A 144,179-nucleotide genomic window follows, 5' to 3' on the forward strand; every position below is an offset into this window, starting at 1 on the left:
CCCCCGTTATAGTTAGTGCAGGCAACTATAACTCACGCGACCGCAATCCTCTGCTGATGCTAATACTGTATTTAGACACTTATTTGCCCATGTCTTCTTCCATTAAATTTTAGCTATACATATATTACAAATATTTTTTTTTCATAAAGACACATATGTCATCAGCAGAGGATTGCGGTCGCGTGAGTTATAGTTGCCTGCACTAACTATAACGAGGGAATTTCATTGGTTTTTTATCAGTAAAATGTCCAGCTAACTATAACATGTGTGAAACCTATGGTTTTTTCACTGAATTTGCAAGGTTTTTTAAATGCTAATTCCTAACTATAACGTGTGTGAAACCTATGGTTTTTTCAGTGAATTTGTACGGTTTTTTAAATGCTAAGTTACTTTACGCCATTCGTGGCGTGCGCGCCCACTTAACGCAGTTCGTTCCGTGCGCGCACGGTGCGCTTCGCACACCGTGCGCGCACAGTGACCACGCGGTGCGCTTCGCGCACCGCGCGCCCACTTTACGCAGTTAGTGCCGTGGATGGCCCATGTACGCAAGATGCGCTTCGCGCACCGTGCGCACATGGAGGACATATTATGCGCTTCGTTGTGAAAGGTAAGATTTTAAATTTTCTATGTGTGTATAAGCCATGCACAAATGTTGCCCTGCGGGCACCATTTAAACACTTGGTGGGGAAAGTGTGGATAATTCTTTTTTTTTTTTTTTTTTTACCGTACGCGTACGGTAAGCGTAATCAGCGATTTTTCGTAAAAAAATAAAAATGAATTTTTGACCTTGGGGGATCTTTAGGGACACATTAATCAAGGCTAGGTGGTTAGGAGCTGTCTAAACAGTCCCTTTACATGTTTTTCCCTTTGTTTTTCCTCCCCCCCTCAGAGTGCGAGAGAGAAAATGGCGGCCGCCGCTTCCTGGTTTCGAACGATTCGAATGTTTACTAAGATCTAACAGCCAATCAGAATCGCGCTCGTGCACGGCACCGTACGCGTACGGTAAGCTTACCGTAAGCGCACCGTAAGCTGGCTCAGATATATATATTGATTTAAATGCTATTTTCTCAGGAACTACTGAACAGATTTACACCAGACCTACAAAAGGCACTTCCTTGACCTGAGGACTACCTCTCTGCCAAATTTCAAGTAACTCTGTTCAGCCGTTCGGGCTGTAGCTGTGTCTAAAGGTCCTATGGAAAAATGCATGGGAAAAACGCGTTTTGGGACCCCCCTTTTATCTCAGCCCCCGCTTGACGAATCCCCCCGAGACTTTCAGGGTAGGAGCGGAGCGTAGCGCCCCACCTATTTTGAAAATTTCGCGAGGATTCGTCGACCGGCGCCAAAGTTATTCCAAATAGAATGTTGCGGATTTCCTATGGAAACAGGGTCCTAACTATAACTATCTACTGGCGACCGCCAGTAGATAATATATATATATATATATATATATATATATATATCCAAAATCCGCAAACGCTTCTTCCGGACAGCTGGCACCCTTGGAAAGTGGCGTACACGCCGGCGAAGCAACCGGCAAAACTATCGTCAAAGTACAAAAATACGTGCGCTCTCAGGTAAGTAAACGACACATCCAAGTTGTAGTAGTGATCAGGTTTATTCCATAACGCGTTTCGACTGCGTCCGCAGCCTTGCTCACATGGAACCGTGTAATGGAAAACTGGATGCAAATGTATACACATGACACAACTAGGAGGGCAGTGGAGTCAAAATAGGACTGAGAGAAAGAAGGCGTCCGCCATCTTGGAAAGGTCAACAATGGTAAACATAGTGAAAGGCAAATGCAAAGTAAATACACAATGACGTAATGTAAATGCGACCATCAGTACGATTGCTTGAAAGAATAAACTCCACTGTTACATATGTGATAGGTCAAATGACCGCAAAAAAGTATATGGCTCGAAAAACAATAATATATCAATTATCGTAGTACTAGTAGGTGACTCACAGTGAAATTAATGTGAAATGAATACCTAGTGGACATTCGAGCATCGTAATACTGCGTCTAACAAAATGGAAACGCTGGGCCAGTGTGGAAGCACTGCAAAGTAATAGACTTCCGCTGCGCATCGAAAGGTGGCTAAGTAGCCAGACACATGGGGGGGGAGAGCTGGACCCTTTACAAGTTATTGCAATAAAGGATGGTGTGGTGAAAAGAAAGAGTCAGTGATGGCAAAGTATACAGAGCAGTGGTTGCCGATTGCAGACCAATGTCATGTCAGTGCGCGTTGCACGAAGTGCAAAGTAGACCCAAACAAGGTTCATGGGCTAGCGAGTCCATGATCTGACGTACATGCATAGTGCTCGTACAGTGCAAGACATCTGGTCTTTCCAATCACGAGGAATACAATAGGCAGATTGCCACGATAGGAAACAGGTTAAAAAACAAATTGGAAAGACAGTGATGAGCAAGTGCCCTGGGTCAAAATAACCAAAAAACCACTTATCCTGTTGCTCTCAAAGCCCTTCTTGGAGTGTCCAGTTGTGAATCAAGTGCCCCAATTCTCTAAGTGAAGGTGAAGACGTGACTCCGAAGAGAAGGTTAGGCACCTGTCCACTAGGTATTCATTTCACATTAATTTCACTGTGAGTCACCTACTAGTACTACGATAATTGATATATTATTGTTTTTCGAGCCATATACTTTTTTGCGGTCATTTGACCTATCACATATGTAACAGTGGAGTTTATTCTTTCAAGCAATCGTACTGATGGTCGCATTTACATTACGTCATTGTGTATTTACTTTGCATTTGCCTTTCACTATGTTTACCATTGTTGACCTTTCCAAGATGGCGGACGCCTTCTTTCTCTCAGTCCTATTTTGACTCCACTGCCCTCCTAGTTGTGTCATGTGTATACATTTGCATCCAGTTTTCCATTACACGGTTCCATGTGAGCAAGGCTGCGGACGCAGTCGAAACGCGTTATGGAATAAACCTGATCACTACTACAACTTGGATGTGTCGTTTACTTACCTGAGAGCGCACGTATTTTTGTACTTTGACGATATATATATATATATATATATATATATATATATATATATATATATATATATATATATATATATATATATATATATATATATATATATATATATATGTTTAATAATTATGCAAGTCTGAATAATAAATATGCTAGTACAATTAAAATTATAGCAAATATACTTACATTAGTGTTGCTTTACTTGTGTTAATGGTATGATCTGATACTCGTTGTTTATTCACTGCTCTAATTTCTGTTGGTACGAAAACAAAATGTTTATTTTATTGAAATGTTATATATATATTTTATTTTATTGTATTGTTTTGTATTTAGTAGTAAAACAAGTAAGGCTTACTAATTGTTGTTGATGAACTTAATTTCGTGGATGTTTTTTGTTGGTGCAGTTTGTAGAATCTGTGAAGAGACACGTATTTATCAGTTCAATTGTTTTTTTATTTAATTCATCGTTTAATATTTGTTCCTATTTGTTAGTTCCTTTATATGCTTACTTAGTTTAATGTTTTTGTTTAATGTAGATTTTGTAGTTTTCTTCGAAGTATTTGTTGTCGCCGTTTTTGGTGCAGTTGTAGTGAAGTGTAAGTTGTGAAATAAAAGCGAAAAGGTAATATTTTTTGTTTATTAGATTATTTTCATAATTTACGACCACATGAATGAAGCTAAAGAATTGTGAATTTTTAATAACGATTTTTAAGGAATCGCTATTTAAGGAGTCACAATTTTTAATGCATGTAGGAATTGCTAAATAAATTGATATTTATACACAATCTGTAATAGGGAGTAGAATCTTTTGTTATGAATTGCTATGGGTGTAGAGGGCTATAGAAATGAATTGGTAACTATTTGCAGTTTCACAGTACCTATTTTGCTATTGTGTTTTGAGTTGATGTATTTTAAAAGTAATTTTTTCGGTCGTAAATGAAGCTATCTTGAGAATTGGCTGGTTTGCGAACGGTCATAAGTTTGATGCATATGCTCATTAGTCTTTATTTTAAAACTTTTTGTAATACAAATTATATACTTACTAATTTTCGTTGATGAAGTGGTTTTTGCTGATGTTGATATTTAGTTGAATTTTGTGGCAGCTGTAAAAAGAAAAGTATTTGTTAGCTATTTTTTGTACATTTATTATGTTTAAAATTCTAAATAATTTACTTTCTTTGTTCTGTATTTACTTTGTTATAAATTTAATGATGATGAGTCTAATATTGTGGGCACGAAAATCTTTCTCCTGTATTTTCTAGGTGTATTTGTAATGAAGTTTAATCTGTAATATTTAAAGAAAACCATGTAATGATTTTAGTCAATTAAATTAAAAAAGGCGAAGTATTTATAATTTGTTATAAAGTTTTGTTCTTACCTGTGTTGTAGAATTTTCAATATAGTTGTTTATGTAGTTCTTCTTTCTTCTCTGTTCTCTCTCTCGCAAAGAAACGTTTTTCCCCCTTGTTAGGCCGATATACGTTAAAATTGCCTTAATTAATTAATTGTTTTTATAGTGTTTATTTAATTAGGTAATGTTTTCTATTGGTTTGTGTTTCTTTAGTTTAAATGTATTGGTCGAGATACCTTTTTTAAGTTTTAGCAGGTAACTCTTAATTAGTTTAATATATTTAATGTTAATTTAATGTTTGTATGTATGTTATTTATTGTTGTTATTTAAATATAATTTAAATTATTTATATTTGTAATATTTTAATTTTAGTTCATTTTCGGTTCGTTGGATATTTATTTAATGTTGCATTGTTAGTTTATTTATTTATTTGTGTTAGTATTATTATAAGATTTGTTTTAAAGATTTTTTTATATATATATTGTTATACTTTATTTTAAGTATTTGGGACATGTAATTTAATTATATAATTGTAAATAGAATATTTTTTACTTTAAATGTTATTTTATCGATCTTTGTGTAGTCGATATTGTTCATATCGATATTTTTGGTGTGTTTCATTTTATTTTAATGTTACTGATATTTTTTGTAATCGATATATTTGTTTTCCATAGTTTTGTCATCGATATTTTTATAGACAATATATTTTTATCGATATTTGTGTTATTTCTTGTTTAGGTATAGGGTGTCGATATTTTTGTCTACGATATTTTTTCCGCCATATTTTTTTAGGTTGAGGTTTTAGGAGTCGATATTGTATCAGTGATCCACACACGCCATCTGAATGATGCCCTTAACTACTCGGTTGGCTCTCTCACAAAGTCCGTTCCCCTGTGGATTGTACAAAGAGGTTCAATGATGCACAACCCCTTGCTTCGAAAGGCTTGCATGTCACGTGAAGTCAATTGGGTGCCATTGTCAATGATGATGACAGAGGGGAAACCCTCTTCATGGAATAAACTGTTCCAAAAGGTAATATTACTCTCGGTGGTGATGACCCTCAAAAATTTCAGACTTAACCATTTTGAAAAGACATCAACCACAATGATAGCAAACATATCCCGAGAGGGTAATTCATCCATGGGACCACTGAAGTCCAAACAAATACTGTGCCAAGCCTCACCTGGGTCCCTGATGTGACCCATCTCAGCCTTTGACCCCACCTTAAGCCTCCTCTCACCCTCCCTGCACACAGAGAATTTTTCAACCCAGGTAGTAACCTGTTCATCCATGCCTGACCACCACAAATTTGCCTTAAGGCAGCATTGGGTCAACGTTTGGCCCAAATGACCCTCATGCGCCAGAGCCAGTAACTTTGTCCTTGATTTAAATGGTTGAACGAACCTGTCACCTCTCATCAAGACGTTACCACTGCACACAGACAACTCCTCCAAAGCCTTTATGAAAGGGTGCACAGACACTAGCACACAACTTTCTCATCTGGAAGCCAAATTAACTAGATTCATTACCCCCTTGGGAACCTCATCTGTCTCTATTTCTCTGCATCACTCCTCAGCCGTGGAGGTTCCTTCTCCAACCACAACCACATCTTGCACAGAAGTGACTGCACCATCCTCACTGGAGTGAGAAACCGGAGGTCCATCAACCATTTCCCAATTCAGAGACAACCTAGAGAGACAATCTGCCTGAAGGTTTCTCCAACCCTGAATATGTGTAATTTCATACTGGTATTCTTGAAGTCATGCTGCGAGTCTAGCCAACCTCGCAGACCCTTTACCCGTACCTCCAGGGGACAAGATTCTCACCAAAGGTTTGTGGTCAGTCATAAGTGAAAACCTCGTACCCCAGAGATACGTGTGGAGATACTAGACTCCCCAAGCTGCCACCAGTGCCTCCCTTTCTATAACCGATCAGTTCTGCTCGCGGATGTAAGCATCCTAGACGCAAACGCAACAGTTTTCTCTCCCTCGGGAGGCTTCTGCGAGAGAATGGCCTCTAGACCTGTGGCACTGATGTCAACCATAATGATGGACTTCAATTTGATATTAAACGGTGCCAAGACTTTTGCCCTCCAGATTTCATTTTTTATGTTATAAAAACAGTTGGCATGCTGCTCCCCCCAATCACATTTGCCCCTTTTTTAAGCACCTGCTTCAAACACAACATCTTATCAGAAAAACCATGTACAAACTATAATACTCTATCAGGCCCATAAAGGACCTCAACTGATCCTTGTTGATAGGAGCTGGGGCCAGTTCAATGGAACTTAGCAAGTTCTTCTTGGGTTTTGTCCCTAACTCTGATATTTCGTAACTCAAATGCTCAATCTGTTCCACCAGGAATTAGTATTTGCCTTTGCCCCACCTCTGCAATCCTGTGCAGTACCGACTTCAAAATGTGGTTGTGTTTGACGACAGTTTTGCCAAAAACGAGACTGTCACCTTGAAAGTAAACTGCTTTATCAATGCCCTTGAAAATTTCAGTGACCGTGCACTGAAACACAAGAGCAATGGATGACAAAAAAAAAAAGGCAAACGTCTGAACTGAATTGTACCTTCTGTGGGGATGAACGCCATCAGGTGTTTGGAATCTTCTTGCAATTTTATTTGATGGTACGCACTTTTTAGATTGAGCTTAGAGAAAAATCTGGCATCTTTTAATGTGGAAACAAGCTACCCAATATTGAGTAAAGGAAAGGTGTCTGCGACCACGCACTTATCCAGCGCTCTCAGATCCACACAAAATCTAAGTATGCCGTCTGCCTTTTTGGTGATTACTACCAGTGAAACCCAACAAGAAGCTTCTACAGGCTCAATCACCCCACCATCCAACATCTCCTTTATGAGGAACTTCACCTCATTCCTCACCACTAGAGGTACTCTCCTCAGTTTGTGCTGGATCATTATGGCAACCTTCCCCAACATGATTTTATGAACATACCCTTTCAGCTGTCCTAACTCTTCCCAAAAAAGCACACCAGCCTCTGTGAGAATGTCTTCCATACCCTCATCATCTACCACCATGTCCTGCATAGGCGCTCTTGGGTACACTATGATGTGAATGTCATATTGGTGGATCCAACCCAAAATGGGGAACCCGTTCTCTTCAACATACACCTTGCCTCTAGTGGATCTGTTGGAAAATACAATGTCTGCTTCAAAATAACCTAACAAGTCTATGGACTCCCCCTGAAAACCAGCATGTGATATATTCTTAGGCAGTAATGGTCTCCCTTTCCACTCATCCTCAACAATCTTCCTTGGGATAATGGTGTACCTGGATCCAGTGTCTACTATTAAAGAAACATCTTTGCCATCTACCAGGAACAGGGCCCTTGGTCTGTTCCTCCTCCTATCATCGTTGATAAGGTCTTCTTCATCATCAACACTAAGGGGGTCATTAGGATGGTGGGTGGATCGCCACCGCCGGCCCGGTGGTGGCGATCCGCCTGCCACCCCAACCTGATTTACCCCCGCCATATTATCATGGTGGGGGGTATCACAGCGGATGCAAAGTGCGTCCGCTGCTTTTCCAGTGGTCGGCAATCATCCCAATTGCCAACTGGGCAGAATTGAGCCTTAATATGGTGGCGGTGCCTAGCAGGCACCGCCATCCATATTAGGATGTGTGTTTTCAAAGGCCTTTCCATGGCGGTGATGACGCCTTGGAAAGGCTAATTATATAAAGAAGGGGCTTCATTCCATGATGATGGCCAGAAAGGACCTGATAAATATTTTTATGAAAAAAATGGATCTGACCACCTTATTTGGTATCTGCTTTTTATTTTAGCAGGAAAAGGACCAATCCAGACCTATTTTCACTGGTCCTGGCTTTCATTTGCTAAAGTGTTGACACTGATATGCATCTTATTATTTTTTTAGCTGTACATGAAAAGATACACACAAATCCAATAACATATAAAAAATTATTATAAATTTGACAAAACTGAATGAAATTTAAACTAGAAATGTCAAAAATGCAATTAATCAAAAATACTTTACATTGTTACACCAAATGCATGAAAAGGCTGGTGCAGAATTGCTTTGGGGGCCCGTTGCAGGCCCCCTGTGGGGTCGGGGGGTACAGATGTGCACTTGGGGGTACCTATGGAACCCCCCTACATTGCCATGCACATGATGGCAGGCACCGCCCGGTGCCTGCCACGTTGTACATGGCAATGCACAACATGACATTCCACAACATGCCTGCCACGTTGTGCATGGCAATGCACAACATGTCATTTTGGCATTGCAGCTGGTGCTGCTAACAGCAGCATCCGCCGCAATGTCAAGATTGCGGAATGCGACCCCCAGGGTGGCGGTCACATCCTAATCAGTGGTGCGGGACCGCGGCACGTCTGGTGGCCGGTCCCAGGACCGCTAGGGTGGTGGGCGGACAAAAGTCCTCCCGCCATCCTAATCAGCCCCTTTGTATCCTGTCATTTTGTTTACACTTCAAAGCTACACTGTCTTGAACAAGTGCTACTCTACCACGTGTTCTGGTTTTACACATCCGAGTGAAATGTCCTAAACGGCCACACTTAAGGCATTCCTTGTTTGTTTCAAAACAAAATTGTCAGATGCATGCCTACTGCTACCATATCTGGAGCAGAACTTCACAGCCATTGTGGTGCTTTTCTTACCACTGAATTTGATCTTATTTTTAAGTAGTGCTACACTACTAGGTTTGTCATCCCCCTGTTCCCTCCCTTCACAAGCATAATTCTCAGAAATGTTGGCAATGTCATGGCTGAGGTTGCGTTTCTGTAGCTCCTTCATGCAACACTCGGACTATTTTATGACCTTGGTCAAATCAATGGCTACTTTCAACTAAGAGTTTTTGGCCACCCACAACCTTTCCTGATTTTTTTTATTGTTACACTGAACAATTAATTGGTCTCTTATTAATTCATCAGCCATGGCGCCTAAATTGCACTGGATGGAAAGCTCTCTTAACCTAGCTACAAACTCATCGACAGTTTATGTGCTTCTTTGGTGGCAGGTATAGAATTTGAAGCAATTCATGACTAAGTTTCTTCTTTTGCATATCTAGCTTCAAGTATACACACAGCTTCCTTATATTTGGCTAGCATGGGTTCCTCGTTTGCTTGTATGGCTTGCTGGAGGTATCTAAAAATATGCTGACCCTCCTTACCCAAGGTACTGAGTAATAATGCTTTTTTCCTCTTGGAACTAAACTCTTATATATCTATGGCATCTAGGTAGTTTTCAAAAAATGATGATCCAATATTCCCAAGGTATGTGAGGAAGACTGGTTTGCTTCAGAAAATGAGGAGGTGGCACAACAGAATCATGTGGGGCAGACGTGGCTGAAGGAAGTGCAAAAGGTTTGAGGCTAAAATCAGGGTCTAATTACCCTGCAGTGGAGTGATGCTGAGCATGAGCATCAAATTGCGTCGCAACGTGGGTGGAAGCAGGCTGGCTGAGGATGACATCACGGGTGGCAGAGGTGAAACCCAAAATAGATGCTCTCACCCCTCCTTCTGGCAGGTTCGCAGTCTCCTTTCGACGAGGTCAGGGGGATGCTGGAACGATGCAACCAAACGCAAAGCTGGGCAAAGCTGGGCATAGTCTAAAGTGTCCGCTGCTGGGCTCTGCCAATCGGCTCTTCAGAGAAACAGGGCATAAAGCTGAAAAATGCTCTCCTAGTCAGCGCTGGAGACATCGCCACCAAAACCTGTTGTAAATAAAGCATGCAAGACACTTCAAGCAGGTGAGAAACGTTGTCTTTATTGGAGCCAGCAATGTATGGGACACTTCACAGCTGACCAAGGAGTAACCGACAAGCCAGGAACGTTCACTCAAGAAACAGCACAAGAACGTTCATATAAGGTTCTAGAGGGACAGGGCAACAGGGGACATCAAGAAAGGGCTAATAGAACAAGTACAACACATTTCCTTCATGAAGAAAAAGATGCTATTCGGTATGAGTTAGATTTGGGTAAAAGTATTGAATAAAAAAATAAGGTATTCTTTCTATGAGGTAATTGTGTGCTAAAGATAAAATATATTAATGTGTTTCTCTTCCAGTCATGAAATGCAGCGCAGCACTTGCCTTGCTGTGCTGCATTTCGCAAAATTTAGCAAATAATTTATATTTTAAAATACTCATGCTTTAGATCTATATATTAAAAAAATAATATAGAAATGGTAAAAAACAACATGGCGCCCCCACTCGTTATTCAGTTCTGCCACAAGTCCATTAGCTACTCTGGCAGATGCACATAAGATGGAGACTTCTAGGCCTGGTGTGCAATGATCTCTCGATATGGCGGGTGGTCCTCCACCAGGTGGGTGGAAGTCAAGACCGTAGCTGACCTGGTAGGCTAGTAGGTAGCGCCAAAGGTCAAAATTACCTGGATGGTCTCTAAGCTGAATAAAATTACTGAGATTTGTAATGAAATGTTAAAATTGAAGCTGGCTAAATCATTGATTAATATATATTTACAAGACCTGCATTGATGGAATTGCCCTAATATAGGAGGAACACAAGTATGTTGAGGAAATGTTGCAAACCACAAAAAAATGAGTTGAGATATTTTTTTATAATATTCAAAGGTGTGAAAAGCTTAAATGATTGTGCATATTACATACCTTTCGAAAAAGGGCATGAGCATCTCGAAAATGGTTATGCTAGCTTAAGAGATATCATGCCAAGCTAATCCATCACTCACAGATGATTTGATGACAGATATGGTTAATGTGCTTTTAGACATCAGCGTTTGGATTAAAGTCCACGGTATGGCTTTTTTAGCCCTACACCGTAATGCAAGAAGGCACTTTAAATGGTATGTTTCCTCTTTATGCAGTAAACTAAAGAAGGATTTTTTTTTTTTACAGTCTTCACTGGCGGACTAAAAGCAACGTCCACTGCTTAACCTAGACTTAAGTCCTAAGGGGCTTATTTATAAGAGGCCTGCGCTGCTGAGCCCACTTTTTTTGACGATACAGTGGCTCAGGACTCTCAATCATATTTATTAGGCAATGAAAAGCCACCCTGCAGTAAGTCTAATAGGTGCCTTCTCTGTGTCAAGGAGGCGTTCCATGGGCATTGCATGGGTGTTCCCAATCAACACCCTTGGATTTTGATTCTGCCCCAGAATTACAAAGTCACATAAACCTGGCGCAGGCCCAAAATATTATGCCTCCTCGGAGCAGGTGTAACAAGGAGACATGTTTTCATTTCTCCTCGTTGTTTCCTCTTTTCATGTGCGCTACATTCATCAGCACACCTAGAATGAGGAAAACGACTCCCAGGAATGTTTTTGTGCAAGAAGGTGCCCCTTCCTGCACAAAAATAATCCTGCCCACAACACACACACCCTTGCACCATGGTGCAGTTTCCTGCCGCTAAAGCGGCAATAATTTTAACGCCGTTCTTGATAATATGCCCCAAATTGTGAGACAGCCCTGGCTGAAAGGACAGGAAGGCACCGTATCTTGTAAATATGGTGCATTCCTGCCCTTTAAAATTCCGGGCAGGGCCGCACAGCAAAAAGACTTGGGGCAATCCCCTACGCCAATTTTTTGTAAATTAGGTGTTTCGTATTTAGTAAACTGAGGATACTTAAATTGTGTGTTTCCCACTCATTTACAAATATTCCTTTCTGTTCTTTTTAAATATCTGAAAGGAAAACGTATCTGATGCATAAAAGATTCTTGTAAATCTTATGAAGAGTAAGATGGTGAAAAAGAACAGACTTTCAATCATTTTAATCGTAAAAACGATAAAAACAAAGATCTAGTGATTTGGGTTCTCTTATATGAATTCATACTAATGTCATTCTCCTTAGATCTTTTAACACAATGCTTGAAGTTATAGAACTTGAGCATAATAAGGAGGATACAACTAAGTGCAACCTTACTTCGCTGTAAGAAAGAATCGCAGTATCAACTGGAATAAAATGCAATATAGGACGAGTTACTATAACTCATGATTCCTCCACACACAAAATATATCTGTTCAAAGCAGGCTTTCCGACACATCTACGAATATTCCAGAACTACCGACAAATAGCAATTCCGACGAGTTCTGAGGAACGTCAAGTTAGTTTAACCATCAAGTGAAAATTCAAATCTTGAATTTTCAAGGCAGATTTGGCTAAATCGGTTCTGTCTCCATGTCAAATCTATGGGTTTATTATCTGCTAGAGTTTCCCCACCTACCACCCAGGATACATGTTAAAATCTGAAAACCCTCCCATTTTACTCCGTTTTTTGTTAATCTACTTATGAAACAATGGGGCAGATTTATGAGCCCCTTGCGCCACTTTTGCGTCACTTTTAACATGGGAAAAGTGACGCAAAAGTGGCGCAAGGGGCTCATAAATCTGCCCCAATATGTGCATATTTCTAGCCCTACAAAGGGGAGTGTTTGTTTATCAATATATACAGGTATTTATTACTACGTGGAGATTTTTCTCGAGTGAGCTGCAGATGATACCAATACATTTTCTGTTGTTCCTACACTAAGAGCACATTGAAGAAAACACTACTATCAGTATACCTCTATCAAGGAAGCCCCATGAAATAAACAATTGATATTAAATGGCTTTGTTGGTTCAGATGCTGGTCGCATCCAGCTCACCCTCCTCTAAGACCAGACAATGATAATAGGACATTGCAGGGGGAGCATAAAAGGGCCTCATCAATAAAACATGAAAAATGCCTGTTCATACAACTGGTAGTATAAGGGGCTAGAGATTCATTTATATTCATTCATATAGGGGCAACAAAAAACTAACTCCGTCCATCATTGTAAGCAAAATCAATGCATGCCATCTCGGAGGCGCAGGCATCCGGCCCTCTCTCGGATTAAATGCAAGTCTGTTGTTCTTCATTGGGGCGGGGGGAGGTGGATTACATCTATTTAGATCTATTTTCTAGCACGTCATTTAGCTGTTATTCAATTAAATCTTATTTGACATAATAGAGCATAATTATTGACTTCTTGCTTCTTTCAAGCTAACACGTCTTGCTTGATCAATTGATATGCAGCGCATCTCTAATAGTCAACCTCGGCACGAGCATCATTTGTATGGGCAGTACATATTTCATATTATTCTTCGACCAATCGATATGCATCTACTTCATTTGTAAAAAAAAAACAATTACATGCAGAATGCTGTAAAGGAGTTATATCAATTATATTGGCATCCAGGAACAATCGAACTTTGTAGAGGTTTAACTGAGAACTTGGTGTAGACAGTGCAATGCGTGCACTTTCAGTATAATAAATAAAACTCTAATTTTAGCTGAAGTGTTCCAAATTTCCAAATTAAATCTGTATAAAAAAATACAGATCATGCTAGTAAATAAAGTAAATATAACCAAGACGGAAGTGGATTTAAAATCAGAAGAGTGCAGGTGGCTAATTCTGTTGAAAGTGATCTTTGCCTATGGTGGGAAAGAATGGGTGGGCAAACCTGTGAGGGATCTCTGTAGATCAATGCACCTGCTACATACAGAGAGTCATGTTAAATGAAAGCCATGTCTTTGATAAACATTGTATATCCTAATCGTCCATGGTTCCAAAGGCCAGTTAATAAACATTACTGTTTTGGGCATTTAGCAAATAAATGGGTCATTTAGAATTTGGTGGGACGGTGGATGTTCCATTCCATCATACTAGTGATGTAGCGCCTAAAGGTTTTGAAATTTGTAGGGGTGCACCATATTCACCGTTAGTTGGCACCCGCATATAATCAATGTATCTTTAAGTTATGTCGTGCGAAATGTATTAAGAAATGTATTAGCTATATCGCAGCATAGAAGTGTTAGAGATGTGAACCTATATTGTGAATGTATTCAGTAAAATGCATAGTGATTAGTTTCCGTTCAATCCAATGTATTAGGTTAAACGTGTGACATGATTAACATTGCTCATGTAGGTCGCTTATTCATGTATATGAAAGTAAACGTACTAATGCTTAGAATGTGATTTAATAGTGTGTTTAACCGAGTAGAGGCCCGAATGCACATATATCGTTGAGAAGAAAGGCCTGTTATTTCTTACGTTAGCCGAATGCGGTAGGCCGCAATGATTTATTCTAGTAGAGGTTTTGGGCTGCAGTAAATTGTAAAGTTAAAAGATGCGAAGTATTTTTCCATCCCATGATCTCACCGCAGGTGCAAGGACAGTTGGTTCGTTAGTAGAAAAGGTCTTTGTCTAAGAATTGAATTATGGGGGAAGCCAGACATGGGAGTACTTTGGAATGTGCCAATCACAACTCCTAGTGCGGACGGTGTCTGGGACTCAAGGCCAAGCTGATGGACGATGGAAGATGGACAGAGCTGGATGGAAAACTACTGGAAGAAGACCTGGTCGAGGAGGTGTGCCGGAGGGCGTGTTCTGTGATTTGGGGTTTTGTATTAGGGACAGCACCTCGAGGGTTGAGCAGAGAAGAGGTAGGCGAGGAGCTAGAAGGAGCGTTTTAGATCAAGCTCTCTAAGTGAAGACTTCTTAGGAGGCTTCACTTCTGACACCTTTTCACGATTTCTTGGGTCTTAAGGGAATGGTAAGCAGGAATGTCATCTAGCATAGAGTAGGGACAGAGATGCTTTGGTTTAATGATTCCTAATATCGACATTAGCTTGGTAGTTATCTACCTCATACTTTTAGAAGCTGTACTTTTGTTTATATTTAGTCGAATGTGGATTCTTCGCAGAGTGGCATTTGTGTTAGTGCCCATTTACCTGTTGTGCCTTGTGTTAAGGTGCCTATATCTGCAGATGTTTTTTCTGATAATAAAATCCCGAGAGAAATAGAGATTGAGATTCGAGTCCTTAATTATGTCAAATTGCGGAAGGTATTCACTGATAATTGTGTTTGCTTCCTCCACGCTATTGGGCAAGTAAAAAGGTTCAATCGACCAGAGTGGGTTCTTGGAGATAAATGGTAAACAAGAAAATTGGGCCCCAGCACTAGCATTACCCCCACACCTTGCAGAAGTGGGGGGGCGCTTTCTGATGACTGAGCCTCATCTGCCTCTACCAATAGGGTCCTCTGACCTGGCGGTCTGTCTGCCACATGGCAAACAAGTCTGAGTGACTGTCTTCTCGTCCTATTTAGTGGGGGGGAACTCCTCTCTTTTTCCCTACCATGGTCTGTCAAGCGAGACCCATGTAGGGAAATTGCATGTGGAGAGAGAAAGCTCCCTTTTGCATCATGGTTATTATTACTTTATTGAATAGTAATTAAGAATAGTAACTAAGTAGGGTGCTAATAGAGACTGGCTATAGTTGGTTACAAACACAGGGATGGTGCCCACAAAGAACTGCATACCACCATTTCGGTGTCTGCACACAACCGCAAAACCTTTCTTTTTTTAAAGCAGTCTGTGTTCTTTAAAATAACTGATGATGCTAAAAAAGAATTATTTTTGCCGCACATGGAGGGAACAGACAATTGTCCCCTGGACCACAATTTGGTCACCTCAGTGTCACCTGACATGATACCCAAAGGATAATCAGTTTCAATCAATCAATCAGAACATTTGTAAAGCGCACTACTCATCCGCGAGGGTCTCAAGGTTCTGGGGGGAGTGGTGCTGCTACTGCTCGAATAGCCAGGTCTTGAGTAGCTTCCTGAAGGTAAGTAGGTCCTGGGTCTGCCGTAGGAGGATGGGGAGGGTGTTCCAGGTTTTGGCGGCGAGGTGGGAGAACGATCTGCCGCCGGTGGTCGCTCTTCAGATGTGGGGGATGGTGGTGAAGGCGAGGTCGGCGGAGCGGAGCTGGCGGTTCAGGGTGTAGAAGGTGAGTCGTCCGTTGAGGTATGCCGGTCCATTGTTATGGAGTTCTTTGTGTGCGTGTGTAAGGACCTTGAAGGTGATCCTCTTGTTGACGGGAAGCCTGTGCAGGTCTCTCAGGTGGGGTGTGATGTGGCTGCGGCGAGGGATGTTGAGGATCAAGAGAGCAGAGGTCTCCTGTATGCGTTGTTGTAGTCGTTTCAGGAGTTTGGGCGAGGCTCCTGCATAGAGGGTGTTTCCGTAGTCTTACCTTCTGCTGACAAGGGCCTGGGTTACCGTTTGTCTTGTTTCGGTGGAGATCCACCTGTAGATCTTGTGGAGCATGCGGAGGGTGTTGAAGCAGGAGGACGAGACGGCATTGACTTGCTTGGTCATGGAGAGTGTTGAGTCGAGGATGAAACCTAGGTTGCATGCATGGTCGGTGGGTTTTGGTGCTGCACCCAGTGTGGTCGGCCACCAGGAGTCGTCCCATGCCGAGGGGGTGGAGCCGAGGATGAGGACTTCCGTCTTGTCTGAGTTCAGCTTCAGACGGCTGTTCTTCATCCACTCGGCGACGGCTTTCATTCCTTCGTGGAGATTGGTTTTGGCGGTGAGGGGGTCCTTGGTGAGGGAGAGGATCAGCTGGATGTTGTGGGTGTCCCCGAGGAGGTTGTAGTCTGTGGATGCCAGGGCATGCGTGCTGACGAAGTCGGCGATGGAGTCACTGAACTGTGGTCGTGGTCCGGGGGGACTGTAGACAAGGGTTCCTCTGAGGGTGGTGTTTGGATCTGGAAGTGCAGGTGTTCGCGGTGCTGAGGGTTTCGTCGGTGCAGGTCGAGACTCTGAGAGTGTTCCTGTGGACGATGGCGATTCCTCCTCCTGTTCCGTTGGTGGTACTATTAAGCACCATGCGGGTCTGGTGTGTCACGGTGTCGTCTTGTAGTCACACATTCGTCAAAGATCAAACACCATGTTTGTACCTAATCTTCACACATCGCCCGCCGTCGTCGTATCTACTGGATATCACTACATATATTTAGGTGAGTGCAATAGGCCTCATTTTTTTGTGCATGGTATTGATTGCCAAACATACCACGGGTACCCTATAAATAAAGCTTCGCATTGGGGTATACCTGTAGGTATTTTTAACTTATCACGTATCTGGTTCCCTGCTTAACCAGTTGGTACTTTATATAAGAACTCCCAGAACATCTTTGGTTGAGTCCGCCCAGGTAGTACCATCTTACCTGGGTGTGGAAAGATGCCTATGATGAAGCATGTCACTATTAGTGAGTGAGGCGTCTTCTCCAATATCTTGGATATTCCACCTGTTTGAGTGACTAATAGGATATATGAAGGGTCTAAGACCCATTTGATCAGATATTGGTCCAATCTTAAGCAAACTGTATACCCATCTGGGATAATAGTAAACAACAGTTGCCTTCAGTGACAATATAGTATTTGGGAGATTGCAACTGTGTTGCTCTTTTCTCTCTCTCTCTTCAGTGAAAAAAAGCAAAATAAAGCAAACAGAGCAAAATACGGCAGTACCGGACTACCGAGACCGAGGGGCCTCGAACCTGCGGCAGCGGCGGTGACAGGCAGCAGAGGCACACAGACTCACTGGTGGAGCTGTGCGGCGAGGGGGAGTGACCTGCCTGAAGACAGGGTCAAGGGTTTCACAGCATCCACTTTGCAAATCTTTTGCAACCTCCTTTGAGGAGTTGGTAACTTTACAATAGTTTGTGATTATAACTACGGTCGTAAACCATTGATAAAACCATTCAAAACTTTAATTAGGAGGGGAAGGCCTCTTCAGGACCCCTTTCAGAGATGGTCAGTAATGCAAAGTAGTGAACGCTTTTCTGACTCGCAGAATGGGTTCAGAGCATTGTCAAAAGCCTTTTTACTGTCATAAACCGAGGGGCATATGTATCAACATCTCCATTTGCGATTCTCAAATAGCGATTTTTTGAGAATCGCTCTTTGAGAATTGCAAAACGGGATGTATCTAAAAATTCGCACAAATTTTGCGAATTCTTAAAATTCCTTAATTGCGATTAGCAAATTGCGAAATCGCAATTAAGGAATACCTTCCCATTCATTCCCATGGGCCAGGAGGCCCATAGCAATGAATGGGAAGTCTTTCTCAATTTGCGAATCGCTATTTGCTAATCGCAAATTGAGAATATTTTCAAAGGTGCAAGGGTGTCATGATGACACCCTGATGCACCCCTAAAATCAGCATGTGTGTGCATATGGCGCACATACATGCCCTAAGGGCACGTATGTACGCCACATGGCACTTTGAAAAATGCAAAAAAGTGAATTTTTCAAAGAAATCGCAAATTACCACCAACTTGAAGTTGGTGGTAATTTGCGATTCCTTAAGGAGAAATCGTACAACTTGGGTGCGTGTTACATAGCATTTAAGGAATCGCAATTTGCGATTTCTTAAATGCTTACGCAAACTTAAGAAATCGCAAAATTAGCGATCCCTTAAGAATGCGCTGCTGAAATGCCTCATACATCTCACTTTGCGATTTTGTATTCGCAAACGCTGTTTTTTTGCAATTCGCAGCGTTTGCGAATACAAAATCGTTTGATACATATGCCCCCAAGTCATTTTGCGATTCGCAGGGTTTGTGGCCATAAAATTGTGTTGTACATCTGGCCCAAATAGTTTTTTTCTATAAAACAATGAGTAAGTGACTGGTGCTACTGCAGAATTAATCTACGAAATCAGAAATACACGCTCGTGTCATATATGTAAGAGTTTTTAGCAGTATGGTACTTTAGTATTACAGAAAAATGTCTCTTTCCCATCAACGGGACCAATCATTGCTGAGGCTGTTAAAATCTCTGGCTTTAAATGCATCCACCACCCACTCTCTAATTCAGATGTAATAAAAACAACACGAATCTGCTGCCCATCTATGGTTTGTTTTTCAGTTAAAAAAAGTGATTTTCCAATGTTCAAATAGTCGAAGAAATGTCAATGTGCAGTTGCTTATCTTTTCCCCTGCAAAATGCTGACTAGGTCTCCATACCGCAGACATCATTAATGATGAACTGCAGATGTACAATGCAGCAGCAGTTAGAGTAGACATTTCTTCTACGGGGCAATGTGATTAGCAGCAACTGTATTTACTTGTCAGAAAGCCAGAAGGAAACTACATCAACTAATTACTGAAAAATTGCACTATAATAAGGTTTGGTTCCTGAAGAAAAGGCGGCATCTCTTAGAAAGACATTACTGAAAAGAAATATAAATGAAAACAAGCGTGTCTTGCAAAACCAAAAACTGCCTGATGGACGGCAGACGGAAGAGATTTCCTCATTGCGAAAACAAATGTGCTGAAATGTCTAAAAATGTGGCTAGCCTGCGGACGGCTGCAGTTTAGCTTCAAACAGTCGGCGCTGTATAATTTAGTGTTTGCATTTTGTATGGTCCCATCAGTACTAATGGATATTACATCCGCGCGTTAACCACTCCATCAGAATCAGAAGAGTCGCATGCGCTGGGAAGGGCGTTCTGAGCGCGTTCATGGTTAATGTTCCCAGGCGAGCTCCTTCCCGCTCTGCACTTGTTCAGCACATCTGTCTCACGGCGCGTCTCCCGGAACTCACAGAGAAGCCGTACACTCCGCGTCTCGAGCTCCAGATCCACAAACTGCTTATGCGGGCTCTGAACAAAAAAAAAAAAAAAAACAGGCAAGATGATGGACTGAATGTTCCCATTTAGAACTTTTGCAATATAAAATTCCATGTGAAGTTGGGAATGTGAAAGTATGTGAGAAAACAGGGAAATCGGGTGGCCTCGTGAAATTATATTGGACATAAACGAAAAACTGTAAGTTCCGACAAGATGGCGAGTGAAGAAATGCCAGTGGCCACTTGGCTGGATATCTATCTTAGCTAAATTTTTTCTTACTTGCTGTGGACATTTTGATAAGAAATAATTGCAGGGGCTCAAGTTCCTTTCATAAATGGAAAAGGCCAGCTGCCTTGTTTTATCTTTTTTTTATACTTCTTAATGTTATGTAATGTTATGTTATCTGGTGTTTTATTGAGCGCTCAGCTACTCAAGCAGAGTGTCCCGGCGCTCTGTACTGCTGGGGAACCCATCCTGGCTTTCCCTGTGAGATGGTCCCTTACTGGGCATCTCCAAGGTGAAGACCAAGCATCCCCGGCGCTGATGGTGCCGTAAGTGGAGATTAAGCAAGCTAATGCCCAGAGTTGCTGAGTGTGATCCATGATTAGAGTAGGCACCGAGGCGAGAATTATCAAGTCCGCTGACCTTGGCCCAAGACCCTGCCGCGTCGGGAATCGAACCCTGGTCCCTGACCGACCTCTGTTTCCGGGTCTGCCGCCTCTAACCAGTGAGCGACACCACTCCACTTAATTTTCTGTATATGGGTGCTCTGGCTGTTGGTGTGCCTTGATTTACCAGAGATTGTCAGCTTGCCTGCAAGATAAGTGGGGGTGTGGTCATGATCAACTGCTTTTGTAGCTGATGCAGACGGGAAGGGGAGCCAAAGGAGTTCAATCAGGATGAGTTTGATGTGATCATATTTCCTCATCCCCTAAATGAAACATGCTGCAGCATGTTGGATGTCTCTAAGATGTGCCTGTTTAGAAACTGGAGGCCATTACGCAGGATATTACCACCATCCAGATGCAGCAGTACAAGGGCTTGAACAGCCATTCTGAAATCCACCAGGATGGGGATGATGGTATCATATTTCTTAAGGCCCTGGATGAGACATGCTGCTGCTGTGTAGGATGCCGAAAATCAAGACGGAACCAGTGTCTCACTACCTCCATCACACTGACTTTCGGCAGCACGGCGCTCCCACCTCATCGCTCCCATATCCGGGGTTATTTCTACGTGATACACTCAGGCATCTGTTCACTGAATTGCTACATGGCGCACCCGCCTCATCGCTTATTCATAGACACTAGACGGTCGTCTTCACCGTATATCCAGGCCACCATCTCACCACTACTGTCCGACGTACCCGCCCCTGCCTCTGAAAACTAGAACCTGGACACCATTACCTTATTCCCACTAAGGGTTTACTCGTTCCCTCTGAGCCCACGGCCGGTCTGTTTCAACATCGGCTTTCTGGGACTACTTTCTCCTTTTGTACTACGCCACATAGCCCTGAAGAGTCACAGGACTATTCCTGGTGTGACAAAACACGTGTCGGCTGGTTGTTTTATTTTGGTTGTTGCTTCATTAAAAAACTTTGAACAGTACACCGGTGTCGACCATAGCAATTTGATCCAAACGAGACATCCATAGCATTGTCATATCCCCATCACGTGTGCCCAGGACTGTGTTCCTATGCCCTTGAGGGTATCTAGTCTTGATTCCACCTCAATCTTGAACTAGTCTACATATCCTGTATTTTTATTTCACTTGTCTATCTTTCTATATATCCCCCGATCCTGCTATCATATTCTCCTTTTTCTGCACCTCTTTCTATCACTTTGGTTCAAAGTTTGATAGTGAAAAGTAAGCCTAGATTCTTGCCAGTCTGGACTGAGGTAAACCCGAGGACTGTTCACTCATTGTTAAAGGCAGAACAGGTCAGGAATTAAATTATATGTAACAGAAGTGACATCTGACTAAAGGTTGGAGGACAGGTGGAAAATGGAACTCCTACTGGGAATGACAGGTGTAAACTATGACTCCATACATATGTGAGATCTGTCAAGAGTCACAGATGCACAAGTGAGAGCTGGGAGTGATGACGCAAGTGTCTGACTGATGGCCGAAGTAATGTTTTAAAAATCGGATGCCTTATAGGAGTGATAGGTGCATAATATGACTATACAAGGGAGTGGTAGGTCCTCTAGCTGACTGCTGGTAGGTGTATAGAAGGCTCATGAAATTAAAAGTTGCAAAAAGAGTTTGTTAGTTGGAGATATAATTGTGAAATGTGATTGCGGGCAGAAGTGAAACGTGGCATTTTGTAGGAGTGATCAGTAAAAAGGCTTACTGCTGGAGAGTGTCAGGGGCAAAACATGGAGAGAAGGGCAGTAAAAGTGTGAAGAAGGGTGTAGTAACCCATGCTGATATGTACCAGCTGCATTCTTCACAGGTAGGCAACAAGAAATTATAAATAAATTACCTATACCCCGAAGCTAAGACTAATAAGCACTAATAGTATACAATAAGCATTACTTACAACATATTGTACATTCAATGCAGGGTTAATGTTTAACAGTTGAATTATAACATTAAAGCAGTAATTCTCCCCTTATTTCCATGGTCCAGAATTTCCATACATTTCCAAAACTCCACTCCTTCCTTCATCTAATGTAGCCATAGAACTCTTTACCTTTATTACTTTCCTTAGATGAGAGAACTTAGGGCCAGATGTAGGTAATCCACAAATACTGAATTCTTAATACCAAATTTTACCGATTCGGTATTAAGAAATTGGTATTTCTTATGTAGGTAATGAATCGGTAAAAAATACCAATTCCTTAATATTCCTTATTACCGAATCGGTAATACTGATTCGGTAATATTACCGACCCATTCATTCCTATGGGCTTGGAGGCCCATAGGAATGAATCTAAAGCCGTTCTGTATTAGCGATTCGGTATTACCGAATCGGTAATACCGGGAGGTATTTTAAGGGTGCCAGGGTGTCCAAAGGACACCCTGTTGCACCCCTGAAATGTGCCTGTGTGCACATGTGGCGCACATACATGCCCTAAGGGCATGGATGTGTGCCACATGGCACTTAAAAAGAAATTCAAAAGTGAATTTTTAAAGGAATTCGTTAATTACCACCAAGTTGAAGTTGGTGGTAATTACCGAATTCTTAAAGCACATAAGCACTCTTTTATGTGCTTTCTACATTGCATTTACCGAATCGGTAAATACCAATTCGGTAAATACAGATTCGGTATTTACCGAATCATCACCTACATTAGGAATGGCTAAATACCGGTCGGTAACCCTGGAATTTACCGAATTTCAGGGTTGCCACCTACATCTTGCCCCTAATTTCTCTGTTCTCCACAAATCCTGCTTTCTTCACCATATTTCAAATTTTTGTTCTTCACACCCTTCCAGTTATTAAAATATCTCTCACAAGATCCTTGCAAACCCACTACTCTTAATTTCATACTTTCACAATTCACCAACATCTGTTTTTTTCTCCTGTATCCACCTAGTGGACTCCTTTGTAGTTGACTCAATTTGCAATGGAAAAATTGAAGGATCTCCATTATAATACAGTTTTCTCTCTACTAAATCATTTGTTTGGAGCCTGAACAATGCCACTTTCTCATAGCAGATACCCAATAGATATGGACATTGAAATGAATTGTAGTTCATTGTCAGGAACCAAGACGTTATGTTACGTTATGTTATGTCAGTATTATTTAATATAGCACAACAAATCATCCCCGGGGGATTATCTTGGCGCTTTGCTGAAGTATGGAGCTAGCTAAACTAACTAAAACAGCCACATTTTTAGGAGTTTTTTTAAACTTTCCCTGCTCTGTACGCAGACAAATTTGTAGAGGAAGTTTATTTCAGTAGAGAGGGGCCAAATAGAAAAAATACCCCCCCACCAAATCTAGAGGCACAGAGCCACATAATCTGAAGTAAGGCTTTATCTGTTGATCTCAGTAATCTAGTCTGCTGATAGTATCTGAGTCTATTTTGTAAGTAAGATGGAGCTGTTACCGTTCAGAGATTTATGGGTAAGGCAGCACAGCCTAAAAATGAGCCTTTTCCTAATAGGTAGCCAATACAGAACGTGTAGTATTGGAGCAGAGGGAGAACCAGGTGGGAGGTTGCACACAAGTCTGGCTGCAGTATTCTGCACCACCTACAGTTGAGACAGTAAAATCTCATTGGCACCTACAAGTAGACCATTTCTGTGATCGAGACAATTTGTGATTAAAATTTAAACCACGGTTTTTCTAGAGGCAGAGGGTGCAGAGGAAATGCTTTTTTTAATAATTGCATGGTGGCAAAACAGGTTCCGCAGAGATTTGAAACATGTTCTTTCATAGACAAGTGTCCAGCTCGACGCCGAGGTCATTAACTGCTTGTTTTGGGGACATGACTAACCACGGGCAGAGAGCTCCGCTCTGCCTGCAGAGTATGAGGAGATTTTCTACTCCACGTTAAGCTGAGACCGCAGAGTAGGCAAATCTCCACACACTCCACGGCGGAGAGGAGTTGACCAGCCCCCGCCTCCACCCCCCAGTAAGAATTAAATAAAAAAACAATAAAGGGAAAATAATAAAGACTTACCATGACTACGGCATCCACGGGTGGCCGTCCTCCTCTTCTTTGCCATTTCACGGTGATCTGCGCAAAAATTTTCCCTTTAAGGTCTTTTTATTTAATTTCTTACTAGAGGGGATGGAGGTGGGCGGCGGAGCGGAGTTCCGCGGAGTTGGTTCCCAACTCTGTGGACCTCTGCGTAGTCCCGCTCCGCCAGCTCCACCCAGGGTTAGACATGGCAGGTCGCAGTTCAGATGGCCACCAATCCAATTTTCACAGGTGTTGGGCTTTCCAGAATAGACACATCTTGGTTTTTTCCCCATTTAGTTACAGGAAGTTGTGGGACATCCAAGAAGCTATTTTCTTTGTACAGTTGGAGAAGCAGGATTTGACCCCTTCCAGATCGGAATCAAAGGAGATGACCAACTGTGTGTCATCAGCGTAGGATATTGTCTCAAAACTGCATGCCTTGATGATTTTAGTGCCAGAAGGGCAATGCAAATATGAGATAAGGTGGGGCTCAATGTGGATCCCTGTGGTACCCCTTTCCTGACATGCATAGGTATTCCTTCCTCCAACTATACCTCTCTCAAAAATCTTATGACATTACTAGTGGTTATTGGTTCCATTGATCTCACCACAAACCACTTACTTTGAAAGGCCATTAGAACCACCAATCAATGATTCCTTCTGTCCTGTTTGTTGATTGGACCAATAAATCCACAGGCAATCTTTCCCATGACCTTTCTGATAATTTCACACATCTTTATTGGGGGTTGGCAAATCACTTTAGTCTTGTCAGTGTAACCACAAGCATTGCAGTTCCTCGCAATCTCTACCACTTCTCCATCCATGTTAGGCCACCAAAAGAATTTCCTCAATCTCCTCTTGATTATACTTCTTCTCAGGTGTCCCTTAAGTACAATCTTGAACAACTTTGCCCTTATTCAGCTAGGCAGAATGATATGATCATGCCTTAGAATCTTGTCTCCCTGGATACTCATCTCATCTTTCAACATGACACATTTCTGCACCTCTTCTCTCCATTCTTTTGATTGTTTCTACCCATTTTCATGACTATCTTTAGCTCACCATACAAAACGTCTCCTTCCACAGCTTCTTTTCATGTTCCTTCTCATTAAAGGCAAGATCCCCCTCAATACAAAATCTGCCATTTTCTCCTTCCTGCATGTATGAAACATCTTCAACTGGCAAATGTGCCAAGCAATCAGCCAAAACATTTTTCTCCCCCTTAACGTACTCCATTGCAAACTTAAAATCCCTTACAGTCATGCTATTCTCTGTGTTCTACTGCCCTACAAACCTCATCCAAAATTTAAAATGTGCAACAATGGTTTCTGGTATTTCCTGAGGGTGAAAGTTTGTCTGTACAGATAATATCCAAAATGATTAATTCTCCTACAATATTCTACCGCCTTGTAGGAAGGTGGAGTAGTATGTGGTGATGATGGTTAGGCTTCACCATGCAATACTCTCGCATTACCTCAAAGATTGTCCTTGGATTCAAAGTAATAAATCCTGAGATTAATCCTGCTAGAAGAGCAGTCAGGCTTTACTAGAGAAATATGTGTCAAGCATTTCAGAGAACCAAAACGGATGATAAGTAATTGACACAACTGGAAAGAAATCTGACATCAATTTATATAAAAAAGCAGACTTGTATGGAATTTTAGACACCAGAATGAAGTAAATCAGATAAATATATTGGAGTTATGGATTTTAGAAGAAATATTAAATCAGTGTAAAACTTTATCATTGCAGTCAATGGGAAAAAGCACTAGTGACAATCGGTCACTTGCAGGTCAAGCTACGTGAAACCCAAGGAAGGTAAAGGTTATACAGGTCCCAGGACCAAGACACAACAGTCAGTTTGCTTTTACCTGGTTCGAGAAGTTCTGGTGCAGAGTTGTCCTGGCTGTCAATGGTGCTGAAGCAGGATCCAAGGGAGAACTAGTTTTGTCTCTTACACCGTGTGCAAAGAAGTGACAACAAAGTAATTGCTGATGCCAGATGAAGGTTTTGAGGAATTGCACTGTCGAGTAAAGGGGTGGGGGTTGCCGGACCGGCAAGCAGCAAGCCTTGCAGCAGTAAGCACGGCAGAAGGATATTTTGATACCCAGAGGTCCAGCAGAACAGAGCAGCCACCTGAAACTTTGTGAAAGCCAGGATTATGTTTCCCCACAATGCACAGGGCATCTAATTCTGGATGATCCCCCTGAGAGCCTGATCGCCAGCAATTCTTTGGTTCCGGGATGTTGTGTTTTCCTGTGGTGTGCAGGGGTCTAGTGCCACTAGTCAAGGGGAGTTTGGTGATGCCTTCAGCTCTCAAAGGGGCACCTCTCTCTGGAGGAACTGAGCTTTGGTCCAGGACAAGTCGCAGTAATGAAGATCCAGGAAGGTTGCCCAGGTGCAGAGTATCACACCTTTAGTTCATGCAGCTGCTTTTGTCGCAGAATCAGGTCTCATCTTGTGTCCTTTTCTGCAAGTCAGATCAGAACTAAGGATCTGGTGTTAGGGGTAGCCCTTAAGTCCTAGATTTAGGGCTGTTAGGGGTGTGGGTGCAGGTGGACAATGATCTCCTAGCCCCAGTGGCTAATCCGCCCCTGACGTGACCACATCAGGGGGTGTACCTTACCATTTTCATCCAGAACCCTCTATTCTACCACTTTCATAAATAAAATGTGTCTTCCTTAGCTGTACAGACCAGGTAGCCCTCCCTAGAGGTGGGGCTAGCATTCTGGGGATATACACCTCCTGAATACCTAATGTTCCCACCTGCGTGGGTGCAGATATGTCTGTGGACAGGGGGAAGGCTGTTTCCTCTGTTAGGAGGCAGCCTGTTGCAGCCTTTAAAGCTCACCACCTTGATGTGCCTCTTCACTAGCCCCCCTGTCAGGGAGGGAGGTGTGATCTTCTTCTGGACTAGGCCATTGTTTTTGACTCCTGGGAGAGTTCACACCTCCCAGCAAGAGTTGAGATTTCTGTCTTAATGGAAGCAGCTGCAGGCTGGCAGCTAGGGCACAGGAAAGTCTGGAGCAACCAGATAGGAAACCTCTAAGGTAGCCATCTGAGTTCATACCACATTGTCTCAACATGAGATTCATTTCAAGGGTGATGAGGCACGTTGTTTGTTATCAAATACAACATATTTAGGCGGTACCATAATGGAGCTGCCAACCCCTGGTTGCCCGGGTGTTAGCCAATGTTATCTGATGGACCATCTATAACTTATAGCAGCCTTTAATGGTAAAGGCCACTATAGGAATAAATATTCTTGCACTTATGGGTCTACACCTTTAATATAATTCACCCTGCATCCTGGGCTGAGGAGGCCTTCCTTAGTGGTGACTGGCATATATTAAAAATAGTGTATTGGCTTTGCCGCCCATGGTGAGGGCAAATTCGAGTTTGAACAGTGTGCACTGTTCCTAAAGTCTACAATGGAAGGCCTGCTGTCAGTAGTTTACTTGGGTAAGTCAGGGTGGCACAAACAGTGCTTCAGGCACCTGTGACCCCTTTAATACCCATACCCTGGGTACCACTGGTTTCTTTTTCTAATGACTCATAAAGGGTTAAAGTCCTTGCCAGATGGGGTTACCAATTCACACATATCAGTTGTATGGTGAGAGCAATGTTTTTCATCTTTGTCCAAATAAGGACCCTTCCTTCTAGTCAGGATAAGGGGGATACCCTTCTGAAATAACCCCTGCTCACCCCCTTAGTAGCTTGGTATGGTCAGTCAGGCTTATCTCAGAGGCAGTGTGTGAAGCATTTGTACATAACATACAGTAATACAGTGAAAATACTACAAAAGGACACCCCACCAGTTTTAGAAAAATAACCAATATTTATCTGTGCAAACAAGACCAAAAAAATAAAAGACCAACATACAGTGATCAAAAATATGCACTTTGCAAGAATTACTTTAAAATGCCATTCCTTGAAGCTAGTAGCTCCGCCCGGGGCTACTGCTGTACTGTAAACAACATAATCCAACAGTTCTGACCGACCGTGTCAGTGCAGACCGGCATAAGTGTCATCAGATTAGTAAACAGTACCTTTTGTTCTGGCCGACTACACCAGTGCAGGGCAGTTGTGGCAACCATTGCGGTTGCGACGTGAAACATAGCAGTGTGGCCTGTGGTGCCATCAAGTCACGGTGCCGGCAGCGGCTCAATGACAGTCGTCCAGTGGCGTAGTTGAGACTAGGGCTTCGTGTGAAGCTGGGCGGTGCACGTTGCAATGCTGACAGGTCATGGTGAAAGCAGCAGTGCCGGTTGATGGGAGATGAATCCAGTTGTCCCAGATGGCGATGTGGGTGGGATGGGGCGGTGCATCGTATGACTTACGAGCGGTGCCCCCAAATCATGGTGCAGTCACGGGTGTCGAGGTCAGCACGCAGTGACGACGTCGGTGAGACCAGGGTGGTAGAATGAAGTGAGGCAGTGCGGAGTGCCACGCCCACAGGTCATGGTGCAAGCAGCAGCTTGGTGGCACTGGGAGACCAGGGTTGAGGTGAGAAGTGCGGCGGTACCCTCTGTGATGCCTTCAGGACACGGAGCCAATAGCGGTGTCGGTGATGGTGTCGGCTGCTTTCCCCCTCTGTGGAAACTGAAACCCATGGTTCCAGAGGTGATACCTAGATGTAAGTGAACTCTTTGCTGTCCCTGAGACCTCATGAACTTGAGGCAAGCTCTAGTTCAAACCCTTGGAGATACTCAGCGAAAAGTGCAGAAAGTTCAGTCCAGTCCTTTCACTGCCCAAGGCAGAAGTAGCAACTGCAGGCCAAACCAGCAAAGCAACAACACAGAAAAGGGGCAGTACTCGTCCTGGCAGTGCTTCCAGCTCTTCTTCTTGGCGGGTTCCTTGATCCAAGTGAGTTCCAAAGATCTGGGGTCTGGGCCCCAATATTTTTACTCAGTTTCTCTTTGTTCTCTTGGGCAGAGAGTGTCTGTGATTAGCTCAAACCAGTTTGGCCCTTTCTGGCCCAGCTTCCTGGCAGGAAGTGGAGACAGCCTTGTCCAAGGCAGATCAGGCTCATTCAGGTGCAAGGAAATCTCCTCCTACTGCTCTAAACACAGCCCAGGTCTATTCAGCTCAGCCCTGACTCATCCAGGAAAGGCAGGACAGACCTCGCCCCCCCCAGTGCTCTCTGAAGAGAATACATATTCCCAGGGCCTGTCACTCCAAAGCCAGTCAATCCCCAACCAAGCAGAGGCACACAGGATGGCTAAGCAAGAAAATACCTATTTCCTAACAGTGGTACTTTTAAACACAGAAAATAAAAATCGTCTTCACTAAAAGATGCATTTCTACATTCTAAGTTCAGGCATACCGAACTCCATTTCTCCATCTTGTCCCAATGGGAAGATATACTTATAAAATGTTGCCCAGTACTTCCCATTCTATCCTATGGAACAGTGAGCCTTTCCATAGTGAAAATTGAAATATACTGTATTTCAGGATATGTCACACACACCAGTACATGTCCCACCTTTCAAATACACCACACCATGCCCGTAGGGGTACCATGGGACTACCTTAGGGGTAACTCACATGTAATAAAAGGGGAGGTAGGTCTTGGCAAGCGGATGCATTTGCCAAGTCGACAAGGCAGGAAAAACTGTGTCCAAACACTGCAGTGGCAGGCCTGAGAACACTTTGAAAGGCTGCTCATGTGGGGGCACAATCAGTGCTGCAGGCCTAATAGCAGCATTTGATTTATAGGTCCAGGCAGTCTCAGTGCACTTTACTAGGGACTTACCAGTAAATCCAATATGACAATCGTGGAAACACCAATCCATAATGTAATTTGCAATATCAGCACTTGCACTTTAACACTGAATAGCAGTGAGAAAGTATGCAGAAACACTAAACCAACAAAAATAGAATCAAAATCGATAGGTCAAAAAGGAAAAAGGGCAGGGGAAACACACCAAACGTTGCCAGATATAATGCATGTCCTCTTCAGCTCAAAGTAGGGAGATCTACTCAACCTCCTTAGAGTTCTCTTCACTAAGATGAAAGAACCTGGACAGACAATCAGCATTGGCGTGTTCTGTGCCAGGGCGGTCTTCCACCCTAAAGTCCATTCCCTGTAGGGAGATGGACCACCTCAACAGTTTTAGGTTCTCACCCCTCATTTGCATCAACCATCTGAGGGGCCTGTGGTCTGTCTGAACTCAGAAGTGAGTCCCAAACAGGTAGAGTCTTAGCTTCTTTAGTGCCCAGACCACAGCAAAAGCTTCTTGCTTTATGGCACTCCACCATGTTCCCTGGGGAGTAGTCTCCTGTTAAGGAAGACACCAGGCTGGTCTAGGCCCTCATCGTTCAGTTGTGAGAGCACAACTCCCACACCATGCTCTGAAACTTCAATCTGCACTATGAATTCCTTGGAGAAGTCGGGTGCCTTGAGCATGGGCGCTGTGCACATGGCTGCCTTCAGGGCATCAAAAGCATTCTGGCAGGCATCATTCCACATCACTTTCCTGGGCTGCTTCATAGGAAGTCAGCGCTGTCAAAGGGGCAACAATGGTGCAATAGCCCTTGACAAAGCTACTATAGTAGCTGGTGAGACCTGGTTACAGGTTCAAATCCCGGCATGTCCACTCAGCCTTTCATCCATCTGAGGTCGATAAAATGAGTACCATTGAGTTAGGTGACAATAAACATCTGTTATTCAGCACCAAAATACCCTTCTGGGTGAACGTGCGCTTTACAAATACACATGTTATGTTTTGAAAAGGTGCAAGGCATTCTTCAACCCAAAGGGCATCACCTGAAATTAGTAGTGCCCCTCTTGGGTTGAAAATGCTGACCTCTCCTTGGCCCCCTTGGTTAAGGCAATCTGCCAGTACCCGGACATCAAATCAAACATGCTGAGAAACTTGGCAGCTCCCAACCGATCAATGAGCTCATCAGCTCTGGGGATGGGGTGCTCGTCAGTCCTGGTTATGGCGTTGAGCCCACGGTAGTCCACACAGAACCACAATTCAGGAGTTGCAGTAGCCTTTGGGACCAGGACCACTGGGCTGGCCCAAGGACTGTTGGAGGGCTCTATCACCCCTAACACAAAAATGTTAGAGAACCCCAGTTTGATGCTGGCTCAGACCTGGTCAGTCAAACTGTAAATCTTGAGTTTCACAGGAGGGCCGTCACCAGTGTCCATGTCATGGGTACACCAGTGAGTAACACCTGGGTCAGGGAGAACAGCGTGGCGAACTGCCCCAAAAATTGGTGAGTCACTCTGCTGCTCTGAGGTCAGTGTAGGGGAGTGGATCACACCTTCCACTGACCAATCATGCTCCTTGGTAGACAGGAGGTCAGGGAGAGGTTTACTCACCTCTTCCACCCCATCATCTGTCGCCAAGAGCATGCTCACTTCGGACCTCCCAAAGTGAGGCTTGAAGCGGTTCACATGGAGAACCCTCAAAGGGTTCCTGACAGTCTGCAAATGTATCAGGTAGGTGACTTTACTTTTGCGCTCCAATACCTAAAATGGCCCAGTCTACTTGTCCTGGAAGGCACAAGGTTCAACTGGAGCTATGACCTACCCTTTTTAGCCATGCTGAAACTCACCAAGTGTGGCATTCTGGTCATAAAAGCTTCCCATCTCCTCCTGGCTTGCTTCTAGATTCCCCTGAATGAGTAAATACATCCTGGGACGTTTTTCTGGGAGCTGTCTCCCAGCCTTCCTTGACCAAACTGAGAGGTCCTCTCACAGGATGCCCATACAAAAGATCAAAGGGACTGAACCCTAATGAAATCTGTGGTAACTCCCTGTATGCAAAGAGAAGGCGTGCTAAGAGGACATCCCACTTATGTCTATGGGTTGTGTTAGACCCTTGATCCTGCTCTTCAAGGTTCGTTGAATCTATCCACCAAACCATTACCTTGTGGGTGGTATGGAGTGGTGAACTTGTAGGTCACACCGCACTCCTCCCACAGGGATGTCATATACTTGTATTTTAAATTGGTCCTATGGTCAGATACCACATCTCTGGGGAACCCACACAGGAAAAGGTCCACCACTGACACTGTCGATGTTCTGAGAGGGATAGCCTCTGGGTACTGGATGGAATGGTCCACCAAGACCAGGATGTCTCTCTTACCCATGGCTATCTTGGGATACAGTGGCCCCACAATGTCTCCACCAACCCTTTCAAAAGGGGTTCCTACAACTCAAAAAGGTTGGAGAGTAGCCCTACACTTCCTCCCATCCTTACCACTTGCCTGGCAAGTGTGGCAATACCTATAATGTGCATCTGAATGCCTTCGCATTTGGTGCCAAAAGAAGTCAGTGACAATCCTGTCAAAGGTCCTGTCCCAAATGTCCTGCCAAAGGCACGTCCAGAGCCAGAACCAATAGGAAGGTTCAGAAGTGCTGGGGTACCATCATCAGACGGGCTGACCCAGGCTCAGCGATCTTAGGCTCGCTGTACAGGAGACCTTTCTCCCAGTTGATCCAGTGTGATCCAGACTAACCACCAGCTGCATGGTTTGCAGCCTGCCACTGCAAACCATCCTTAGAAGGGCATTCTGTCTGCTCCATGCAGAATTCTTCCCTGGTGGGACCACATACTTGCTGCCAATGGCCCAGCTCAGATAAGTCCCCAGTTCAGCCACTTGCTCCCCTGTAGGTACCGGGGTGTTCCCCTCAAGGCCAGCCTTCTCCTGGACCTTGGGAACTTCAGCGGTGTAGTTCCCTCTCCCCCTGCTCTTTCTCTTGGCAGGATCCTGGGCCACTGTTTCAGGCTCCCAGTCCTTCTGATCACCCTTACTGGCTGCCATAGACTGAGTGTTAATGCATGCTCACTCTTGCAACCCAAGCATCTCCAAGTGAGACAGGAGCTCAACATCCTTCCACAAGGACTGCTTCAGGTCATTACCTATCAGGCAATCTACAGGCAAGGTAGAGCTCACATCCACCCTGGTAGGACCTGAGACCTCCCACATTCAAAGGTAACCTGCACTACCAATGCAAAAACAACAGTTGATGGACAGAATGCAGAACAATGTCATACATTCACCCCAGTACCGAGATCTGGGCCTAAATCCATCAATTTTTTGCTCACCATGCAATTCCAGTTTGAACCCAGCCATATGCAAATCAGTCTTTACCCTGTGCCTCATGGGAACAGTCCAGCCCGAACTACCAAGCCAGGTCCTCCCTGGACTGGAACCAAGCATCCTAAGACTGGTTTCGGGGTTTCACCCCTCTTCAGCCAGGATAGCTTGATTCCAGTGGCATGGATAGCACGGGACTCACGTCTGAGCATACCCGTCAAACTCGGGGTGACAAATGCAAAAACAACAGTTGATGGACAGAATGCAGAACAATGTCATACATTCACCCCAGTACAGAGATCTGGGCCTAAATCCATAATTTTTTTGCTCACCATGCCATTCCAGATTGAACCCAGCCATATGCAAATCAGTCTTGACCCTGTGCCTCATGGGAACAGTCCAGCCCAAACTGCCAAGCCAGGTTCTCCCTGGACTGAAACCAAGCATCCTAGGACGGGTTTCGGGGTTTCACCCCTCTTCAGCCAGGATAGCTTGATTCCAGTGGCATGGAGAGCACGGGACTCACGTCTGAACATACCCGTCCCACTCGGGGTGACACATGCAAAAACAACAGTTGATGGACAGAATGCAGAACAATGTCATACATTCACCCCAGTACAGAGATCTGGGCCTAAATCCATCATTGTTTTGCTCACCATGCCATTCCAGTTTGAACCCAGCCATATGCAAATCAGTCTTGACCCTGTGCCTCATGGGAACAGTCCAGCCCGAACTGCCAAGCCAGGTCCTCCGTAGACTGGAAGCAAGCATCCTAGGACCAGTTTCGGGGTTTCATCCCTCTTCAGCCAGGATAGCTTGATTCCAGTGGCATGGAGAGCACGGGACTCATGTCTGAGCATACCCGTCCCACTCGGGGTGACAAATGCAAAAACAACAGTTGATGGACAGAACGCAGAACAATGTCATACATTCACCCCAGTACAGAGATCTGGGCCTAAATCCATCATTTGTTTGCTCACCTGCACGACCAAACATTGGCACTCTGAGTTGTCCACAGCAACTACTTGTTGGAATGCCCCAGAGACTACTTGTTCCTCAGAGACCAGGTGACATCGGACTGAAGTAACTTTGGCTCCAGTATCTCTGAGAGCCTCAACCCTTCTCCCATTGATGGTCACCCAGGTGCTGTATTTCTTAGTGTTAGCAGGCACCTGGTTTCCTGGGACCACCTCACTGTCCCCTAGTAAGACGAGGGTACTTTCTGTGATATGCCCATCCTCCTGTGGGTACCCCTTCTTCCCAAGCACTACACTAGCCAACACCTTGGAATGCCCACCGGTGGGTGGCTGTGTCCTCTTGGGACACATGGGGTCCCCCTTCAAGTGACCCACCTGCTCACAGGCATACCACTTGAATAGACTCCTTGTTTTTTTATCCCCTGGAGGATGGGAACTTTTACCTTGGGTATTAGTATGGGGCTCTTTATAGAATTTCTGTGCATTGCCCTTGACCCCCCAATCTTCTGCTGGTAATCCTGCCCACCTTTGGCAGAGTTTTCCCACTACACCTTCTTGTGGACCCTGATACTCAGCCAACGCCTCCATGGCAAGCTTCCTGGGGTCAGTCAGCTTACTATCAGTTAAGTGCTGGCAGAGCTCTGCAAAACATAGACTAGACAAGTGCTCCCATGCAATCAAATTATAGAGCCGCTGAAAATCTGTCACATTACTGCCCTTCACCCAATCATCCAGTGACCTGTAAAAAGAATTCACACATTCCAACCAAGTGTTTGCATCAGTTTTCCCACTGGACCTAAACTGATCCGTGTTCTTGTCAGGAGTGAGACCATACCTGGTGAGAAGGGACTCCTTCATGTCGGCATAGGTGAGGCTCTGCCCCTTACCCAAAACACTAAAGTGTCCCTCCCCTCTTCTGGGAAAAGAGGCCACAATCTTGCTCCCCAATTCCATTTCAGGGACCCCATTCATGTGTATAGATTCCTCTTAACCATGAAACCACCTTTGTAGGTCATCCCCCTTCTTGAACTGCTTGCCTACATTATTGGGGATGTGCACAATTCTGTCTGCCTGCATTGAGGAATTGCTGCCACCAGCTGTGCTGGACCTACTTCTTAGCTCCAGCTCCCTAATACCACATGCATAATCCAAGATCATCTTCCTTTCTTCCATGGCTATTCGTTTGTCTTCCCTCTCATTCTCTAGTCAGATTTTTTCCACTTCAAACTTCCTTGCCTTCTGCCTGTCCTTCAGCTCTTCTGGGGACAAGCCACTGCTGCCTAGCTTGGACGGTTCCCCACCTCCCAAAAGCACATCCATCCTGATTTATTCACTGGTTGAGGTGTATCTTCAATGGATTTCACAGTGCTTTTATTTGCTATTATACCATCCCCAGAAATGTCATGCCCCAGATAGTTCACTCCTTCTTTCCTCAATTGACACTTTTATTTCTTTATTAATATTAATCCAGGCCTTTTAATCCTCAGTAGTATTTCCTCCAACAGCTTATTATGATCGTCCATGACTCAACCACCCCCATGATGTCATCTGGGAAACACAGTGCATTGTTTAGTCTCTCAAAAAAATGTTCTGCATTATCCCCTGAAAAATGGCTGATGCTGACGTCCAGCTGAACTGCAGCCTACCATAAAGCTATGCCCCTAACAGCATGACAAAAGTAGTTAATGGTTGTGATTGAGGATGCAAATTGACTTGGTGGTAAGCTGCTGACATATCTAATACACTAAGTGCTACATAGCAGTTGTCTATCTACCCACATGTTCCTGTTCAGATCTCTTAAATCAATACAGAGAAAAATTTAACCCCCCTCCTTTGAAGCTACTACATTGGGGGGCAACCATATGGATGACTCAATTAGCTCAATGGATCTCTCTTTAATTAATGTTTTTAATGTTTGTGGGAGTGGTTGATTGTTGTCTTCCACCAGTTTTACATTTGCACTCTGTGCTTTTCTTTTTGATCAGCACAATTTTACAAAGTGCCTTCTGTTGCCACAAGACCCACAATCCCGTTCTTTGCTCCACATGCAGTACTTAATGTGTCCAGGACACCCACACTTGTAATACACAATACTTCTAAATTTACTAGTGGTGTCACTATTTGAGTTCACATACTTTTTTGCTTTTTTTAAATTCATTTATTTCTACCATTTCCTCTCTCTGTATAGCCTTGGTATTTTCATTACTCATGTCAATTTCTTTGAGCCAGACTGCAGCATGCTCCATGCTTCTTGAAATTTAAATAAAACTGGGATGCTTAGATAATAACTTTTCGTTCACTTTCTTATAATTTGTTCATCTGACAATTTGGTCACTCATTAGAGGATCTATCAGATTTTGAAAGTCACAGGAAACTGCTAAGCTTCTTAACATGTCTACATAACTCATTAAATCCTCATTAGGTTTTTGTGTACAACAAAATTATTTATGTTTTTGAAAAGACATTGGCTCTGATTACGATGCCGGTTGGACACGTGTCTGACCTACATTGTTTCGGAATGGAAACCGACCGACTAGTAGTTGGCGGTTACACCCAACAAATTAGGATGCACCCGCACATGAGGCTGTCGGAAACATCAATTTTTCCATTGCGGCTTGTGCTGTGGCCAAAAAAGGGCAGTAGCACAAGCTGCATTGGAAAAAGTTATGTTTTCAAACTCAGATGCACCCCAGTCCTCATAGCGGAGGCTGCGGATGGATGGGGGCCCTGCTAGGGACCCCCAAAGTCTATTTCTGACAGTCTTTCAATTGCGGTTCGACCTAAGCTTCTAAAATTCTAAATAACAACATTAGTCTTTCTTCTTTCTTTTGTTAAGCAGTCCTTCTCCTACTTCACTTCTGAGTTAGTGTTTCTCTCTTTCTGTTGTTAGTAGTTGCAGCAGACAGGATGATATATCTCCTCATCGGCAATGCTCCGAACTTTTTTAGGCTGGAGTCAGAATGCACTTCAATCAACACATGCTACATGTTTCGACATGTATGTGAAGAATTCTGCTGACAGATGACCAGCGTGTACCTTGTTAGGTGAAACATTCTCATGTCCTCCTTTATTTAGCCTTGGTGAGTGGACAAATACATACACCGAGGCAAGATACGCTCCCCATGCTCTTTTGCTTTCTTTCGGAGTGCTCGCCATATGGAAGCACCCAGTGAGTAAGCTCTCCATGTGTTTTGTTATTTTTGAAGTTCCTGGCATAGGGAGACACTTATGCGCTCCTTCAGCTTCTTTAATATCTTAAAATATTCGCTGTGTCTAGATCTGGTCGGACTGGGGTCGGAAGAGGTCCTAATAATAATCCCAGGTGCTGATCTCTCATTAGTCTATTAGCTTGTAGCAACCCCCATAGACAATGGCACTACCTGTTACAGCGGCAACAGAGAGGCTTGCACTCTCTGCTAGTACTGGCCAAGTAGTCCAACTGAATTTACCCAATCGATCATCAATATAATGTTCATGCTGCAGTTAGAATCAGAGTGATTCCTTACCCAAATGAATCTTTCACATGATTCCTTCACAGCTAGTATTTACCTGCCGGGAGTGCCGAGTTCTAGTGGGAAAGTAAAAAAGAATAGTGTGGTATATATATATATATATGTGGCAGACCTAAAATCATATATTAAGGATACAACAGACCTCCTTAGAATTCTACAAGGCATAACCTGGCAGAGTACCTTTTGTCTAATTACGATGGATGTGGTTGCGCTATATATGAACATTGATAATACCCAAGGTTTAAATGCATGTCAACATTTTTTACAAGAAATAAATATCCATTACAAGGAACACAATGAGATGCTGATGGACATGATAAAGTTATGCTTAAAAAACAATGTTTTTGTCTTTGCGGATGAGTTATATCGCCAACAAAATGGAGCGGCTATGGGTTTTTCTTTCAGCCCCAGTTACGCTTGTTTGGTAATGGGGTGGTGGGAGAAAGAGATAGCCTGGAACATCAAAAATGACAAACACACAAAGCGGATAGTAAGCTGGACACGCTTCATAGACGATCTCCTCCTTATCTCAAATGGGAATGAGGAAGAGTTTCAGGAATACTTTGAAATCTTAAATACTAGTACATCTAACTTAAAATTCACACATGACTTCAGCAGAATAAGAGTAGTTTTCCTGGATGTAGAAATCTATGTGAAAAACAACTGTCTGGAAACCACACTACACCGAAAAAACACGACGACTAATGCCACCCTGGAAGCTACTAGTTTTCATCAGCCATCTCTCATATCCAGTATACCCTATGGAGAGTTCCTCCGCTTGTGGAGAACTTGCAGCGAGGAAGAGGAATGGAAAAGACACAGTGCAAGAACAATCAAAAGATTTGAGGATAGGAAATACAGCAAAAATACAGTAAATAAATGTTGGAACAGAGCAAATGAAAGAACTAGAAAGGAATGCCTAATACCATCCGGCAGTAAAGAGCAAACTACTGAAGAACCCATAAGACTTATTATGGATTTCAGCCAAGAATCCAAAGAAATAGCTAACATATTGAAGAAGAATTGGAAAATCTTACAGCTAGATGGAACTATTGGCTAAAAAATGGGTCCCCATCCAATAATAACGTACCGAAGAGCTAGAAATCTGAAAGACCGACTGGTGCATAGCCACTTTAAAGCCAAGAAACAAAAAGAGACATGGTTAAACACAAAGGGTTTCATCAAGTGTCATAATTCCAAAGCATGTGAAATTGCGAAACAAGTAACGGAAGTCACAAGGGCAAGCAACAAAATTTGGCAAATTAAAAATCTGATAACGTGTAAAAGTCAATACACGGTGTATGTTATTAAATGCCCGTGCATGTTAAAGTATGTGGGCAGTACCATTTGTGATTTAAAAAAACATATACTGGAACATGTACAAGCCACAAAGAATAGAGACAGAAACAATGCAGTGGCCAAGCATATGGAGACGCATCACAATGCCAACTGGAAATCTTTGAAATTTTATGGAATCTATCCCGGCTAATGCACGAGGCGGAAACCGGGAGAGGATTTTACGACAAAAGGAGTCTTGGCACATTTTGAATTTTAGAACCATGACCCCCTTTGGTTTGAATCAGTCAGAAGAGCTTTATATACATCTATAACAGTATCAAAAGCTTCCCAAAATCAAAAACAGGAATAAGCCACACTCAAAGATATGGTCATCAGTATAGAGCGCATAAACTTGGAGCAACGGCATACTTTGAATACCCACTGGAGGGATAAGACAAAGGCTTGGATTCTAAGAAAGCGCGGAGTACGAGACACTGCCTAAAAAACATGCCCACTGGAGGGCAAAAAGAGAAAGAAAGAAATTAAGATATAACAATAATAAAAACATCCCCTTGTTTCATGGAAACCATTTATAACCATCAGTAAAATCCTCATTGTGGGGAATAAAAACAAAGAGACTTTGATACAAACTCTCAGTATTTGAGCAAATAAATGTGAAATGCGCCGTAAAATTGAAAAAAATAGAATGACATATAATCTAAGTAATGTAACAATGATTGTTGTGTATATAAGAGGTTAAATATATCCAATTGCGAATCACAGAACTACATCACCCAAAAATCAATGAAGTAGTTCTGGGAACGAACAGGAAGTGATGTCATAGCGTTTCCTTCATAGACAGTCTTTTTAAATGTAAAGAATCATGTGACCAAACGACCGTGATCAAGGTATATGATGATACCGAAACGCGTTGGTTAATCTGGTTTTTGCTGATTATGAAAAGAGGAATTATTAATAAAGTAAGATCGGAAGAAAGCTACTGGAGTGCGACCTCTTACTTCCACAAGGAAATTCTGTGTTCATTAATTGCGGTTTGGTTCAACCGCGTTGGCTACGCACCCCTCGTGAAGCGCCTGAAACCCGGTAAAAGTGAACCGTCTTGGATTTTATATATATATATATATATATATATATATATACATATATATATATATATATATATACATCCAGAAAAGATGCACTCCTGTCGGAAAGCGTAGCCCTTTGAGGGGTGGCACAGCGACGGTGGAGTAAACCGGTAATAATTTTCTTTACAAAACGGAGTTTCAACTGTGCTCCCAGTTCAAGGAAAAGACACCACACCGTTCCAAGATACTTCAAGGGGGTTTATTGCTTCATAAACCCAACGTGACGCGTTTCACCCTCAACGGGCTTGCTCACACACCGTTATGCTACCGGACCATCGTTTACATACATTGTTCGTACAATCATGGACATGAAAAGGGGACTGTTGCAAAGGTTTTACAGCGCCATGTTGGAAAAGTAAAATCTTCTCAGAAAGCGGTACTTAATGGGCGCCATTACAAAACAGTAAAAACACAACATATAATATGGCAAAGCACACTTCACAGTCCACTTATTTTTAAATGAAACAATGGTAAATCGCTCCTAGTGAGCTTGGTACTGGGACGTTGCTACCCGGCTCTTACATACATGTTTAATAAACATTAGAAGCACCCCCGGGACTTATTTCGTGCCGTGTGGTTAATTCTCCACATTTGTTCTATAAGCTTAAGTAGCGTTTCGCAATCTGGTGTCGCGTGTCATATTTGGAGCGCATCAAGTGTGTAGCCTGGTGTATGCTTAATACTAACAGGAGATATGTTAGGTTCGCCTGTGTGCAATCTGTATTGCACCTTAATGGTACAACATGCTCCCATAGTGGGTACAGCCTTAGTTACCGCCCATGTTAGTAATATATGTGTGGATATTACCGGAACATTTGGCTATTGTACACTTCCAACCACCTATAAGTTAAATCTTATGTTGCTGGGTGTCCTTGTGTATTAATAATTGATTGCGAGATCTCTTGTGTCATAGATCATACTGATGCATAAATGGAAGCAAGAAAATAAACTGCCTGTCACACTTGCCCCGTCCAAATGTACCGAGTACCTTGCATTTGTCTCTATTTAGTCCAGATGTAAAAATTACGTTAAATTGTATTGCAACATATTGGTCCACTGGTGCATCCTTAACCAAAATCAAAACAGATTCAAAAGTGTCTAAATCATAAAGTTAAAATTGAATTGATCTTATCTGTCCACTGGAGAGCAGCATGGGAAGAAAAGGGTAGGGATCCTGTGTCGCGGGCCCGAGACATAGTCCCTTCCTTTCTTCCTGTAAAAGAGAAACACAGGGTCAGTTTACTCAAACTGCAATAGACATTCAACAGACAATCAGAGTACAAATCATTCGTTATAGAAACAGTTCATCGTTGACCTTTCTGGGCCTCAATACATCCTCCCTCATAGTCCACCCTCCTTAGAGTATCCCTTCTGTTCTCAAATGTGATCATGTTTACGTCCTATTTATGGATGGAATTTACTGTCCCTTTAGTCACCATATAAGTGTATGGCCATCTCCTCATCCATGTTATGGCCGTTAGGATATCTGGTCCCCATCCCAATTATGTGACGTGATTCGCGTTGTCTCAGTTTAAGAGTACTATCACCTCCTCTCTTATTGGGTAAGATTCGTTCAATTACATAATAGGACAATTTGGTATAGTCCGAAAAAAAAATTATTTCAAAATGACGAGCAATGGGGTACTGTTGGTCCTTATTCGTAATTGCCCTCATATGTTCGAGGACCCGTTTCTTTGCCATGTGTGTGGTGCTTCCTACGTAACTCAGTTGGCAAGGGCATTCAAGCACATAAACTACGTTGGTGCTACTACAAGTGAGGAACTGTTTAATGGGAATCATGCTGTTTGTACTGCTGTTCCAAAATTCCTTACGCAAGCGGCTGTTGCCGCATGCCTTGCAGTGTCCACAGGGGTAGAAGCCTTGTAGATCAATAATATTGCTTCTTTCCTTACTGGGTAAATCACTGTGGACAAGCATGTCTTTTAAGCTACGTCCTTTCCTGTAACTTATTGAGGGATGTGTAGGTATCATCTTGCCTATAACAGGATCTCCTTTAAGGAGATTCCAGTTCCGGGAGATCATTTTCTTGATTTTATCTGAGTGCCCGTTAACGGGTCCTCGAACATATGAGGGCAATTACGAATAAGGACCAACAGTACCCCATTGCTCGTCATTTTGAAATAAATTTTTTTAATTATGCAGTAAGAGGAGTGTTTGGATAAGTGCATGCGTACTACCTGAGTAAATGGATGAGTGCAAGGGTAGTGCCTGGGAGAACAGATGAGTGCCTGGGAAGTACCTGAGTGAATGAAGGAATGCATGGGTAGTTCCTCAGTGAATGGATGAGTTCATGAGTTGTTTTATGTTTTTGGATGAGTGCATAGGTAGTGCCTGGGTGATTGGATGACTGCATGCATAGTACCTGTGCAAATGGTTGAGTGCAAGGGTAGTGCCTGGGTGAACAGATGAGTGCATGGGTAGTGCCTGGATGAATGGATGATCACATGTGTTGTTCCTCAGTGAATGGATGAGTGCAAGACTAGTGCCAGGGTGACTGGATGAGTGCATGGGTAGTGGCTCAGTGAATGGATGAGTGCAAGGGTACTGGCTAAGACCTTCGATGAGTGCATGGGTGTGTGCAAGGGTAGTGACTGGGTGAACAGATGAGTGCATGGATAGTGTCTGAGTGAATGGTGGAGTGCATGGGTAGTTCCTCAGTGAATGGATCAGTGCAAGGGTACACATAAACAAAGAAAAAAAAGGTGGCTGTAATCAATCTTGATTCCAGCCACCGTTTTTGTCTTTGTTTATATGTAATTATGTTTATCACATTGTATATTGATCTGTCATGTATATATATGTTTTGCGTATTGTATTGTATTTTTGTCTGATAATTTGAGATTATACACACATCATTGCTTTCAATGTAGATATATATATAATCAATATGTCTTTTGTAATCTACATATAATACAAATCAAATATGTTTTTATAAATATTGTGTACACTGAGTTCCCTTTTGAATAAGTTATGATTGTTATCATTATATAGTGGTCAATTGTAGACTGCCTAGGGTGTTTAGATTCATATTTGATATTTGCCCTGCCCTAGGAGACTTTTAGTCTTAGCAGGGGGTCCTTTATACATGAGAGCAAGGGTAGTGCATAGGTCATTGGATGAGTACATGCGTAGTACCTGAGTGAATTAATGAGTGTATGATTAGTCCCTGTGTGATTGGATGAGTGCATTCATAGTGTCTGTTAGGTTCAATGACTGCATGGGTTGTCCCTGGGTAATTCCATTAGTGCCAAGGTAGTTCCTGGGTGAATGGGTGAGTCTATGGGCATCACCTGTGTGATTGGAACAGTGCTAGAGTGATGTCTACATGATTGAATGAGTGCATGTGTAGAATCCCAGTGATTGGATGGGTGTATGCATAGTACCTGTGTGAATGAATGTGTGGAAGGATAGTGTTTTAGTCACTGGATGAGTGCATGGGTAGTGCCTCAGTGAATGGATGAGTTCATGGGTAGTGGCTGAGTCTTTGGATGAGTGCATGGGTAGTACCAGAGTGATTGGATGACTGCATGTCTAGACCCTGGGATACAGTTTAATACATCTGTGAACATGTTTTTAAACATTAGTTTTCTCTACCACTTTCATTAGACCCTCAGGAAGCACACGTGTTAGTATATACAATCTATTTCAATCTTCATTTCAGTACAATAAAACAAACTACAATACACATCTGTCATTTGGTAACATATTTCAAACATCACATTTCTCAAATGCTTTGCAAGCTTTATAAATAATGCATCACAAAGTTAAAAATATCATTACAAACACTGAACCACTCCTACGCAATACATAACACACCTTACACATATGTAACTCACATCTGAAATACTAATACAGATTGTGAAAATGTTAGAAACTCCTAAAAGATTTTCTTTCCAATACAACAAATGTACTGCACCACTCTCAAAAAGGTAACACCAGTAATGGCTAACTTTCTCTCTCATTTTGCACACAAATATAAGTAACACATCAAAGTGCTCCCTGCAGTATTTCAAATTCTAAAACCCATTTCTACTGGTTACACATATTAACCCTTTATTACTCTCTTCTAAAACTTCCCAATATGCTTCTGTAACTTATTGGAGTCGCGACTCCACCGCGGTATCGCAGTGTAGCATTGCGAAGGAGTCACGAACCCTTACAGGATTTCAAAAACCTATTTCCAATAATACTACTATTATTTTTTAAGAACACACCACTTCTAAACATAGTACTAATTTTAGAAATCTTACTTTAGTAGCATATCACTTATATTTAACTCAGAATTTCATATTTTAAAACCACAGTTAGTTTTCAACCCTCCCCAATTCCGTTTAATACTAGTTTCCATAGTAACACTTTCTGCAACATTCAACTATACCAGCAGGTCACACGTTCACCATATTTTGAAATGCAACACACTAGCTTACAAATGCAAACAGCAAGTATGGTTGACTTTTTCAAAATATTAGCTTATCCACTCTACTGTACTTTTCAAACTTGTTTCCATAACCAATCAGAAACATGCTTGTTCAGCAATATAACATGCATCCTATTTTTGAGTGTACAATGTTGATGAACAGACACTCAGTTATCAGTTTTCTCAATAACAGCATCTTCTCTTCCATTTTAGATACCTCTCATTCTACCAACGGACTACCTCAGCTACAGACATCATTTGATTCCTTCCAGACATCCCATCAAAATGCTTACAGTATGGATTGTAGGGCACAGCTATGTTTTCTGGTGCCAAAGGTATGCTAAACACAGAGGTATTGACAAAGAAGTAGGTTTGCAAAATGTGGATATTAAATGGTTTGCACAGAGAGGATTAAAGTGGCACCAATTGATGCCTGTTATCTCCAACCATCTGACCTCATAATTGTGCACGGTTGTGGCAATGACCTCGGCACACTAACTGGGGTAGGATTAGAAATCCTAATGAAGGATACCTTTTTACAACTGGTGTCACTTTTCCCTCACACTGTCTTTGTATACTCTAATATATGCCAAAGACAGAAAAGGAAGTAGTCAAATCAATTCTGTCCACAGATTGAGAAAGCTAGGAAGAATGTCAATAAAGCTGATTCTGCGTACCTCAGAGACCATAACATGGGCTCTATTTATAACAACAACCTACATTTTCACATGCATAACATCTACAGAAGTGATGGAGTTCACTTCACAGATGAAAGAAACAGAGTGTTTCTGAAGAACCTTAAGCTGTGCATCCAGACTTACATGTAGCTGGAACAGAGTAATAATGAACACAACGGCTCTTTTTAGAGCCAACCTATAACTCAACAGTGAAAGATATATATTTTTAAGCATGTAGACTCTTTCTAAATATTTTCTGGATTGGCGAACGCATTGCAAATCTGCAAAACAAATGCACGAATTCAATATACTACAACACATTTCACTTTCCAATTTTTACTTATTGCCGCTCGAAGGCTTTGGACATTGGTGCCACGCTGGGCTGAATTACCTTCGCTCCTGTGACTGCTCTCTCTGTGTTGAGCCCAGACACGCTCCCACTGGATGTGCTCCCGTTGCTGAGCCCACTGCAGCACGGGTGCGCGAGACGCTGCCTCGCTGAAGGGACCTGCTGGCTGGGGATCTGCTCACCCGGGACTGCGAGGACCAGGCTGCTTTGCGCCTCACCAATCGCCCGCTCCGGGACACTCTTCCCGGGCACGCCCCCAACAACTTCATTAAGCCTCGCGGCCCCCGCTACGCGGGAGCCGCTCGAAGGCTTTGGACATTGGTGCCACGCTGGGCTGAATTACCTTCGCTCCTGTGACTGCTCTCTCCGTGTTGAGCCCAAGACACGCTCCCACTGGATGTGCTCCCGTTGCTGAGCCCACTGCAGCACGGGTGCGCGAGACGCTGCCTCGCTGAAGGGACCTGCTGGCTGGGGATCTGCTCACCCGGGACTGCGAGGACCAGGCTACTTTGCGCCTCACCAATCGCCCGCTCCTGGACACTCTTCCCGGCCACGCCTCAGTTGTTAATTTAAGCCACACCCCCTCCGCGCGATAGCGGGACGCGTGCGGGGCAAAGACCGGGCAAAGAGCGGGCCGTTTGAGGCCGTTCGAGGACAGGCGAGGCTGGGACTGGGCCAGTCCTCCTGCCCCTCCCCCTATCTGGAATTACACTAGACTCTCGTCGCCAATTTCTACAAGAGATGTCGACCAGGGAAACCAGGAGCAAAAGCGCATCGGTTGCTGCCACTCCCATAAATGGAACACTTGATAAATATTTTGTGAAAGCTGGCTCCCTACTAATAGAGGACATCACGCTTCTAGAGAGGCGAATATCCCAAGAATTAGATAGGGTGAGGAGATCGTGTCTGGGCCCTGTGGCTCAGGCTAAGTCTCCTGAGGTCAGCCTAGAACCCATTTCACTGGACAGTGGGGCCGCTGCGTCAAGTGACCCCCCCGGTACTATGAATGTTTCAATCTGTTCCTCTCGATTAAGCTCAAATGATCTTGGTAATTCCGCAGATCTTAGTATGTTTACTCTCCCGCCTGCTCAACCTCACCCTATTTCCACTATCATGCCAAATTCTGACCCCATAACTACCGAACACATAGGCCCCAAAACCCACACGCGGAAGGGGACCAGAGAAGGGGCAATTCAAAACAAGGGAGAAGGGGCAACCCAGAAGAAGAGAGGAGTGCTAAGGAACCAGGTTGGCCGGAAGCCAAATACCACAAAATCCCCGCCCCATTTTCCAGTAAACACTCCCAGCACAAACATCAGGGGTAGCATGCAAATTGCCAGAGCCAAGGCCTTGCTCTCAAATCTACCAGAGGAAAGTAGTCCTCATGCTCATTCGAACTTACATGAATCCACTGAGGAGGATGTCTCCCTTCTGAATATAGGCGCACTAATCAGAAATTTACTAAGCCCCATGGAAGAAAGGCTAATTAAAATCGAAGCCAGGTTAGCCATCATTGAAAAATTACCAGTGCAACTGGCCGATAGTATCAAAGTAACCAGCACTGGGGGGCCTAAGGTTGTCGAGGGCGAGGTAAAAAAGGGACCATCCCAGGCCCCTAATCAGGCTAAAAATAATTCTCACATAGCGCAGTTGACAAATCCTAGTGGGTTTTTAAGCATCAGTACACACCCCGAGCCATTTGTCCTAATGCATCCCCCAGATCACCACAATTATTTATCCACTCTCCAATCTAATCCAAAACAACCCAGGCAAAATAACCTTGTTCCCAACAAATATTTAAGCAATGGCGAATTAATCATTGAGGAGGCCGACAAGAGAAAGGAGCCCGGCCCAGTCCACCTTCCTCCTGAGGCAGCTCCCTACACTGTAGTGTTAGTGGGGATACCAGAATTGAATGTTACTGCAAAAGAATCCACCATTTCACTTAAGAACAAGGTGATAAACTGGCTATCTAGACACAGACCGCTCCCGGAAGGTATTACGAGCCCAGTCCTTATGGTTCGAAGGGCGCCCTGGCTGGGTAATTCAACTAAATCTATAAACGGTGACTGCGTCATAGTTAGCTTCAAAGACCCAAGGACAGTGCAATATATATGTAGATGGACTTTGGAGAATGAGGGGACTTCCATTAAATCGCTACCCCTCTCCTTCTTCTATCCCCCTGTGGTGCATGATAGAGAGGATGAGGCACGAGGGAGCTGGCCACTAACCTTGGGTGGATGGGAAAATAGCCAAAGAAGGCTGGATTCTCATAATCCCAGAAATAGATACCAAGGCTGCCCCGAAACTAACGCCCAGCAAACCTACCCTGAGAAACCGGGTGGTGAGCTGGATAGAGGAGGGAGAGAGTTTCCCAACCCTAGTAGACAGCAGTACATCCACCACACTGAGAACTTGGACGACGCAGGCTGGGAAACCTGCCACAGGAGGGGTGGTAACCGGGCCTTTACCGAGCTAGATTATTACCACAGGAGATTTCCCCACCCATTCCCTCTCCTAACTCAGAACAGATATAGTCAACTTGAAATGGTAGACTGGCTATCTTTACCCTTAGGTGGTCAGTGTAATCCTATACCAGAGCAGGGAGCGGAAGGAAATACTCTAGTGTCAGAGCAGGTCGATGCCCTGGTGCACCTTGGAGATTCACCTATTTCCTCTGGTGACTCACGAAGTACTGTGAGGGAAGTAACAAACTACTCCCAAGTGCACACCACGACTACACCCAGTGATACAGGGGATGATCTTACCACCACCACCATTCCAAAAAATAGCTCCGATCCGCTAAAAATATTGTCATGGAATGTGGCAGGATTGGGAAATAAGCTTGATTGTCAGGCATGGCTAGAATATATCAATGCCAAAGATCTCTGCATGTTTCAGGAAACCTGGGAGAGAGAGGATTACTCAAGACAGGATTTCGCAGTATTTTCTATACCAGCGAAATGGGGGGGTAGAGGGCGTCCTTCAGGCGGCCTCCAAACCTGGGTTGCAGTACACTTGGGCTGCCAGGCTACGCGCCTTCCTGTGGCATCTGAGGACATACTTGTGGTCCTACTGGAGTGGTCGAAATGTTGCAGACTAGCAATAGTAAACGTATATCCTAGGCCAGTCACTATCTCCCAGGAGTCCCACACCATCGCGGAACTGTCCGAAGTTTTGGGCGTACTCCCCAAGGGGACCCCTTTCCTAGTAGGTGGAGACCTGAACTCTCATTTTGAGCCCCTACCTGGTCTTTTGGATGGGGCCGTCACAGAGGAGGATGAGAGATGGCGAGTTCCACCGACTGTATCTATACCATCCAAAGCTTGGACACCGTTAGCACTCCAGATTACTGCCCTAACTCTCAAACATGGCGTGAGGGCTTGCAACGGGCGTGTCAAATCTGACATCCCGAGCAAACCCACGTACAATCGGAAGGGCAGGGAGTCAAGATTAGATTATATATTGGTACAGCTACCACACTGGTCGTATGTCTCTGACTTCAGGGTAACAGATAGAGCTGACAGTGACCACAATGCCCTGGAATTGGACTTTCTTCTCCCCGGCCGGGCTCATGGGGAATTGGAATCGTTCAAAACCAACCCGGATCTAGTCGTAGAAAGCAACAGGAGGAAAATTAAGTGGGAGAAACTTGTGGCAAGCACAGTAAAGCTCCCTCGGCTCTACAAAAACTTTATCCCCACTCTGGAGCAAATGGGCGTCCTAAGTGAGGAACCCAGCAACAGGGGAATAAACACACAAATATGGCTGTTGCACGAAGAAGTCGTAAAGACCCTGGCCGCAGACTTAACCTGTAACGGACCCAAGAAGGGGGGTAGAAAGACCCAGCACACTTGGTTCAATGCAATGTGTCGTAGGGCAAGGAAGGACCTTTTACTGAGTATAAAGGCCCATAAAAGTAGGCCCGAGATCCAAGCCAGGAGACGCGAATACAAGAAGCTGCTCTCCAATGCTAAGAGTGAGTGGGATCAGAATAAGTGGGAAGAACTCACCAGCTCTCTGGCCGTAATGGACTCTCTGAAGTTCTGGCGTATCGTCAATACAGGCACGGAGGAGCTTGCCTTGGCAATCGAACCCAACATCTCTCCTCGCATATGGCAGGAGCACTTCCAGTCACTCAATGCACTGGAAGCAGGGCACACGGGCTGTACAATTCCACTCCCATTAAATCACTTGGAGCCGGACTTCTTTACTGAAAAGGAGGTCAGGGCTGCTATTGCAGGCCTCTCCTCTGGGAAGGCACCTGGACTGGACGGTCTGCCTGGTGACCTTTTTAAACAGGAGCCTGATAAATGGGCCCCTTACCTCCTGACATTATTTAATGCAGTCCTAATGGGCATGGAGGTGCCCTCTACTTGGCTGGGTGCAGAGGTGGTCCTGATTTTCAAGAAGGGCTCGCCTCTGCTCCCATCCAATTATAGGCCCATCAGCCTGATAGATGTGTCCCAAAAACTTTTCGGAAGGCTTATCCTGGACCGCCTCCAGAATTGGATCGAGGAGACTGCTGCCCTGAGCCCATACCAGGCTGGGTTTAGAAAGGGGGTATCCACCACGGATCAGATTTTTCGCCTAAACCTCATCTACTGGAGGACGGCGCTCGTCGAGGGCGGCCGCTTGTTCACGGTGTTTGTGGACTTGCGTGCCACCTTCGACCTTGTGCGGAGATCCAAACTCTGGAGTGTCCTTGATGGCATGGGAGTCCCACCGGACATTCTGGAAATCTTAATTAAACTACATCAGAAAAACTATGCCCGGGTCAGGTGCGGCAGGATGGGGGGTTTAACAGAAAAATTCCCTGTTGACAGGGGGGTGAGGCAGGGTTGTGTACTCGCACCCACCCTGTTTTGTCTTTTTGTCAATGGGGTAATCGCCCACCTGTCTAGGATGGTTGACATCGACGCCCCCAAACTGAACGGCAGCAGAGTGCCCGCTATAATGTTTGCGGACGACACTCTGCTGCTGTCTAAATCCCCTATGGGAATTCAACGAATTGTGGATGGGTTTTTGCAATTTTGCACTGAGAGGGGCCTTGAAATCAATGCCTCCAAGACCAAATTTATGATTTTGAACCCTACCCCCTCAACACGCCCAAACCCTATGCTGGGTACAGTGCGTTTGGAGAGGGTCTCCACATTCGAATATCTGGGGGTAACCTTAAATGAGAAACTGACATGGGGGACTCACACGATCAGGGCAAATATGAAGCTAGTTCAGAAAGCGGGTGGCATTACCAGAATGGTGGGCAAATCCATATACCGCCCACTGGGCCCCCTGTTACAGATCTACAAATCCCAAGCTTGGGGCTCAGTTATTTATGGGGCGGAACTATGGGGCCATACTCCTGTCAACAATTTAACATCTACAGAAAACAAATTTCTGAGGCAGCTGGTGGCTCTCCCTCCCAGCACGCCCCTGCTCCCTCTGAGACTTGACCTTGGTCTCAGGCCAATTGCAGAGGAACTGGGTCTAAAACCACTAACCTTTTGGCAGCGTGTTTGGAGTAGCCAAGATCTTGGCAATTACAGAAGCGAGCTTCAGGAATTTCTTGCCTTACCCAATATTAATAACATCCCCTGGTTGATTTATGTAAAAAAGTTATGTGAAAGCCTAGGTTTGCGGGAATTATGGACTGATCCCGCAAACTCAAGTCTGAGAATCTCAAGGAAGGCACTTTCTCAACTTTATTACCAGTTTAAGCTGACCTCTACTCTATACAGCACACGGATGGGTTCATTGACACATTCATTTATATATCACAAAGACTTTTACAAACTGGAAAGTGTTTTGGACGGAATGGCTCCTGTGTTGGCTAGAAAGCTCTACCTACAGTGGAGGTATGGCTCTCTACCACTGAGGGCCTTTACTAGCTCCTGGTCCAAGCCCCCAACAAGTGAGCAATGCCCAGCCTGTCTGAATCATCAGGAAAGTGATTTACATGTGTTGTTTTTCTGCAAAGCTTATCAGAGAGCAAGGAAGCGCTGGCTTCTACCCATTTTAAAAAACATTGGTTTTAGGGAATTTTTGCCTGCCTTTAGAACACTAAAATCCGATTTGTCACCCCCAATTGTTTTTGCAGTGGCAAAGTATTTACTGGCTATGTGGCATGTTCGAACCAGCCTCCTAAAAAAGGTCGGCCCAGTATAATTGGTAATCCATTTCAGAAAACATTTCGTATTTTTTTAAATGTACTTATTATTCATTTCTATGATAATGAACTGTTTTTATGTTAATATTTGGATACTGATAAACTTTGAACTTTTCATACAATTGTAATGTACTATATCTTTGATGATCTAAACGATCGAAATAAAGATTCTAAATAAAATAAAACTTATAATTAATATTTTTTCTAACTCTCTCAATTTTAGTGTTTTTATGAGCTTCCATCTCACTAGCTCTACAAAACACTACACAACTACAACACTACTTTATCCATTGTATACTATTTAATTATTTATTTAAGAAAGATCCACAAATCCACTGCGAAGTTACACTTGGGGCAGCGCTGAGAGCCACGATAGGTTCTCGCATACTACTACGATAGAAAAAAAAGAATTACTTCCCCCAGTTCTATTGGCTAATTTTGGCCCTGGGGACTCCATCCCTAAAGGCCTGGCGATTTTTACCAATATATATTTTTTTAAGGCAGGAGGGATGGGGGAACCCCTTCCCTGACCATTTTTGTTTTTTTAAATTTTATAATGGAGAGGGGCTGCGCGGCTCCATCCACAAGCCGATATCGGCCCCCGGGAACCCCATCCCTGGAATTTTTCTTAATTAAAAAAGGGAGGCAGCCGCTGGGCCCCAGGGACCCAATCCACCGTGGCATGTCCACAAGTTGGGGACCATGGGGGGAACCACAATGCCCCCGTTGTCAATGCCGGCTCCCTGTCAGGATTTAGGCCCAGATCTCTGTACTGGGGTGAATGTATGACATTGTTCTGCATTCTGTCCATCAACTGTTGTTTTTGCATTTGTCACCCCGAGTGGGAAGGGTATAACCAGACATGGGTCTCGTGCTCTCTATGCCACTGGAATCAAGCTATCCTGGCTGAAGAGGGGTGAAAGCCCGAAACCGGTCCTAGGTTGCTTGTTTCCAGTCCAGGGAGGACCTGGCTTGGCAGTTCGGGCTGGACTGTTCCTATGAGGCACAGAGTCAAGACTGATTTGCATATGGCTGGGTTCAAACTGGAACGGCATGGTGAGCAAAAAAACGATGGATTTAGATCTCCGTACTGGGGTGAATGTATGACATTGATCTGCATTCTTTCTATCAACCGTTGCTTTTGCATTGCTCCTCCAAAAGGAAGATAAAAATGGATCTTATCTTAGATACGGAATGACCCGACAACTGGAATGACATGCTCATAACACAAATCCACATCTCCAAAACTACCATCACATCCCATAGCTGCAAACTGACGACCTTTCTCCCTAACTGCCAGAAGCAGAGTGGGAACACCTCCATAACCATTTACTCGAATGGCGCAGTCCTGATACAAGCTAATAATGATAATCTCGAGGCTTTCGACTCCCTCTTCCCCTCTTCCCCTCTTCCCCTCGCTAAGAAAGGCCCCCTTGCATACTATTTGACCTGGCCCTACCCCTCCCTTCCCCCCGGTGAGCCTGTCTCACCAGACAAGGCGTCCGACCTTTCTTGCGTCCTCTGCAAGAACCTCCTCCCTTACCACGCGACACACTTCCCGCAACTTTGCCCCAAAGAATAACAATCCCAATCCCCCTGCCGGACAACCCTCCCACCCTCACCTTCCCTTCCACCCCAACCAGCCAACCTGGAATGAGCCATACTCTCAATCACAGACTCCCTATGACTCTACTCCTCCCTAAAGCCACACGAAGTCTAAACCACCACACGAGTCATTACATCTAATGCCCACTATCCCTTCCTGAGATAACTCAGGTAGCACCTCCACCAATAGCTACCACAATATGGACCCGTCCCCCACCTCTTTGGTCAACTCTGCCCAAGACACCCTCCCTCCCACTTCGGATAGCATGATGCATCGCCTCGCCCATCTTGAAACTCAGCTTGAAACTTTAATCCGGGGCCTGAACGGAATGGTCCGAAAGCCTATTCAACCTCCTCCCGGGTCCACCACTGCACCAAGCTCCACCCAACTCTGGCCTGCCAAGGTGCCACCCCCTAGCAGGCTCTCTGCCCCCCTCACGTCCTGGCCACCAACCCCTAGAAGAACGGTTATTGAGAAACGCTCAGAGAGACCCAGAAGATCGAAAGCCGCATTGTCCTCACTGGAAGCAGCAGTCCTAGCCTCAACCTATGACTCTCCCCTCTCTACCTCCCCTAAATCTAAGATCCAATTGATTACTGGAGTCGGAAGAGACCACCCTCCGCTGAAAACCCCGAAACCCCCGCCCACCTCACTTCTCTACTCAGAGCACCATCTACAAAGAATCAGAGCAAGGAAGGGTCCCCCATCAACTGCATGCTCCTAAATTGCAGATCAGCCTCCAAACATGCAACCAAACTAGCAGAAGCCATCCTCTCCCATGATACGGACATAGCACTCATCACGGAGACATGGCTCAACAATATCTCCTACCCTAGCTTGGACATGCTTGTTCCTCCAGGCTTCAAAATGATCAACAAAGACAGAAAAGTTCAAAGAGGAGGAGGTATAGCAATCATACACAAGAACAACATCTGTATTGTAGAAACTGACTATTGCCTGTACAGCTCCTTTGAATGTCTCACAGCCAACATCAAGACAAGTGACAACAAGCCAACACTTTGCCACCTGCTGTATCAACCCCCAGGCAACACCTGCCTGACCTGATTGCTCATTGCTCACTCGGAAACTTAAACAACATAATTCTTGGCGACCTCAACCTAAGGTGGAATGAAACAAATAACTCACTAATTCAAACCCTAAACAACCTCCTACAAGATAACAATCTTACCCAACACTGGTCAGAAGAAACTCATCACAGAGGAGCAACCCTTGACGCAATTATTGCCCAAAGCGATGCAATTACTATCGACAACAACCTTCCCGTAGACTGGTCTGACCACCACATCATCTTATTCTACATCAACCAATCGGTCCCAACTCAACACCCCGCACAGGACCCCCCCAAATGGATTATAAATACATCTCAGATCCATCGAGCTGAACTAGAAGAAAGGGTAAGCTCGCTCCTCCCCAAAATCGCTGATCATCTCCCCACAACTGAACTCACCTCACTCTACGATTCAAATACGACGCTCATCCTGGACCAACTAGCTCCTCTGAAACTAAAGAAAGACAGGAGCATTCCATCCAGATCATGGTTTACCACTGACATCAAGGAAGAAAGAAGACAACTAAGAGCCACAGAAAGACTCTGGAGGAACAACCCCTCTGTCATCCGCCGCGATCAACTCCAAGCAGCCCGCAGGAAGTACAAAAAGCACATTAAGAACAAAAAAACATAATTTTTCTGCTCCGCGCTAGACAACACAAAAAACAGACCTAAAAAGTTCTTCAATATCATCAGGAAACAAACCTCCAAGACCGTTGCCTCCCCAATTCAGGCTGTGTGACAACTTCGCCAACGTTTTCAATGACAAAATAGGCAAGATGGAACTCTCACTAGTCACCAACCACATCCCCTCCACCGAGAACCCGATGCTTGGAGTTAACGAAAAATGCATCCAAGAACCCTCCAAAACACTGGACCTCTTTCAATCCCATTCAGGAAGCAGTGATAGTCAAACTAATCTCCAATGCTAAGCCCTCATCTCACGCCCTTGAATAGTTACCCCCTCAACTGACCAAGGACCTGAAACTCGTCCTAGCCCCACTCTGGTGCAAGATCATAAACAGCTCCTTGAAGATCCGGAGTTGTACCAGACTGCCTCGAAGTCAGACAAGTCACGCAAATGCTGAAAAAGCCCGGCCTAGACACAAAGGATCTGAATAACTTCAGACCTGTCTCAAACCTACCTCTTCTATCCAAAATCCTGGAAAGATGTGTACTTCCACAACTGACCCAACACTTGGACAACATCAACCTTCTAGATCCCCACTAATCGGGTTTCAGAAAAGGCTGTAGCACTGAAACTGCGATCCTTAGATGATATACACAACTCACTTGACTCAGACCAATGTTGTCTTCTCATTCTCCTGGATCTATCGGCAGCATTCAATACAGTCGACCACAAACTTCTCATCAAGGTTCCACAAGAAAGGACAGGTCTTGAAGAGACAGTCTTACACTGGTTCTTCTCCTTCCTCCACAACCGCTCATAATGATAAAAATCAAAAACTTTGAGTCTGACCTTCACTCCGTAAACAGGGGTGTTCCACAAGGGTCAGTGATCTCCCCTCAGCTTTTCAACATCTACATTGAACCCCTCACTACCCTAATCAAAAAATCCAACATCCATTTCCACCTTAATGCTGATGACACACAGCTCTATCTGGAAACCACCTACATTGATGACATCCAGAGACTCAACGCCACGCTCAGAGAGGTACAACATTGGCTCTCCAGTAATCATCTAAAACTCAATCAAGAGAAAACAGAAATACTCCTCATTTCCAACAAAGAAGAGAACCCCCAAATTGCAGAATGGCTCAAAGCTATTGATGCTCTCAATGGCAACCTCACCCTGGCGGACTCAGTTAAATCTCTAGGTATCACCCTAGACCCGAAACTGGACATGAACAAACACATTAAAAGCTCTACAAAAAGTGCCTTCCTTAACTTGAAGCTACTGCACAAAATAAAACCCTTCCTCCTGCCCAAGGACCTTCAACAAGCCACTCAAGCACTGGTGCTGTCCAGACTAGACTACGGGATTGCAGACCTGGCTGGTACAGCTAAATCCAACCTCGCCTCCCTCAAAACAACCTTCAATGTAGCAGCCAGAATGGTCGCTGGAACTATGAAAATCGACCACATCTCGCCCGCACTCAGAGAACTAAAATGGCTCCCAATTGACCTGCGGGCCAGCTTCAGAACAGCCTGCCTCACGCACAAAGCCCTTCACACAGGCAAACCAGAATACCTGGCTTCCAAACTCAAAGAGGTCTGTCAGACCAACAACCTCAGGAGCTCCAATACTCTGCTACTTATCTCGCTGAAAACACGCAAACAAAAAACTGCGGCCAGGTCGTTTGTCGGTAACGCGCCCAAAATCTGGAACTCCATTTTCCCCACATCAGAAAGATCCCCTCTTTTGCAAAATTCAAAAGCCTGCTTAAAGTCCTCTTCCTCGATCGCGCACTAGCGAACTGATAGGATCCACGGAAGCACTCCACCTGACTTTAACTCTGTGTCATGTGACATTGACATCCGCTACCGCCCGGACCCCCTCCGGAACCTTACCCCTTCCCTTCGCTCCGAATAAGAAAACTTAGCGGCTACTCGTTCTGTGTGACCTACACTCATCGTGTTTCTTTTCGTTTTTTTTTACTCCTTTGTTTGAATGCTACTCGTCATGAATTACTATGTTCTACTATGATCTCTGTGCTGCTTGGTTGCATATAAGTCACTTGTTGTGAAGCGCTCTGATGCTCTCGGGTCCAGCTAGCGCTATATAAAACGCCTAAAAAATAAATAAATAAACTGTGCAAAGTACAAAGTGCAAATATGCAATGTGCAAAATACAATGTGCAAATATAAGCAATACAGTACATTTGATTAAAAAAATACAGTGTAAATATTATTAAAGTGCAAGGGCTTTGACCGTTAATTACTTTTGACCGTTAATTACTATTGATATTCCATTTGTTCTAACTTATTTTGACCAACTGATGTCTAGATAAAGTGCTAATGCATGTCAAACATAAAAAACCTAAAAAGTCCAAGTGCTGAATTACATTATACCAGTATTGCTGCATACTGAGATATAAACGTCAGGTAATAAAAAAAATCTGTTTTTATCTTGACATCGGCAAAGTTATTTATCTAAAATTTGATTATGTATTCACGGGACGCAATTAAAATGAACGATTTTATTTGGATACTTTTAATGGCTGAGGTGCACATGTAAATCCTCGTCTGTATTCATACCAGACGGAATTCTGGTGTTAAAAAGCATTATATATTTTGATTCAAATTGCCGCAATTTTCTTTCTGTATTTCCACCCCTTCTCATTTTAGGAACTTGCTGGCACATGCATCAAGCATAATTCCCCTCGCAAAAATTGCGAATCGGTAAAATAGCCCGTAAGCGACCGCAAAACAACACTTTCCAATGCATCAACCCCAATACCGAAAATCCAAGATAATCACAAAAAATGCCCCCGCAAATTTAGCAATTAGCAAAATAGTGATAATCTAATAGCGAAAACTAAAACTGCTCCTGCAAATAGCGAATAGCAAAGAATGAATCACAACCCAGTGCCAAAACTGGCAAATAGCGATTATCAACAAAATCGCTATTTAGCAAGAGTAGAATAAGGGGAATCTCAACCAGGAGGTAAAGTTGAGAAAACACATATGCTTGCAAGGAGGATGAGGATAAATGCAGCAGCCCAGCTCAGGAGGAGGATACAGGAGAGGGTATTCCGAGTGCGCATAACATTGCTGGGCCAAAATGCTGAAGAAATATACGATAAGTACCGTCTGAATCGTGCAATAATAATGCGCCTAATTGCAGATTTGGAACCCCTACTGCAGCACCAGACCCGTAGGACCAATGCCATTCCTGCACATGTCCAGGTCCTATCTAGCCTGCACCTACTGGCATCAGGCAGTTTCCAGGGGGTCGTAGCGGTAGCCGGATGTGTATCCCAAAGCACACTCTCACGCTTCTTCCGGAAATTCCTTGACGCCATGATGACAATGATCCATACCCACATAACCTTCCCCTCAACCCCACAGGAGTTAAATCAGACCAAACTGGAGTTCTACCAGGTGGCTCAATTCCCACATGTCATTGGATGCACTGATGGCATGCATGTCCCCATCTGTCCCCCCTCAGCCAACGAGTACATCTTCCGAAACAGGAAGTCTTACCACTCCATCAATATCCAGGTAGTGTGCAATGCTAAGCATATAATAACGGACATCGTAGCACAATTTCTCGGAAGCACACATGACTCATATATTCCGCCTCAGTGGCATCCACAGGCGTCTGCTCCGCGGTGAATTTGGAGAGGGATACCTACTTGGTACATACATATACCTATTTGCTACATCATTATACCAAATGTGATTGCATTACTGCGGCTAACCCTTTGCTTCCCACCCTGTAGGTGACAGCGCACATGCCTTGCGCGAATACATCCTGACCCCTTACCTCAACCCAGCAACACCACAGGAACAGCGCTACAATGCGGCACACATTAGCACAAGGAATGTGGTCAAAAGGATATTCGGGATACTAAAAAGTCGCTTCAGGATCCTTCATAAGACTGGTGGTGCGTTACAGTACAACGCCGAGACCTGCTGCAGGATTGTGGCTGTATGTGCCACAACATTGCCACAAAAAGAGGCATACCCATCGAGATGGACGAGAATGACAATGATGGTGATGATCAACCACCCGCACAACACCGACAGGCACATGTGGCAAACATAGCCGAAGGTCGGAGGAGACGTGCACACATCACACAACATCATTTCTGAGGTAGGTAAGAATGAGCCATCACACGATATCGTTGAATGTGAATGTTTTATTAGCATGAGAACATGTCAAACAGAAGAATTATGTTTAGAAAATGATGACGGTGATTGCATAGGTTGATTAAGTGAAAAGAAACTAGTTAACAGCACTGGAGGGCAATCACAATGTTGAAATGGACCATGGTTACACCACCATGGCCAAAGAGGCGGATATGCATGGCTAGCGCCTCTTGCCACGTACCCCCAGCCTCCTGTCGCATGACTCTGCAACATCAGCCTGATGTGTGCCTGTGGATGTCAAGCTGCGTGAACTGCGCCTCTTGTTAGTGGTCACTGGCACAGACACGCTACTCAGGCTCGATGCCTCCTCACTACTCTCCTCCCCTTCCAAGTTGCTGGCAATCACAGTCCCAGACTGGAGGTGTTCCACAGAAGTGGTCACTTGGCCTAAGGCCCTTGCAACAACCCCACAGAAATGGCCCAGATCAATCTGCAATGACACCGAGCGCCGTGCCAATACTGCAGTGGTGTTGCTGAACTTGGTGATGGCCCTTGTATTAGCTGACATACGTAGCAATCTCTGGCGATGCCTCTGACGCTTAGTGCGTTGTTCTGCAAGAATGGCACTGGTGAGCTCCTGTAGGGCCTGGTTTGTCTGTCGATTTCCCTCCGCAACAGCTGTTGTTAGGTCACACACACAGTCTGACATTGTGCTTATGTTTTTGGCCAGCTTGGAGATCTGCATGTTGATTGTGCCCATGTGTCTCCCCTGCAGGTGCTGCACACGTAGCATCTGCAACTCAACGCTGCATATACATTTGGAGCCTGTTCAACATCGGCCGCAATACGGGTCGTGGACCTGCGCTGTTGTCCTAGTTGGACCTGTTCTGGTGTTGGAGCTGGTGAAGGGACATGTGGCTGGCTGGGGACTGTTGTGGGTACTGAAGTCGGCTCTAATTCCATTTCTTGCAGTGCGGGTACATGTGCCCTGTGTTTTGGTGGTGGGGTGGTATACATTCAGGGTTCACAGGAGTCTCTACATCCGTCTCTGCAGGTGTCTCAGAGATGATGAGCCGGTCACTGTCCTCGGAGTCCACCTGAACTGCATCTGTGTGTGAAACAGTGCAGTGTTAGTCTTGTCTGGTCCTAAATCTGTTTCTCACATGGCCTACTTTGTACATAATAAATCACTGATTTAAACACACTGTCTGACATGAAGTGTTGGTATGTGTTATTAAGCATTGATGATTATCCATGGCCACTTGGCTAACATGACTACAACTCCCATGCACTCCTTGGCACGTTTCCTGAGGTTGTACCACCTTTTCTTCAGATCATCAATGCTGCGGTGTTTGACTCCCACAGCATTCACTTTCTCCTTGATGCGCAGCCATATTTTGCACTTCTCCGTCTCTGGCACCTTCAGGCACAACTTGCCAAACAGTTTGTCGTGGCTGCTGTTCACCCCTTCAATCAGGTATTCGAGTTCCCTCTCAGAGAACTTCATCTTCCTCTTCCTGGGTGTGGTACTCTTCCCTGCAGCATTTTTGTCCATCCTGGCTAAGTGAACTGTAGCTGGATTGTAAATGTGATGTGTCTCTGCTCAGCTTCAGCACTCTGCCTCCTCCTCTGAGCTCCTCAGGGCACTGAATGAAGCATGGACTGGATGACTTCCTGGTTGTGATGTCATCAGCCTGCTTCTAATGCGACCCGCTTTTTACGAATTCGCAAATACCCAAATCGTTAATACCAATTTCGGTATTAGCGGACTCGCCATTTGCTAGTTTGTGGGTTAGCGACTCACAATCATGTATTCAGTATTTTTTTACCGATTTTTAAGGGATCTGTACATGCATCCCAGTTTGTGAGTTTTTATTTGCGATTCCTTATTTTTCGCTAGTAAGGAATCACTTTAGCGATTTTTGACGCATGTGCACCTTGGTCTATTGCAAAATAAGATAAATCTTTCAATTTGCCTTTGTCAGTCTCATTAATATGACGTACCACCGGATAAGTTTTATCATTATTTTTTATTCCACGCATATGTTGTAAGATGAGAACATGGACCATGTGGATAGTGCTTCCCACATATAACTTAGCGCAGGAGCATTTTAAGATGTAAACCACATGGTCACTTCGACAATTTAAGAAGCATCTGATTTTCCAGGGGCTCACCATTAACGGGGACAAAACTTGTTTGCTATTCTCAGTGATTGTGCAGGCTTTGCACTTTTGGCATTTGTAAAAGCTAGGATTTGCCTTTAGCCAGTTTTCAGATTGGATTAATTCTGGACTGCTGTAAACCAACTCTTGCCTCATGGACTTTGCTCTTTTAAAAGTTACCTGGGGCCTCCATTTTACTACCGCACCCAACATTGGATAACTTCCTATTAGATGCCAGTGCCTACTCTCACTTTTGTGTGGTAGGTACTGTATCCGGTGATTAGTCTTATTTCCTCCTCATCCTGTTTTTCAAGTTCCTCTTTCCCTTCTTTAGGATTTAACAAGACCTCTCTTTTAATGCCGCTGACTTTGTGTAATGCTTGGCTCAGGACCAGCTCCTTATAACCCCTTTCTCTGAATATTTTTGTTAAACTTTTCTGGGCCTCCTCTAATGCCTGCTTCTCGCTACAGTTTCTCTTCATCCTGAGATGCTCGGCATAGGGGATGCTCATTTTTACTTTAGTGGGTTGGAAACTGTTTGCATGCAGGATGGAGTTTCCTGCTGTTGTTTTTCTATATGTGCGTGTAGGCAGTGAGTTACCTTTTATATTGATCTCAAGGTCTAAACATTATACTGACATCTTGTCTATTGTGTCTGTGAATTTTAGATTAAGTGTGTTGTCATTCAATTGCATAACAACATTTTTGCAGACTCTATTGAGCCTTCCCAGACCACAAAGATCTTGTCTATAAACAATTTCCACACAACCACATTTGCATCCAATTCCTGCGAATGGTTGACTCTGAGCACCTGCTCCTCCCACCACCCCATATGCAAATTAGCATTGCTGGGGGCGAAGCTGGTGCCCATCGCCTGTCCTGCAAACCTGTTTACACGTTTAATTTCCAGTTATTTTCTAGGCACATTCTACCCATCTCAATTAGCATTCTCAAATGCTGATGATATGAGATGTGCCGAGTGTCCAAAAAGTAACGCATAGCATTTAGTTCCGCCTCCTGTTCGATACTTGTGTACAACGAGGTAACGTCAAGCGTGATCAACAAATAAGTGTCTTTCCATGTCAGTGCTTCAATTTTACTCAAAAACTCATGAGTGTCTTGAATATAAGCTGGGAGTTTTCTGACAAATTCCTGCAAAAAGTGGTGCCACTGTGCAAATGTGCCCCCTGGCATGTTGTAAATTTGGGGACTAAGTCCCCTTGAGTCCTCAGGGTTCCTGTGGGGCCATCTAGCCCACCAGGTACCCCAGTAAGCACGACAGAGCTGCATTGCAGAGAGGTGTAAAAAGGAGCATGGCCTCGGACCACCTCTCTGCAATGCAGCTCTGTGGGATATACTGGAGGTACCTGGTGGGCTAGTTGGCCCCAGGTACCCTCAGTATTCAAGGGGAATTAATTCCCAAACTTACAATGCGCCAGGGGGTGTGTTTGCAGAGTGCTGCAAGGAGGGTGCGAGGCCTCCGGGCGATGCCGGCTTTTTTTTTTAGAAGGGGGGCTGTGTGGCCCCACTTTTTTTTACAATATTTGGGGCCCTGGGGACCCCATCCCCCAGGGCTTGACCCGTTTTTTCCAGAAAAACAAAAAAACGGGAAGGGAGCCGTGTGGCCCCCATCCCGAGGCCAATTTCGGCACCGGGGACCCCATCACCCAGGGCATTGCCACATATTTATTTTTTTGTTTTTAATTTTTTTTAAGGAGGGCGCTGCGTGGCCCCCCTCCTGAGGCCTCTATTGGCCCCAGGGACCCCATCCCCGGGGCGTTGCCACTTTTTTGTTTAAATGTATTTTATTGAGGGAGGGGGGCCACGTGGCTCGGTTGCCAAGTCACAATATGGCTGCCAACACTTCGTGGTTTGGAGTGTTGGCATCCAATCAGAGTAAAGTTTGTGCCTGGGAGGGTTCGTGGACCCTCCTCAGTGCTCAGATATCGATATTTTTCTTTTTTTAATATTCTCAGGAACTACTGAACGGATTTACACCATTTAACAAAAAGGGCGCAGTCTAAACCAAGACCTACCTTTTTGCCAAATTTGGTGTAATTCCGTTCAGCAGTTCGGGCTGTAGCCTGTAATAAAGTCCCTATGAAAAATAACATGGAGAAAACGCACTTTGAGACCCCCTTTTTTCTCAGCTCCCACTTGATGAATCACCCAGAAAAATTGAACACATAAAAGGAGCTGTCCAACCCTGTTTTTTGGAAGATTCATCAAACAGCGCCAAAGATATTGGCAAATCAAAAAATGCTTTTCCTATGGAAACTAGGTCCTAACTATAACTACCTACTAATATTATATATATATATATATATATATATATATAATATATATATATATATATATATATATATATATATATATATATATATATATATATATATATATATATTACCTACTGGCGGTCGCCAGTAGGTAGTTATAGTTAGGACCCTGTTTCCATAGGAAATCCGCAACATTCTATTTGGAATAACTTTGGCGCCGGTCGACGAATCCTCGCAAAATTTTCAAAATAGGTGGGGCGCTCCGCTCCGCTCCTACCCTGAAAGTCTCGGGGGGATTCGTCAAGCAGGGGCCGAGAAAAAAGGGGGGTCCCAAAACGCATTTTCCCCATGCATTTTTCCATAGGACCTTTAGACACAGCTACAGCCCGAACGGCTGAACAGAATTACTTGAAAGTTGGCAGAGAGGTAGCCATAAGGTCAAGGAAGTGCCTTTTGCAGGTCTGGTGTAAATCTGTTCAGTATTTCCTGAGAAAATAGCATTTAAAAGCATATATATATGTGGGCGGAGCCTAACCACACATCTCATCCTGAGATCTGATTGGCTGTCAGCACTTCATCCAAGAAGTGTTGGCAGCCATCTTGGGACCAATATACATGATAGCACCTCATTAAAAAGCATTGCAGTTAATAGAAGGTTTTAAGACTTTAGTTACATTATAAATCATTTGTTGATGGTACCATACTCATTTTAGGAATTGTGGAATGTTCTAAGGTGATTTCACCATGTGAAAAAGCCTTCTGCTGGGATATCATGATTGAGAGAAAAATATTTTCTCATGCTTTTACCACAGAGGTTTGGAAGGTGATCTATAGGCTAAACTGAGAGCTTATTTTCTGTAAATTCACATTATCTTTCTCAGTCATGTGAGAATGAAGACTGACATTCTCAGTAAAACATGTACATCCAACAAGGGCACTCCTTTGTGTTCTACTGCAGCTTCCCAGAGTGTTCCAAAGAACTACTAGAGCGCTAACAGTCCTACTTATGATAAACGTATGGCACACCTGAAGCCATCTTGCTTGGATTAAAGTGGTAACTCTTAAAACATTTAATTTAAAAAGGAACAAAATGAGGGGGTTCATTTTTCCATAAAAAGTATGATTAGTGTTGCAGAAAGAAAAATTAGGGCACATTTTGAGTGACTTCTCAAATCCTCTTCTATTTCATTAAAAAATTCTGACATGCAGACTGAAACATGCACTTTCAATACCAGCAGCAGTTTTCCCTGGTGAGCAGTAGCTTTACTACAGTGATCTAATGAGCAAAAAGAGTGCTAACATTCTGAATTTATGGCAAATGTGTGACACATCTGAATGCCTTCTTGATGGAATCAAAGTAAAAAACTGAAAGTATTTCCTACTGAGGACACTGCAGTAAATGAGGAAATTAGGAAACTTCATAACAAATAAGTCTCCCAAGATGGCCACCAGAGACAAAAGAGCCCAAATGTAGCCCAAATATCACCCAGATGTAGCCCAAGTATAGCCCAATGACAGAATGTCCCAGAATGTTCTTAAAAACAACTAGAGCGCTTACTGTCTTCATTATGACAAAAGTAAGGCACACCTGAAGCCATCTTGATTGGAATAAACTGGTAACACTTAAAACATTTAATTTAAAAAGGAACACAATGAGGAGGTTCATTTTGCCATAGAAATTATGATTAATGCTGAAGAAAGAAAATGAGGGCACATTTTGAGTGACTTCTCAAATCCTCTTCTATTTCATTAAAAAATTCTGACATGCAGACTGAAACATGCACTTTTAATACCAGGAGCAGACTTCCATGGTGCAGTAGTTTTACTACAGTGATCTAATGAGCAACTAGAGTGCTAACATTCAGAATTTATGGCACATGTGTGACATATCTGAATACCTTCATGATGGAATCAAAGTAAAAAACTGAAAGCATTTCCTACTGAGGAGACTGCAGTACATGAGGAAATTAGGAAACTTCATAACAAATAAATTTCCCAAGATGGCCACCGGAGACAAAAGAGCCCAAATGTAGCCCAAAATCACCCAGATGTAGCCCAAATATAGCCCAATGACAGAAGTGTGCAAAACACTTATTATTTTGTGTTTTTGCAGTGTTATATAGTGCAGACTTGTCAGGTATTGGAGTGCTTTACATGAGCATTGGTTACATCACACAAGAACAAATTCATTTTGGTTGTAGACATGGGGAGACTAAGTGATTTGACCAGAATCACAGAATGTCGAGCTGAAGCAGAAACTTCAACCTGGTTCCCCAGTTGCAAAGTCTGCAGTTCTGGAAGTAACACCACATCCTCTTCCCTAAGTGCAACATTTAATCAAGTGGTCAACTGGATAAAAAAACATAAAGATAACAAATAATTTAAAAGTGCTTTGTCGCTATTTGAAAACTCAGAAAATATGTCCTTATTTTAGTCTTTTAGAGCACTAACCATAATTTTGATGCCAATAAGACCCTCTCATATATGTAATTTCTAAAGGAAATGCTCTAGGTATTACAGTTTTGATTACATCAAGATGATGTCAGGCGTTCCACACTTTTGTAATAAATATAGAATGTTAGCAATCTAGATGTTCATTAGGATACTGTTGAGAGGCAGAGGCCAGGGGCACGGACTCTGAAAATTGAAGGCAGGTAGGAGGGTGCAAAGGCAACAATTTAACCACACTGAGCAGGCAGGAAGGGCCGTGGAAGCACAACAGACTATGGAGGGCAGTGGAAAGGGGGGCAGGGGCAACAAACCAACAATACAGGACTTGCAAGAGAGGCTGTTGGAGGGAAGATCTATTACGGGTCAAGGAAGCTAGGGGCGGTCCCCAGATCCCCGGGAGCCACCACAGAACTGAGCAGGAGAGTGAGTCAGGGACAAAAGGGGCACCTTAATTTGAGCCGGGGTGCCTAGGAACGCTTGCTCCAAAAATGAAGAAAACAGACATATGAGACATGGAATTGGAGGCAGAATACAATGGCAGTTTAATGAGAAGATGCAACTTCAAAGAAACCGCAGAATAGAGACATAAAGTACAAAATACAGAATCCAGATAATCATACAGCTGTCATAATATTCTCTGTATCTCAATTAATGTACTGACAGAGAGAGAGAGAAAACACATCTATAAATGCATCATGAGAAACAAGTTACACCAAGGAAAATGTTACCTAGGAACACTCACGTTTACTCTTAGAGCAAGCATTCCTGCAATTACAATACAAAATCTTTTAAATGCAAAAGTAAAGAGAACAATGGTTAAACATAACATGACATTTCATATAGGTAAAATAGAATAAGATACTTCAAGCAAAGCAGAGCAAGACATTTTAAGCAAAGGAAGACAAGAGCTCCCAGCTCTTGGGGAAAACCTGCACTGCCTGTTAACCTACATACAGACGGCGAGGTAGTCCGTCGATATCTGTGGGTGCTCCCTTTTTATATCATTTTGTGGGCTCCTTTGCACGCTACATCTACCTACGTATGCTACCCAAAAGCTTCGTCTGCAGATTTTACCAGACATTTCGTCATTTACCCACTTAATGCTGTCAATGGACTGGGTGAAAAGGTCAGTCTCTCAGGCCAATCGCTTATCGTAAGTTCCATAGAGCAAGCAGAAAATAATGGGTATTGTACGGGAATTCAATATATTCATGTATAAAATCTCCTCAGTTCTCCTAACTTGACGCTCTGCGGTTGCCACTTCCTTAAAAGCGGGAAACCTGCCCAGGAAGCAAGTACCAGTCCAGGATGCAGCCTACTGTATGTCGACAGCTTCAGGGGGATGTTGAACTTTGATACCAAGCACGGAGCACTCGGGTAGGGTGGGGGCTACTAGTTTGGATCAGAAGGCCTCGCAGACCTGCCTTCAGACTGCTATACACTAAAATTGCAGAGCTATGGTCAATTTAACAAAGAGGCCTACATATTGAACAGAAGGGCCTACACAGGGGTTTTATGCTGGCTGAGTGGTAAGGATGTCTCAGGATAATTATATAGCAACACAGGACCCGCTGGTCAATTTAATACGGCCTACAAATGCAGCTGGCAGGGCAAGGACAAGGGTCTCATACTTCAGGTGTGGACAGAACGGGCCAGGGGCCCCCTGTGATACAAAATCTACCCTCCTTCAAGGCTGTGGCAATGTAATAGACCATTGTGGGCAGAAGGAAGAGGCAATGGTAGTACAACCATACATGCCAACAGACCCGATTCAGCCAGGAAACGTCCAATGTTTTTAAGCTCAAATGGGCTTTATTTGATCTGTCTCCTGTCTACAATATCCTCTTTTTCAATGTAACTCAAAGGGGAAAATCAATACCCCAGTTTTTTTTCAAAATCTCCCTCTTACCAAGTTCAAAATGTTCGCAAGTATGGTACATTGGATCATGGAAGGAAATGGGATAGGGACATGGACTTGGATAACAGAGGACAGGAGGGACATGGAGAGGTGCACCAAACTGACCCTGCAGGGCAGGCATCAGGGTTTGCCGCAGCACAATACACCACACAGGGCATGCAGGACGGGAGTGCAGCACAACAATCCATAGAAAGCAAGAGGGAGGGGACAGGATCAATGAACATGGACAACAGAGAACAGAGGGGCAAGAGGCAATGGTAGCTAGCTGACCATAATGGACAGACAGGAGAGAAAGCTGCAGTATAACAGACCATAAAGGGCAGGAGGGACGGATCAGGGGCATTACAATGGAACAGACAAGCCAGGAGGGAGGGAGTAGGGCTGGGGGCAAGGGGGCAGGGCAGGAGCAGCAAGATAGCCATGGAGGTCAGGCAGGATGGGCACTAGAAGCAAGACACACCATGAAGAGCAACAGTGAGACTGTGATGGCATACACACAGACCATGGAGGGAAGGTGGGAGGGGGTCAGGGGCAGCTAACTGACCACACAGGGAAGGTGGGAGGGGCCATGGCAGCACAGAAGACCATGCATGGCAAGTGGGAGGGTTAGTGGCAGCACAATGGCTATGATGGGCAAGAAGGAGGGTGGAGGGGCATGCACAAAGGACGATGGAGGATAGAAGGAAGGGTCAGGACCTGTGCACAGACAAGAAAGTTCAGGGGAAGGGACCTCACAACAGACCACACGGGGCAGGCAGGAGGAGCAGTTGCAGCACAACAGACCAGGGAGGGCAGAAGGGTGTGGCAGTACAATGGACTATGTAGGACAGGAGGAAGAGGATAGGGGCATGGCATGTGGACAGGCAGGGTGGAGGTGGCAGGGACAGGTTACAGTCATCTGACAATGCTAGGCAGGTGGGAGGGGAGTGGCAGCTCAACAGAACACTCAGAGTAGATAGGAGTGGCAGGTCAATGGGACATGGTGGGCAAAAAGGATGGAGCAGGGGCATGCACAAAGACATCGGAGGGCAGGGGGAAGGAGAATAGGGGCAGCAAGCTAAGCACAGAGTTTAAGCAGGAGGTCAATGATGGGGCATAGAATTGGGCAATGGAGGGCAGGAGGAGTGGACTGGTACATCATACTAAATTGAGGGCAGTGGCAGCACATCAGACCATGCATGGCAGGAGGGAGGAGGCTAGTCCATGGATTCACACAACAGAGGATAGGGAGGAAGGGGATGGGGCAGCAAGCTAACTGTTCAGAGAAGGCGGGTATTAGGAACTTTATTGTTTTTAAAACATTGTGTCTGTGCGAACTACTTAAAATATGAACAAGTATGCAGCATAATCTCACTTTTATTCAGGAAGAAGAGGACGTTTGTGACTGTGACTCCGGGCTCACTTGGCAGAAACACCCCCTGACCCTCCACCCCATATCGCAAAATGTAATGCCCGTGAAAAGGGTAGGTGAACACAGTGTTATATAGAACATAGTCCTGAGAGCACGATTGAAAATGAAAACTAGATATAGTGTATGGTATAAACTATGCACCAAAAAGTGTGATATAAGATGAACCGGGCGTGAAATATAATATGCAATACATTGTGCGCAATGACAGATTCATTGGAGAGCGCGAGATAGCACAGGCACTAGAGCGTGCTATGCGATATGCGCCTTGGAGTGTAATATGCACAGGGCAGTGTTGTGTAACCTAACTAGTCTCTAAAGTTGTAATATAAAATATGTGCTGGGGAGTGTAACGTTGCATATGCACTGTGACAAAGATATGGATCCCAGATTGTAATATGTATGGCATAGCACTGTGCGTTATAACATAGGCATCGAGAAAGGCACGTTAGATGGGGCAATATAACCCGTGCGAAGACAAGTGTGGCATGACATATTCACGGGGTGGTGTTACAGTGCACATGGGCTAGAGAGTGTCATAGGATATGCACTAGCTAGTGGAATACAACACAGAGGTGTGTGGCACTCGGCAGGCAATGGTGGGTGTAACACAGCATTGGGCTCTGTCAGGAGCACGCTGTGACTCTCAAGTGATGTTCGTCCCCTTTCCAGAGAGTAAAATAAAAAGTATTACACATCCGGCAGTGGATGTGTGTTTTATTAACCGTGAGGGGGGTTTCTTGCATAGTTTTGGTCGAATTTTTGTTGAATCCCCTTTGAATGGCTTGGTGTGCATGTGTATTAAATGTGCCCGTCAATAGCTACCCATGTTTGTATAAATAAACGACAAGGGTGTCTACCAGGATTAGGCACGGTAGGGCATCAGACATGTCAGAGCTTCACTAGTGGTGTAAATACATTCCACGTGGATTCATTGCACGCATAGTCGCCTTTTAATGAATATCACGCAAATCGTCATGGTGATAGGTACGTACGGTTTGTCCAGCATGTCCTAGGTGTGTCTATAAATATATATTTTTTAAAAATAATAAAAAACAGTGGCCGGCCCTGGGGATTGGGGTCAAAAAAATATAATTAGGAGACTGGCCCTGGGGGATGGGGTCATCAGGGCCAATAAATTAGAATAAGAAGGGGAACTAAACAGCCCCCCTTCTTAAAAAACTAAAATAAATAAAAGACTGGCATTGTGCCGGAGGCCATGCCCCCTCCGTGCAGCACTCTGCAAACGCGCCCCCAACAGGCATCTCCAGTATGCGCCAGGGAGCTGCGCTGCAGCCAGGTGTTCTGAGGCCAAGCCCCTTTTTACACCTCTCTGCAACGCAGCTCTGTGGCGCTTACTGGAGGTACCTAGTGGTCTAGTTTGACCCTAGGGACCCTTAGGATTCAGGGGGACTTAATCTCTCAACTTAGAACAGCCACAGGGCGCGTTTACACAGTGGTGAAGGGAGGGGACGGGGCCTGAGGTGACGTGTGCAAACACGCACTATGGCACGTTTTAAATTGGGGATATAATTTCCCTTCAATACTGAGGGCCCCTGGGGGCTAACTAGCCCACCAAGTGCTTCCAGTAAGCGCCACTGAGCTGCATTGCAGAGAGGTGGTCCAGGCCGTGCCACTTTTTACACCTCTCTGCAACGCAGCTCTGTGGCACTTACTGGAGGTACCTAGTGGGCTAGTTGGACCCTAGGGACCCTCAGGATTCAAATGAACTTAATCTCCCAACTAAAAATGGACACAGGGCGTGTTTACACAGTGGTGAAGGGAGGGGACGGGGCCTGAGTTAACGTGTGCAAAAACGCCCTGTGGCCTGTTTTAAGAGGTAGTTTTAATCCCCATGCCCTATTATACACTAGGGGCTTACAGAGGAGGTCATGCTAATCACAGGGGGACCCCAACGCAAAATGTTCCCTAGTGTATGTAGGTGTTTTCACTGTATTCTAAGTGTCTTTTAACATAGCACTGGCTCTAGGACTGGTTAGTCAGACTCAGTTACCACCAGTATCCGTCTGAAAAAGTTGAGGGTACAGGATGATTTTGCAACAAGGCTTCTTTCTGCTCTTCTTTTTGTTCTTTCTGCACGTTATCCTTCTTCCTGCACTTATCTTCGTATTTGAGGACTTCTGTTGCTTCTTTCTGCACTTCTTTTGTTTCTTTCTGTGCATTTTTTCTTCTTTCTTCACATGTCCTATCTCTGTAGGCATAGTTAGAAATTAGCATTTAAAAAACCTTTGAAATTCACAGAAAAAACCATAGGTTTCAGGCACGTTATAGTTAGGAATTAGCATTTAAAAAACCTCAGAAATTCACTGAAAAAACCATAGGTTTCAGGGGTGTTATAGTTAGCTGGACTTTTCACTTGTACAAAACCATTGAAATTCCCCCGTTATAGTTAGTTCAGCTAACTATAACTCGCGCGCCCGCAATGCACTGCTGATGACGTCACATATTACATCACTCATGACATGGTCAGTGACATCACTCATGACATCACTGATGACATCTCAAATGACATCACTGATGACATCACTGATGACATCACTGATGACATCATCCTTGTGATAGAGTGGCAGACCTCCTCTCACCCTAATATAACCTTTGATACACACATTCAAAAATAGAGACTAAAATTTTCAAAACAATGGACATACCAATACCAGTTACAACAACCTCTTCAGTAATTCTAAGATCCACATACACATCCACTCATTCACCAACAGTCCTATACAGTCACTCATACATGTACTCACTCATCATATGTACTCATACACCTATACATCCTGTTACACAATGCCACTCATCCATAGAGTTACTCACACACATAGTCACTCATGCTAATAAAGAATCAAACATACATTTACTTGCATATACAGTTATACACACACCACCATACTTACTTCTACGGAAACTTACACATACTTAGTCTTTTAAACAATCACTTATAGAAACACATACTTATTCATACAGGAACTCTTTCAATCTCTCACTCTCACATATACTCACATATATACACCAATAGTCACATATACTAGTTTAAAACATATGTAGTTACTCATAAAGACACTATTGAGACAGTCATTCACTCACTAACACACCCATACACACACTCATCCACCCATACAGTCCTGCACACATGCTGTGTTCAACACATACAAACAGTGAGTCACTCATTCATGCACCTATGCACTACGTAATACCCCCCACCGAACCATGCAGACACTCAGACTGATACTCAAAAAACCAACTAATACCCTATATAGACACCCATGTAGCTACTCACCAACCCATGCAGCCACTTATACACAAAGTGAGAGACTGATACAGATATTTACATATTTAAACATTACTCACTAAGCCATGTATTCACTATGATACACTTAATCAGTCAGTTACACAATCAATTTTTCAAAAACAAATCATCCATTTAGACACTTATATACCCATTTATTCTTCCATCGACCTTGAGATATACATATATAAAACATATTTAATTTTCAGAAAAACACACATTCACTGGATGATGTCATCAGTGATGTCATCAGTGATGTCATTTGAGATGTCATCAGTGATGTCATGAGTGATGTCACTGACCATGTCATGAGTGATGTAATATGTGACGTCATCAGCAGTGCATTGCGGGCGCGCGAGTTATAGTTAGCTGAACTAACTATAACGGGGGAATTTCAATGGTTTTGTACAAGTGAAAAGTCCAGCTAACTATAACACCCCTGAAACCTATGGTTTTTTCAGTGAATATATATATATTCACTGAAAAAACCATAGGTTTCAGGGGTGTTATAGTTAGGTGGACTTTTCATTTGTACAAAACCATTGAAATTCCCCCGTTATAGTTAGTTCAGCTAACTATAACTCGCGCGCCCGCAATGCACTGCTGATGACGTCACATATTATATCACTCATGACATGGTCAGTGACATCACTCATCACATCACTGATGACATCTCATATGACATCACTGATGACATCATCCAGTGAATGTGTGTTTTTCTGAAAATTAAATATGTTTTATATATGTATATCTCAAGGTCGATGGAAGAATAAATGGGTATATAAGTGTCTAAATGGATGATTTGTTTTTGAAAAATTGATTGTGTAACTGACTGATTAAGTGTATCATAGTGAATACATGGCTTAGTGAGTAATGTTTAAATATGTAAATATCTGTATCAGTCTCTCACTTTGTGTATAAGTGGCTGCATGGGTTGGTGAGTAGCTACATGGGTGTCTATATAGGTTATTAGTTGGTTTTTTGAGTATCAGTCTGAGTGTCTGCATGGTTCGGTGGGGGGTATTACGTAGTGCATAGGTGCATGAATGAGTGACTCACTCTTTGTATGTGTTGAACACAGCATGTGTGCAGGACTGTATGGGTGGATGAGTGTGTGTATGGGTGTGTTAGTGAGTGAATGACTGTCTCAATAGTGTCTTTATGAGTAACTACATATGTTTTAAACTAGCATATGTGACTATTGGTGTATATAAGTGAGTATATGTGAGAGTGAGAGATTGAAAGAGTTCCTGTATGAATAAGTGTGTTTCTATAAGTGATTGTTTAAAAGACTAAGTATGTGTAAGTTTCCATAGAAGTAAGTGTGCTGGTGTGTGTATAACTGTATATGCAAATAAATGTATGTTTGATTGTTTATTAGCATGAGTGACTATGTGTGTGAGTAACTCTATGGATGAGTGGCATTGTGTAACAGGATGTATAGGTGTATGAGTACATATGATGAGTGAATACATGTATGAGTGACTGTATAGGACTGTTGGTGAATGAGTGGATGTGTATGTGGATCTTAGAATTACTGAAGAGGTTGTTGTAACTGGTATTGGTATGTCCATTGTTTTGAACATTGTAGTCTCTATTTTTGAATGTGTGTATCAAAGGTTATATTAGGGTGAGAGGAGGTCTGCCACTCTATCACAAGGATGATGTCATCAGTGATGTCATCAGTGATGTCATTTGAGATGTCATCAGTGATGTCATGAGTGATGTCACAGACCGTGTCATGAGTGATGTAATATGTGACGTCATCAGCAGTGCATTGCGGGCGCACAAGTTATAGTTAGCTGAACTAACTATAACGGGGGAATTTCAATGGTTTTGTACAAGTGAAAAGTCCAGCTAACTATAACACCCCTGAAACCTATGGTTTTTTCAGTGAATTTCTGAGGTTTTTTAAATGCTAATTCCTAACTATAACGCGCCTGAAACCTATGGTTTTTTCTGTGAATTTCAAAGGTTTTTTAAATGCTAATTTCTGACTATGCCTACAGAAATAGGACATGTGAAGAAAGAAGAAAAAATGCACAGAAAGAAAAAAAAGAAGTGCAGAAAGAAGCAACAGAAGTCCTCAAAGACGAAGAAAAGTGCAGGAAGAAGGATAACGTGCAGAAAGAACAAAAAGAAGAGCAGAAAGAAGCCTTGTTGCAAAATCATCCTTGTACCCTCAACTTTTTCAGACGGATACTGGTGGTAACTGAGTCTGACTAACCAGTCCTAGAGCCAGTGCTATGTTAAAAGACACTTAGAATACAGTGAAAACACCTACATACACTAGGGAACATTATGCGTTGGGGTCCCCCTTTGATTAGCATGACCTCCTCTGTAAGCCCCTAGTATATAATAGGGCAGGCGGATTAAAACTACCTCTTAAAACAGGCCACAGGGCGTTTTTGCACACGTTAACTCAGGCCCCGTCCCCTCCCTTCACCACTGTGTAAACACGCCCTGTGTCCGTTTTTAGTTGGGAGATTAAGATCATTTGAATCCTGAGGGTCCCTAGGGTCCAACTAGCCCACTAGGTACCTCCAGTAAGTGCCACAGAGCTGCGTTGCAGAGAGGTGTAAAAAGTGGCACGGCCTGGACCACCTCTCTGCAATGCAGCTCAGTGGCGCTTACTGGAAGCACTTGGTGGGCTAGTTAGCCCCCAGGGGCCCTCAGTATTGAAGGAAAATTATATCCCCAATTTAAAACGTGCCATAGTGCGTGTTTGCACACGTCACCTCAGGCCCCGTCCCCTCCCTTCACCACTGTGTAAACGCGCCCTGTGGCTGTTCTAAGTTGAGAGATTAAGTCTCCTTGAATCCTAAGGGTCCCTAGGGTCAAACTAGACCACTAGGTACCTCCAGTAAGCGCCACAGAGCTGCGTTGCAGAGAGGTGTAAAAAGGGGCTTGGCCTCAGAACACCTGTCTGCAGCGCAGCTCCCTGGTGCATACTGGAGATGCCTGTTGGGCTAGTTGGCCCTCAGGGACCCTCAGTATTGAAGAGGAATTAATTCCCCAACTTACAACTCGCCAGGGGGCGCGTTTGCAGAGTGCTGCAAGGAGGGGGCGTGGCCTACGGCACGATGCCAGTCTTTCATTTATTTTAATTTTTTAAGAAGGGGGGCTGTGTGGTTCCCCTTCTTATTCTAATTTATTCGCCCTGATGACCCCATCCCCCAGGGCCTGTCTCCTAATTATATTTTTTTTACCCCAATACCCAGGGCCGGCCACTGTTTTTTATTATTTTTAAAAATATATATTTATAGACACACCTAGGACATGCTGGACAAACCGTACGTACCTATCACCATGACGATTTGCGTGATATTCATTAAAAGGCGACTATGCATACAATGAATCCACGTGGAATGTATTTACACCACTAGTGATGGTCTGACATGTCTGATGCCCTACCGTAAAAACACACATAATGGAGCATAGGAGCAATTTCAGATGCTTGAAGAGTAACACCAAGATGACCACACATTTCAAAGACACACAACATTCACCAGATTCTTTTGAATGGGGTGTATTAGAAACTCATCCTGGAATAACTAAACATGCTTTATTCCGCATTGAACAACGATGGGTCCTACGATTAGCCACTGACAAAACTGGGTTAAATGAAAATATACCTTGGAGCCTTCTGACCTAAATCATTCCTGATATGATCATTTAGATAACTTATTATAAGTTGCTTTGATCTGACATGAACCACCCACGTTAACAAATAATGACCACTTGATATTTAAGACTGCCAGACGGCCTAACCCGTGTCATATGTCATCTTCAGATAACCTATAGTACATAAGAGTAACCACTTATGTATCATCACGTTTCGTTCTTTATGACCAATGGGGCCCTAGTCCGTGCTGAGGCTGACGTTAGAATTACTTCATGAGCCGCCTTTGCTCTATGTTGTTTTTCAATCCTACTCCACATTTGCCCTTTACAATCAACAGATGGGGGTACAATACATTCTGACACCTTCGTTATGTTTTTCTGTAATTTTGATCACACTACCTTAGCAGAATCCACGGTGTCGGAAATTCACTCGTACCACAGGGTGGTCTTACGCGCAGCACACCACAGGCATCCCGAGTTCAAAATTATAAATTTTACGAATTTAAATCTGCCTCTTAGACTCCCCCTCACCTATCCGAGCATATGTTGTAGCGACTTGACTGGTTTCCTGGGGGCGTGCAGCGAGTCCGGGACTTGGGCTCGCACGGTTGTGGAGGAAACATAGTGTTTCCCCTTCCAAAATGGCGCCTACACTAATGTGACATTCTAGTCTCGTTGTTCCGGTGAGGTACCCGGAAGTCCTTCAACCATTGTACGCCTGTACCGGTATATTACACGCTCAATGCCAGCACTCACTTGTGATTCTCGGACCGGCGACGTGGGGGTAGGTCTACCGCCTCCTCCGTTTTTTGGAACCCGTGAGTACTACTATCCCTTCACCTAACCTTTTTTCAATTATTATTCGTGCCTTGACCCCCCACATACTTGGCACCACACTGTAGAGGATCGTTGATTGCATGGCTTCGTGGCACTGACTCCGCGGCGGTTAACACCAGCAATGCCCCATAATTATGTCCCCCGCGGTATTGGTGACTGCGCTCGTCTCTGCTCGCATTGTTTGTTTGCTTTCATCGTTACCATACGGTGTTTTTTAATTTACAGACGCGGTTTGACACCACCGCGCGGGACCCTGACAGGCCGTGTTTACACTCCTGACCTCACCGCGGTGTGGCTATGGGTGGTATTCATGCCTGCCGGGGCACCACGCGACGTCTCCCTGTGTTTCTGTACATTGTTACCTTACTCTGTGCGCCCTATTTTGGAGGCGTGGCACTATTACGGTTCACTCTGAACCTTTGGTTTACTGATTTGACACTCAGTTTCTCTGTGTGCCTTCTGCGACCCCGGACGATTTGCCCCGGACTCTTTGTACATTTCGCATGTATCAGTTATGTCTCTCTTCGTTTCATTTCCCGTTTACTATTAGGACACTACAATTTAGTGTCTCCACTAGCCGGATCTATAAGACCAATGCCATGACCCTAATGGGTGAGTTAACTTCCTTTGTGTGCTTCTCTTGCTGTATTCATTTTAATTGTTCTCAATTCACTGCTCTATTCTGTATGACAGACACGCCATTATGCATGTCATGAGCTATCTTCAATAGCATGAGGTTTGCATCAATTCACGTTGCATGTCCTGTCATGTACAATTGAATAATATATTGACTTGTATTTCTAATATTGTCAATCTGTTTTTACCTTGCAGGCTATGTTTTTTGAGTTACAGGTACCACACTTTCTTTGGGTGCTGTAAGGGTGGTCATTTGTATATTATACCTTAGACCACCACCACTTAAGTGTAGGTAGTTTATTCTGGTCCTGACGAATTGCCGTCAAATTGACTCAAGGGCAAGAAACATGTTGACCACTTGACAGACGCAATTAACCAGCATCCTCATAGTTGGTTATAGCGTTGGTTTGTCTTATCATTTTTAATTAGGGTTGGGGCCACGTTCATTAAAAAAATTTCTGAGTGGACCACCTCCCCTATTTTAGATTTTCCCCTACACACCACTATCACCTACACTATTTTAGGGCCCTCACACGCACTTCACCAACTGGCTTCTGGAAAAAAGATCTCCGCCAGGAAGGCCCCATCTTGGGTGCCGATCGGGGATTGCAGCGCCGCCCCGATAAGGAGCAGACCCGATGATAAAGCATGACACCTAACTGGCTGGGTGTGTGAGGGTCTTTTTCCAACAAGGAGAAGTTTCTTCTCCCCTCCTTCATTCTAGTATTCACTAGAGCTCACTCTTTATACATATTGCCTGCTTGTACATTAGGAACTGCATACTATCTTTGTCATAGCTCTATCTACGGACTTGTATGCTGGACCTGGATAAATAATTGTCCGTTTTCCCCTTCTTTGAATTGATGCCCTACCGTGCCTAATCCCGGTAGACACCCTTGTTGTTTATTTATACAAACATGGGTAGCTATTGACGGGCATTTAATACACATGCACACCAAGCCATTCGAAGGGGATTAGACAAAAATTCGACCAAAACTATGCAAGAAACCCCCCTCACGGTTAATAAAACACACATCCACTGCCGGATGTGTAATACTTTTTATTTTACTCTCTGGAAAGGGGACGAACATCACTTGAGAGTCACAGCGCGCTCCTGGCAGAGCCCAATGCTGTGTTACACCCACCATTGCCTGCTGAGTGCCACACACCTCTGTGTTGTATTCCACTAGCTAGTGCATATGCTATGACACTCTCTAGCCCATGTGCACTGTAACACCACCCCGTGAATATGTCATGCCACACTTGTCTTCGCACGGGTTATATTGCCCCATCTAACGTGCCTTCCTCGATGCCTATGTTATAACGCACCGTGCTATGCCATACATATTACAATCTGGGATCCATATCTTTGTCACAGTGCATATGCAACGTTACAATCCCCAGCACATATTTTATATTACAACTTTAGAGACTAGTTAGGTTACACAACACTGCCCTGTGCATATTACACTCCAAGGCGCATATCGCATAGCACACGCTACTGCCTGTGCTATCTCGCGCTCTCCAATGAATCTGTCATTGCGCACAATGTATTGCATATTATATTTCACGCCCGGTTCATCTTATATCACACTTTTTGGTGCATAGTTTATACCATACACTATATCTAGTTTTCATTTTCAATCGTGCTCTCAGGACTATGTTCTATATAACACTGTGTTCACCTACCCTTTTCACGGGCATTACATTTTGCGATAGGGGGTGGAGGGTCAGGGGGTGTTTCTGCCAAGTGAGCCCGGCGTCACAGTCACAAACGTCCTCTTCTTCCTGAATAAAAGTGAGATTATGCTGCATACTTGTTCATATTTTAAGTAGTTCGCACAGACACACGTTTTAAAAACAATAAAGTTCCTAATACCCGCCTTCTCTGAACAGTTAGCTTGCTGCCCCATCCCCCTCCTCCCTATCCTCTGTTGTGTGAATCCATGGACTAGCCTCCTCCCTCCTGCCATGCATGGTCTGATGTGCTGCCACTGCCCTCAATTTAGTATGATGTACCAATCCACTCCTCCTGCCCTCCATTGCCCAATTCTATGCTCCATCATTGACCTCCTGCTTAAACTCTGTGCTTAGCTTGCTGCCCCTATTCTCCTTCCCCCTGCCCTCCAATGTCTTTGTGCATGCCCCTGCTCCATCCTTTTTGCCCACCATGTTCCATGGACCTGCCACTCCTATCTGCTCTGAGTGTTCTGTTGAGCTGCCACTCCCCTCCCACCTGCCTAGCATTGTCAGATTACTATAACCTGTCCCTGCCACCTCCACCCTGCCTGTCCACATGCCATGCCCATATCCTCTTCCTCCTGTCCTACACGGTCCATTGTACTGCCACACCATTCTACCCTCCCTGGTCTGTTGTGCTGCAACTGCTCCTCCTGCCTGCCCCGTGCGGTCTGTTGTGAGGTCCCTTCCCCTGAACTTTCTTGTCTGTGCACAGGTCCTGACCCTCCCTTCTATCCTCCATCGTCCTTTGTGCATGCCCCTGCACCCTCCTTCTTGACCATCATAGCCATTGTGCTACCACTAACCCTCCCACTTGCCATGCATGGTCTTCTGTGCTGCCATGGCCCCTCCCACCTTCCGTGTGTGTTCAGTTAGCTGCCCCTGAACCCCTACCACCTTCCCTCCATGGTCTGTGTGTATGCCATCACAGTCTCACTGTTGCTCTTCATGGTGTGTCTTGCTTCTAGTGCCCATCCTGCCTGACCTCCATGGCTATCTTGCTGCTCCTGCCCTGCCCCCTTGCCCCCAGCCCCCTGTTTACATGTGCAGACCCCTACTCCCTCCCTCCTGGCTTGTTTGTTCCATTGTAATGCCCCTGATCCATCCCTCCTGCCCTTTATGGTCTGTTATGCTGCAGCTTTCGCTCCTGTCTGTCCATTATGGTCCTGCCTCTTGCCCCTCTGTTCTCTGTTGTCCATGTGCATGGTCCTGTCCCCTCCCTCTTGCTTTCTATGGATTGTTGTGCTGCACTCACATCCCGCATGCCCTGTGTGGTGTATTTTGCTGCTGCAAACCCTGATGCCTGCCCTGCAGGGTCAGTTTGGTGCACCTCTCCATGTCCCTACTGTCCTCTGTTATCCAAGTCCATGTCCCTACCCTATTTCCTTCCATGATCCAATGTACCATACTTGCGAACATTTTGAACTTGGTAAGAGGGAGATTTTGAAAAAAAACTGAGGTATTGATTTTCCCCTTTGAGTTACATTGAAAAAGAGGAGATTGTAGACAGGAGACAGATAAAAGAAAGCCTATTTGAGCTTAAAAACATTGGACGTTTCCTGGCTGAATCGGGTCTGTTGGCATGTATGGTTGTACTACCATTGCCTCTTCCTTCTGCCCACAATGGTCTAATACATTGCCACAGCCTCTCTTGCAAGTCCTGTATTGTTAGTTTGTTGCCCCTGCCCCCCTTTCCACTGCCCTCCATAGTCTGTTGTGCTGCCACGGCCCTTCCTGCCTGCTCAGTGTGGTTAAACTGTTGCCTTTGCACCCTCCTACCTGCCTTCAATTTTCAGAGTCCGTGCCCCTGGCCTCTGCCTCTCAACAGTATCCTAATGAACAACTAGATTGCTAACATTCTATATGTATTACAAAAGTGTGGAACGCCTGACGTCATCTTGATGTAATCAAAACTGTAATACCTAGAGCATTTCCTTTAGAAATTACATATATGAGAGGGTCTTATTGGCATCAAAATTATGGTTAGTGCTCTAAAAGACTAAAATAAGGACATATTTTCTGAGTTTTCAAATAGCGAGAAAGCACTTTTAAATTATTTGTTACCTTTATGTTTTTTTATCCAGTTGACCACTTGATTACATGTTGCACTTAGGGGAGAGGATGTGGTGTTACTGCCAGAACTGTAGACTTTGCAACTGGGGAACCAGGTTGGAGTTTCTGCTTCAGCTCGACATTCTGTGATTGTGGTCAAATCACTTAGTCTCCCCATGTCTACAACCAAAATGAATTTGTTCTTGAGTGATGTAACCAATGCTCATGTAAAGCATTCCAATACCTGACAAGTCTGCACTATATAACACTGCAAAAACACAAAATAATAAGTGTTTTGCACACTTCTGTCTGGCTATATTTGGGCTACATCTGGGTGATTTTGGGCTACATTTGAGCTCTTGTGTCTCCGGTGGCCATCTTGGGAGATTTATTTGTTATGAAGTTTCCTAATTTCCTCATGTACTGCAGTCTCCTCAGTAGGAAATGCTTTCAGTTTTTGACTTTGATTCCATCATGAAGGTATTCAGATAAATGTTTTAAGTGTTACCACTTTATCCCAATCAAGATGGCTTCAGGTGTGCCATACTTTTGTCATAATGAAGACAGTAAGCGCTCTAGTTGTTTTTAAGAACACTCTGGGGCATTCTGTCATTGGGCTATACTTGGGCTACATCTGGGTGATATTTGGGCTAAATTTGGGCTCTTTTGTCTCTGGTGGCCATTTTGGCAGACTTATTTGTTATGAAGTTTCCTAATTTCCTCATTTACTGCAGTCTCCTCAGTAGGAAATACTTTCATTTTTTTACTTTGATTCCAAAGGCATTCAGATGTGTCACACATTTGTCATAAATTCAGAATGTTAGCACTCTTTGTGCTCAATAGATCACTGTAGTAAAGCTACTGCTCACCAGGGAAAACTGCTGCTGGTATTGAAAGTGCATGTTTCAGTCTGCATGTCAGAATTTTTTAATGAAATAGAAGAGGATTTGAGAAGTCACTCAAAATGTGCCCTAATTTTTCTTTCTGCAGCACTAATCATACTTTTTATGGAAAAATGAACCCCCTCATTTTGTTCCTTTTTAAATTAAATGTTTTAAGAGTTACCACTTTAATCCAAGCAAGATGGCTTCAGGTGTGCCATACGTTTATCATAAGTAGGACTGTTAGCGCTCTAGTTGTTCTTTGGAACACTCTGGGAAGCTGCAGTAGAACACAAAGGAATCAACTGACAGTCTCTGCCCTTGTTGGATGTACATGTTTTACTGAGAATGTCAGACTTCATTCTCACATGACTGAGGAAGATAATGTGAATTTACAGAAAATAAGCTCTCAGTTTAGCTTATAGATCACCTTCCAAACCTCTGTGGGAAAAGCATGAGAAAATATTTTTCTCTCAATCATGATATCCCAGCAGAAGGCTTTTTCACAATGTGGAATCACCTTAGAACATACCACAATTCCTAAAATGAGTATGGTACCATCAACAAATGATTTATAATGTAACTAAAGTCTTAAAACCTTCTATTAACTGCAATGCTTTTTAATGAGGTGCTATCATGTATATTGGTCCCAAGATGGCTGCCAACACTTCTTGGATGAAGTGCTGACAGCCAATCAGATCTCAGGATGAGATGTGTGGTTAGGCTCCGCCCACATATATATATGAGTTTACTTTTGATTTTCTCAGGAACTACTGAACAGATTGGCACCAGACCTGCAAAAGGCACATCCCTGACCTGAGGACTACCTCTCTGCCAAATTTCAAGTAATTCTGTTCAGCCGTTCGGACTGTACCTTGGACTAAAGGTCCCTATGGAAAATTGCATGGGGAAAACACGTTTTGGGACCCCCCTTTTTTCTCAGCCCCCGCTTGACGAATCCCCCCGAGACTTTCAGGGTAGGAGCGGAGCGGAGCGCCCCACCTATTTTGAAAATTTCACGAAGATTTGTCAACCGGCGCCAAAGTTATTCCAAATAGAATGTTGCGGATTTCCTATGGAAACACGGTCCTAACTATAACTATCTACTGGCGACCGCCAGTAGATAATATATATATATATATATATATTCACTGAAAAAACCATAGGTTTCACCATAGGTTTCACACATGTTATAGTTAGCTGGACATTTTACTGATAAAAAAACCAATGAAATTCCCCCGTTATAGTTACTGCAGGCAACTATAACTCACGCGACCGCAATCCTCTGCTGATGCTAATACTGTATTTAGACACTTATTTGCCCATGTCTTCTTCCATTAAATTTTAGCTTTACATATATTACAAATATTTTTTTTTCATAAAGACACATATGTCATCAGCAGAAGATTGCGGTCGCGTGAGTTATAGTTGCCTGCAGTAACTATAACGGGGGAATTTCATTGGTTTTTTATCAGTAAAATGTCCAGCTAACTATAACATGTGTGAAACCTATGGTTTTTTCAGTGAATTTGCAAGGTTTTTTAAATGCTAAGTTACTTTACGCCATTCGTGGCGTGCGCGCCCAGTTAACGCAGTTCGTTCCGTGCGCGCACGGTGCGCTTCGCGCACCGTGCGCGCACAGTGAGCACGCGGTGCGCTTCGCGCACCGCGCGCCCACTTTACGCAGTTAGTGCCGTGCACGCACTGTGGTCACACGGTGCGCTGCGCGCACCGCGTGCCCACATTAAGCGGGATGGGCCATGTACGCACGATGCGCTTCGCGCACCGTGCGCACATGGGGGACATATTTTGCGCATCTTTGTGAAATGTATTCTTTGTTAACTTCTTACATGTTTTATGCCATACACAAATGGTGCCCTTCGGGCACCATTTGCACACGGGGTGGGGAGAATGTGGATAATTTTTTTTTTTTTTACAATTTTTTACCGTACGCGTACGGTAAGCGTAATCGGCGATTTTCCGGAAATTTTTTTTTATTTTTTTTTGGGCTTGGGGGTGGTTTGGGGACCCCTGTATCAATGCTGGGTGGTTAGGATCTCATGAAACTGCCTCTTTACACATTTTTGGGGTTCGTTTTTGCTGCCCAACTCAGGAAGCGAGAGAGAAAATGGCGGCCGCCGCTTCCTGGTTTCGACCGGTTCGAATGTTTACTAAGATCTAAGAGCCAATCAGAATCGCGCTCGCGCACGCCACCGTACGCGTACGGTAAGCTTACGGTAAGCGCACCGTAAGCGCACCGTAAGCTGCCACAGATATATATATTGATTTAAAGGCTATTTTCTCAGAATCTACTGAACAGATTTACACCAAACCTACAAAAGGCACTTCCTTGACCTGGGGACTACCTCTCTGCCAAATTTCATTAAATTCTGTTCAGCCGTTCGGGCTGTAGCCCTGTCTAAAGGTCCTATGGAAAAATGCATGGGAAAAACGTGTTTTGGGACCCCCCTTTTATCTCAGCCCCCGCTTGACGAATCCCCCCGAGACTTTCAGGGTAGGAGCGTAGCGTAGCGCCCCACCTATTTTGAAAAATTCGCGAGGATTCGTCGACCGGCGCCAAAGTTATTCAAAATAGAATGTTGCGGATTTCCTATGGAAACGTGGTCCTAACTATAACTACCTACTGGCGACCGCCAGTAGGTAATATATATATATATATATATATATATATATATATTTATATATTTACTTTTTTTCGCAGAAAAAAACATAGGTTTCAGGGGTGTTATAGTTAGCTGGACATTTCACTCGTACAAAACCATAGAAATTCCTCCGTTATAGTTAGTTCTGCTAACTATAACTCATGCTCCTAATGATGTCACATATTACATCATTCATGACATGGTCAGTGACATCGCTGATGACATCGCAAATGACATCACTGATGACATCGCTGATGACATCATCTACTGAATGTGGTTTAGTTTGAAATTTAAATATGTATTATATATATACCAATCTGTATTGAAGATTGAGTGGATATATAACTGTCTGGATGTAGGATTTAGTAGCTGTCTGACTGCCTTTTTAAGTGAGTAATTAAAAGTGTCTCACTTAATACATGGATTAGTAACTAAACTATGTGAATGTGTGCAGCACTGTCTCTGTTGTTGTATAACATGCTGCATCAGTTGGTCACTAACTACATGAGTGTGTATATTAGGTATTGATTAGTTGGGTGAGTATATGTATGGGACACTGAGTTTGTGTGTGGTTGGATGGGGTGTGTGTAACTCTATGCATAGATGTGTGAATGGTTGATTGACTAGGTGTATGGGTTTAAGAGTGCATGTGGAAACAGTTGTTTGGGTGACTGAGTGTATTTATTTGTGTGTTGGTGAGCGAATATATGTTTTAGTTGTACATCTTCAACAAAGTAAAAAAATAAAAGGTATTGTATGTGAGAGTTGGTGTATATAAATAAGTATGTGTTAGAGTCAGTGATTGTGAGAGTAACTATATGAATGAGTGTATAATTGTAATGGTGATTTTTTAACATATTAACTATGAGTTACTATGTGTTTGAATAAATGATGTGTTGTTGGATAATTGTGTAAGTGAGTAAATGTAAGTGTGATTAATTTTTCTCATGAGTGAGTAGGATGACTGCATAACTGACTAAGATGACTGCTGATGTGTCAATGTCTATATATGTGTATAAGTGTATTTGATAGTGTTCTATTAATTAGTGACTGCATGTATAAGTTATTCTGTTGTTGAATGGGTAGTTGTGTGTGTAGACTTAGGAATCAGTGAGTGTGTACGTAGTAACTGGTATTGGTGTGTCAATAGTTTCAAATATGGTACTCTGTATTTTACAGTGAGTGATGAAAGGTTATACTAGTGCATGATGAGTTGTATCAGATTGTCACGTGGATGATGTCATCAGTGATGTCATCAGTGATGTCACTGACCATGTCATGAATGATGTAATATGTGACATTATCAGCAGTGCATTGCGGGCGCGCGAGTTATAGTTAGTATAACTAACAATAACGGAGGAATTTCTATGGTTTTGTACGAGTGAAATGTCCAGCTAACTATAACACCCCTGAAACCTATGTTTTTTTCTGTGAATTTCCAAGGTTTTTTAAATGCTAGTTTCTAACTATAAAGTCTCTGAAACCTATGGTTTTTGTCAGTGAATTTCAAAGCTTTTTTAAATGCAAATTTTTAAGTGTAATAGTAGTTATACCTATTTTTTTGTACTGATTTTCCACATTTACTGTTTATTTATAAATATTTTATTCATTAGATAACATTATATATTTTTCGGAAAATTGCACAAAAAAATGAAAAAAAAAATTACAACTGAAATATTGTTTAATTTTTTTGTTTTATTTTCTTATTTTAATATATTTATATTATTTTCTTTTTTAAAAAAACTTTTCCAATTTTTTTTCGGAGTCGCGCACCCAAAGCGTACACATCACGGTGGGTGCGCAGATTCTATCTGCCATTTTAGAAACATCATGAATGATCCGCGTACGGTGTGCGACGGCTGCGTGTTTTTCAGTTGCATCATATACATTTAATATTACGTGATGTGCACGATTGGTATGCGACCAGTCCGCGACTCCTGCTCCCGTGCATTTGCAACACATGCCCATTACGGTACGCGACGCTTGCGTGGTGGCGTGTCCCACGTGACGTCATATATGTGCTGGGGCGCGCTGTGTGCGCGACTCCAGCGAAACGTTTTTATGTTCTAAAATGATATGTATGTGGGTTTGATATACATATTAGGGCAAGAGACTATCTAAGATATTTATAAAAATAATATATTTGAACTTATAATAAACTTATATTATTTTTAAATATATTTTCGCAAAGTGGCGTCGGGTGCGTGCTTCGTGAGCGCAGAGTGGGCAGATCCCAGGTGACCCCAAAAAAAAGATTTCATTGGTTCATTACATTTCCCACTGTAACTATTGAAGGACCCCACCCATTTTAATCATTCTTGTTGGAGCATCATTAGAGAGACATCTCTTTTCCTAAAAGAACCCTTTTTGCTTGTTTTTTTGGTGTTTTTCAAAATATATCAAACAAAATGGCATTTGGACAGCAGCAGGAGAAAGTATCTTCTGAAGAAAAATTCTTGCAGGAGGCACCACGTCCACAGAGCCCGGAATCTGTTGTGTGGACATTTTTCACTTTTCCACCTGGAGAGAAGAAAGTAAATGCGAGAAAGGTGACATGCAAAATTCGTGAGCGAGTCCTGTCATGAGGCAGTGAAAAAAAATACTCTTGTGGCACTGCTTCTATGTACAAGCATCTCCGGACCACACATCATCTCAATCTTGCTCGGGAGGAAATGAGGCGATCTGCTTTGAAACCCTCACCTGCTGTGGCAAGTACATCTGGAGCGTCCTCAGGAACACCTGCAATGAACATTAGGCCTGAATTCGCCTTTTTCGAGCAACACTGCATGAAGTGTAAGAAACTTATATGCTTCGGTGAGCAGTCGGTGGATGCAGTTTGTGCTGCGCAACGCAACCATCGTTGTTAATTTTTTGTTTTTGGAATGATTAGTAATTCCAAATATTTCATGTTTTATTCGTTCTTTTTTTTGTTTATTTTTTGAAAAAAAACAAAAAAATACAAAGTTGTTCAAAAAAATACAAAAGAAGAAAGAAGAAAAAAAAGTTCTTATCAAAACTACCTTATCTGGTTAAAGAAAGAACTATAATTGTAAGGTAATGTGTGAAAGTTTGGTTGAATATATGTATACAGCATGATTGACTGAAAGAATGCATTAGTAGTGTATGGTGAATGGTGAATTTATAGGTTAAGATTTATGAGGAAGTACTGCAGCGTGACACTGCAAGCTCTTTAGCTGCACTGCACTGTGGCACTTCGGAAGCACAGGGATGTGACATATGTACATGAATATGTTGCAACTCTGTGCTTTCCTCTGCACTGCTGCACAAACTACAGCCATGCGGTGACACAGGCACCCTGGCACCATGGTGCAAGGATGTCTGTGTCGTGTGGAGATTGTTTTTGTGCAGGAAGGGACACCTTCCTGCACAAAAACAATCAGTAAAGGCATTTTCCTCTTTCAATGTATGCTGTGGAAAGCAGCATGCATTGAAAGAGGAAAAAATGAGGAGAAATGAAAACAATTCTCCTCATTGCGCCTTGCTACACCAACTCTAGGATGGTGCAGCATTCACACACATCACCAGATTTACGATTTCTCATAAATCTGGAGATGTGACTTGTTCAGTGGGTGTTGCGTGGGAACACCCACTGCAAAACCTATGGGACGCCCCTTCAACGAAAAGTTCTGTGTATGAAGGGGTCGTATTTACAAGGAGAGGAAAAACCACGCAAGGGGGGCTTTTCCATTCCTTGTAAATATGAAGGAGTGCCTCGCGCCATCACTACGTTACAAAAAGTGAGGTAATAGTAGCACAGGGTGCTTGTAAATGTGCCCCATAAGTGCTTAGGTATTGGCAGACTGATACAATAAGAACATAGTGCTGGATGGGTGATTGAAGAATTGCATGAGACTGACAGGAGGTATCCTACGCCTCATGGGTACTACTTCAGTATTTAATGGAGTGGACCAATAGTATGTATCTGCTTAGAGATTTGTATGGATTATGCAAAGAATATTTTATGTGTACTTGTGTTGGTGCCTAGGTCATTTTATAAGAATACCACTAGTAACTGGAATGATGACAGTGCTGCAAACAGAGTGAACACTTAATTTATAAGTGCTTACGTATTGGTGGAGTGATAGGATAAGTAGATAGTGGTAGATAGGTGATTAAAGAAGTGCATGGGACAGACTGGACGATTCCTACACTGTATGAGTATGAACTGGGTATTTAGAAGAGTGTATAAATAGTATGTAGCTAGTTAGAGGTCTGCTTGGATAGTGCACAAAATATTATAGATGTACTTGTGCTAGTAGGTAGTCCATTCCATAAGTTCATGACTAGTAACTAGAATAATTACAGTATTACAAACAAAGTGTATAGTGAATTTATAGGTGCTTAGGTATTGGTGGAGTAATAGGATAAGTAGATAGTGCATGACGGGTGATTGGAGAAAGGCATAGGACAGACAGGAGGATTCCTACACTGCATAGGTACTAACTGGGTATTTAGAAGAGCATATCAATAGTTTGTAGCTGGTTAGAGGTATGCATGCATAGTGTACAATATATTGTACCTGCACTTGTGTTAGTGGCTAGGCCATTCCTTAAGTATATGACTAATAACTGGAGTCATTTCAGTGCTGCAAAGAGAGTGCATGCTAAATGTATTAGTGCTTAGGTATTGGCAGAGTGATAGGATACGTAGATAGTGTTGGATGGTTGAATGGAGAAGTGCATGGGACAGACAGAAGGATTCCTAGACTGCATTGGTACTAACTGAGTATTGAAAAGACTGTATCAAAGCAAAGTAGCTGATTAGAGATCTGCATGCATATTGCTCAGAATATTGTAGCAGTACTAGTATTGGTGTGTCTATGGTTTCGAGAATGGTAGTCTGTATTTTAGGGTGTGAGGAGGTGCATCAGATGATCATGTACATGATGTCATCAGTGATGTCATTTGAGATGTCATCAGTGATGTTATCAGTGATGTCACTGACCATGTCATGAGTGATGTAATATGTGACGTCATCAGCAGTGCATTACTTTAATCCAAAAAGCTGGCGGCCATATTGGCCTTGTCACGATGTGAAAATTCAGTAATTGATACAATAAAGAAAAGAAAACATAAACAATGGACTACACATAACTTTAAAGTGAAAGGCTATTAGCCATATTATTCTGGGCACGTTGTATATTATAATGGTTCTTACACGAAAGAAAAGGAAAATAAGGGGTGTTAATATACACACACTATCCCTAAATAAAGTTCTAGCGATTATAGTTCCATTACATTCACAGCTCATTTGAGATGTCATGAGTGATGTCATGAGTGATGTAACTGACCATGTCATGAATAATGTAATGTCTGAGGTCATTAGCAGTACATTGCAGGGCCGTAAGTTATAGTTAGCTCAGGTAATAAAAACTGCTGAATTTCACTGGTTGTGTATGAGTGAAATCTGAGTCTAACTATACCGTCTCTGTAATCTTAGTTTTTCTCAGCACATTTCTAGGTTTTTTTTAACGTTAAGTAAGAAGCATATCACAATGGATGGTGGGGGGTTCGAAGCAGGGCCTGGCATTGTGCTACCCCCACCTAAGCTGGCTGGTCCTGTGTTCCCTTCTCCTAGCCATCCATTGTCCAAATCCATGTCCCTGCTCCCTTATTACAGCCCTGAGTGGCCGTTGTTCTGCCACTGGCCTTCCCGCCTTCTCTGAACAGTTAGCTTGCTGCCCCATCCACCTCCTCCCTATCCTCTGTTGTCTGAATCTATGGACTAGCATCCTCTCTCCTTCCATGCATGGTCTGATGTGCTGCCACTGCCCTCCATTTCTCAATTCTATGCCCCATCATTGACCTCCTGCATAGCCTCTGTGCTTAGCTTGCTGCCCCTATTCTCTTTCCCCTGCCCTCCGATGTCTTTGTGCATGCCCCTGCTCCATCCTTTTTGCCCACCATGTTCCTTGGGCCTGCCACTCCTATCTACTCTGAGTGTTCTGTTGAGCTGCCACTCTCCTCCCATCTGCCTAGCATTGTCAGATGACTGTAACCCGTCCCTGCCACCTCCACCCAGCCTGTCCACATTCCATGCCCCTATCCATTTCCTCCTGTCCTCCATGGTCCATTTTACTGCCACATCCTTCTGCCCTCCCTGGTCTGTTGTGCTGCAACTGCTCCTCCTGCCTGCCCCGCGTGGTCTGTTGTGAGGCCCCTTCCCCTGAACTCTCTTGTCTGTGCCCAGGTCCTGACCCTCCCTTCTATCCTCCATGGTCCTTTGTGTATGCCCCTGCACCCTCCTTCTTGCCCATCATAGCCATTGTGCTGCCACTAACCCTCCCGCTTGCCATGCATGGTCTTCTGTACTGCGACGGCCCCTCACACCTTCCCTGTGTGGTCAGCTAGCTGCCTCTGAACCCCTCCCACCTTCCCTCCATGGTCTGTGTGTATGCCATTATAGTCTCGCTGTTGCTCTCCATGGTGTGGCTTGCTTCTAGTGCCCATCCTGCATGACCTCCATAGTCATCTTGCTGCTCCTGCCCTGCCCCTTTGCCCCCAGCCCTCTGTTTCCATGTGCAGACCCCTATTCCCTCCCTCCTGGCTTGTCTGTTCCATTGTAATGCCCCTGATCCATCCCTCCTGCCCTTTATGGTCTGTTATGCTGCAGCTTTCTCTCCTGTCTGTCCATTACGGTCAGCTAGCTACCATTGCCTCTTTCCCCTCTGTTCTCTGTTTTCCATGCGCATGGTCCTGTCCCTTCCCTATTGCTTTCTATGGATTGTTGTGCTGCACTCCTGTCCTGCATGCCCTGTGTGGTGTATTGTGCTGCTGCAAACCCTGATGCCTGCCCTATAGGGTCAGTGTGGTGCACCTCTCCATGTCCCTCCTGTCCTCTGTTATCCGAGCCCATGTCCCTACCCCAATTCCTCCTGCCTTCCTTGATCCAATGTACCATACTTGCGAACATTTTGAACTTGGTAAGAGGGAGATTTTGAAAAAAACTGGGGTTTTTATTATCCCCTTTGAGTTACATTGAAAAAGAGGAGATTGTAGAAAGGAGACAGATCATATAAAGCCCATTTGAGGTTAAAAACATTGGACGTTTCCTGGCTGGATCGGGTCTGTTGGCATGTTTGGTTGTACTACCACTGCCTCTTCCTTCTGCCCACAATGGTCTATTATATTGCCACAGCCTCTCTTGTCAGTCCTGTATTGTTGGTTTGTTGCCCCTGCCCCCCTTTCCACTGCCCTCCATAGTCTGTTGTGCTGCCACTGCCCTTCCTGCCTGCCCAGTGTGGTCAAATTGTTGCCTCTGCACCCTCCTACCTGCCTTCAATTTTCAGAGTCCGTGCCCCTGGCCTCTGCCTCTCAACAGTATCCTAATGAACAACTAGATTGCTAACATTCTATATTTATTACAAAAGTGTGGCATGCCTGACGTCATCTTGATGTCATCAAAACTGTAATACCTAGAGCATTTCCTTTAGAAATTACATATATGAGAGGGTCTTATTTGCATCAAAATTATGGTTAGTGCTCTAAAAAATTCAAATGAGGACATATTTTCTGAGTTTTCAAATAGTGACAAAGCACTTTTAAATGATTTGTTATCTTTATTTTTTTTATCCAGTTGACCACTTGATTAAATGTTGCACTTAGGGGAGAAGATGTGGTGTTACTTCCAGAGCTGCAGACTTTGCAACTGGAGAGCCAGGTTGGAGTTTCTGCTTCAGCTCGACATTCTGTGATTCTGGTCAAATCACTTAATCTCCCAACCAAAATGAATTTGTTCTTGTGTGATGTAACCAATGCTCATGTAAAGCACTCCAATACCTGACAAGTCTGCACTATATAAAACTGCAAAAACACAAAAAATAAAAAGTGTTTTGCGCACTTCGGTCATTGGGCTACATGTGGGCCACATGTGGGCGATATTTGTGCTGCATTTGGGCTCTTTTGTCTCTGGTGGCCATCGTGGGAGATTTGTTTGTTATGAAGTTTCCTAATTTCCTCATTTACTGCAGTCTCCTCAGTAGGAAATGCTTTCAGTTTTTTACTTTGATTCCATCAAGAAGGTATTCAGATATGTCACACATTTGCCATAAATTCAGAATGTTAGCACTCTAGTTGCTCAATAGATCACTGTAGTAAAGCTACTGCTCACCACAGAAGCCTGCTGCTGTTATTCAAAGTGCATGTTTCAGTCTGCATATCAGAACTTTTTAATGAAATAGATGAGGATTTGAGAAGTCACTCAAAATGTGCCCTAATTTTTCTTTCTTCAGCACTAATCATAATTTCTATGATAAAATGAACCCCCTCTTTGTGTTCCTTTTTAAATGACATGTTTTAAGTGTTACCAGTTTATTCCAATCAAGATGGCTTCAGGTGTGCCATACTTTTGTCATAAGTAAGACAGTAAGCGCTCTCGTTGTTCTTAAGAACATTCTGGGAAATTCTGTCATTGGGCTATACTTGGGCTACATATGGGTGATATTTGTGCTAAATTTGGGCTCTTTTGTCTCTGGTGGCCATCTTGGGAGACTTATTTGTTATGAAGTTTCCTAATTTTCTCATTTACGCAGTCTCCTCAGTAGGAAATGCTTTCAGTTTTTTACTTTGATTCCATCAAGAAGGTATTCAGATATGTCACACATTTGCCATAAATTCTGAATGTTAACACTCTAGTTGCTCATTAGATCACTGTAGTAAAGCTACTGCTCACCAGGGAAGTCTGCTGCTGGTATTCAATGTGCATGTTTCAGTCTGCATGTTAGAATTTTTTAATGAAATAGAAGAGGGTTTGAGAAGTCAAAATGTGCCCTAATTTTTCTTTCTGCAGCATTAATCATCATTTCTATGGCAAAATATACCCCCTCATTTTGTTCCTTTGCAAATTAAATGTTTTAAGTGTTACCACTTGATTCCACCCAAGATGGCTTCAGGTGTGCCATACGTTTGTCATAAGTAAGACTATTAGTGCTCTATTTGCTCTTTAGAACACTCTGGGACATTCTGTCATTGTGCTATACTTGGGCTACATCTGGGTGATATGTGTGCTACATTTGGGCTCTTTTGTCTCTGGTGGTCATCTTGGGAGACTTATTTGTTATGAAGTTTCCTAATTTCCTCATTTACTACAGTCTCCTCTGTAGGAAATACTTTCAGTTTTTTACTTTGATTCCATCAAGAAGGCATTCAGATGTGTCACACATTTGCCATAAATTCAGAATGTTAGCACTCTAGTTGCTCATTAGATCACTGTAGTAAAGCTACTGCTCACCAGTCAAGTCTGCTGCTGGTTTTGAAAGTGCATGTTTCAGTCTGCATGTCAGAATTGTTTTATGAAATAGAAGAGGATTTGAGAAGTCACTCAAAATGTGCCCTAATTTTTCTTTCTGCAGCACTAATCATACTTTCTATGGCAAAATGAACCCCCTCATTTTGTTCCTTTTTAAATTAAATGTTTTAAGAGTTACCACTTTATTCCAATCAAGATGGCTTCAGGTGTGCAATTCATTAGTCATAAGTAGGACTGTTAGCGCTCTAGTTGTTCTTTAGAACACTCTTGTAAGCTGCAGTAGAACACAAAGGAATCAACTGACAGTCTCTGCCCTTGTTGGATGTACATATTTTACTGAGAATGTCAGACTTCATTCTCACATGACTGAGAAAGATAATGCGAATTTACAGAAAATATGCTCTCAGTTTAGCTTATAGATCACCTTCCAAACCTCTGTGGGAAAAGCATGAGAAAATAGTTTTCTCTCAAACATGATTCATGATATCCCAGCAGAAGGCTTTTTCACATGATAAAATCACCTTAGAATACACCACAATTCCTAAAATGAGTATGGTACCATCAACAAATGATGTATAATGTAACTAAAGTCTTAAAACCTTCTATTAACTGCAATGCTTTTTAATGAGGTGCTATCATGTATATTGGTCCCAAGAAGGCTACCAACACTTCTTGGATGAAGTGCTGACAGCCAATCAGGTCTCACGATGAGATGTGTGGTTAGGCTCCGCCCAGATATATATGTGATTTTACTTTTGATTTTCTCAGGATCTATTGAATGGATTTACACAATTTAACCCAAAGGCACAACTCTGAACCAAGGGCTACCTTTTTGCCAAATTTGGTGTAATTCCGTTCATCAGTTCGGGCTGTAGGTGCGACTAAAGATTCCTACGGAAAATTGCATGGGGAAAACACGTTTTGGGACCCCCCTTTTTTCTCGGCCCCCGCTTGACGAATCACCCCAAGTCTTTCAGGATAGAAGCGGATGGGAGCTGGCCAAAAGTTTTGTAAATTTAACGAAGAATCGTCAACCGGTGCCAAAGTTATTGGGAATAGAATGTTGTGGATTTGCTATGGAAAATAGGTCCTGGCTATAACTACCTACTGGCGACTGCCAGTAGGACATATATTTATATATACATATATATATATATATATATATATATATATATATATATATATATATATATATATACATATATTACCTACTGGCGGTCGCCAGTAGGTAGTTATAGTTAGGACCACGTTTCCATAGGAAATCCTCAACATTCTATTTTGAATAACTTTGGCGCCGGTCGACGAATCCTCGCGAATTTTTCAAAATAGGTGGGGCGCTACGCTCCGCTCCTACCCTGAAAGTCTCGGGGGGATTCGTCAAGCGTGGGCTGAGATAAAAGGGGGGTCCCAAAACGCGTTTTTCCCATGCATTTTTCCATAGGACCTTTAGACAGGGCTACAGCTCGAACGGCTGAACAGAATTACTAGAAATTTGGCAGAGAGGTAGTCCTCAGGTCAAGGAAGTGCCTTTTGTAGGTTTGGTGTAAATCTGTTCAGTAGATTCTGAGAAAATAGCCTTTAAATCAATATATGTATCTGAGCCAGCTTACGGTGCGCTTACGGTACGCTTACCGTACGCGTACGGTGGCGTGCGCGAGCGCGATTCTGATTGGCTCTTAGATCTTAGTAAACATTCGAATCGGCCGAAACCAGGAAGCGGCGGCCGCTATTTTCTCTCTCGCACTGAGAGTTAGGTTGTAAAATAAAGCCAAAAAACATGTAAAGGGGCTGTTTAGACAGCTCCCACACACATAGCCATGTTGAGGGAGTCCCCAAAGACCCCCCAAGGCCAAAAATGCAATTTTTATTTTTTCGCTAATTTCGCCGATTACGCTTACGGTAAAAAACTATAAAAAAAAAAAACTATCCACACTCTCCCCACCCCGTGTGCAATTGGTGGCCGCAGGGCACCATTTGTGCATGGCTTAGAAAAATTACGAAAAATTAAAATATTACCTTTCAAAACGAAGTGCATCATATGTCCTCCATGTGCGCACGGTGCGCGAAGCGCATCGTGCGTACATGGCCCATCTAGCGTAACGTGGGCACGCGGTGCGCGTAGCGCACCGCGTGCCCACCGTGCGTGCACGGCACTAACTGCGTAAAGTGGGCGCGCGGTGCGCGAAGCGCACCGCGTGCTTACTGTGCGCGCACGGTGCGCGAAGCGCACCGTGCGCGCACGTAACGAACTGCGTTAAGTGGGCGCGCACGCCACGAATGGCGTAAAGTAACTTAGCATTTAAAAAACCGTACAAATTCACTGAAAAAACCATAGGTTTCACACACGTTATAGTTAGGAATTAGCATTTAAAAAACCTTGCAAATTCACTGAAAAAACCATAGGTTTCACACATGTTATAGTTAGCGGAAATTTTACTGATAAAAAACCAGTGAAATTCCCCCGTTATAGTTAGTGCAGGCAACTATAACTCACGCGACCGCAATCTTCTGCTGATGACATATGTGTCTTTATGAAAAAAAAATATTTGTAATATATGTATAGCTAAAAATGTATGGAAGAAGACATGGGCAAATAAGTGTCTAAATACAGTATTAGCATCAGCAGAGGATTGCGGTCGCGTGAGTTATAGTTGCCTGCACTAACTATAACGGGGGAATTTCACTGGTTTTTTATCAGTAAAATTTCCGCTAACTATAACATGTGTGAAACCTATGGTTTTTTCAGTGAATATATATATATATATAATCTATATATATTATATAATATATATATATTATATATAATATATATATATATATATATTATATATAATATATATATATATATATATATATATATATACATATATCTACATATATATCTGCCACGTGACTAAATGATTTCAGCACACATGAATGCACTTTGCAGAAAGTACTTTGACCCGTGACCAAGGCCAATTACGTGCTGAAACGTTGGGAGGGAGTTACTTGCTGTGCTGCTGGCCTTTAATAAAAACGCGTCTCCAGTATTGGGCCTCATCTTTGTCTTTTGTGTTGTTGCTGGATGGGCTGCTCCGTGCCCATTGATGAGGCCGCCCTGTAGGGTCGGGGGCTCCAGAACAGGAAGATGAACTTTGTATATATAAAGCATTTTTTGATTAACACACCAAATCAAGTGGCCAATATTGAAACCATAACATCTGATAAGAAGCGAAGTGCAACAACTTTGACCCAATCTGATGTACCCTTGTTGCAAATCATGCAAGAACTCAGTGTAGAAAGTAACCAAGGACCCAGTCTATAAGGTCCGGAAAAGCTTTCTGCAATAAACCTACAAGATAGGCCCTCGGGTCGGCACCCTCACGGCCCTCTGGTATCCCGAAGAGTCTCAAATTGGAGCGTCTTTGCCGATTCTCCAAGTCTTCTATCTTTAAGCACAGTGTCTGCAGTTGAGTATCATGCTTCTCGACAACAATGGTCATGTTTGTGTTTGATTCCTCAATCTCTACAACTCGCTCTTGAAGTCCAGCGATATCTTGAGATATCCCCCCCAGTTTAACTGCAAGTTCTTCCAGCGAGTTTCTCATTTTGTTATTGTCTTCCCTCAGTTGAATGTAGTGTTCTTTAGCTTCAGCTCGTTGATCATTCAATAGCCGGAGAATAGTATCTACTGAGGAGGAATCAGCCAACGCCTGGCCTTGTCTCCCTTTAGGGATACATGCGGGGTCCATTTGAGATAGATAGAGAGTACTTGCAGCTGGGATAGAGCCCTTGGCAGGAGGGGGCGGGTTATGATATGTTGATATAGGGATTGTAGTAGCGAAAGGCTGCAGGGCTGTATCTGTAACCGTTGAAGGATCACCCACATAGACTTGAGTCAGTAGTGGTTCTTGAGAAGTGGAGCCATCTAATGAGTAGTTAAGCGAGACATCATTTTCTGCTATTGATGTAGCGGGGTTATCTGGGGAAGCAAGGGTTTCTATTGCGACAGTAGACTCGATCATACTTGCCCCTGATAATCTTTTTGTCATGTTTTTAACTATACTTTTGGCTTCCATCCACTTTCTTAACGGGCTTTTTTCCACGTGCGTCTCCTTTAAGTTCTGGGCACTTTTTGTAAGTGATTGATTTGGTATAGTGGTTTTAGATCCTTTTTTAGCGCGAAATTTACTTTTGAGTTTACGGCCTCTTCCTGCTCGTGGTTTTGTCTTAAGATCCGCATCCGTATTAAGGCCATCCATTTGGCTCTTACCAACCTCGTCTTCAGATTTAGTCTCTTCTTCTATTCTAAGAGTGGTACCCAGTCCCGCAGGAGAATCTAGCTCCGTATCATTGCAAGGTTTATTGGGTTCAGTAACAAGTGCTTCCGCCACAGGTATACCAATGTCTTGCAGGGGACCTTTCGGTCTATCGATAAGCTCTGTAGTGAATGGTTTATCCGAGAGGGCGGGGTGTACCCCCGGACAGAGCGGTATCGGGGTTAAATTTGAGTCAGTATCGGGGGAGGAGATTTCTAGAACACCCGTTGTGGCAGCCACTATATGTTCCCTTATGGAGTCGGTAGAGATCGTTTGGTGTCCTATGGGGGTAATGCATGTAAAGGTTTCTGTCTTTTTTTGTTGTTTAGTCCCCTGTAGATTGTAGGTATTTATCCCCTCCCCGTTACTCGTAGTGGTAGTAATGGCATCTTTCTGAGTTATAAGCTCTAGATTCTGTAGAGAGCTGCATGCCTTGCCTCCTGAATACGCTCCCCCGCCCCCTCTTACCGGAGATTTTGTTGTCTGTGTGGTGGTTAGGCCTCCATCAGGCCCTTTTCGAAGTGAATCAGCGAGCAGGGTCGATGGTCTCAATATTTGCTTGCTTGCACTCCCTTTCCCCTGTAAGGGCTCCGTTTCAACCCTTCCTGTCTCCATGGGAGAGCGTCTGTTACTCTTTGACGCAGGTTCATCGTCGTTGATTGGAGCGTTAGGGAGCACAGCTGTTCCGTTCGTTCGTGCATTTGCTGTTTGGAGTGCCGCTGGTCTTATCGGCTGTTTGTTATGCCGTGTTGCTCGCTGTGGGTTCTTCGGGGACATCCTCAGTTGCCAGGTAAGAGAAATGAGTAAGGAGGCAATGCGGGTGCAATTACTTAGCCGGTCACCGCACGGGCTCTTTGAATGTCCTTTTGGAGTTTGTCGGAGGAACCGAGTAGCCCCCACATTAGCGAAAGTTATCGTCGGCGTCTTCTGCCTCTGCCTCCACCTCCAGCGCTGTGTCCTTGTGTCAGTGTATCCGACTGCAAGTCTAATTAAGTTCTTTTCATCGGGAGGCCACGTAGCCTGCACATAGCTAGTGAAAGCCTTTTTGTTCTTTATACACATCGCATAGCGCCAACCATTAGTATCATTAATGTCAATATCATTGATGTCATTTTCATTTTCGCCGAGGAGAGTAGAATAGGGGAAAAACCTCCAGACGAGCTGCTCAGCTCAGATCCTCACTCCGCCATCTTGGAACTCCGACCTTCCGCCATCTTGGAACTCCGACCTTCCTTTTCTCAAATCCAACGGGCGCATCGTCTCCCTCTGATTATGAGAAAGAGGGACAATCAATACCCACGCCCTTTTATACTTCGCCAAGCGGTATGGCAGAGGGCAAGACCTAATGCCCCAATAACCTTAGGCGAGCTCTCTTTTTTTGTCCGGTCTGATCTCAGCAAAGAATCAATGAACAAACGATGGCAGCTTCGCAAACTGATCGATCCCATCAAATCTAGTGGTGGCCAGGCGTACTTGCAGGAGCCGGCCTGCCTTAAGGTTATAAAGAACGGCCGCACTCATTACTTCAATGATATCAAGGAAGCGGAAGCATACATCTCTAGCTTTAGCACAGGCACAGATAAGACTTAGCTTTGGCATATAAAATATAGATACTGACTTTTTACTTATGGGAGGCTGGAGCGGGGGGGCTCCTCTGGACGACCTGCTACACGCACTGCCCTTTCCAGCGGCAGCTTTAGCACTAGGGTGGTTCTTCCCCTGTTCGGGGTCAGAACCTGGGTGGATGGGGGAGGGGAGGGTGGGGGGTTTGGAGGGGGTTAAAATCAGTAAAAAAATGTTAACAGGCTGATCGAATAAACCGCTTTGTGCACATATTAGCTCTAATTTTTCGACACATTTTTATAAGCAACAGGGAATGTATAAAGCCATTTGGCATTACGGCTAAGCTCTCAATTACTTATAAATGCATGAGATAAAGCTTTTGGCCTGGAACGTAGCCGGGCTTAATAACAAAAATAAAAGGCTACTGATCGCAGCAGAATTAAAATTGCATAATCCTCATATCGCCCTTCTTTCAGAAACACACATTGTCGGGAAGGACAAAAAAATACTTAATCAACTAGGCTACGACACTGTGGTTTGCACTACTTTTGAGCATCCCATAAGAGGGGTCGCGATTCTAAAGGATAAACGATTTAAAATCGAAATTTTACAGACCTTCCCTTGCAAAAATGGCAGATGGGCAGCTGCTCAGTTTAGCTATGAGAACTATAAATATGTATTATGTGTTGTGTATGGTTCCAACACAGATTAACCGATAATCTTTGATCAGCTGAGCACTAAACTTTTAGATTGGGAGGGAGAACTTATTATTATGGGTGATTTCAACTGCATCATGAATTATAAAATAGACACAACCAGCTCCGGCAGCTCTCGAAGGATGCATAAAACCAGGTCTTCTATCCTTGAAATATGCCGTATCCATAATATTAAAGATGCTTGGCGGTATTTAAATCCAAACCTACCAGGATACACATATTATTCCGCACCTCATAAATCTTGTTCAAGATTGGATATAGCACTGGCTAGTGATAATATATTAAAACTTAGCACTATCGATATATGCCCCCGGATTTCATCAGACCATAATGCAATAATCCTGGCCATTACCACACCACATAGGAGGTCTCCGCCCAGACCATTCTCCTTCCCTAGGTATCTAGCCACAGACATACAATATTTGACTCAGCTCAAACTACATTTGACGGAATTTTTGGAAATTAATACCAACACAGCTACATGTATCACGGTTTGGGACACCTGTAAGGCAAGTATTAGGGGCTTTACCCAAGCATTTTTGATTAGACAAAACTCTGAACGTAAAAAATGCAGCGCTCAGATTGTTTCCGAAATAACGACACAAGAAGAATTGTTGGCTTCTGCACTACGATCAAAATCACCAACAATTACAGAAATAGCTCTCAAACTTACCTTACTCAAAAACAATGCTAAAACTAAATTTATTAAAAAGAGCAGCGCAAACATTCATAAATTTAAAATAACACAATATGAAGGTGGGGATAAAATTGGCAAAATCCTGGCCTATCAAGTTGCTGACGACAGAGCCCGAACACATATTACCAACATTCGGGGTGGTGGCAACAAAATGTATAACCAACCGTCAGATATAGTAGAACAATTCGCAGACTACTATAGAACCTTATACACTCCAGAAAACGCACCAAATTTAGAAATAATACGGGACTATCTGGACAAATACTCAACAAATTTGCCTACCGATTCAAGAATTGAATCACTCTCGGATGTCATTACCCAGGCAGAATTATGTCAAGCAATAGACCTTTTACCGATAGGGAAATCGGCAGGGGAAGATACAATACCTTTGGAATTGTATAAAGCATGTTTAGGCGAACTGGCCCCCCTTTTATTGAAGGTAATGCAATATGTCGGACTTAACGGCAAAGCTCCGAAGTCATGGAACAAAGCAAAAATAATTTTCTTTTTAAAAAAAAACAAACCAAAGGAGGAGAGAGGCTCATACCGACCTATATCTTTAATTAATACCGACGCTAAAATATTCGCAAAAATTTTGGCTTTAAGAATATCTCCTATTCTGCCCCAAATCATTAATCCCCAACAACACGGGTTTATAACTGGGAGGGACACAACCACACACGTGAACACGGCTATCACAGCTTTCGACGTAGCAGAAACAGAATCCACCCCACTCGGAATGATCTTACTGGATGCCGAGAAGGCTTTTGACCGTGTGGGATGGGACTATCTTTGGTGTGTCCTCTCCAAAATGGGGTTTGGGGGGCAATTCTTAAAAGGTATACAGGCTCTGTACGATAATCCTACGGCTTGCACCTGTTATGGGGGTTTGACCTCTATAGACTTCCCAATCTCACATGGAACCCGTCAGGGCTGCCCCCTATCTCCCCTTCTATTTGCTCTCACACTGGAACCATTTTTGTCTGCCCTTCAACTTCAAACTCAAATCCTTCCCTTTAGATCAGGCACACAAGAGTTAAAAATAACAGCATATGCCGATGACATCGCGGTCTACTCACAGGACATAGTGGAGGCACTCCAAGGCATTGTTTTTGAGGCTGGGAAGTTTGGGACAGTTTCTGGTTACAAGCTTAATATTCAAAAGACTCAAATCATAGCTAATTACATCCCAGCTGTTGCGGTCCCTGAGATATGTAAAACCGCAACTTACTTAGGAGTCAAATTAACGGCAAAACTCCAAGAAATTAATATCATAAACTATGATGAATTAATTAAATCTACCTCACTTACACTTAAAAAATGGCACAGACTTCCTTTGAATATAATTGGAAGAATTAACTTAATTAAAATGAAAGTTCTGCCGAAATTTGTATACCTATTTCGCTCTATCCCACTAGCCCTAAATAATGCTTTCTTCAAACGATTAGATGGGGTACTCAGCAGCTTCATTTGTGGCTATAAAAAAGCTAGAAGGTCGCTGAGTCTTTTAAAAAATAATACTAACATTGGAGGGCTTAATTTCCCTGATTTCAAGCTATATTTTTGGTCCACATTTGTTCTACGCATACGTTCTTTATTAAACAGAGGAGGTGCACTTTTCTATCACTCTTTTATGTTAAAACGAGATTCAAATATGTTTCTATTACGTTCTAACGATCCCAACTACTTTAAAAGAGTCAAATTTAAGACTGCAAGAGATTAAAAAAAAATTTGGGACAACATACTAACCTTCTGTAAAACCACTTTCTTCCATCCAAAATTACCTCTATGGGGCAACCCTGGGCTTCCAGCGATTTTCTACGCACAAAGTGATAACGGCTGGGCAAGGCAGGGCATTAGAGTATTAGGGGACCTATATGGCACGCAAGGGTTTCTAGACTTTAATGCCTTAAAATCGCTTTATGATCTCCCTGAAACTATGCGATATAAATATCGACAGATAGATGACTATCTGATCAATAAAAAACATCTCACGGAGAACTCTGATAGCGATATATGGAACTATTTATATTCTACAGAAACTAAATCTGTAACAAGCAACACTTATAGCCTTTTAGCTAGTTTTAAATCAAACGACTGCTTCAAATTAGCTGACAAATGGAGCAGCTTATTAGGCTCTAATATTACACCGAAGGAGATAGAACGATCTTTTTCAAATATTAACGAAAATGTACGATCCTCAAGTTTAAGGCTACAACAATTTAGAACGAGTTGTATGTTATATCACACTCCAAAAATTATATCTAGATGGTCCTCTAATAATTCTATCAACGAGCGCACAAAATGCCCCAAATGCTCCGCTCTTGCAGTCGACTTGGATCATATGTTGTTTTCTTGTCCCACTTTTGTAGATTATTGGAGGGACATTCAGAAGGTTCTTGAAATCAAACATATTCAGCTGCCTTCATTTTCTGCTGCTTCGGTCCTACTAGACATATATCCTACTTTCTTCCCACAGCCTGCTCTGGCCTCAATCCTCATGTCTTGTGCAAAACTAACTCTGGCCAGAGTTTGGATTCGCCCCGACCCACCAACGGTGTGGGATTGGTGTGCGCTTGTAACCGAGATCCACTCGATGGAGTTAGCATTAGCAAGTCTTAGGGGGGCACGCTCTCTGACCAAACATAAAAAGAACTGGGGTACGTTTATGGAATAGTGTGGTTCCTCTCCTCTGTTTTTGATTGGTTCTTTCTTTTTTTTCTCTTATTTTTTTTTTTTACTTTTCTATGCTTTCTTCAATTATGAAAACAACTTATTGATTGTAAAGATAAATACATGTATTAATGTATTAATGTATGCTATATCCCTCAGCCTGTACTCAAATAAAAAATAATAAAAAAAAAAAAAAGAAAGTAACCAAGGAAAGGATACCCCAAAAGCAAGCCCATTCAAACCTAAATCCTCCTTCAATCCAATCATGATACGCGACTCCATTGACATTTTTCACAAAGCTGTAACCACGCAAATGAAAGATTTACACAGGACGACACAATCAAATATTAAAAAATCCAAAAAATTGAATCAACAATATAGATTGCTAACATCTAAACTACAAAAAAATAAGGAAATTGTAATCCGCAATAGTGACAAAGGCGGCAATATCGTAATCTGGCAAATAAGCTTATACAACAAGGAAGCTTATAAACAATTGAATGACCGAACATGTTACACACAAACTACTTTGGCCAATTTGAAATCCACGTAGAAAGAATTCCATCTCAAGCTTGCCAAATGGAAAAGTGCACTATTGATCAGCAATGATGAATATAAATACTTAAAGAATGATAATCCTTCAACTCCTGCTATATATTTCATTCCAAAAATTCATAAAAGTTACAACGATCCTCCCGGGAGACCAATAATCAGTGCCAGAAACAGTTTGGTTGAACATACAACAAAATACATCGATTACTATTTACAAGATTTTGTGCAGAATTTGCCATCATATGTGAAAGATACCAGTGACTTCCTAAGAAAGATTTCGGATTTTGTGTGGCAGGATGATTTTTATCTAATGGCATTGGATGTTACCTCCCTATACACCAGTATCAAGCACACGGATGGCCTTACAGCAATCCAACATAATCTATCGCAATCTATCTATACAGCACCAGGAACACAATAATATGCTAACCGAAATGATTGGATTCTGTCTATGAAATAACATTTTTATGTTTAATAGCCGACTGTACCAACAAACTAGAGGTGTAGCCATGGGGGCCAGCTTCTCACCGAGTTATGCCTGTCTTCATATGGGCAGATGGGAGGAGCTGGTCCTCAGGGAGGAATTTGGTGAATATGTTAATAACAATGTTAAATTATGGCTTAGATATATTGACAATCTATTTGTAGTATGGCAAGGTACACTACAACAAGCAAATGAATTCATTGATAAGATTAATGTCAATAGTATCAATTTACAGTTCACGGCAAACATCAGCCATTCACAAGTTGAATTCTTAGATACGCAAATATACATAAGCAACAACAAAATTGAAACCCGCCATTTTAGAAAAAAGACAGCGGGTAACTCCACACTCCATGCAACAACTGCACACCCGAAACATCTTATCAACAGCATACCCTACGGGGAAATGCTGCGGCTCAGGCGCATATGTAGCAACAACCAAGACCTGAAGGTAGCACAAGGTGAAAGTAAAATTCGTTTCAAACAACGTGGCAAACAATCTGATGTCATTGACAATGCTATCCAAAAGTCTATGACTTGGAGCAGGGAGGATGCTATTAAAGATAAAAAACCTAAGAATATCAGCTGTGATAACATTACTGTTAGCAACACAAAATCTGATGCCATTAATGAGGAATTCCGTCTAATCATCAAATACAGCCAACAACACAAAGCATTAAACAAAATTATCCAGCAAAATTGGCCTCTGGTACGCAGTGATCCAGTGATTGGACCCCTGCTACCGCAGAGGGTGTCCATCACTTACAGTAAAGCTCCCTCAATGAGGGACATACTGGTTAAAACAAGTCCAGAGGTCATTGACAACAGTAGCTGGATGCAATCCGGTAAAGGATTTTTCAGATGTAAAACATGTAAAGCATGTATTCAGGGAGTTAATACCAACACATACAAAACGCCTTTTAGTGATCGAAACTATAAAATATCTAAACTTTTGACATGCAAGACAGAATATGCGGTATATGTACTTTCATGCCCTTGTGATTTACGTTACATAGGCAGTATCAAATTACCTGTCTTTAAACGTATCCTCCAACATCTAAGAGCCATCACAAATCAGGATAACACCTATCCAGTGGCACGACATTTCAGGGAACATCACAAATCTGATAATCATAGCCTGAAATACTTCGTAATAGATGCTGTCCCACCAAGCAGGAGAGGAGGTGACCGAGAAAGTAAATTAAGAAAATTAGAAATTCGGTACATCTTACAATTAGACACTAAGCAACCTGCAGGACTTAATGCCACGGAGGATCTTTACACATGTTTGATTTAATGTCTTATTACAAAACCATACGATGACTAAAGTAAACCTCGCTCGTTGTTCATTTTTTAACATCATTTGAATCACATATTATCGAACTGTCTTTTATCAATGGATCCTCATTTGATCTTCAAAAAAACATGATATTTTAATATTTATTGTGGTTTTATAAGGTTTTTTAAGATAACAGAAAATCATGTTTTACTGTATTTATATTTGAACAAATATGGTTTTATCGTGCACCTATCCATATTTTATACTATATATTGAATGGATGGGCAGATATTTTTAGGTCATATTACCTTTTATCTAGTCATTTGTATTTTGCACAATTGATATGCACTGATATACATGCACTTTAAATGTGCGCTTATTCAAATTTATTTATGAGGTGGACAACCGGACATCACACTAGGGGATCACCCTCACAGTAATGAAGATTGAGGATTTCAAAGGTTCAGGGTGGACGAGCTCTAGATGATTCAATGCCTCCTTGCCTAAAATTGATGAAATTTTTCACATCAAATATGCATTGTACAACATTCAATACGAGAGGATTATGGACAAGCTAGCCACAAATTTTTAGGCAATGTTGGATCCCACTCCACGGTCAGATGTATGAACATGTAAACAAATTAACATAGTATAATGTAATGTATTAAGATAGTTGTACAATTCGTAATATTTTTGTATTACATATGTATTTTAAATGTTTTTACAGCCCTGACGAAGTTCTTTTTCAAAGAACGAAACGCGTTGGCTGCTTAAGAACTATGAAACTGTAAAGAAGAATAAAGAGGAAGTTTTGAAAATATATACATCACTGGATGGACACTTTGTTTGGACTTATAAGAGTGGTGTGACCTGCAGTGGGCCTAAAATGATTGAAATTAGCATATATATGGAACAAAATAACAAATGTATTAATATGTGACATCACAATGGATATTAGAAAATAATTTCGGCAAGTAGCGAAATCCCGCTTTTTACATTGTGAAACAAAGTCTTCTATGTCTATTCGAAACTAGCATGTCATCAGTATCACGTGGTTTCAATTGTATTTGCACTTTCACTTTAAATAAGATCCTTCTCTCTCATGCCACTGTCATGTTATCAAGGCTCAAGCGAGCCGAAACGCGTAATGGCGACTGAGGAATAAAGAAGATTTTTGCACTTATATTTGGGTCCGTGTCCATCTCTCGGGAGAGCCGCCTTTGGAATTTAGCGGTGGAATACTTTTTATATATATATATATATACACAATAGAAATACCCAAAGCCCTAGAACTAAAACTAACTTCAAATCTAAGTCTAAATTTATTCCAGTGATGCTACGGGATTCTATAGACCTATTCCATGATCAAGTGACTAAGGAATTAAAGGCCCTTAATAGCAAAATATACAGAGGCAAAAGGCAATACAACAAAAAAGATGAGGACTATAGAAACTTGATTGAGAAACTCAAAGAAAACAACAATGTGATTGTCCGTGCTTCAGACAAAGGTGGGAACATTGTGCTGATGTCCAGAGAAAATTATTGTAAGGAAGCCTACAGTCAGCTCAACGACAGAACATGTTATGCCAAATTCAGTGGTGCAGAATTAAAAAGCATGTATGCATCGTACAACAAAAATCTTGCAATGTGGAAAACAAATGGTATTCTCACTGGAAATGAATACAAATTTTTGAAAAACAATCATTCTATTGTACCTACTATTTATTTCATTCCCAAATTACATAAGGACCCCGTAAATCCTCCTGGAAGACCTATAATATCAGCCATGAACTGTCACCTTGAACACACTTCACAATACATAGATTTTTTCTTGCAGGATTTGGTGAAAGCTTTACCGTCATATGTGAGTGACACCAGTGACTTTCTAAGAAAAATATTGAATCTCAAATGGAAAAACAACTACCACTTCATAGCGCTCGACGTCGTCTCTTTATACACGAGTATACAACATAAAGATGGACTACGAGCCATAAACTTTTTCTTAGATAAAGCCTTAGACACAAGTAGAGAACATAAGACTATGTTGATGAAGATGATCACATTCTGCTTGGAAAACAATGTATTTATGTTCAATAATATGCTATACAGACAAACAAGAGGCGTAGCGATGGGGGCCAGCTTCTCCCCCAGCTACGCGTGTTTACACATGGGATGGTGGGAGGAGTTGGTCCTCAAAATAGAGCATCATGACAAAGTTAACTCTCATGTGAAGCTATGGCTGCGATTCATTGATGATTTATTCGTAGTATGGGATGGAAGTAAGGATGAAGCACAAAAGTTTGTACAAGATATCAATGTCAATGATTTAAATGTAAGTTTCACAGCTGACATCAGTGATTCTTCAGTAACATTTCTAGACACCCAGGTATACATAAAGGAAAATCAAATAGTCACAAAATTGTTCCGCAAGAAAACAGCGGGCAACTCCACATTGCACGCGAGTAGCTCACATGTAAAGCACTTGATAACCAGTATCCCCTATGGGGAAATGCTTCGCCTTAGACGAATCCTCCTGGAAGACCTATAATATCAGCCATGAACTGTCACCTTGAACACACTTCACAATACATAGATTTTTTCTTGCAGGATTTGGTGAAAGCTTTACCGTCATATGTGAGTGACACCAGTGACTTTCTAAGAAAAATATTGAATCTCAAATGGAAAAACAACTACCACTTCATAGCGCTCGACGTCGTCTCTTTATACACGAGTATACAACATAAAGATGGACTACGAGCCATAAACTTTTTCTTAGATAAAGCCTTAGACACAAGTAGAGAACATAAGACTATGTTGATGAAGATGATCACATTCTGCTTGGAAAACAATGTATTTATGTTCAATAATATGCTGTACAGACAAACAAGAGGCGTAGCGATGGGGGCCAGCTTCTCCCCCAGCTACGCGTGTTTACACATGGGATGGTGGGAGGAGTTGGTCCTCAAAATAGAGCATCATGACAAAGTTAACTCTCATGTGAAGCTATGGCTGCGATTCATTGATGATTTATTCGTAGTATGGGATGGAAGTAAGGATGAAGGACAAAAGTTTGTACAAGATATCAATGTCAATGATTTAAATGTAAGTTTCACAGCTGACATCAGTGATTCTTCAGTAACATTTCTAGACACCCAGGTATACATAAAGGAAAATCAAATAGTCACAAAATTGTTCCGCAAGAAAACAGCGGGCAACTCCACATTGCACGCGAGTAGCTCACATGTAAAGCACTTGATAACCAGTATCCCCTATGGGGAAATGCTTCGCCTTAGACGAATCCATAGCCTAGAAAGTGATCTCATATTAGCTCAAAATGAGAGTAAAAAAAGATTTAAAGAAAGAGGCTATTCAGAAAAGGTTATACAGAATGCAATCAACAAATCTATGCTAAAGAACAGGGAAACGCTACTCTTGGAAAAGCAAGTGACTAGATCATGTACACAAGAAACTGCATCAAATGATGATACTAGGGGTGACTTTAGAATCATACTACAACACAGCCAACAGCACGGAAAGATTGAATCCATCATAAACCGTAATTGGTCTATGGTTCTCAGTGACCCAGTGATAGGATCTGAACTCCCGAAAAGACCCCCAATAACTTACAGTAGAAGCCGTTCCATGAGAGATGACTTAGTCAAAACAAGCCCAGAAGTCATAGAATCCACGAGCTGGCTCCAAACTCATACTGGTTTTTTTAAATGTAAAACGTGTAAAGCTTGCTCACAGGGTGAAAACAAAACATGTTACATTAACCCTTTCAGTGAGAAAAAACACAAAATATCTAAACTCCTAACATGCAAAACAGAATTTGCTATATATGTACTCTCATGCCCATGTAACCTACAATATGTAGGAAGTACAAAACTTCAAGTACATAAACGCATACTACAGCACTTAAGGGCAATTACCAATCAAGATGAGACATATCCTGTAGCCCGGCACTTCAAATCCAACCATGGCTCCCGAAGTAGTGATTTAAGATATTTTGTGATAGATTCAATCCCAGCCAGTAGAAGAGGGGGTGACAGGGAGCATAGATTGCGCCAGCTAGAAACCAAATATATCCTGGAACTGAATACCAAATACCCATCAGGCCTTAATGCAACGGAGGATCTCTATACATGCCTATGATAACTCTTTGAAAGATACAAACCCATATATAACTGGGGTCACTACTCAACTATCTATGTATTATGTAAAATGGTGATAAATATACTCTTTTAGGTTCTTTTAAAAAAAATCTTTTTAAAGGGAATTTTATAAGTATTTACTGGACTATTTATGAAAGTGTTTAGGGTCTTTTATATTCATTCACTCTTAGATGTATTTATTTATTTATTTATTTATTATAGAACATAATATGTAAGCGGAATAATATCTATTTTAGATTATATTAGGACGCTCATACATTCGTATATTATGTAAAATGATATTTATATATTTATTTATTTATTCATATACTTAACTATTGATTGACCTAGATGAAAGAGGATCTGATTTAAAATCTCTCATAAAAATCTCAAAAAATTCTCAAAAAAATCTCCAACGGTTTTATTAAAATGTAGCATCACTTTCTATAGTTACGAAAAGTTCATAATAATTAAACCTACCTGCATATATTGCCATCAATATTTGACAAACTGAGATATCCACTTTTCTACATACATTATTACAATCTGTTTGTATCTTACAGCGAGTCTAACTCATATGTCGTGATTCCGAGATCGTTTAACGGAAACAGCATTATTATTATGTACCATTAGGCCGCTTTTACATGTATTGACTTTGACTTGCGTATTTGCACAATTGGGACTGGTAGAGTCCATAATACCTTCTGGAGGCCTGTACTGCCACCTATCATTCCAAAAGGAGCTGACCACATCATATTAACTATGATTTATAATACGTATGCAACGAAGCTTGGTTTATAGCAGACATGTTAACATGACATGTATAAACGGTATCACTGGGGCTCCAGTGATGATTTTCTTTCACACATATTCATGTTCATTCATTCACCTATTTAGGTTCTTTTCGTTATGCTATTTCTCAATGTATTCTACTGAGATGCATTCATGCAGTTTAATGTGGTTATACACTTTGTATTGAGAAATCATGCATCAATCAGGGTAAATGGGGTATGACAAAAATATTCTCAATTACACAGAACAAAGGTCCCGTTGACATTAATACCGTCCATAATGTCAAAGGCTGTTTATGTACTACCATACTGTGTATCCCCCCTGGTACTATGCACTTTAGTATATTCTTTTCTGAGGTTTACAGATATAGTCAAGCGTAATGTAACAAACTTGCAAGCATTAGTTCCGCTCATATTAACAACTTGTTCTCAAAAACCTAAATTATGTTATTTAAACCTAAATTTCCTTTTAAATACATTTTAGATGGTTTTAAGGTTTTTAATCTTTTTGTCAAATTACTTGTATTTTACTCGTAGTTTTAAGCTGGAAAGAATATGGAACTATTATCTATTTGCTTGTAGTCTGTCATCCATTTCATTTGTTTTAACACATGCCAATCAGCTTGCTTGTTATTCGTATCATATAAACCAATGAATTGTAACGTTACTGTGTCATGTGATCAAGGCCCATGGTCGGGCTGAAACGCGTCATGGCGGCAAGGTGATCTTGAATAAAACATATTTTCTGCACGAAACTGTGGTCCGTATCCGTTGTCAGAAGCGACATTAGCGGAATTTCTGGATATATATATATATATATATATATATATATATATATATATATATATATATATATATATATATATATATATCAGCGCTCCAAAATAATACACCTACACTCACGGGGAGATATCATCCTCCTTTGGATTTTTATGGCACGCAAATGAACAAACAAACTTGTTTCAGCAGTACGCTTTCCTCAGTATTGGTGGCTGCTGCATTTGCACCACATTATATACATCGGGACCCACTAAGAGTGAAGCTGCCATACACAGCGCGGCTGTCCATGTGGTGGGCACAGCACCAGTCTGCTGTATATGGTGCTACTGTACATGTGGTGGGCACTGCACCAGTCTGTTGTACACGGAGCACGTGTCAGCACTGGCATTTTGCCCCTGGGCACTGTCATGATCTGCGGTACACAGAGTGGCTGTCTTCATGACACTGTGCCCCCTGTTGAACACAAAGCACTGTCCATCATGGCACTGCCACCAACTATTATACGCAAATCAGCTGTCTGCGTGGGCACTGCACCCCTCTAGTGTACATGCATAGGCTGTCCATCTGGGAATTGTACCCCTCTGTTGTTTCAACACTGCCCCCCACTCCCCTCTACACACTCGACTGCACTTCTAGGTACACACAGAGGCTACCATCTAGGTGCTCACTGCACCCTACATTGTATTTCAACTCTCTAGGTGCTCAGCATATAGCAGCTGGTCATCTAGGGGCTGCACTGTCATCTAGACACTTTACGTACGGCATTGCTCAGGTGTGGAGGTTGCTCCCGATTACGTATTGCACATTTCTTCTGTGCACAAAGCTGCAGTCCAGGCGATTCTGATCCCCTCATCCCTTGGACCAGCCCAGGCAGGACGGTGCTCGTGCTTGGTCTGTCACTTGCACTGGCCTCCTAGGCCCCCCATGCCCCTGTCAGCATCACCCAGGCACAGAGCAGGTCTCACTAAACCGAAAGTCTGCAATTTGTCCTATATGACAGGCTTCAACAGAACCTGGCTACACTAAAATCCGCAAATACAGATACATTGTGAGGAGAGAACCTGAGTGGTGCACACAGACTCAACTAACCACACGGATGCACTCACGCATACACACACCGGTCTGCCACAGCTCACACAGTGCATTTGAAAAACCTGGAGTCCTTCGAAACCTAAAGCAGGTAAAGGCAAGTGATGCTGCAGATTCACACTTGATAGAGAAAACAAGGGTACCCACCAATATGTGAACCTGGGGCGGTAAGCTGTTTGGTGTAAACAATGGTTCTGGTGTGGCCTAAAGGTCCATTCAGAAGTGACCCTGAGGGGTGCACTGTGTATTTAGAGAAGGAAGTTGAATCTTACAAGGGAGCAGAAAGTAATATACAGCGGGACATGTAGGACAATTTATGCCAGGTGTTTATTCCAAAGCAATAGTATTCAGGTGCTCACATAATAAGTGACAATAAGCGTGATGTGAGAAGTGAGGGTGATATTAAAATAAAACATCGCATTGACAACAATAATATGAACTCCTTTGGAAAATTTTACAGAGTGAAAGGAGTTCAAGTTGTAAGGGGTCGACGGCATTTCGAACTCAACTATTTGAGTTCAACATCAGGACAAACATAGGTGAGCAAGCTGAATTGGATTTGAATGCTGTTAATTTACATCCATTGCGGCCAGTGCCTGTATAAACAATAGTGATCCTCTGTTAGTGAGCGTGGGAAACTGCAGCGCTGAATTTAATACACTCGATTAATTCTGAAGAGTCCAGGGCACTGAATGAAGGTCTGGAGATGTGGAGCAGAACGTGCCCTTCTGCTGTGATTGCCTGCACTGAGTGCCCTGGACTCATCATGCATGTGGTATTTAGTGTATAGGAATTTTGTAGAGTGGGATTATGTGTTACAGAGAGTAATTATGTGGTATGGTAGTGTGTGTTGTGGAGTGGTAACCTCAGGTTTAGTCTTCCTCATTTCCATAGAAGCTAAACTATAAACTCAATGAGATAAAAAAAAGATGGACTCACTGAGGAGCACTTCTGGACCTAGTCAGAGGTATGAGCAGAGCCTCTGGAATTATGTGACTGTTTGGCTACACTGACTTTCGCACAATTATACGTTTTCCACATTAGCCACATAATTCATCATCTGCTGCCTAATTTGCAGATTTGAACAAAAAAAGCCTTGTTTCTAGCTCAAACGGCTCAAACGTTACCAAAAATGCAGCGACAAGTGTTACAGCGTGGTGGAAGGTCCTTTGTAAACCTAGGATGTTCACCTGTTACTTATTGCTAAATGTGGGTGTTAAATTAGTACTAATGGTGTGCAAGCCACTCTTGCTTCTTTCTGTACCTCTCTTACCTCTTTCTGCATTTCTGTTGCTTCTTTCTGCACTTCTTTTGTTTCTTTCTGCACCTCTCTTACTTCTTTCTGCACCCCTCTTGCTTCTTTCTGTACCCCTCTTCCTTCTTTCACACCCCTCTTCCCTCTTTCTGCACCCCTCTTGCCTCTTTCTGCACCCTTCTTCCCTCTTTCTGAACCTCTCTTGCCTTTTTCTGTACCCCTCTTCCTTCTTTCTGCACTCCTCCTGCCTCTTTCTGCACCTCTGTCCCTTCTTTCTGCATCCCTTGTGCCTCTTTCTGCATCCCTTGTTCCTCTTTCTGTCCCCTCTTCACTTTTTCTGATCCCCTCTTATCCTCTTTCTGCACCTCTGCTTCTCTTTCCCTTCTTTCTGCATTTCTTTTGTTTTTTTCTGCAACTCTCTTGCTTCTTTCCGTATCCCTATAGCCTCTTTCTCCTCCCCACTTCCCACTTTCTGCACTCATCTTCCCTCTTTATGCACCTCTCTTGCCTCTTTCTGCATCTTACTTTCCTTTTTCTGCACTTCTCTTGCTTCTTTCTACATCTCTGTTGCTTCTTTCAGCAATTCTCTTGCCTCTTTCTGCACTTCTCTTGCCTGATTCTGCACCTCAATTGCCTCTTTCTGCACCCCTCTTCCCTCTTTGTGCAACTCTCTTGCCTCTTTCTACACCACTCTGGCCTCTTTCTGTACCTCTGTTGCTTCTTTCTGCACTTCTCTTGCCTGTTTCTGCACCCTTCATACATCTCTTAGCACCTCTGTTGGTTCTTTCTGCAGTGCTCTTGCTTCTATGTGCTACTCTCTTGCACATTTCTGCACCCCTCTTGCCTCTTTCTGCACCTCTCTTGCCTCTCTCTGCACCTCACTTGCATCTTTCTGTACTTCTCCTGCTTTTTTCCACACCTCTTTTGCTTCCTTCAGCAATTCTCTTGCCTCTTTCTGCATCTCTCTTGCTTGTTTCTGCACCTATCTTGCGACTTTCTGCACCTCTGTTGCCTCTTTCTGCACCTCTGTTCCCTCTTTCTGCACCTTTCTGGCCTGTTTCTGCACCTCTGTTGCCTCTGTCTGCACCTCAATTGCTTCTTTCTGCACCTCTTGTGCCTCTTTCTGCACCCCTCCTCCCTCTTTTTGCACCCCTCTTGCCTCTTTCTGTAGCTCTGTTGCATCTTTCTGCACTACCTTTGCTTCTATCTGCACCTCTCTTGCTTCTTTCTGCACCACTCATGCTTCTTTCAGCACCCGTCTTCCCTCTTTCTGCACTCCTCTTGCCTATTACTCAACCCCTGCTCCTTCTTTCTGCTCTTCTTTTGTTTCTTTCTGCACCCCTCTTGCTTGTTTCTGCACCCCTCTTGCCACTCTCCCCACCCCTATTCCCCCTTTTTGCATCTCTGTTGCTTCTTTCTGGACTTCTCTTGCCTCTTTTTCCACCCATTCATCCCTCTTTCTGTACCTCTGTTGCTTTTTTCTGTACTTTTCTTACTTCTTTCTACACCTCTGTCCCTTCTTTCTGCATCCCTTGTGCCTCTTTCTGCCCTCTCTTCCCATTTTCTGCTCCCCTCTTAGCCTCTTTCTGCACCTCTGCTCCTCTGTTCCTTCTTTCTGCATTTATTTTGGTTTTTTCTGCAACTCTCTTGCTTCTTTCTGTATCCATCTAACCTCTTTCTCCTTCCCACTTCCCACTCTTGGCATCCCTGTTGCTTCTTTAGGTACTTCTCTTGCTTCTTTCTGCACCTCTCTTGCTTCTTTCTGCACCCCTCTTCCCTATTCTCGCACTCCTCTTGGTTCTTTCTGCACCTCTGTTCCTTCTTTCTGTACTTCTTTTGTTTCTTTCTGCACCTCTCTTGCTTCTTTCTTTATCCTTCTTGCCTCTTTCTCCTTCCCGCTTCCCCCTTTCTGCATCTCTGTTGCTTCTTTCTGCACTTCTGTTCATTCTTTTTGTGCCTCTCTTGCTTCTTTTTGCATCCCTCTTTCTGCCTTCCTCTTGCCTCTTTCTGCACCTTTGTTGCTTCTGTCTGCACTTCTCTTGCCTTTTTCTGCACCCTCTTGCCTATTTCTGCATCTCTGTTGCTTCTTACTGCACTCTCCTTGCTTATTTCTGCACTTCTGTTGCTTCTTTCTGCACTCCTCTTGCCTCTTTCTGCACCCTTCTTCCCTCTTTCTGCACCTCTCTTGCCTCTTTCTTCACCCCTCTTCCTTGTTTCTGCACCTATCTTGCCTGTTTCAGTAATTTTCTTGCCTCTTTCTGCAGTTCTCTTGCCTCTTTCTGTACCTCTGTTGCTTCTTTCTACACTTCCCATGCTTCTTTCTGCACCTGTCCTGCTTCTTTCTGCACCCCTGTTGTCTCTTTCTGCACTCATCTTCCCTCTTCCTGTACCTCTCTTGACTCTTTCTGCATATTACTTTCCTCTTTCTGCACTTCTCTTGCTTCTTTCTTCACCTCGTTGCTTCTTTCAGCAATTCTCTTGACTCTTTCTGTACCCCACTTGCTTCGTTCTGCACCCCTCTTGCCTCGTTCTGCAACACTCTTTCTTCTTTGTGCAACTCTCTTGCATCTTTCTACACCTCTCTTGCATCTTTTTGCACCACTCTGGTCTCTTTCTGTACCTCTGTTGCTTCTTTCTGTACTTCTCTTGCCTCTTTCTGCACCCTTCGTGCCGCTCTTAGCACCTCTGTTGCTTCTTTCTGCACTGCTCTTGCTTCTATGTGCTACTCTCTTCGACATTTCTGTACCCTCTTGCCTCTTTCTGCACCTCTCTTGCCTCTTTCTGCACCTCACTTGCCTCTTTCTTCACTTCTCCTGCTTCTTTCCACACCTCTTTTGCTTTTTTATGCAATTCTCTTGCCTCTTTCTGCAATTCTCTTGCATGTTTCTGCACCATTCTGCACTTCCCATGCTTCTTTCTGCCCCTGTCCAGCTTCTTTCTGCACCCCTGTTGTGTCTTTCTGTACTCATCTTCCCTCTTTCTGTACCTCTCTTGCCTCTTTCTGCATCTTAATTTCCTCTTTCTGCACTTCTCATGCTTCTTTCTACACCTCTGTTGCTTCTTTCAGCAATTCTCCTGCCTCTTTCTGCACTTCTCTTACCTGTTTCTGCACCTCTTTTGCCTCTTTCTGCACCTCATTTGCTTCGTTCGGCACCCCTCTTGCCTCTTTATGCAACCCTCTTCCTTCTTTCTGCACCACTCTTGCCTCTTTCTGTACCTCTGTTGCTTTTTTCAGCAATTCTCTTGCCTCTTTCTGTACTTCTCTTGCTTGTTTCTGCACCCATCTTGCATCTTTCTGCACCTCTCTTGCATTTTTTTGCACCCCTGTTCCCTCTTTCTGCACCTTTCTGGCCTGTTTCTGCACCTCTGTTGCCTCTTTCTGTACCTCACTTGCTTCTTTCTGCACCCCCTTGTCTCTTTCTGTAGTTATATTGCCTCCTTCTGCACTGCACTTGCCTCTTTCTTTACTTCTCTTGTTTCTTTCTGCACCCTTCTTCCCTTTTTCTGCATATCTCTTGCCTATTTCCTCACCTCGCTTGCTTCATTCTGCAGATCTCTTGGTTTTTGCTGCACTAACCTTGCCTCTTTCTGCACCCCTCTTGCCACTTTGAGCACCTCTTTTGCTTATTTCTGCACATCTCTCTCCTCTTTCTGCACTCCTCTTGCCTCTTTCTGCACCTTTGTTGCTTTTTTCTGAGCTTCTATTGCCTCTTTCTGCACCTCTCTTGCTTCTTTCTGCACCCCTGTTGTCTCTTTCTGCACCACTGCTGTCTCTTTCTGCACTTTTCTTTCCTCTCTCTGCACCTCTCTTGCTTCTTTCTGCACTTTTCTTCCTTCTTTTTGCACCTCTCGAGCCTCTTTCTGCACCCTTCTTCCCTTTGTAGCATCCTTCTTGCCTCTTTCTGCTGTTCTCTTGCCATTATCTGTACCTCTCTTGCCTCTTTATGCACCTACCTCACTTGCTTCTTTTTGCATTTATCTTTCTTCTTTCAACATCTCTGTTGCTTCTCTCAGGAATTCTCTTGCCTCTTTCTGCACTTCTCTGGCTTGTTTCTGTACCTCATTTGCTTCTTTCTGCCCCTCGTTTGCCTCTTCCTTCATCCCTCTTTTCTCTTTCTGTACCTCTCTTGCCTCTTTTTGCACCCTTGTTCCCTCTTTCTGCACTTCTTTTGCTTGTTTCTGCACCTATCTTGCGTCTTTCTGCACCCACTTGCCTCTTTCTGTAGCTCTGTTGCTTCTTTCTGCAGTTCTCTTGCCTCTTTCGGCACCTCTGACTTAGAGTTAATTTTAACCCCTCTGCCCTATTATGTACTAGGACCTTACAGGGGAGGGCATGCCAATCACAGGGGTATCCAAAACCTTAGTGTACCCTAGTGTATGTAGGTGTTTTCACTGTATTCTTAGTGTCTTTCAGCATAGCACTGGCTCTGGGACTGGTTAGTCAGAGTCAGTTACCACCAGTACCCATCAGCAAAAACTTGGGGGCATAGGATGACTTTGCAAAAAGGCCTCTTTCTGCCCCTCTGTTGGTTCTTTTGGCATATCTCTTGCTTCTTTCTGCACCTTTCTTCCTCTTTGTGGACTTCTGTTTTCTGGGTCAACAGCTCTGTGCTTGTCCATTGTATCAACAACTGGCACTCTTAATCAAAAATCGACTAAAAAAAAAAGGAAATCCTCAAATGTATATGTGGTACGTTATGCTCTACATTCACTAGTAGTGTACACTATAATTACTGTATGCGGTCACAAACGCAAGTCCAGATCCCCAACGCTGACCACCAATGTTAAAAATGGCGTTCTCTGGTTGGCAGTGGATGGCCACTTTCCAAGCAGGGACCCTTCTTCCTAAGTCAGAGCGAAGGGCTGCACCCCTTTGACAACCCCTGCTCCACCCTGTGGTAATGTAGCACGAGCAGTTAGGCTAATCTCAGAGGCAGTGTGTTAAGCGTTTATGACCATACAGAGTAATACAGTGAGGAACACTACAAAAAGATACAACACAGGTAGGTATCAAAAAAGTAGTTATCTTTATATATAGGCTTATCACAAGACCAAATAACAAGAAAGCCACAATACTGTGCACAAATAATTCTCTCTGGATGCTGCAAAAATAGTTCAAATGGGGAATGCAAAGTTCAGTTCAGGGCAATGGTCTCTACGACCCTTTTACTCACAGTTCCGGGATGTTGTTGTCAATAATCCACAAAGATACCACTACGGTGGGACTGCGATGTTTTTCCTCATGCTCTTGGTCGCAGCCGCTCGCTAACGGGCGTTAGCGACAATTTTGAGGCCCGCAAACGTGCGGGGCGATGATCAGGCCAGTGAGCCCTCAGCGGCAGCTACGCGATGAATTTCTTGAGGCTTCGTGGCTGCAAGCGTGCGGGTCGATGATCAGGCCAACGAGCCCTTAGCGGCAGCCACGCGATGATTTTCCTGACGCTCCGAGGCAGTGGCGATAATTTTGAGGCCCACAAACGTGCGGGGCGATGATCAGGCCAGCGAGCCCTCAGCGGCAGCAGTGCGATGATTTTCCTGACGCTCCGCGGCTGTGGCGGCTCGCTAACAGGCTTTAGCGATAATTTTGAGACCCGCAAATGTGCTGGGCGATGATCAGGCCAGCGAGCCCTCGGCGGCAGCAGTGCGATGATTTTCTTGACGCTCCTCGGCAGCGGCGGCTCGCTAACAGGCCTTAGCAACAAAATGACGTCTACTTGTCCTGAGACTTCAGTCAGGATGCTAGTTTTCTCTCTAGCCCTTGGGTGAATGCAAGTTCAAGATTAAACAGTTCTCTTACAGCTCCTTTTCCCTCTTATTTCCAGTCCAATGAAAATTACTGCAGGCCAATCCAGGGAACAGCACACAACACCAGGACAGTCCTCTCCTGCAGCTTCCTTCATTTCCACGGACAGAGGTTGGTCTTGAGATCCAGGGGCAATACCAATTGTAGGGGTTTCAGCACAGATATTTATACCCCAAAAGTATTTGTTCTCAGAAGCTACAAGTCACTGAACCCAGCCAGAACCAGTTCTGCCCAGCCCTGGAGCACTTTGTTTACCAAGCTGCATCCTTCCTTTCAGAAAGAGGGGGTCTGCCATCAGACGCACAGTGGGGGGTGGAGCCAGCATTCACCTTGCCAGGCACAGCCCTATTCAGGTCCAGGAGCTACCCCTCCTCACACTCCAATGCAGATCTCTCTATTCATCCCAGGTCTGATTCAGCCTGCCCTGTCCCTCCAAACCAAGACAGCCAATACACATAACAGCAGAGCACACTGGAAGGCTTAGGCAAGAAAATACCTACTTTCTAAAAGTGGTATTTTCAAACACAGAATACAAAAATAAACTTCACTACAAGATGTGTTTTAATATTCTGAGCTCAGGCATACTAAATTCGTTTTTCTACCATGTTCTATTGGTCAGTTAGGACAATAGAATGTAATAGCCTAACCTCCCATTCTGGCCTATGGAGAACAGGTAGCCTTACAGTAGTGAAAAACGAAATTGGGTGTAATTCACTACCAGGACATGCTACACACATCAGAGCATGTCCTACCTTACACATATAATGCACCTTACCATAGGGGTGGCTTACATGATGCCAAGGGAAGGTTCAGAGGCTGGGAAGTGGGTGCACTTCACAGCCAAGATGGCAGTTCTAGACTGCACACAGACAGTGGCAGGTCTGAGACACACTTTACAAGCTGCTTCGGTGGGTGGCGCAAACCAGCGCTGCAGGCCCACCAGCGGCATTTGGTTTACCAGCCCTGGGCACACACAGGCCACATTACTAGGGACTAACAGGTAGACCAAATAAGCCAATCAGGGATACATCAATTCATATGTCATCTTTACACAGGGAGCATCCGCACTGCGGCACTGAATGGCAGTGGCGCTGCGCCCAGAGCATCTATCACCAGAAAAACAGACGAGGCCCAGCGAAAAAGTGGAAGGGAGACTCACGCCAATGGTGCCAGGTCTAACAGCCCATAAATGTTTTTATAAAGACCTGGTGATGTCACTCCTGTGATGGCATCAAGGTAACATATGGTTACTTTGATGTGATAATGGTCACTTCCCATGGAGATAAATAATGTGTGAGATCACTTCCACTAATCCTGGCGTTTTGGGAAATTGATATTTATGCATTTCAGATAGCCGCTAGTTCATGGAAATTTTACCCAGTAAAAGCACATTTAGAAGTAGACTATGTTTTGCTTTTCTTGTACAGAAAAGCTGCTAAAGTAAAAGCCCATTGAAGTTAAAAATTGTGTGGTTTTATTCATAGTATAGCTGGCTATTTAATTGAAGTACCTTATGATATGTCTAAAAAGCTGACTGCTGGAATCGTAGAGGTGATATTTTGGGTCTTTCACCGAATGCTTAATTTGTAATAGAACAAGTGCCGGGCACAAAGTTTTACTCAAAAACCTGCAGCCAGCGCTATCGACTGTGGGTGCCAAATAACAAAGCTGCAGAGTCTTGATTCCACCTCATGCCCATTTCATCCAACAAATGGCACTGCCATCACTTTATCTCACTCTTGCAGGTTCTTGTCGTCCCTGCTTTCTCCCTTTGTCACTGTCTTTCCGCCCTTTTCTTTCCCCCTTTTATGTTTTTTTTTCTTTTTACTCTAGGTCGAAACTGTGATGTGGAAAATAAGTGCCAGTTCCCCACTAGCTCCTCAAACTAAGCACTGCTTCTACACGATTTATGCTTTAAAATATTGAACACAAGTTTGCATTGCAGTATTTTCATATTTAAAACCTTACAGTGGTTCTGCTCCTTTCAGCATGTATATTGCTGTGTCTATAATTATCATGTTCATTTTGGGCAAACGTTTAGCCCCCTGAAGCCCCTCTGTCTAGGTTTGCTCTATAGAAATGTGCACAAGAAAGTGAGAAATACTAACACTTGCTATGAAACAGAAGTGCTTGTGACCAAAAATCACAGTATCAGACAGAAAACACACCAGGTCATCTTAGATTTTTTATTTCAGTTTTTGCATATTTATATTGCGCGAACTCGACCCGAAGGTATTGGAGCGCTTTACACGAGCACCATATTTACATTACACATTCAGGAACGGGGAGATTAAGTGATTTGCCCAGAATCACAGGATGTGGACGCGACCCCGAGGCTCGAACCCTGGTTTCCAGCACCAAAGTCGGCAGTCTAGCCACGGACCACATCCTCTCCCCAGAAGCACCTTTACCTACCATTCACGCAAATACCTCGTTGTGAAAGGCTGCACAGACAACATATGACATAAAATACCAATAGCACTACATAAAAGAAAGGAACAACACATTTGTAATACTTTCAGTACTAAACTCTTTCGCATAATAAAGAGCAAATAAAAGTTTGCATTATCTCTCCGAAAGCTCCATTTACTCCATGAACCTCTGACTGAAACAGCTACTGCCATTTTCAATATTGTTTTTCGCCGATGCCAATCATGTTCTGAACATTGATAAAGCGCGGCGTCTTCCCGCCAGTGGCAGCGTTCAACGAGGAATGCTGGCAAGAAAACCATTTTCAACAGCCCTGACCAAATAATTAAAAATATTCAATTTTTTACTAAAATGCTGCAGGAAAGTCAGGTTCATCACCTCGGGGATAACGAAAAAACATCGAACCAATTTAATAACAGGCTTTAGTTCATTATTTATCTTCCAGCATGTAAATTATAGATTGCCATAAATATTTCATTCTTTTTGTGCCCACTGCCTAATTCATGCGAGAAACATAAGGTGGTGTTACAAAGAGCGAGCTCTGCAGCTCTGTGCGCGAGAAGCATCTCCTCTGCTTTATGACAGACCATAATCTGTCAAAATGAAAAATTAGCAGAGGCGCTCTAATTCATCATCTTCTCCCTCTGTTCTATTAATGACTTTCTTTTCTCTTTTTTATTGCACTTCCTCAGCTCTAGCTCAGTCACACTACGCAGGGCTGGTGCCCGAGGGAGGGGGTTTGTGGGGTTGAGAAGATAAACAGATCAGATGACTGCTCAGGCTTATGGCTCGTACCATAATTCATCCGATAGACGAATGGCATGTTTAATATATTAAATGGTTTGGGAGCGACGGGGTTTAAGCAGTTTCTATGCTGTTTTATTTATTAAAAATGCATTCCTAAAGTTCTAGCCGCTAAATCCAATCAGGTTCGTAACTCCAAACAGAATTTCCTAAGAATAAACCAAAATATAAAGCGCTCGTCAAAGCTCCCTTCAACCAGAAACTTAATATACAAATTATAAAATAGTCGCAAAACCAGCCGCAATTCTAGACTAAACAAATCATATAATTGTGCATGGTTAAAGGAAGGGTTTTCGTTAAATGAGGCGCAGTCTGCATTCCACAAAAAAAGGGGGCGAAAATTTAGATTTTAACACACTTGATTAGGGTACACTTGCTTAAGGTATGCGCTAAAATCGCAAAAATTGACCCATGCTAACTCTGATGTATAACCAGGAAGAGGCAAAAAGCAATGCAAATGAAGGCAACACTCATAATCATTGTACATATCGGACTCGGATATGCCATATCACAAGCACACAAGCAGCTAAAATACAACCCCTCCCCCACCCTCGAAAAAAATGTAGCGGGTAAGTTAAAAAATGGGATCCTTAGCACTAGCTGCTCACATATGTGTTTTTGGACAACTAATGAACATCTCTGTTGCGAATCCCAATTGGATCCTTTTCCATCTTGGAAGTGGTAGTTAGTGTCTAATGAGGTCTATTGGTTGCATTGTTTTTACATTTATGCAATATAGTTTTGTTTTTGTATATTGTTTTCTGTATGGATGGATGTATGTGATATTTCTGTAGAGGGAACTTAGTCAAAAGCAGGGGCAGATCCTCCATGTGGGCGGAGGAGCGTCGCCCCACTGCTTACTCGCTGTGTGAGAAGCAGAAAAATAAAATGGTAGTATTAAAATACCATTTTATGTTTTTGCTTCTCGCACTGCGAGAACGCAGAAGGGTTTGGTTGGGGTAGGCAGGTGGGGGATTCTGCTGTAGGGCAGGGGAGTCGTGGTTTGCCCACTCCGAGGACGCTGACTGTTTGGTCGGCCCCAAGGCCGACCAAACCAGTCATACGCACACTGCCCTTTTCTCCATGTAGGTTGCATGCAGCCAACATGGATAAAATGCCCTCACCCTAGATGCCTGTGCGGTCGGCGTCCAAGCCAATCACAACGCTGTGATTGCAGCATTGTGATTGGCTGAGGGGAGGGAGGCCGCCTGCTTCCTGTCTGGAGGAGAGAACACGGGATGATGCGGGACCGGAAAGCGAAGGTAAGTTAATTTTTTTCATTTATTTAAAATTAACCCACCCGCGCGACTCCCTCCCTGCGCGCCCCCCTCACCCCACACCGTGAGTCATGCAGGCCATGACTGGTCAAAAGGCAGCCGTTCACTGTACAGGATCAACAACAAGCATAAAATCATTGAGTATTGAGGTGGCTATTTTGTAGTCTGTTAATTCATTGTGATGTAGTGTGCTATAAAGAGGCGTGTCTTTGTCTCTTTCCTAAATTGGAGCTGATTGGAAACAGTCCATATGCATACCAGAATGTTCTAGATCCTGGGTGCATGAATGGAAAAGGTCTGGTGCCTTGTTTTTTTCTTTCTTACAGTTCCTAGTCTGTAGTCTTGTAGTATTTTGGCTGCGGGAGTTGTGAGAACCGCCACAGATGGTGAGCTTATCTGCAAGTAAAGCAGGATTGTTGGCTGTGATGGCTTTGTAAATGATGCAGTTGGATTTCAAGGTGTGCAGGCTAGCAAGGAAAACTACTTTACATCAGTGTTGGGCGGTGGGTGGTTGAACAGGTGTGATGTGATCCTATTACTTCAGGCTCTGAATGAGATCTTAAAATTGGCTTTCATCTGATTGGCATCTTTAATTTACTTTTAGGTTCCTAGTAAAGTGGTATACCATATACCCAGGGCCTGTAAATGAAATGCTACAAGTGGGCTTTTCGCACGTATTGTGCCACCCACTCAAGAAGCCCCATAAAACATGTCCCAGGCCTGCCATTGCAGTCTGAATGCAGTTTTAAACTCCCAATTTGACTTAGCAGTTGGGGTATGCCCAGATGTGGGTCCCTTGTTCACTTTGCCACTGGACTCAGGATAGCCTGCCCGATGAGGGTTATGAACCCGAAACCAGTCCCGGGATGCTTGTTTCCGGTCCAGGGAAGACATGGCTTGGCAGTTTGGACTAACTATAACGGGGGAATTTCAATGGTTTCGTACGAGTGAAATGTCCAGCTAACTATAACATGTGTGAAACCTATGGTTTTTTCAGTGACTTTCCAAGGTTTTTTAAATGCTAATTCCTAACTATAACGTGTGTGACACCTATGGTTTTGTCAGTGAATTTGCAAGGTTTTTTAAAGGCTAATTACTAACTATAACGTGTGTGAAACCTAGGGTTTTTTCAGTGAATTTCAAAGGTTTTTTAAATGCTAATTCCTAACTATAACGTGTGTGAAACCTATGTTTTTTTTACTGAATTTGCAAGTTTTTTTAAATGCTAATTTATGTATGTATTATTATATTTTATATATATTTATTTTACAATAAACTACCTATATATATAGTTATAGATTGACTGTATCTTGTAATATGGAATGGCTCAGCTCTTTTTTTTTAATTTGGATAAAGTTGAACAGCATAGTTAATATCTTCCATAAACTTATAAACAGTTTTTTTTTTTTTTTTAGGGTTTTTCGCGGTGCGTGCACGGTGCGCGCACCGTCTCTGTGTGCGCATGAGCGCGTGCTCTGTGTGCGCATGCGTGCATGCTCCATGCGTGCTCCGTGCGTGCTCCGTGTGCGCATGCGTGCATGCTCCGTGCGTGCTCCGTGTGCGCATACGTGCGTGCTCCGTGCGCGCACGGTGCGCGCACGGTGCGCACACGGTGTGCGCACGGCAAGTCATGTGATTACGAAACAACACTTATCATTGGTTCATAGTAGTTTCAGTTCCAGAATCTTCAAACACCACACCCACTCCCCTAATTATTTCTTCTTATTTCCTGGGAGAAGGAGCTGAACAGCTTTTCCAGTACGTGAAAATGGCAGAACAGCAGTCTTCTTCAGGGAGTGAAGAGGAGACCTTTGTGCCACCAAGGCAGAGAAAACAAAAGGACTCATTCATATGGAAGTTCTTTACTTTTCCAGAGGGCCAGAAGAAGGTGAATGCCCCAAAAGTCACATGCACTGTTTGTGGAGTTGTCTTATCTAGAGGCGATCCAAAAAAAAAATACTCCTTTAGTATTCATTCTATGTTGAGGCACTTCCAAACAGTGCATGCTGTGGCTTATGCTCGTGAGTCTAGAAGAGCCACAAGAGACAACCCTCCAGCTGCTCAGCCGAGCACATCATCTGCGGCCGCAGATTCACCTGCTTCAGAAGGTTCATATACGGTGCAATATGTGCAATGCTGTTCTCTGTTATGGTGAGAGCAGCATTAACTTAATAGAGAACAAAATACAGCAGCACACATGCTCCACCCCATAATTTTTTTCATTTTTTGTTTTTGTTCCTGTTGAACAGTTTTTCATTCCCTGTTTTTTGTTGCTGCTCTAAAAAAATTAAAAAAATACAAAATTGTTAAAAAACTAATAAAACAATACAAAACAAAAAAGACAAAAATAACTGTTCTTTTCAGAACTCACTTCACTTCTCCAAGAAGAGCTATATTCCTAATATACTGTGTTGTAATTTTATTGAATGAATGTGTAGTGTATACATGAATGATTGAAATTATTGAAATGACTGAGTGAAGAGGAGGAAAGGACTGACAGAATGAGTGAGAAAAGGAAAGTATAATCAGTCATGAAAGGGAAGTGAAAGACTGACTGCAACAAAAGGACTAAGGGTAGAGGATACAGGTAAGAAGAGTGAATGAGTAAGGGAATGGCAGTGAGTAATGGAGAGAGAGGGAGGGGGGAGTGAGAAAAGGGGAGTAAGGGACGGAGATAGGGAAAAGGAATCACAGACGAGGCGGATGAAGTACAGCAGGGTAAAGGGATTGGAGGTAAGAGAAGTGGAGTGATGGTGAGATAACAGGTATGAGGATTAAAAAAGGGGTAAGAGAAAGTGAGAGATGGGGAGTGAGGGGATGGAGGGATTTAGGAAACTGGAGTGAGAGAAAGGAAGTCAGAATTTCAATGAGCAAAGCAGAGTGAGGGAGAGTGAAGGAAAGAATGCGAAAAGGTGAAGGGGTGTGAGATACAGGCAGGAGCAAGTGAAGTAGGAGAATAGGAGTGACTATGAGTAAAGGATAGTGACAGTTAGGGAAGGTGAGGGAAGGAGAATGACGGAGAAGGTTAAAAAATTAACATAGATGGAAAATGAGTGATGGAGAGAGGAGGAGTGGTAGAAACAGAGGGGCAGATTTATAACAAACTAACGCAGCACGGTGCAGCAAGTAATTTTGCTACGCCGTGCTGCATTAGTTTCGAAGCACAGAGATGCGACATATTTACAAGAATATGTTGCATCTCTATGCTTCCCCCGCGCTGGCGCACAAACTGCAGCCATGCGCCGGTGCAGGCTCCCTTGCACCATGCTGCAAGGATGCCTGCGTGGTGGGGAGATTGTTCTTCTGCAGGAAGGGACACCTTCCTGCACAAAAACAATCACAAGAGGCTTTTTCCTCTTTCAATGCCTGCTGCAGCATGCAGCACGCACTGAAAGAGGAAAAAACGAGGAGAAATGAAAACATCTCTCCTCGTTGTGCCTCGCTACGCCACCTCTAGGGTGGCGTAGCATTCACACGCATATCCAGAGTTACGATTTCTCGTAAATCTGGAGATGTGTCTAGTTCTATGAGTGTTGCGTGGGAACACCCACAACAACACCCATGGAATGCCCCTTCAACGCACAGTGCTGCGTGTGAAGTGGCTGTATTTATCAGGAGAGGAAAATTCACGCAGGGTGGCTTTTCCTCTCCTTGTAAATATGGAGGAGCCCCCTGTGACACTAGTACGTCATGAAAAGTGACGTAGTGGTGGCGCAGGGGGCTTGTAAATCTGCCCCAGAGATGTTAAGGAAATTAAGGGTAAGATAGACAAAGGGAGAGAGACAGAAACAGAGACAGAGAGCAAGGAACTGAGAAGGAGTAAGGCAGTTAGAATGACTGAGACATATGGAGACAGGGAGAGAAACATGGTTGAAAAAATAGTGATGGAGGCAGTAAACCTAGGGGAGTAGTAGAGGAGGAGTGAGGGAGTTACGAAAGAGCAGTAAAGGAAGAAGAGAGAGAGAAGGGGAATGAGAAAAGCTGAGTGAGGAGAAGTGAAGAATAGGGAGCATGAAAGTGAAGGAGTGAGAAATACAGATATTTCAAACTTACCTGACCAACAAAATAACTTAATTAGAAATAAATGGTTGTTTTTAATTGCAAGAAAAAAGGATTCAATTTCCTAAATTTTCTTTCTCGATCTGAAAAAAAAGAAAAAAAGTAGTAATATTTAACAATACATTTTACAATACAGTACACATATTTTCATATTTAACAAAGTAATTTTTTGCCTTTTTTTTGCTGTTTTCAGAATATATTGAATTTCACTGAAAATAGTGATATCAATTGCATTCATCACTTAACAGCGGGCAAAAAAATAAACAATCTGAAAGATTGTTTAAAAAAGCCCTGAATCTATCCTCAGTAAAACATACCTTGATAGAAATGTAACATATATTAACAATATCTTCTAAGAACAATAACTATTTGCAATAAATAACGTCTGTAAATCTTGTTGCTTAAGCACATACACCAAAATAATATCTGTCAAAGAAGTCCACATTAGAAACATTTACCTTTCCATGAGGCCAAATGGTAATGTTTAAACCCTTTTTTGGTGAAATATCCAATGATAATCCTATAAAATCGAAATAATGGTTTCTTCAGATGCTGCAATTTGTATCTAAAATTTTGGTTTTAGAAAAATTAAGTAGGAATTTGGTAATTCTGCAGGCAAACGTTGCTTGAAAATCAATTGAGAATCATTACACAGTGTCCAGCCTTTTTCACATTTTAGATAAACTGTGTAATGACCAGAAGTTGTAGAAGGTCCATCATGGAAAATTATTGCAACTGCAACAAAGTCTTTCCTGATATTGATAATTGATTTCCTACAAACTTCTTTATAAAAGTGTCCAATTTTGTTCCATCAGCTTTACAACGTTGCATCATTAAAATTATATACTGTCCATATTTCTTTAAAAATAACGTTGATAACATTTCTGATTTACATTGAGAACATTCCATGCTGTGATTTGCATCTTTAACTAATTTACTAAAAGTCACTGATTTACTCTCTGGTAATGTTAAATGTATGAACCTTTCAGAATCAACATTAGTGCTGTATGTGTTCATACAGTTTGCACAACAATGTTCCCATTTATAAGAGAGACCAAATATATTTTCAATTTCTACCCCTTCATCTTCCAGTACCATAAGCATATACATTAAGAATTCCTGTGCATCTTGCTGGACATTTTGTGTAAACTGTATACATCCAGAACATACATCTAAAAGATTTCTAACATCAGAAGCACTTTCTATTTTAGTTTTATCGTTACTCAGCTTCTCATAAAGGAAACTCAGCAGAGAACAAATTCTTTTTTCATGATTTAGTATTATCTGCTCTTGCAAACTTTCAAGATAAAATACAACATTCAGCACTACATTAGCGTAGCAGTTGACACCAGAGCTATTTTCAAAATGACAACCAACAACCTCTTCAACATTGTCCTTTTTCTTTTTGCTTGCAATCACATCACTCTCTTTTTGTTTTCTCTTCTGTACATCCTCATTACAGATATTCTCAATTCTCCTTTTCCGACAAACAACACATTTTTCAAACACAGGATACTGACCTAAATGAGGAGCATAGCTTCTTCTTAATCTATTATACTCCTTTACACAATTCGCATCAGCACTAACTTTTGAGTCATCAAAGTCTATCATGAATAAACCAGATAATTTTTTCACTCGTGACAAAGCAACATATGCCATACCTTCTTTAAACACACTAGATCCAATGTTTACAAAAGCACTATCTACAGTTCATCCTTGAGATTTGTGAATAGTTACAGCATATGCTAGAGAAAACGGAAACTGCTTCCTACGTACATATAAGTCTTTCACAAGCAAAAAACGAACTGAACAACGACTAATGTCTTTAACCTCTTCAATCTGATCAAATTTTATTTTTAAAAATTCAATTCCATCTTTTTTCTGGTAATTAACAAAACCCACAACTTTACCCATAGCTCCATTCACTTAACCTTTTTCTACATTCAAATTACGTCTTAAAATTACTCAACAGTTCATACATACATAAAGATTCTTTTCTAAACCAGCTGTCTTCGATATGTTTTTCTCTAGAGAATCCAATTTAGTTTTCAATTTGCCTGTCAATATAATAGTTATTCCTTCATGCTGTATTTTATCAACGGCTTCCATTTTTATAATCTCTTCATTTTCCAATTTCAAAAGTTCTTCATTGAATATAGAGCATTCATGTAGTGTTGGCATTAAGCAGATTACAGTATTTTTTTCTGCAATTTTCTTGTATATTTTCTCTGGAACTATTTGTTCTGTTGGAAACAAATTACATGGCAATCGACTCTGTAAAGCTTTTCTGCCATGTTCTGTGAGTAGTCCAATTCTGATATCTTTGAGAATACTTGCATAATCATCATCATTTGCTTGCCGCATATTGGTAATGAGTTCTTTGTACTCAAAGTATGACCAAATATTCACATTACCTATACTTCCTAACGACTTTTTCGTGTCTTCATGTGTAAGAGTATTAAATACTGGTTGTCCTTTAACTGGAGTGAGCTGCAGTAGATCCCCAAAAACTATAACATGTTTTCCTCCAAATAACACGTCATAGTCTGTCTTTAGAATTTGCTGCATTCTTAAATGCACAAAGGCAAGCATTAAGTTTGATACCATGCTTACCTCATCAATAATGAGAACTTTCATTTTCTTCAACACTCTTGAAACTTCAAAACATGCTTCTCCTGTTAGCTTGTGGTATTCTATTTTGTTCTCATGCTCTACTGGTAACATTAGCAAACAATGTAAGGTAATTCCTTTTATGTTATATGCTGCTAACCCAGTTGGAGCAGTAGCAACACAAGACAAAGTTGAATCAGTTTTTTTCTGTAGGTAGCTTCTAATTACTTTAATTAAGAAACTTTTTCCAGTTCCAGCTTGTCCACTCACATACATTCTGATTGGTTCAAATGATGTGCATGAGCACTCTTTATTTTCATGTAGTAATCCATGATCAATTTGTTTTGTGACTTCTTCATAAATTTGTTGTTGTTCATCATTCAGTTGTTGTTCCAAATTTGGTAAGTTTATTAAATCTTCCTGAGCTTGATTCATAGCTGTTTCCACTTCAGTCATGGCTATTGCAGCTTCATTTTCTACGATTGGTTGTCCATGGGGATCTTGACTGAGCTTACCAGAACTTTGACTGTCTTGAGAACTGTCTCTAGCTACTTCAGCTGCAATTGTAGCTTCTTCTTCAATTTCTTCATTTAACATTTGTACATAATTTGAGAAAGTACTGCATTCTATGTTATCTTTGCATGCATTAAAGGAATCTTCATAGCTCTGAAAATCTCCAAGTAATTCATCCTCTGAACGCCATGGTTTAAACAGCTGTAAAAGTGCTAAGTAGTAAAATTCCTTTTGGTCAGTAGTGTCGCAACTCAGCTTCCTGTGATTAATCAAACTTCATTTTGTTTGTTTCACCAAACATCCTTCCTCACCAATGACTTTATATTTTGCATTGTTGATGTCTTCTGTGGCATTCCGTGTAAAAATGTAGTTCTGCAGCACTTCATAGAGACACATGTTCTCAAGATGACGACTTCTCTTTGGGTAATATGTGTCCAACATATTTGTTTTCAAAATGTCTGGACTTTCTGGTTCGTTCTCTGCCAAATATTCAATTTCTCCAACAGATTTCAGTACCCGATTTCGCATTCCTGCAAGGCCTAAACTTACCCAAATTATTCTTCTGGATTTGGAGTACAGACTTGCAAATGATAACCTATCTGAGCATTCGTATGACCCAATTTCTCGATGCTATAACATCTTTAAACTGAAACTGTATAGCTTTTTACTGACAGTCTTCTCATGAGAAATCTCTTCCCACATTTCTTTCAATTCCGTTTTCTCAGATTTAGTGATGTAAGATGTGACATACCGAGCAACAGCAATAGAGTATCCATGTTAGCATTCCACATGGATAAAATGACTGGGTTGTAGTCATTTATATATTTTGACTCTTCTTTTCTTCTTAGGTTGTAGGTATTTTTTGGAGATTTTCTTGTAATGGTATGTCGCACAGCTGACATAAAACTTTTGAAAGAACAGGTCGTGGAAATCCAAATCGACATTTTGTGTAGAATTTATCTTTACTCTTGTACTTTCGTCGACAGTATTTTCCACACGGATGACTTTGGAAACGTAAAACTTGCTCTTTTAAGTTTTTTTCTTCTGTGCTTTTAGGTATAGCACATATTGCATATTCTTCAATGAAAGATAAAACTGCATCATCAGAATCTGTTCCAAATTTTGGGGCATCCTTGATCCACAACAGCATATGAATATGAGGAGCACCTCTTGCTTGGTACTCTTTTCCACAACTTCTCCAAGAGGTGCATTTTTTTTATTGCAGATGAAGGACATCATAGCCTCAAATCTATGATTGAAATATCTGCAAACATTAACCGGATCCAATGAGCACAATTCTCCTGCTGTCTTGTATTGGATGTTTTCAATATTTGAATTTGCCTCTTGAAGAAAATCCAGTAAATCATCCCAAGCGTACTCAGCACAGCTTAGGGTAAGGAACCATGTAGGAGTTCCTGAGTTCCGTAACATACATTTCAATTCTCCATGGCGTCGGCACCAATATTCATTAGTCCCACGCTGACAAGCCATCAGATTATTTAATTGAGATTCCAAATGATCATCTCGCTGTTGCACTTTGTTCATAAAATCCTTTGCAGACACATTATGTAGATGTACTCCAGTTTTTAAAATGTGATTTACTGCATAAGATAGTGCAGACAAGTCACTTTCAAATAAAAGATGGAACAACTAAGGAATACTTTGACGAAATCTTGGGTCTTCTGCTTATAATCTTGTAGTCCGATACTCAGAAGCAGGAATCTGTACTGGACGTTCATCATATCGTCCACCTTTTCCTGTAGGGAACAGCTGGGGAAAACAACGAGCTTCCAAGCTCTCCTCCCATACACTCACGGGAGTTCCTTTTGCTTTTTTCATCTGAAACAGATCAATAGTGTTTCCCATAACTTCTTTAGAATGAAGAGGATGTATGCTGAAATTTTCATAAATTTCTTCTTCTTTTGACTTATCCCCTTTTTCAATTTGCCCAGTTGGTATTCCTGTGTCTGCTAGTAAAACTTCTTCATCTTCATCCATATAAATTGATTCATACCATTTATTATTTCTTTTCAAATATAAATTTGCTCTTTGTATTTTTCGTACATCTACTAGCCCCTGCCAAATTTTCTTATTATTTGTAGGTACACCATTAACCAGAATAACTAATGGTTCAGTTTCCAAACTATCTGCATCAATTGTTTCAATATTTTTTTTCAAATCTAATGGCAAATAGACAACTCTTCCTTTTAAACCTCTTTGTAAATCTGAAGGAGGTAATTTACCTGTTTTGGACTCCATACGAACTATAGTCTGAAACGGATGGACACATTGAATGAGTATAGACTCATAGGTATTTAAATTACAAAGTTCTGGAGGAATATCAACCAATTCTAAATTATTATGTACAGCTCTAGCTGGCATTTTATTTTCTTCTAACTTGTTATAACAGTATTTACAAATACGCTGATCTTCACCCAAATCAAAACAATTTTCCAGAAATAAATATGTAGCAAAATCCTTCCACTCATAATTATTTTCTTTTTCACTTTTTTATAGAGATCAACATTCCTTGTTTGAGTTTTATAATGGCTTCTCCGGCAACAAATACAAGTAATATTTGATCTTTCATTAGAGATGATAGTCAATTTTGTCATTTGATCTTCAAAATATTTACTAACAGTGAGTTCTACATTCTCTTCTACATTTTCCTCAATAACTTTGTCAATTCCTGCACTTTCTTGCTCTGGACCAAAGTAACAAAACTGAATATCATCAGTAACCTTCTCTACATCTGATACAGATCCACGGAACAGAGCACTATTCAACTCATTTAACTTTAGTGCTGAACTTTTAGCAAAATACAATCTTCTCACAAACTTTCTCATTTCAGTATGATGTACTGCCAGCATCCTAAAATGGTGAAAAACACTTTGACAAACTTTCCTAGAAAGACAAGCCAGAGAATATCCTTGCAAACCAGTATTCTTTCTCACTCTGCATGGATCTAGTCTTTGAAGCACCTTAATCTTCTGTTTAACACTTTTTTTACTATATTCTCTTAGAAAGTCATGTAATTTATCAATAGATTCTTGTCGTACAGTACAAATACTACTACCATTCCAAGTGTACACTGGGGCTTTAGGACGTTTCCCCATAACCTCATCAGCTAACACTTCTTCCTCATTTCTTGGAACCATTTTCTCCTTTTCCATTACACAACCATCTTTAACTTCATAAGCTCGACCACTGGTGTCAACTGCATGCAGCAAACTATTACTTTGAAGATAACTCTCTTCATTAAAAAATGGTTCAGTACTTGAACTATGCTTCCATTCTCCTAAGAACACTTTACAAAAGTTATTTTTTTTCACTACTCTTTTCCTTTTGCTTTTTGACTTCATTACATTGACTATTTTATCTAATGTACGGATCCTGTTCAATATTAAAATGAATAGTTTTCTTTTTAATTCCAAAGCCTTTGCAACAATTTATTCAATATGTTTCTTTTTCTTATAAAATTGTGCTTTCTTCCTATATTTTTTCACATCTTTTAGCAAATTGAACATCACTCTTCTCTGAAACATTTTTCTACGAATGTTTTGAAATTCTGTTTTTCTTTTTAAGTCATTCTTTCTTGCTTCTGATTGTACATTAGCATATAGTATTTTCTTTCTATTGTCTTGTTGTTTTCTACTTGAAACACTATTTGCAGTGGATATATATTTTACATTTTTTCTATGTTTGAGGATATTTTAAAAAAAATCCTTAGTCTGCTTACCAGAAGACTTTTTCTTTTTTCCAACATGAGGTTCTTCAACTAATTTGTGTTGTCCAGTTGTCTTCAAATATAGATGTTTTTGCTGTTCTTTTCTCTTTCTCAATTTTATAGGCATGTTTAATTTATTTCAGTATTGTTCAGCAATACCTAAAAGAAACTAAAAAAAAAAAAATACCTTCATGTAATTTAAATATATTACTATATTTTTTTGAGCTTATCAAATCCTATCATAAGAGCTGCCCCTTTCCTACGAGTGCAAGTCTTACACAATAAGAGCAACACAAATTAAATCTCTAACAACAATTCCTGTGTGCAGACAGACTCATGGTGTTATTCTAGGCAGAAAACGATATTTGATTGGCAATTTCAAAGCACATTTACTACTGTGGTAGAGCAAGTGATAATTACTGTAACAGCCTGACACATTTTCCTTATAGTTTAGAGAGGCAGAAAAGAGCACATGTGCTAACAGCTACTTGAGACCATGAGCATGTGAAACCTGGGTGAGTGATTAGACTAGAGCAAAGGAAATGAGCCTTGGTGACGTTTAATGTGTTAGCGTTACACACTGCTATCTGAAATACCACACAGTGCTGACTAGTAAGCATAGGAGTGCAGGAGAAGCAGCTGGCTGTGTGCTAAGAGTGTGTTTCTGGAGACTGTGTATTGTCAGGTGCAAGAGAGATCTGCATGGACGCTTGCACAACTGCATGAAGACTGCAGAGATGTATGTAAGAGTACATGTGTGGTAAGGGTTAATTGGAGTTTTGAACATGTAGGAACTACCTCACCCATTGCAGGAGTGGAAGGAAAATCTACCATGTTGATTTCAAATGTGTTAGAATTTGCCTCTCATTTGTGAGATAGTGATTTGTGCTGAATGCTAACCATCACAGTTCAAGAAAACAAGCTGCCCCTTTCCTGCGAGTGCAAGTCTTACAGAACAAGAGCAACACAAAATAAATCTCTGACAACAATTCCTGTGTGCAGACAGACTCATGGTGTGATTCTAGGCAGAAAACGATATTTGATTGGCAATTTCAAAGCACATTTACTACTGTGGTAGAGCAAGTGATAATTACTGTAACAGCCTGACACATTTTCCTTATAGTTTAGAGAGGCAATTCAAAAGGTCAACATTGGTACACGGGGAGGCAACAGAGAACTCCTACAGAGAAGACGCAAGTCCTGGCACATTATAAATCTAGGCACTCGCAATCCGGGCGGACACAATATTGATGAGGAAATAGCTATACATCCGCACACTATGTAACAAGTGTTGAAACAACTACCATGCTGTATGCCTGCACCATCCTCTTCTTCTTGTCTTTTATACATTTGCCTTTTATACAATTTTTTTTTCTTATATTTTTCTTTTCATATCTTCTCTTTTACTTTCATTTTCTTTTCTTTTCTTTTTTCTTTTCTTTTCTTTTCCTTTCTTTTCTTTTCTTTCCTTGTCTTTTCCTATATTTCCTTCTTCCATAACAGCAGTACTTTATTCCCATCTTGATTCCATAAGTCATTAGGTTCTTTTCAAGCATCATGACTCTTTTTCGCCAGCTTCTGTGTCACTGACATTTATACTCTGCATTCTTGCAGTGGAAAGGAAGGGGCCCTCGGATCCATACCAGTGCCCTCCCGGGTTCCCTACCCTTTTCTGCATTGGAGATGTTCATTGCTGTCCACTGTGCTACAGATAAGGATTTCATATTCTTCATTCCCATTCCATTTTCCTTTTGAATCACATTGTTCTTTGAGGGTCTTAGGACCTGTTGTTGTTGTGCCTTTGTAACCCACTTGGGGAATCTAGCACCAACATGAGGACATGCTTTGTTTACATATGTACCATTATTTCATTGGATTGTGCACTGTGATGTACCTTCTGCCATATGGACTATCTGCCTGCTCTGATGACATTATGACACTAAGTCGCTGTATTTCAATTTGGAGTGATGCATTGTACTACTGTATTCTGTGATTGACAGTGGTCCAGACCCTTGGCAGTCTCTCTACATCTTTCCACTATGGCTCTCATTTCTGAGCGGGGGATGCCACATAGGCAGTTACTGTTGCCTTCTGATTTTTATACACATGCATCATTACAGACAGCAATTCATAAACTGGATTGCTTTCCTTTGCCATCCTGGCACTGTCCAGGTGGTACTGTTCCACTTTTTGTTTTGCTCTCACATTTCACCCTTCCAAGATGGCACTCACACTTTGTGTATGACAGTCCATTGTTCATTTCGTTGACATGTTACCAAGTCTTACTTTTGATTCCAGTATTTGTGCTTATGACGCTCTGTTTTGTATGTACACTTTATGTGAGCAAGACACCTTGACGGTTGAAATGCGAGCCAAAGTCTTTCTGTCTTCGTGAAATGCTGGGCTGACGTGTTTGAGCCTTGTGGCTTTTCTCAGTGCCCGCTTCACTTCAAAAGATGTTACACCTGGAGGCTAGAACTAAATCTCAGTAGATCTTCACTGATTGGTGTACAGTTCCAGCCCATCCTCCACAGCTTACAACTGCGCCATACCTGCAATGATCCATGTTGGGATTTTATGCTTCCTGCTGTGTGTGCAGATGCAGTGATCTGCATTCTCATACACCTAGTGGTGTCCCAACGTTGCTTGCCACAGAAAGCACACTTCCTCCACCAGGCCAAAACAGGAGGCAGATGGTAATCCAACTCAAACCACCTTCACAATGTGGGAACTGGTTCCTTTCTCCCCATATGGCACAAACATCCAGTGAGTATCTTGTACCATCAGAGGGGGCGTCACACTGTATTTTTTAACAATATATATAGTGGGAATAGTAAATGTTACCCCTCCGCCATCCAATGCTTTTCCTACTGTTGCAGAGACGTGAGTGGGAATGGTAAATTCTACCCCTCCAGTATCCAAAATTTGTCACTGCTGTTGCTCAGACTGGAGTGGGAATAGTATGTTTTTCCCCTCAGGAGTCCAATGTTTTCCCTACTGTTGCACAGACTGGACTGGCAGCACTTTCCTTACTGTAGCCCAGACTGGAGTGGAAATAGTATGTCATTTTTTTACAGAGTTAACTATATCTGTATTATTGTTTAAATATATGTCAGATTATAATTTTTTTTTTTACTTTGATAATATATATATGTGTGTATATATATATATATATATATATATATATATATATATATATATATATATATATATATATATATATATATATTATACCAGTCCAGAATTCTTGGCGTATAAAGACAGGCGCTGACTCCGTGGGACAATGCATCAAAGAAATGTTTATTTCGAAAGGACGCCCAGACGCGTTTCGACGGGTAAAACCGCCTTGTTCACTACATCTGGTCCCTCTATAGTGTTTACTTATATTTACAATGTGGGGCACTAATCACCATGGTTGTCACAGCAACTCTCATCATAGACATAAAGGAAATATCAGGTATGTCTAAACAATTTTCCCAAAATTATATGTACAATAATTAAATAAGATACGCTTTGCAGACATTCTGTATGGAAAAACACCAATACATTTTATCACTATTAGATATACCATGTCAATTTGAATCCATGTGGAATAGAAGAATAATACACCAGTGTGTAAATGTTCTACAATGTACATTCAAAAGTAATTTTGTACTTGGGTATATTCGAGCAGGTTAACAAATATAAAACCAAATAAAAGTTCTAATATGTCAACTAGATTGGCGTTCGCATTTTATAAAGCCCAAGTGGGCAGATACGACTTGTCATAAAGAAACAAAGACTTAAAGGGGTGTGTGCCCAAAAGAATAAGATTAAAAAATTTCATAATAAAGGAGAAAGATCCACATGTTTTTGGATCGGAATTGAGGAGATGAGATAAGCACACAGCTAGCAGACAAATGCAAGATTTTTCAGAGATGAACATTTAACGCTTCGTCAGCATTCATCCCATTAGGGATCTTGCTATCCAGAAGGATGATATATCTGGATTCGAGTCTCCTCAGATTCAGTTGTCTGTTCCCTCCCCTTACGTTTTAAACAATACTGTCAATTACAAAATAGGAAATTTCCTCTATTCTGCCTTCATGATGTGTATTGATATGTCTCGCTACCGGGTATGTCTGGTGATATATATCTATATATATATATTTGTGTGCATGTGTAGATCGTTTTATCACTATTTTTAATAAATGTATTTTTAAAGTTTCCGGTTTTTAATTTTCTAATGTTTCATGTATTTATCTGTGTATATATATATATATATATGTGTGTGTGTATATATATATATGGCTTTTGTCATTTTACAGCTCGGCAAGGTCAGCACTGTGCTAGTCCTATGCTTACAGACTTTGCTGTAGAAATGGCAAAAGACTTTGTCCATTTCTATCTCGGTGTGGATAGCACTGTGCTAATCCTATGCTTAAAGACTTTGATAGAAAAGCAGACTTTTGAGGTGAGCAGATCTAGAGTGTCGCTGGTGTTGAGAGTGCTCTATACAGGAGCTGCTTTCCACCTAAACTTGAGAACTACCCAGAGTTTTCTACTTCTTTTTTGCATATATATATATATATATTATCTACTGGCGGTCACCAGTAGATAGTTATAGTTAGGACCTATTTTCCATTTCTATTGGGAATATCTTTGGCGCCGATTGACGAATCTTCGCGAAATTCTCCAAACTTTTGGCCAACTCCACTCCGCTCCTACCCTGAAAGCTTTGCGGTGATCCGTGAAGTGGGGGCCGAGAAAAAAAGGGGGGTCCCAAAACGCATTTTCCCCATGCAATTTCCCATAGGATCTGTTGTCGCAGCTACAGCCCGAACCGCTGAACGGAATGACACCAAATTTGGCAAAGACGTAGTCCTCAGTTCAAACTCGTGCCTTTTGCATATTTGGTGTGAATCTGTTCAGTAGTTCCTGAGAAAATCAGGGTAAAATAGTTAGTGATATCTATGGCCGCGGAGGATCCGCGGACCGTACCCGCACCGTAAGCGCACCCTCCTCGAACGGAGCGCGCGCCCTCCCGATCGCGCGCTGAATGCTAATTGGCTGTCGAGCGTCTCTCTACATTAGAAACCAGGAACTGTTGGCGGCCATTTTCTGCCTCGGTAGAAGCGAGGCTGAAGATGGAAGGGGAATAAGTGTGTAAAAGATATAAAGGGGGCAGAGTGGAAATACTCTGACCCTCCAGATCTGCTTAGGGGGTCCCAGAAGGACCCCCTGTGGCCCCCCTTTTTAAAAAAAAAAAAGCGGCGAAATGCGCGCACGGTGCGAGCATCCTATCGCGTTGGATGCACGGATTCTCTCGCGGTGGGTGCGCGGATCCACGGCAACGTTTTTTGTAAAACGACAAGAAATCATTGGTTGTATAACAACTTTCTACACTGAAAGGTAGGGTGTATATTTTTGTTTTTTAAAGGTCTGATTGTTATTGGTTAACAAAAACAGATTGTAAGGAACATTATATATGATAAGCTGATATGTTGAAAAGTCAAGCACACTTCCTGTCTTGTGTAGGAACATTGTGTGCTGAACTTGTGACCTGTGAGCTCAGTGCAGTGTTCCATGACCTGTTTCTATGGTAACAGGCAGAAGGCAGATTGGAGGAAGGGTTGAAATGTATTTCAGTTGGAAGGGGTTGAAATGTTTAACCAATAGAAATGTGTGTTTGCTTTTGAGTTTATGTGTGAAGGATTGTGATTTGATGTTTACATGTATAAGTGTGGAAAATGAAAGGGAAACGTTTCCATTCTTTGCACAGTGCAGAGATTCTGTAAAAGAAAATATGGTGAGTGATTGATATACTCCTTAATCTACAAAAGAACTTGAAAGATGAGTTATTTAATTGTGAGGGGATGTATGTAGACTATTTTGATTTTAATCAGACTAATGTATTTTTCCTGCTAAAGTTTAGGGAGTACTTTTTTTCTCTACAATGTGTGTGCATGTAGAAACCATTCTGTGATAGGCATTTGTGTTTTTCATGTGTTTGTAGACAGATAACTGTGCAGTTTTTATATTTTGGTAGAATTAGAAACCAGTCATTGTTTATGAATTTGTGAAATGAGTTATGTTATGTTTCTATACTAAAATGTAGTACTACTTCTAGATGTGTTTTGATATAGTGCAAGGGATAGTGTTGTTTGTCTAGATTCACACAGTGAGTCTGTGTGCATTTAGGAACCACTGTGAGAGAAGCATTTGGTAATATCGTGTATTTGCTGACAGATTACTGTTTTAAAACCAGTCAGGTTGTCAAGTTTTAGTAGCATTAGAAGACAGTTATGGCTTATGCTTTCATTAAATGAGTGAGACATTGACAGTAAATTGCAGTCATGAAAGATGTAGGTTGTGTGCAGTTCCCTTACCACTTGCACTGTGATGAATGAGTTTTGGTAAGCTCATAGGGATAGTGGTGCTTGTCTAGAATCACACTGTGAGTTAGTGTGTATTTGGGATCACTGTGAGAGAAGCATTTGGTAACATCATGTATTTGCTGACAGATAACTGTTTTAAAACCTGTCATGTTGTGAAGTTTTAGTAGGATTAGAATCCAGTCTTTGCTTATGCGTTGATTAAATGAGTCATGCTTTGACACTGATGTGGTGTACTTAAATATGTAGATTGTGTGCAGTACCATTAACTCTTCCAGAGTAGTGAATGAGTTTTGGTAAACTCCTAGGATAATGTTGCTTGTCTAAAATCACACTGTGAGTCTGTGTGCATTTGGGTAAGGATTGTGAGAGAAGCATTTGGTAACATCGTGTATTTTCTGACATATACCTGTTTTAAAACCGGTCATTTTGTGAAGATTGTGTTCAGTTCGCTTACCACTTCCACAGTAGTAAATGATTTTTGGTAAACTCCTAGGGATAGTGGTGCTTGTCTAGAATCACACTGTGAGTTAGTGTGTATTTGGGATCACTGTCAGAGAATCATTTGGTAACATCATGTATTTGCTGACAGATAACTGTTTTAAAACCTGTCATGTTGTGAAGTTTTAGTAGGATTAGAATCCAGTCTTTGCTTATGCGTTGATTAAATGAGTCATGCTTTGAAACTGATGTGGTGTACTTAAATATGTAGATTGTGTGCAGTACCATTAACTCTTCCAGAGTAGTGAATGAGTTTTGGTAAACTCCTAGGATAATGTTGCTTGTCTAAAATCACACTGTGAGTCTGTGTGCATTTGGGTAAGGATTGTGAGAGAAGCATTTGGTAACATCGTGTATTTTCTGACATATACCTGTTTTAAAACCGGTCATGTTGTGAAGTTTTAGTAGCATTAGAAGCCAGCCTTTGCTTACGCTTTGAATAAATGAGTCAGGCTTTTACACAAAAGTGCAGTCCGAAATATGAAGATTGTGTTCAGTTCGCTTACCACTTCCACAATAGTAAATGATTTTTGGTAAACTCCTAGGTATAGTGGTTGTTGTCTAGAATTACACTGTGAGTCTGTGTGCATTTGAGAACCACTGTGAGAGAAGCATTTGGTAACATCGTGTATTTGCTGACAGATAACTAATTTAAAACCTCTCATGTTGTCAAGTTTTAGTAGCATTAGAAGAAAGTCTTTGCTTATGCATTGATAAAATGAGTCAGGGTTTGACACTAAGGTGCAGTACCATGTACTATTCTGTTCACTGTGGCAGAACTGAAAATTTAAAAGTTTTACCCAAGCATTGTCCTAGAAGTAGTCAGATTATTTAGTCAGTTTCTAAGTACCAAATAGATTGCTTCAAATAAAAGTGTTCTGACATACTATACACTTGTCTTTTACACCTTCAATTCCCTAGTCAGTATCCATACACTTCCAGGAAACATCCTGTCACTTCCTTTGCAGTCCTCTAGAGACCCTTTCAACAGCATGTACTATTCCATTGACTGTGCCAAAACTCAAACACTTATAAATTCACCTAGACACTCTCT

Source organism: Triturus cristatus, chromosome 10, assembly GCF_964204655.1.
Source record: "Triturus cristatus chromosome 10, aTriCri1.1, whole genome shotgun sequence".
In the NCBI taxonomy this organism is placed as follows: Eukaryota; Metazoa; Chordata; class Amphibia; order Caudata; family Salamandridae; genus Triturus; species Triturus cristatus.